This window comes from Amblyomma maculatum, chromosome 7 (genome assembly GCF_055883805.1).
Source record: "Amblyomma maculatum isolate TAMU_Amacu chromosome 7, ASM5588380v1, whole genome shotgun sequence".
Taxonomy (NCBI): Eukaryota; Metazoa; Arthropoda; class Arachnida; order Ixodida; family Ixodidae; genus Amblyomma; species Amblyomma maculatum.
This window is the reverse complement of record NC_139350.1, coordinates 30,773,016-30,914,173: the sequence shown is the minus strand read 5'-3', so window position 1 is coordinate 30,914,173 and position 141,158 is coordinate 30,773,016. Positions and strand designations below refer to the sequence as shown.

General features: G+C 46.2%; 2 protein-coding genes and 1 long non-coding RNA gene across 3 annotated transcripts in view; 2 read left to right on the top strand and 1 right to left on the bottom strand.

Moving 5' to 3' along the window:
• LOC146182890 (uncharacterized) overlaps positions 1-5,459 on the top strand; it is a 37,601-nt gene extending 32,142 nt beyond the window's left edge. The window contains exons 2-3 of the mRNA XM_084608292.1: positions 1,577-1,940; positions 4,930-5,459. Coding sequence (XP_084464418.1) covers positions 1,577-1,940; positions 4,930-5,459 — 894 coding nt within the window. The remainder of the gene's footprint in view (positions 1-1,576; positions 1,941-4,929) is intronic.
• A 16,620-nt stretch (positions 5,460-22,079) lies between these two features.
• LOC146182889 (uncharacterized) lies at positions 22,080-44,633 on the bottom strand. The gene is made up of 5 exons (XR_014708440.1): positions 44,350-44,633; positions 30,940-31,046; positions 29,220-29,264; positions 28,745-28,791; positions 22,080-22,270 (listed from the first exon to the last, which is right to left on the bottom strand). It is a non-coding gene; the product is annotated as an uncharacterized LOC146182889 (long non-coding RNA).
• Positions 44,634-60,668: 16,035 nt separating this feature from the next.
• Positions 60,669-63,057, top strand: LOC146182888 (uncharacterized). The gene is made up of 2 exons (XM_084608663.1): positions 60,669-60,894; positions 62,972-63,057. The coding sequence occupies exons 1-2, from the start codon at positions 60,669-60,671 to the stop codon at positions 63,055-63,057; spliced, it is 312 nt and encodes a 103-aa protein (XP_084464789.1).
• Positions 63,058-141,158: the final 78,101 nt, after the last annotated feature.

The window sequence follows — 141,158 nt, the reverse complement described above, 5'->3', positions numbered from 1 at the left end:
TCATTCCATGATCTTCCTTTTTCATTTGTACATACCATCATCATCGTCCCGTGGCGCCGGCTCCGGCACGCGCCTGGGTTTTTGTCATCGGATTAAAACGCTAGACAATGCATCGCTGGCCTTGCCGTCACGACCTTGCCGTCTCAACCTAGCCTTCACAATATATATATATATATATATATATAAGCATTTGCGTCGCTGTGAGTTAGCTTGCACTTGTGGTATTTAGCCAGCGATTACCTTCCTTCAAGCATGCCGCATACACACACTCGACCTCGTCACCATGTCAGGGCTGCGGCAGCGCTTGCTGCGTATCTTCGGCCTCCGCTTCGTACCATGTCGCCGTCTGCCTTTGTTGCCTCCCCGCAATTCAGGTTGCAGCTTCTTCAGTTTTTGCCCTACCATAACTATTCCCGTCTTTTCAACCCGCCTTCTATCCTGCCTGGTGGCGACTATTATTCCAGCAAAGACAAACTAATACAATATCATTTGGCTTTACCGCACCAATGAGCTGTACGGTGCGTTTGTGCTTAGTAGCAATTTTGTGTGCAGCTGATACCAGCATTAACCACACGGCAGTACATCCATTATCGTGGTGTCATGCATGGCTTTCAGGCGCCGCTTGTCAGTCCGCAGATGTAATGAATTAAATTGGATACCGGCTTCTTGAACGGTTCATTGTCTGAGATTAGGCAGAAGCGAAATGAAAGCGAACAAACGCGCCTGTGACGACAAGGGCCCATCGAGGGTCTGTGGGTGTCTGACAACCGGGACGTACGGTGGACGACGATGCGTGCATGCAATTTTTAGAACCGCAAAACGTCTAAGAATAATGGCATCGATTCTGAGAGCGCAATGCGCACGAACGAGCACCTTGACGTGCAGAGCTACCGCACAGGTTCGCAACAGGCTCGTGTGTCTGCTTCAATATTGCTTCTACCAGTGGTAACCGAACTTGACCGGGCTGAGGGAATGGATGCCGAAGACTCGAATTGCAATATATGTCGAGGGCCCCTATGAGCTCGAGAGTAATCATCCCTGGCCTACGAAACGTCATGCAATAATTTCTGATCGCAAACCAGAAATCTAAATTGGGGTTATTTTAGAAATACATGTCTCGTTGCATCTTAACCACTTGAGGCTCGCAAACGACATGTGCGATCCGGGCCCACCGGTAGTATACATTGCCATGATAAGTCACCGCCGAATCATTGTGGAGAACGTTGAGCAACCACCTAGACCAACACGCGTAGCACAATTTTATGAAAGGTCATGACCTAAAAACTACCAAAGATATAAATCTCGGTCACCGTAAACCTAATCAGCGAGTTTGGCTTGGACATCTGGAGGAGCTACCGCACACCTAATTTGTCATGTGCGTTCTATTCGATTGTTGCTTAGTGTATCGGTAGCTAAGTCATCGTCCCGGAAGCCACGGGACATGCGCACACAGTCGGCTTCTGGGGGAGAGGAGGTCGCCCTTCTTTCCAGTGGTGGCTATAAAACCAGCGCGCAATAAAGCACGAAGGCTCCTTTTCCCTGCAACCGTGTTGTCATGTTCTATCGACTGTGACAGCCGATACATGGTGTCAGAAGTGGGACGCCACCGACCAACAAGATGGAATTCCTAAAGCCACCGGAGCCGCTGCGTGTGACAGAGGACATCAGCAAGCACTGGGAGCTCTTTAAACAGAAATTTGAGCTCTTCTTGACTGCATCGGAGCCAACCGAAAAACCTCGACCAGAGTCTGCGAAGGCCGCGCTGCTCTTGAGCATCGCAGGTGAGGAAGGCATCGCAATCTACAACACGTTTACCTTTGCGGATGGCGAGAACAAGCTCGACTATGCGACGGTGGTGAAAAAGTTTGAAGAATACTGTGCTGCCCAACGGAACGAAGTCCACGAGCGGTATATCTTCAGGAAACGGATGCAAGATTCTGGTGAGCCCTTTGAACATTTTTTGCGTGATTTGAAGACGCAAGCCCATTCATGCAATTTCGGCTCATTGACGGAGTCAATGATTAGAGACCAAATAGTTCTTGGCACCAGTGATAGCAAAGTACAAGAGAAGTTGCTCGCAGACAGCCAGCTCACCCTCAAAAAAGCAGAAGGAATCTGCAAGGCCGCTGAGAGCGCAGCTGAACACCAAAAGATATGGAATGAGCGCCAGCAGCAAACGGTGGACTTGGTGCGAAAGGAAAGCTCGTTTTTGGGTAAAGCGCAATCAAAGCAATTCAAGTGCAGAAAATGCGGCCGAACTCATGCGCCGCGAAGCTGCCCAGCGTTCGGACGTACATGCAGAAAGTGTCAAGCAAGGAACCATTTCGTGGTCTGCTGCAAGGTGGACGCACTGCAAGAATCCGAAGAAGACTTTAACGTACTCGACGTGTCGGTTAACAGAGTCAGCAGTCGACGTGAATGGACCGTTGAAGTATGCATGAACAGTTTGCTGGTGAAGTTGAAAGTGGACACGGGATCCCAAGCTAACCTGTTGCCCTTCGGTCTTTACAGGAAGATGAATCCCAAGCCATCATTATTGCCGAGTAGTGTGATCCTGAGATCGTATGGCGGCGGCATTATCAAACATATGGATGTCCTCAGAACTCAAGTGGAGCTGAATAACCGAAAGAGCGTTTGCAACTTTTTCGTAGTGCGCAAAGGAAATCAAGCAATCCTTGGTCTTGAAGCAAGCGAAGAACTGAGTCTTCTGCCGCGGGAAGTTCACAACGTAACAGTGAACAGTTCTGATAAAGTCATTCACGATTACCAACACCTGTTCAGCGGCACAGGCTGTGTTCGAAGCCAATACCGCATGGCCCTGAGCGAAGGCGCCACACCTGTTGTCCAAACAGCGAGACGGGTACCTCTGGCTCTGCGAGAACCGCTTCGGCTAGAACTTGAATGCATGGAAAAGGCTGGGATCATCACAAAAGTCACAGAAGCCACAGACTGGGTGAGTCCTCTCGTTATCGTTCGCAAAAAAGACTGCAATATCCGAGTGTGCATGGACCCTAGAAAGATAAACGAATGCAAATAGCGAGAACACTACGAAATGCCAAGGCGAGAAGATATAGAATCCGAGCTAGCGGGCGCAACAGTGTTCTCCAGACTTGACGCAAACTCGGGGTTCCATCAGATCCCATTGCACGAAGAGACCTCCAGGATTTGTACTTTTGCAACACCGTTCGGTCGATATCGTTTTTTACGGATGCCTTTCGGTATTTCGTCGGCATCTGAAGTGTTTCAGAAAACACTAAATGAAATTTTTGAATCTCTTCCCGGCGTGAAAGTGTACGTCGACGACATACTAGTCTGGGGCACTTCCCGGCAGGAGCACGACGTACGCCTTCGGTCAGCTCTGCAAGCAGCTGAGCAGGCCGGTCTCACATTTAATCGTGAGAAGTGCACAGTTGGCGTTCAAGAAATTGAGTTCTTGGGCGACGTTATCAGTGCAGAACGTATAAAACCGAGCCCTTCACTAGTGAAAAGTATGTTGGAAATGCCCGCCCCCTCTGACAAATCGGGAGTTCTGCGAATGATGGGGGTCGCAAACTACTTTGCAAAATTTTTCCCCACGCTGGCGGAAAGAACGACTCTTCTCAGGAGCCTAATCAGACAAGATGCAGTTTTTGAATGGACAGATAACCATGCGAGTGAATGGAAACTACTATGCCATAGCATGAGCCAACAGCCGCTCCTGTCAATGTTTGACCCCAAAAAACCAACAAAAGTGTCCTGTGATGCATCACAGAATGGGATTGCTGCAGCTTTAATGCAGTGTCATAGCGATTCCTGGAAACCCGTGGCTTATGCTTCCAAAGTGCTCACTGACGCGCAGCAGCGGTACTCTCAAATAGAGAAGGAAGCACTGGCTATCGTATACGGCTGCGAAAAGTTTCACCACTTTGTCTACGGCCGGCAGGTTATTGTGGAAACAGACCACCGCCCATTAGTTGCCATCCACAAAAAAAGCAGTTGGCGATATGCCGCCAAGGCTGCAGCGGTTTTTTCTTGGGCTGATGCGTTATGACATCACAATATTCTTCGTTCTACGAAAAAAACTTCTGCTCGCCGACATGCTATCAAGGGCCCCCGCCGAGGACGATAAGAGCATCCAGAGCGATGACGTGGAAGTTCATGCCGTAAGTGTGGTTTGCTCACTTGTCAGCGACGACACGTGGAAGCGACTGGCCGTAGAGACGAGGAACAATCCTTATCTGAGCTCCGTTCTATAATGCCTAAGTAATTGTATTCCTATCGAAGGGCCGCTGAAGTCAAGCGAGGGCGAACTGTCCGAAGTTAGAGGCGTCCTGCTAAAAGGCTGCAAGGTTATAATACAAACTACCTTACAACGGGAAATGTTAGAAAAAATACATCATGGTCATATGGGCATTAATAAGAACAAACTCAGGGCACGGCGTCTAGTTTTCTGGCTTGGAATGAACTCGGACATTGAGGCGTTTGTCAAGAAGTGTAGCGTATGTATGCAGTACGCCTACAGCCAACCAAGAGAGCCATTGAAAATGCGTCCTGTGCCTGAAAAGCCCTGGTACCGAGTGGGCATCGACATCTTCCAGTATGGTAGCAAATCCTACTTGTGTTTATACGATGCGTTGTCAAACTTCCCCGAAGTAGAACTGCTTAACGACTTGTCAGCGAGGAGCATCATAGAGTCAACTAGCTCCATTTTTGCACGATACGGCATACCAATGGAGGTATGCACAGACAGTCCGCAGTTCGCATGTAACGACTTCGCTGCCTTTGCAAAGCGATATGATTTCAAACACACCACCTCGAGTCCACGATTCCCTCAATCAAATGGTCTCGCGGAGAAGGGTGTGCAAATTGTAAAGCGCATCCTAAAGAAAACCACCGAACTTAAACAAGATTTATGGCTGGGACTTCTTTCTTAGAGGACCACACCTCTAGAGTGCGGTCGAACCCCTGCAGAGATCCTCCAAGGACGCGAGCTTCGCACCACATTGCCGGACCTGCGCTGTAGTGCCAACTACCAAGTGTACAAGCATCGCCAGACCGAAAGCCTCAAACGGCCGTTGGCTCCACTGCAGAAAGGTGACGTCGTTCGGGTGAGGCAGAACACCTGGTCACCGAAAGCTCGGATCTTGCGTCAGTCCAGGTTTCCCAGGTCGTACGACGTACTCACCGAAGGTGGAAGAGTTCTGCGACGCAACCGGCGGCACCTGCTACCGACCAGTGAATTCTTTGAGAGGGAGCTGCCGGACTTCGTCGACGACGAAAACAGCTCGGACAATTCGGCAACCTCGGCCCGCACTGGTCCACCGCAGTCGCGTACTATCATGCCACAGCTCGGCACAGCGCCTCCAACGCAGGATCCCCCGCGCACTGCCTCGCCAGCACCAGCACTAAGGAGATCAACAAGACAAATAGCACCACCTCGGCGGCTCATGTACAACAAGGACTTTGTACAGGTGCCTTAAATTTCCAATGCAAGTGAAGTCAACAAGGCGTCTGTGCGAGGGCCATACACCATTCAGATTTGTTTGTAACAGAGTTTTCTTCTCTTTTCTCTTTTCCTCTTTCTTTTTTTTTTCCAAACGAAGGAGGATGTATCGGTAGCTAAGTCATCGTCCCGGAAGCCACGAGACATGCGCACACAGTCGGCTTCTGGGGGAGAGGAGGTCGCCCTTCTTTCCAGTGGTGGCTATAAAACCAGCGCGCAATAAAGCACGAAGGCTCCTTTTCCCTGCAACCGTGTTGTCATGTTCTATCGACTGTGACACCCGATACACTTAGAGAGCATGGCTACATCAATCCATTGCTTCCTGCTTACTTATCGATTGATCGATCCACTCATACATAAAACCCTGTTCATCCCCATTACGGCCCAAAGCTTTGTTGAGACGGCTAAGCGAAACCATAGATGTCTATCGATAGGAGCGCGCGTTCCTCAGAAAGGTTGCAAAGGGGCCAAACTTACGAAAGCCTAGTTGAAACAAAGCTGCTGGCCACTGGCTGCTCGAAGGGTCGCTGCTGGCTACCGCAGATCTGCGCAAGTCTGCTCTAGCTCTAGCTGCATAAGCTCGAAATGCAGTGCGCGCACTTCTTCTTCGCTTAGGAGAACTCAGAAGTGTAAAGCCGCTGTTATTGCAGATTCTTAGATTCCATACTGGAGAATTGAGATTAAAAATTTGAGCGAATCAGGTTCACTGAGGTTGAGGGTGGTAGTGGGGCTTGCTGATCTTTAAGATTACAAAGAAAAATAGGAAACGAAAACGTGATTAGCAATAATAATATCGAACATTATGACCAAAGAATTATAGCGCTCAGTAAATTTGTATTGCAGGCAGAGCAAACATTCTCTTCGGCACGTCCCAGAATAGAAGTGGTAATAGACAGAATAACTGCTGAATACAAGCGCAAGATAAGTTTCTTTAATAGCATTTCTAAGAACCGCCTCCTGAGCGATGTATACTCGCGACAAAAGATCAACTATTGTGAAACAAGGCCAGGTCGAGACGGCAAATTCGTGACGGTAGGGCAAGGTATGCCGTCTCAGCGTTTAGTCTGATGGAGAACCCAGGCGCGTGCTGGAGCCGCGCCGCGGGATGATGACGATGGTATGTACAAAAGAAAGAAGATCCGTGGAGGGCTCACACAATCTGCCCGGGGGGTCGGAAGCGGGCAGCCTGGTCGCTCCTAACCAACCGATGCACCGCGGCGCACAGACGGCGTCAAGCGTGAGACGTGAACAATTTCAGTTCTACGGTGCAGTCAATCGGCTGGGGGGATCAACTGGTGTGACTTGGTAGTTCACTGGGAAGTTTGGTTGATGACCTTGTAGGGACCAAGATAGCGGCGCTGAAAGTTATCACTAAGGCCAGGGGTGCGCAGTGGTATATAAAGCAGTACTTCGTCACCAGGACGAAAAGAGACCACACGATGCGTAGAATTGTAGCGACTCTTGCGGTCTTCCTGCCCGGCTTCTGTGTATAGGCAGGCAAGATTACGGTATCTGGCCACACGGGATAAGAACTGGTACTGTGCTCTAGAATCTTGGGCAGTGTGTCGTCCGCGCAGAGGAACAATGGAGGAGCGACGTCACCACCGCGATGAAAGGCGCGCCTGATACCAAGGGGGCGCTGCCAGTAACAGGTGCGCTGAAGAACGCGGAAGCTAACCAGTAAGTATTGTAGTCAAAAGGACGGAGAAATAAAGAGCATTAAGACACAGGGGAAAAACACAGAAGGTAAAAATTGGATAAATTCGATGTAAAAGAAACAGAGTGTGGAATTATACCGAAAATGGAAAATGCAGATTAAGAAGGAAGCTTGCTTTGATAACTCAAGAGGCAGTGCCCTACTTTTTGAAGCTAGATCAGGCTGCTTTAGAACACGCAGCTACAAAAAAAAAAATTCAACAATGAAGATGATGCATGTGCTGTATGTGGTACCTCCAGTGAAAGAATCGACCATATTATACTCGAATGTAATGGTATCCATCCGGAAGTTGATGCAGGCGCAGTCACTGTTCCTGAAGCTCTGAGGTTTAGAGATTCCAGTGGCCGAGTGAATAAACCGGCGGTGGAAACTAGCAAAAAACGACTGGAAGATTGGTGGCTTAAAAGCAGAGGTGACATAATGTTAGTAATGTAAAAACAAAAATTGAATAAATAGAATGATGGTTTTGTTAACCAATCTCAATCAATAATTAATATATAGGGAAAACAATGAGCATGATAGCTACTACTACCACCCCATTCCAAAGGGGACGATCCTATATTCAATCCATTCATCCATCCATGCCAAGAAGTTCGGGGAGCACCGAGCCGAGCTCCATCCGCTTGCATGCAAAGACGAGCGCAGAGCGCGCCAATTCGCGTGTTGATTTGAGGAATTCGTATTTCGTTGATCGGCACGCTCTTCGCCGTTTTTGTTTCTTGGTGTGTTGTTGAAATTTCATCTGTTCTTTCCACTTGGAACATCTGAACAATGCGTGCACGACGACGAAAAGACGACGCCACACACGGGACACATGTTTTGTGCCGGGCTGCAACAGCGGTTACCGTTTGCGCAAGGAAGTTCGGTCCCTCTTCTGTGCATCCATCGACGCCGATCGCTGTGAGATTTGATTACGGAACATCAAGAGAGCAGCTGCTCTTGATACAGAGTGCTGAAAGAAGCAAGCATTGTGTGCGAGCGCTACTTTGAACACGTTTTCATTCAGCGCACGTATAAAACAACTATCAACAGTGAACTAGTGGAGATCCCTGGAGGCCGGCCACTGCTTACTGATGACGCTGTTCCGACCATCTTTCCGGACACATCCAACTATATTTCAAACTCGCTGCCGAAGAATAGGAAAGTCAGGAACATCTTTGCACAGACAATTTATGCAGCGAAGCGGAGATGATGTTTACAAGGTAGCTCATGAAGATCAGCCGATATCTGACGGGGACAGTCCTCAGGAGCCCAACAGTGGGGATTTTGTCAAGAAAAACAAATCTACATCATAGGAAAACCTAAAAACACCAGACATTTGGTCAAGGATTGTCTCACCCCGCTGTGAAAAAACTTTCCACTACGCCGACTGCATGTGAACTGGATGCTGCCGGAGACAGCAGCAAATTGACCCTGAGAAAGCTCTCAAAATTGAATATGTCGGCTACAAACTCGGGTACGTAGTCACGTGTGGTGGACGTTCCTATAAGAGGAAAAACGTTGCACCAGCGAGACATTTTAAATGCAGTAGAGGCGAGGCACTAACGCAACATGTTAATGGGCTAAAGTTGTGCTCTGGTGCAGACATTAACCAGTTGCTGGTGAGTGCTCGTCGTTCAGTGGAAATTTCTTTTCCCCAAAGTCTACGCTAGTGGTCAAGGACGTACTGCCTACCAAGGCTCAGATTTGCATTTTGTGCCATGTTTGGAACCTGAATACATGACTGTCTGCAGCATGATGTTTTTTTTTGCACAACGCAAGAGCTCTCAATTAAAGTGAAATTGTCCAAGCGCTTTGCTATTCAGACAAGATTCTAAGATTCGCGAGTTTCGAAACACCGCAGGTTTCAAATGAATGTCTCTCTGTGTAACATATTTATCCAAGTGTGTGCAATAGACTCGCATAGGTTCGAAAACACGAGATGCACTCATACCACAGGCGAAGTGCGACCTATGATGTGGCTAATGGCACGCATCGCACCAATATCGTCGCAGGCATTACAGCGCCATACAGCAGCGCATACCATGAAACAACGCATTATGGTTGAGATGTCTAAATTCTTAAGCAAGTGGGCGATCACCAAGCATTAAATACCGAAATAAGCGCACCACGCAGTGCACATACGATGAGCTGACACTCACTGCAGCGCAGCCAGCGGACGGCTCGCTGCGCACACCTGTTACACGAAGCGGCCCCTAGCCGATGGCGCAGCAGTCATCGCAAAAAGAACCCATGCTCCACCATCGCACGAGACACCGCCCAAGATTCCAGAGCACTGTAGAACTGGGCTGGTACTGATGAAGAGTAGTAGGGCGTAGAGAAGAAGGAAGTATCGAGAATTGTACTGGGAGGCCGGCCGACAACGAGGAAAAATGGAGAGTAACCGGTAGCCCGCTGTATTGCAGTATTATAGGCGAATGTGATGAATGGTAGAATATTGTCCCAATTTCTATGATCCGGTGTGATGTACAACGATATCGTATCCGATAGGGTGCGATGAAATCGCTCAGTCAGACCGTTAGTCTGGAGATGGCAACTTGAGGTTGTCTTATGGAGGGTAGATGACGCATGAAGAACTTCGGCAAAGATTGTCCATAAGGCCATCTCGCGGCCACTTACGCAATGCAATTGATCGCAAAGGGAAATTAGCTAGCCCTTCATTGGAGCCAGTCGGTAAAGGGGCTGTCTCAGCATAGCATGTAAGGTGGTCGACAGCTGTTATAATCCAATGGTTACCCCCATCGGAGTGAGGTAGGGGACCATATACGTCGATACCGACTACATCGAATGGCCTGGCGGGGAAGGGAAGGGGCTGTAGGAGGCCAGCGAGAAAAGAAGTCAGCCGCTTTCGACGTTGGCACAGATGGCAGGAAGCAACGTATTTAGCTACGGTGGTAGATAGGACTGGCAAAAAGAATCGTCTTTTCACGCGGTCATATGTTTTGCCAAAATCTAGGTGACGTGCCGTAACATCATAGCCGCTAATATACGCTAATATACGTTGTAAAGCCGCTAGTATACGTGGGCGAGCCAGCGAGTTCCGTCAAGGTAATACACGTAGCGGCGTAGTATGCCATCTTTGAACTTGAAATTGCGAAACCGTTGGCGAAGCCTAGCATTGGGCGGGTTCTAAGCGTCGATAAGGCGGTCGTTGATGGGCCTGCAGTAGGCATCAGGTAATTGCAGCGACCGGAGAGCATGTTTATTTTCAAAGACGTCAAAAGAAACTGTTCTGATTACCGTCGGGAGAAACGATGGTGGGCTGTGGTCAGAGGCGGAAATGCATTGCGAAGAGCAGGCTGATTCCGAAAGTCGGCAGTGAGAAAGAGCGCCAGCGTCTTGGTGTTGGCGCCCCGATTTATACACGACGTCGAAATGGTATTCTTGCAGGCGTACAATCTAACGGCCAAGTCGGCCTGTCAAAGTTTTCAGTGAAGACAACCAGCAAAAAGCATGGTGATCGGTCACAACTGGGAAGTGCGACCATATAGGTAAGGCCGAAACGTTTGAACAGCCCAGACGACGGCACGACATTACTGCTCGGTAATGGTGTAGTTTTACTCAGCTGGAGCCATGGTCCAACTGGCGAAGGCAATCACTGTCATGCGAAGTTGCATCGCGATGCAGAAGGACCGCGTCAGGACCGTGACCACTTGAATCAGTGTGCAGGATGGTAGGAGCGCTGTCGCTGAAGTGGCCAAGAACGGTATCTGATATGAGGGCATGCTTTAAGTCGTTAGGCACCGCGGGACGAAGAGTCGCGGCTCAAAAGAAGACGCCGATCGTCAGCACCAATAGCTTGACAAGGCAAGAACATTCCAGCAGCCTACTTCATAAATGCGCATAGTCCTCATCGCCCATCCGCTAGTTGCGACGTTTGCTGCTGGGAAATAAGGTGATGCACGAGCATCGTTGTATTCTCGGTGGTGACGCGCTCACACGCCAGTTGACAGTCGAGAGGGAAAAATCCCGATGTTTTATTTCCAGCTTCCTTATATAACGTCTGGCGCAGGTAAGCTTTCTACGTGCTCCGCATATTAACGGTTGCGTGGATCCGTGTGCGAACCAATCCAAATGACACCCCGTCATCCCCTTTTAAGCGATAGTGTATACAGCTTCTCGGGCGAAAAATCGTCGGGAGGTTGTTGGTAGCAGCGGTGGTGGGGGTAGTAGTAGTAGTAGTAGTAGTAGTAGTAGTAGCAGCAGCAGCAGCAGCAGTAGTAGTAGTAGTAGTAGTGGTAGAAGTAGTAGTAGTGGTCGCAGCAGTAGTAGCAGTAGTAGTAGTTGCAGTGGTAGTGGTAGTAGAAGTAGTAGTAGTAGTAGTAGTGGTAGTGGTAGTAGAAGGAGTAGTAGTGGTAATGGTAGTGGTAGTAGTAGTAGTGGTCGTAGTGGTAGTGGTAGTAGTAGTAGTAGTAGTGGTAGTGGTAGTGGTAGTAGTAGTAGTAGTAGTAGTAGTAGTAGTAGTAGAAGTGGTAGTGGTACTGGGGTTGGTAGTGGTAGTATTGGTAGTGGTAGTGGTATTGGTAGTAGTAGTAGCAGCAGTAGCAGTAGTAGCAGTAGTAGTAGCGGTACAGCAGCAGCCGCAGCAGCAGCAGTAGTAGCAGCATTAGTAGCAGTAGTAGTAGTAGTAGTGGTAGTGGTAGTAGTAGCAGGAGTAGTAGTAGTAGTAGTAATGGTAGTGGTAGTAGTAGTAGTAGTAGTTGTACTCGTAGTGGTAGTGGTAGTAGTAGTAGTAGGAGGAGGAGTAGTAGTAGTGGTAGTAACAGCAGCAGCAGTAGCAGTAGTAGTAGTAGTAGTAGTAGTAGTAGCAACAGTAGTAGTAGTAGTAGTAGTAGTAGTAGAAGCAGCAGCAGTAGTAGTATTATTATTAGTAGTAGTAGTAGTAGTAGCAGCAGCAGCAGCAACAGTAGTAGTGGTAGTAGTAGTAGTAGTAGTAGCAGTAGCAGTAGCAGTAGTAGTAGTAGTTGTAGTAGTAGTAGTAGTAGTAGTAGCAGCAGCAAAAGTAGCAGCGGTAGTAGTAGTAGTAGTTCTATTAAATATGGCAGTATTAGTCAGCACAGCGTGTCGCAAATGATAAGGGCTGTGTAAAAACCTGTGTGATGGTAATGTGATGGTTCCATCGATTTGGATTGATCCAAGTGTGATAGGCGATTAAATGTTAATGAATTTGTTTAACCTGAATAATTGATGAAATGGAATGAAAAAATCTAGGGAAGGTGTCTAAAAGCTCAGATTGAAAGTCAAAGATTGATCATGCTAATTAAAAAATTTTCGCGTGCAATTGATGAGTTACTGAATTGAAATATATAAAAACGATGCAAAATGCGTCCAAAGTTGTCAAATTGCTCAGAAGGGAAAGCGAATGTTTTCTGCTGCTAAGTATTGGCGCATAAAGATTAAATTAAAAAAAGAAAAGCATCGTTCGCGTGGTTGAAACGTTATGGCGTCATGCACTTAACAGCGCAGCTTTAGTGTCCCATTATGTTAAAGAAGAACAAAAAATCACAACTAGCACAATAAGAACACAAGCTTTTTAAAGCGATTGGGCTCATACACATGAAATATATGCATAACCGGGCAGCTAGTCTGAAAAGTTGGACACATACACCAGAATTTTTAAAACAGGTTTGGTCGTGTGTTAAGCCATAACATTAGGGTTTCCTTACTTCGCAGCCATAACAGCCGGTAAACGGCGTTCTGCTGTTTTTTGGTGCAGCCGGAACAACTGTAGAAGTGGCGGGTGAAGGAGTGGGGATGGAATGTTCCATCCGAAAAGTTTCCCCGGACACTCTGCTTACTCCCGATTCTGCAGATTCTACTCCCGATTCTATGTCCCAGTGCAGGGACATAGGCAGTGGTGAAGAAAAACCTCATAAGCCTCATATGCAACTTTTGAATCCTCGGCGGTAACACTTCGATTGGCGATTTTATATAAGAGTAGCGAGGGTCCGCTGATCAGTTTCAAACTGCAAGTCAAACCCTGTCACCCAATGTTAATTAAAATTTATTACCGATGCGCCACTACTGGTGCGCAACTCCCAGACATCCTTAGAGTGAGTTGGGGTAGCTGTTCCTGTCTCAAAGGAGATGCCCTGGACTTGCGTGGCAAGCTCAGCTGGAAATCGAATACTCTTAGTTTCAGAAGGGGGTGGCTGTTTGATGCCCAGCTTTCGTCGGTTTAAGCAAGAGAAAGGGTCGGAGTCAGAGTTACCAAACAACACACACCTTATACACAGCAACAGACGATAAAGAGGAATTTGCACTGACAGGTAAAACACACAACACGAGGATCACAGAAAGGCGATGCAAAGCATGCAACTAGAGAGGCTCTAATAACAAGCACAGAGGCTTCAAAATAAACGAGGGAGGCAGAACAAATAAACACCAAATGATTTACCGGGCACTGTCGCAGAACCACGCATGGATGTTCACGGTGTGCACGCCGTGTAGACGTGTGCCGCTTTCTCGCAGATCAGTTGGCCTGCCGAACAGCGGTTTTACCCCGGGAGCCAAGTACAGCACTTGCTAACTCGCAGCAACGCTGGCTCTAATATTGGTTAGCTGGCTGGTTACCTACCTTGAAAAAGCGACGCGACCTCAATAACTGGGGCCCGCTGCGTCTGTCTGTTACAACGCGTCAAGGCAGGCGCGCGTACAAGTAAGTTTGACTTTGCAAGCATCGCCCCTTCATCCCGCGAAGACATGCGTTCACATTGGCTGTAGCCCGGCGGAACTTTCTGGGGATATCCAGTTACCGTTGTCAGATGGGAAGGGGACGTGACATCCTAACGTGTCGTGCCCCAGTGTCACACATAACTTATCGACGCATCATTATCCGTTCAACGCCTCCGCCCCCCCCCCCCCGTGCCCACTGGAGAGCTGGGGGAGCTATTTTGTTCGAGGTGAGAGCCCTACAAGGGGGCCGTCGCAAGATGCTTCTATAAATGCAGGTTTGCATCGAAAACGAACAAGGCCTACCGCGCCATCGTGGCATTGAGCCGACGAGGCGTTGAACCTTCATGCCCACATAACAGGTGTCACCTAGGGCGACTATTTCATGTGATGGAGTAATATCCAAACCAAGTAATTTACCAGTAACCGAAAAAATCACAGACGGCCGACACCATATCTCCGAGAACATCAACTCTCCAAAGATGCGATGTTCCTTGTGCAAGCGGAACCATACTCTTTCCATACCTTTGCAGTTACTTCATAGAGGCCCGGAACCCTATTTCAGTAGGCAGTCGAACAGCGTGCCAGCCACTTGGTACGTACTTAAAGAGCCGGAGGACGAATTGGTTTATGGCTTCGTATGGCAACTGATTCAGACATCGCGGTCTGATACGGTATACCCGGGAGCTGGAGGAGGTTAGCTGCATGACGGAGAAGCGCTTCGGGAAGAAGCGAATGGGAAAACATGTTCACAGTGTACTCTCTACCACCACAGCATAAACAATTTCGTCACAAGCTGGCCCGTGTGAACGCCGGAGCCTTAATGTTGAGGACTCTCTTGATGAAGCGATACATAAATGACCCTCTATTTGCTTCAAAAATGTCATTTGTCATGTACCACCAACTGGGCCTAACATTAACCAGATCGTACTGGCGGAGGTGGGGAGGATGATTTAGTGAGGCGCCTAACCAATTTCTTAAGGGCAACCGAAACGACATCGATGTCCTCCTCTGCCTTACGTAGATGCTGAAGGCCAGTGGCTGCTTGGGCATAAAATGGCGATGGAGAGTCCGACCATCCCACCCAGAGAATACGTGCTCTCGGTGAAGGGTGGCGATGAGTACTCAGAAAATGCGAAGTCAGGCTTCGAGTAAGAGGCATGGCCGCAACTGCCTGCCGATGTTGCCCATTACGTGAAAACGTGCCGTGAGTGCCAGCGACGCAAGAAGCCGCCGATCAGACCAGCTGGGCTACGGAAACCGACACCGCCTCCAACCCTGCCCTTTCAACAAATTGGGATGGATCTCCTCGGCCCATTTCTATCTTCATCAACTGGTAACAATTGAATAAGAGCGGCCAGCAACAGCACTGCCCAATGGTACTGCGGCAGAAGTCGCTAAGTTTTGCCGAAAAAATTCCCTTGCGACACGGCGCTTCAGAAGTGCTCATCACGGACACGGCAACGGCATTTACGGTAAAGTAGACACAAGCGATTCTGGAATAGAGTTATACAAGCCATCGAAGAAATACTGCTTCTCATCCTCAAAAAAAAGGACATACAGAGCGTCTCAACAAAACGATTGCGGACATGATTGCAATGGGACATGGGACGCCATTCTACCCTACGTCATCATCGCTCATAAACCACCGTCAAAGAGACAACCAAGTCGATCCCGTTCAGTCTTGTGCACGGCAGGGAGCTCACGACGACGCTCTACGCAATGCTGCGGCACATAACCGACGAGGAGAATCTGGACGTCGCCGCCCACCTTCAAAGTGCAAAGGAAGCCTGAAGACTCGCCCGGATGCGCATCAAAGATCAGCAACGAACCGACGTATGAAGTTACAACTTACGACGACTCGATGCTGAGTACAAGCCGAGAGATCAAGCCTGGGTTTGGACGCCTATTCACCGCCGCGGACAGAGCGAAAATCTTTGGCGCCGATACTTCGGCCCATACAAGGTGCTTCGCTGACTTAGCAACTGAACTACAAGGTCGTTCCCGACGGCGCTACAGCATCTAGCGGCGCCGAGCGCATCCAGAATTTGTGCGTGTTGTACGCCTTAATCCATATTACGTGCGCTAAAGGTTATTCATGTTTGCTTCGCAATGTTTATGCTAATTCATGCCTGTTTATTTTGAAATATCGAGGCGATGTTTTTTTTTAATCGCGGAGTAATACCGCGCACCATTCAAAACTTTATTTCCTCTTTTTTCTATATCCGCCGGCATGCGGCCTTATCACTGCGATTCCAGCGCACACATATATTATGTATCTTTGTTTTGTTCATTTATTTTGTCGCGAGAAGTAGCCTTATCATTGTATTTGTCGCGAAAGACTCGTCGAGATATAACTCGATGATTCCAACCATTCGCGTGTGTTTCTACAATGCTCCAGGGAAAGCTATTTCCCCATTTGTAGTTTCATCTCGAAGTTCCTTCGCAGTTTTTAAAACGAGCGCTGACGCGAGAAAAGGGGATTCGTAGATCGATGATCGCCAAGCACATTTGTTACAATTGCCGCCGCCGATACTTAGTTCTTTTCCGGGCGCAAGTCAGCCCAAATAAAGAATTTGTTCCAGGGAATTTCAAACCTCCTCCCATGTCGCCAACGGCATTGTCACCACTACGTAAAAATATGGCCACGTCATCTAAAAGGCTGGCATTTTTCCTTGTCCCGCAAACCTTCGTGCCGCTGCTGAGTTTCCTAAAACTTACACGCTGAAAGACCTACGTAGCGTCGAGGGCTTATTCTCATATTTCCGGCGCCATGCGTCAGTCATCGCCCCTCTAAAAACACTAATCGATACTAGCGCCGCTGTCTTGTCGCAGACACTGGCATGCAGAAAAGCCTCCACCACACTACGCTTTCTTCTCCGGTCATCGCTTCATTCTAAGAGATTTTTACCCTGCCGCCACACCGAAATTCACACTAACACCAGTGGAGTCAGTCTGGGTGTGTACGCACCCAGCGGAAACCGGACTGCGACGAATACGTGGTTGCTTAAGCGAGTCGCGCACTGAGGCTGAGTCCAACTATTCAGCTACCAAAAAATAACGCTTGACCGTCATCTGGGCGTTTGGAAAACTTCGGCCCTACGTATGTGGCCACCCGTTTTACATCGTGACCGACCACTAAGCCCTATGCTGGCTATTATCTTTGAAGAACCCGTCTGGTCGCCTTGCTCATTGGGCGCTCAGCCTGCAGGAGTACAACGTTAATATCGATTACTGCTCTGGCCGGAAGAATTCTGATGCTGACGCCCTTTGCCGTTCGCTTATTGAGAGTGAGCCGATTGTACTACTTGTCGCCGCCTTCGATTCTTTTTCCCTTCACATCTCTAAGCTTTCTGAACAACCATAAGATCATTGGATTGCCTATCACATCGCTTCTCTATCTAGTTCCCGCCATTCCGCTTCCCGAGTTCTGCAACGGCAAGCTCATCGTTCTGCCATTCGGAATGTCCTGGTCTGCCTTCGCAACTACCTGATTGAAGGGCGGAAATAGCTCCTCGTTATTCCTCGGCACATGCGCTCAGAAATATGTGCCAATTTTTACGACAACCCGAAGTGGGCACGTACTGGTGTATTGAAAACATACGCCTGGTTGCATCTTTGGTATTACTGGCGAGGCATGCAGCACTTTGTGCGCCCCTACGTACGCTCTTGCTCAGCCTGCCAGAGCTGGAAGGCACAACCTCGCCTTACGACACCGACTCTGCAACCTCTCTCGAGCCTTTCTCGCCCATTTGACTGCGTTGGGATTTATCTTACGGTCCCCTTCCGACGACTCCGGCGAGGCATCGTTATGTCACCACAGCCATGGATTATTTCAGTCGGTATTTAGCATCCGCCTCAGCTGATTATGTTGCGACCCTCCGTCACCTCATCTTTCGCATAGGGAGCCTTTAGAGCTGCTGAGTGACCGCGGCTGTGTCTTCCTTTCTGACGTCGTCGAAGTAGTTTTAATGAGTGCCGCGTATTCATTGTACAGATTTGCCTTACCACCCACAGACGAACGGATTAGTTAAAGCCTTAATCGTACCCTGTCTGATAGGCTTGCAAGGTATCTAAACCACCACCATTCTAATTGGGACAAAATTCTTCCATTTGTGACCTACCCGTACAATACCGCTGCTGAAGCTACCACAGGGTTCTCCCCCTTCTTTTTTCTCTACGGATGAAATGTCCCTACCTGCCCCATTCACACGATCCTCCCCTACCACCTGGACCTGTCAGAATCGACGCCATTTTCCCAGGCTGTTAGGTATGCCGAAGAATGGCGCCACTTGTGACGTGCATCGACCACAGAGGCACAACCAGGACAGCAAGTCAGCCGAGAAAGCTTCATTACAGCCTCTTCCTACCCACCATATTACCTAGTAGGGCTCCCAGTCACATCTTCCACGCTCAGCCTGTCCACGAAATTTATTTCCCGGTATTATGGTCCCTACCACACCCTTCAGCAGACTTCCCCCGCCAATTACCTCACCGAACCAGTCGCCTCCTTATCGGATCTGTGTCGCCGTGACCGCGAAACCTTGCGCGTTGACCGTTTGAATGCTATTATGGCCACAACGTTAACTGTTCGCCTTGAGCTGCCCGGATGCTTCATCCTTCCCCGTAGGGTGATTGAAGTAATGCCCACTAGCACGAACCTCGTGCAAGGCTTTGGAGACGACGAAGCGGAGCTGTGTTCCTAATCGCGAGACCTGGCTGTTGAACCGCTGCTCTATCTCTCTCGACGCCCTCATGTCGTTGCATGTAACACCTCCTCTCCGGTGCATTGGGGTGTGAAACAGGAACTGCACAGATTCCTAACAACAGAACAAAAAAATAAACACCACATGTCAGGTGTTCTCTCAAACACGCATCCCTCACAAGGACAACTCTTCCATGTTTGAAGATTTTCTGATAGAAAAACCTTCGTGCGGTTACTTAAGCTTTGAGAGTCACTCTACTGAATGACGTCTCGAGAACCGATGCCATGCATACGATGAGCGGGGTCCGTGGCGCCGCGCTGTTTCTCGTGAAAGTGTAAGTTCACGCGGCGATTCTTTGAGGCAGAGTCAACATGTCATCTTTAACTTTTATTGGAACCAGAGTAACGGTGTTGGCGGGATGTTGTGGCAGCACTGAAGTTTATCGGAAGGGAGACCACCGTGAATGAACTACGCCTTCTCGACACCATTTCTAGCTATCTTATACTTCTTTCCCGGTTCAATAAAGGATTATCTGCTTTCGCGAGAAACATATGTATTGGATTTACTGAAGACTACTGTCGCAATTTTGAGGGACGTTTTCGCTCACATGAAAGCAAAGAACGTATCGACTTCTTGCGCCATGAATTTATGCTGTGTTGGTGAACGCAAGACAAAACGGAAGTTCGAATCACATTTGTGAGAACAGTTTCCACCCTTTTTCAAAATAAGTATAACTGTCATGCAAATTATTTACTGCGTTATGTCGCTGCGTTTCCTTTTGTGTTGCATTCTGCGGTGACAGTCACTCAGTATTGAGAAAACTGAGACCGGCGCACCCGACAGCATGCGAGGTATTTATTCTTCGCTGGATACGCACTGCATTGCTCCTGTTCTTCTGCACATGCTAAAGGACTACAAAAATCTAAGTTTTGTTTTTGTTTTCAGGCAAGCATGAACGAAAGAAGATGCTGCAAGGTTTTAACGCGACGCCTGAACAGCACGCAAACAATCGGATATCTCCGTTTTAGCTCCAACCGTTTATTGAAAGCCGCGTTCTAATCACCAATACGTATCCGGTCCGTACCTGAACAGGTGATTTTGCGTCCCCTCCTGATCAACACATTCATCCTTATCAGAGCTGTTGATATCAGTTACTTGAAATTAGTTACATATTTCAGGACGTTTTCTTAATTTTGTCACCGGTAATCAGTCAAAAAGGCAAGAGGGCCGCAGCGTCCGTGACGAAATCATTGCGCGAAAATGTTCGGCCCCACGACGGTGCACATGGCTATCTACGTGCTGCGCTCCCCGTCATTTTTGTTGTAGTCGGTGCCATATTTATTAATGCGTCTTACGTTAACTCGTGCCAGAGCTGATGCACTGCAAAATAAAATGTTTTCTTGATTTTCAACCTTTCTTGGTGGCAGTTGTGTTTTAAATATACTCGAAAAAAAAAAAACGTTTCGAATATAGTATATTTTAGACAAAAACAATACGTTCATACTGGATATTCTGCACTGAACTGGAGGGACGGTTTTGCTCTCCTGGTTTCGTAATAATAGTTATGCGGTTTCAACTGCGCTCGGAAGCTCTTCTGCGCAGTATTTTGAAAGCATCTGCTATCACGAAGAAAAATGTCCCAGAGTCGCTCCGGCCAAATACTGGCCTGATAATTTGTCCTGCCGTGCTATGAATCCTCACCAGAAGCTGCGTTTGATCTTCCCAAGAAATATACTAGAGACTATTTTTCCAGATTTGCAGAGGCCTTACCTGCAGCCAATTTTCACACAGCCAGCAACGAAGCGTACCGCATCTTAGAGCACGTAGAAACTGACATCAATCATAGCATAACTACATACGGGTGAGCAAGGTGTTCATTCGGCATGTACCAACGCCCTATTTTATCGCGCTTACACTGAGCCAGCATGCAGATTAGCGGCTGATGTCTGCACGAGAAAACGTTATACAGTCTGCAGCGACTACTTTTAAAGCCCACAACTGTATTTCAACCTGTATAAAAATTTCGAGCAAGTCGTTTCTCTCCCAAAAACGACCCCGCCGCGGTGGTGCAGTGGTTAGGAGCTCGAGTTCTCCACCCAAGGATGGGAGATCAAATTCCTGCCTTGGCTTCCGCTTTTCAATGCAAGCGAAAAGCAATGCGTCCGTCGAAATTTCCATAGCCGTCCACTACGGCGTCTCCTTATAGATTGGGCCCCATTAGAACGTTGAACTCCTAAAACCAGACCTTCCAGAAAAGCAACTCATGTTTCGGAATAACGTGTCGTTGTCCTGACGCATTATCGGCTGACGCACCTGCCTAGCTAATGAGTAAGAAGCAGCAATACTTTACGGAAGCGTGACCATACAGAGCAACATTTTGCTGGAAAATGCAAAGCTATTCTCGCCGTTAAAAGGTGAAGTCGTCGATTTCAAAGTCCTCGTCATTAAATATAAATATTTTTTTCGTACCTTTCGTCGTTGCGAACTTTCGTCAGCTTTGAGACTGTAAACCCAATAATCCAAACCTTAAATACACTTCCACTAAACAGCCACTGGCGTTCGCTAGACTGCATTGTGTACTTTGTGTACTTTGTGTACCATCGCGTTGGAAGTAGTAGCGAGGCCGGTTCTGCAGCAGCCAAGAGAAGCGGTGTTTCTACATCTCTTGACCAATGGAATGCGAGCTACGTACTAATGAGGGCAAAAGTCCACAGGAAGCGTAATCAGGAATCGAAGCTTGTAGCTCTGCCATCTGGTCTCCGCAGACCAGACTTAACGGTCTCAGAGTCGGACTCTATTGCTTCGACATCAGCCATCAAAATCAAGATGTGGCTAAAGAATGTGGCGCTTGTACGCCAGATTTGCTTTTCTTGTGTCCTGGAAGTAGTATCAAACATCGTGGAAATATAAAAGCCGTTCGTAATTAACTGTTCATTCAGGTCGTGGTTATGGCGCTATCCTCGTCATATATCGAACCTGTGGACATTTTGGTGCGCTTGAACCCTGTGGGTTGTGCTACCTACTACTTTTATTTCACAGTGTCTCTTATTTCTATTACCGTGTGTATTTGATGCAATTCCTTGGTGATAACGTAAATATTGATTACATCGATACTTTGTACTTTTACCAGAACAAATAAGCAAACAAGCCGTCGAACAATCCCATCGATTTTAAGAGCTTGCTCACTTCATAATCACAGTAAAATGTAGGTGAAAATACCTTCGCTATACCCGCTCCCCGAAAGTCGTTAAAGCGATGCGTAGCAATGTATATCAAAATATTAAGCATGAGTTACGCTATTCCCAGCATTGGTAAATGGTATTTACCTGAACAATTTAGCATTTCTAGTTAGCGATTATATAAAAACTAACATTGACTACATATGACATATAAACCAAATGAGACAGGTCAATAATAGTTTTAGGGAGGAAGTAAAATTGCATTGCATAATTATTCAAAAAGTCCCGGCAGGAGAGAGTGTTTGCAAAAAGTTATACCTGAATGCATTTTATTGTTTATACACTTTTCAGTGAGGTGTGCCCAGCAAACTATATATGTAATAGACGCAACTCTAAATGCGTAAATATGCTAATATTCATCTGTTTTTAAAGCCTCTCAAACGTAAATGTTTCTCCAGGTGCCGCAGGATTCCTTGTAGTTTCCTGTGCAGCATTGGTAAACCAACTGCATATCCTGAAAGCAGAGAAGAGGCTTTCTGTGATGATTTTAAGCCATTAATTTCTTAGACGTCACCGAACACACGACACAAGCAAAAACACCGCCAGAGCTGGCCCGAAAGAAAAAAATGTATTCTAGAAAGCCCGGAAAACAGAGGCGACAAAAGAAATCAGGCGGTTGAAGAACCCCGCTTTTGTCACTGCAGCCGCATCTAGAGCTGGCTGCTCCGCTGCATAAGATAAAAAAAATTACCGTCATCATTCTACTATTGGCCATATTATTGGTATTGGTAATAATATATATAAAGGACAATTCGCTACAAATGGGGAAGCCAAATACAGAAAGCCAAATACACTGTAAATAAAGGCGCTGTTATGAGCTGTACTGCAGTTGTTACTCCGTAATCTTTAGTAAGGCGATAGTAAACGTAGGGCGTTGCAGGTCACAGTGCGAGCCGGACGCCATGCAGGCGGGGAGGCACTTCTAAAAAGCATGCTTCCAGTAGGATACAGCTATAATTGAACATTGTACACAATCTTCGTCCGGTGCAGGTTAGCATTCAGAGAATATTGCTGTACACTTAACATTTGAATTCAGCATCTTTTGTGGTATCTACTTTCGCGATTATGGGCACCGATAACTAGTTTAGTTCTTATTTGCACGTTACCGCGTATTCAGGTTAAGAAGTACACTACCAAGCAGTCTTAAAACGCAAGAATGCAAAAACGCATTGGCCTTTTGTGAATGAATATATGCTGTGTTTGTGAGCACAAGACAAAACGCCAATTCGAATCACATTTGTGAGAACAGTTGCCACCCTTTTTTAGAACAAGTATAACTTACATACAAATTATTTGCTGCGTTATTTCGCTGTGTCTCCTTTTCAATTGCACTCTTTGATGAGTGCCAAACTCGGTATTAAGGAAACTGAGACTATATCCTGTTGAGGTATTTATCAATTCTTTGCTGGATACGCACTGCATTGCTCCTGTTCTTCTGCGAATGCTGCAAAACGAAAATCTAAGTTCTATTTTTTTTTTTGCAGGCAAGCATGACCGAACGAAGATGCTGCAAGGTGTTAACGCGACGCCTGAACAGCATGCAAACCAGCAGATATCCTTGTTTTCGCTCAAACCTTTTGTCAACGCCGTTTTGCGATCACCGATAGTTATCTTGATTTTGCGCCCTCTCCTGATCATTACCGTCAGCTTGACCCGGCACAGGTGCAGGGCATATATCTCTTCCACATCCATCCAACTGACCGGTTCCTGCGTCAACTGCGTCTATAAAATTGCGGTAAACTTCTATAACCTCATTCACCCACCTACTTTTTGCCGCAAATGATAAGCTTACCGCCATTTAAATACAGTCTCTCACCGTTAGCGGCCATCAGTTTTCTTGCCTTCCCATTACGTATTGCACAGCCCATGTCGATTTCTTTGTTTTGAACGTCATTAAATGGAGATTTTCTCCTGACCGCTTCCAGTCCCAACGTTACACCTATGATTTCCCCTTCCAGAGCTCTCTGCGTTTTATCAATTTAGGTTGGATCCTTTTTGTTAGCCCAAATGTCACTGACCCATATGGAAGTACCGGTAAGATACAGCTCTTGTGTACTTTTCTCTTGAGCGGTAATTATAGCCTGCCATTCATGACCTGTGGCTACTTGCCAAACGCACTCTGCCCTGATCTCATTCTTCTAACTCGTTCCCTTTCGTGCTGTGGTCTTCGGGCATTGCAGACGTATTCCTTTGCTGCTTCCAGTCACTCTATATCTACTTAAACTGCCGGTAATTCCAGAGGCTACTGAGCATTGCTCTAAGGCATAACAATGTAACCACGACCTTATAACAACACGAATTTAACACCTCATTCTCCAGTCCCATTTTCACAGATACGTGCAAGACGTGGGCAGTCTGGTCATAGTTGATGGATGTTTTAAAGGCGTCGTTTTAAACTTGTTAGGAAAACGTACGTTATAGTCACAATCACTGCCGCCCGTCGGCTGGAATGTAACGATGGCCGGATTGGACCGGCTTGCAATGCGCTACAACTGAAGAACTCCCTTTTGGGTGTGCAGCCAGATTCCCGCAAGCAGCCTGAAGCCCCGGGACACCTTCTTCCAGATGCCACAGCCCACTCCCAGTTCCCTATTAACCTTTCCGGTGTGGTTAGTAATCCCCGAGGAATCACATACTGGCTGTTCCTATGCTAAGTGTAAAGGAGCTCGGAGTTTTCGGTTTATATTTCTTTGATACTTTTAGGGCCTGGTTTCAATCTTTAATTCAGAATGCAGTTGTCGACTCTTTCTAACGAAATTGTTTTTCCAAGATATAATTGCTTATGTTTTTGCTCCCCTATAAAAAGTATTCTGGTGCGTTCAAATGACACTTCGACTTGAGTGTGGCCCTTTTTTCCACTACGAAACTTCGATTCATCAAAGCATTAAGCTTTATATTTATTTGTCACTGCAGATGGAAATGTAACCACCAGAATGTAACGAAATTAAGTGATGACCCTGTTAGGCAAAAAAAATTAACAGGGGTGTAATTCAACCCTAGGCAATTAAGAAGCGCAAAAGCAGTGCTTAACCCCGTTTGCCATGATTTAGATTGATGTTTAAAAGTGGAAAGACGGCCACATAGCTTGGCAAAATGATAGAATGTTTGGTTTGTTTGACGTTTTGGGAAAGGAAAGCCACACTATCTGTCTCTCCTATTGCAGGACAGTTACACCTGCAAGCAAAGGCAAGCAATGCAGGTGCATATTTTGTTGGTTCGAGTCACTATCGCAAACAAGCTTCCAAGTCGACTAGTAGATGCATACTAACTGAGAAGTGAAATGGTATGACACCACCCTAAGAAGCTGTACAACGAATGCTAACTTCACAATTTTGACACGACATCGCGCCGTATTATTGTTCACTTGCTGACCACGTATTCTCCACATGGAACGCTAGAGCAAAAAGAGGTTTTCACCCTCAAATGCTCTCAACTTGCACTGACAGATGCTCAGGTCTCTCGCCTGGTGGCTGCGTGGTCAGGGCACTCGACAACTGTGACTGACGACCCGAGTTTCATCTTGGCGTTACGGCAAAATTTCGATGGACTCGAAACGCTATGCGCCCCCGTACAGTGCTACGCCAGTGACCGCTAAAGAATCGCTGATGGACGAAATCCTCCGCTGCTGTACACTAAAGCGTACGTCAAAGCTAGAGTCGCATCAAGACGGTAAACCACATAAAATGATCTAAAAAATCCCAGGTTCCCGGGTTGTCTAATGGTCTCAATTAACCAGGAGGCCCCTATTATAAGCGCGGGACGTTTCGGGACGTTAAATCATTGTACCTTATGATAACATAGCATACGTTTTTCCTGACTGAAGTGTCATGACATTGGCTGCTTGATCGAAAGGATATTGTGATACGTGGTCCGAATTTTGCGGCAGCAGGAAAAATGCCGCGGAAAGCTTGAGTTGGATCGTTTCTTAGTAATCCTTGTGTTTAGTTTCAAGTCAGTTTTCTCACTGCTCCGAATTAACCTACCTAACCGAGTAACTGCTACCTAAGCGGGCGTATATAAAAGGAGCAGACAGAGCTCACTAGCATAAGACGAGGAGGTGGAGACACCTGGTCCACAAAGGCGTGCACGATAATGCGGACAAGGCGTCAAAATACGCAGCTCCGTTAATAAAGATGCACATGTCTCAGCATAGCCCTGCTTTCCTCATGCAACTGAATTTATATCTTGGTCAATAACCGGCTATCTCAAGAGTGCGTTTCAGGATTAAATACCTCTTACGGGTTTATCTGAACGAATAAATTTGCATCCAGTGCACTTTATTGTCTTTTTGTATTTGAACTCAAAGTTACTACTCTTAGCCTAACCAGAAGTTCAAGATAGACAACATGTCGTAGTCCAATAGAACGAATGAGAGCCGTTGCAAGGCTATGACCTCGTCGGCAGTATTTCAAGCAATGTCTTCAGCCGAGGAGCGGACCCTGTGCAGTCGACGTCCGGCATCGTTTCGCAAACATTGGTCGACAGGGTCATGACATCACGGCTACATTACAAACGCGGGAATTTCAAACACTTCCCGGCGCTCACGTTAAACGTGTTGTGACAGGCGGAACGGAATTAAGACAGTAATGTCCTGTACCGTACATTCCTGGATATTCACTCAGGCACGGTCCTTCAATATTGTTATCTACCAATCTATGCTGCACTCTCCTTAAGGCGCGTATAAAACCTTGTGCTCGCCGCAATGAGCCACTCACGTCGTAAGACATTACATTGCTCCTTTTTTGTGCCATTCTTTCATGATTCTTTTTGTGAATCCCTGCGTCTCTCATTGCGCACAACGTGGCATTCCCGAGTCATCTAACTCGTGGTCAGGTCTTTCCTTCAAACCGTTTAGGTATCCACAAGGCGCATTGATAGGGCGTCCAAAACTATATTTGCCTGTTCCGGTCTGGTGACGTCACTCCAATTAGGCCGCTACTACGCCTGGGGAAGGCACTTCACTCCGGGCAACGATCGAGCTTTCTGAGCAGCAACACATTTTTCTCCGGATGAGACTTCTACGCTACCGATATAAACAGCTAGCCGTGACGTATTATATATTCCCAGCAGGATATCTAGTGGCGGAATCTGTCCAGAAATTTATTGTTGTTCCCATGAATACCGGCAGGCTGGACAGGGTCAGCGCAGTTAATCTTCCTGCCTTATTGAATACATGAGCGTTGGGTAAAAATTATACATTGAACAAAAGGCGGATCACCATTATTGAACCTAAGTCTAGAGCTGTAGATTATTTAGCGCTAGCGACAAATTCAAAGACCCCCTTGGCAGTAATTCTTTGATCTGCATGAGGGTAGTCCAGATTAAAATTACTATGCTGTTGCCATCATTATAAAAGGCCTGATTAAATCATTTCTACAGTAGAAGCCTGTCTCCCATCAATTAACTGGGTCCGTTGCAGCTGCGTTTCGCTCGTCCTCGCAAACTTGCAAATCTCACCCGTCTACTCAAGATTTTGCGCCTTCAGCAAGGTCTGCCTTCTAGTCGGCCAGAACCGGTGCAATACCTTGGCATATACGCTCTTCATATGCACATTGTTTTCTTTCATTTGACTAGAATGCAATTGACTCGTGTTCCTTCCCAATACTGTCGCTTCCTGCCTCTAACGTTAAGCTGTCATCTTCCTTTCTGCATTTGCCTATATGTGATATCCCCAATTTAATTTGATTTTTTTCGTTTGCTCCCATATTTCTGTCCCATACCTGATCGTTCCTGCCCTAAGTGATCTCGTATTCCCTGACCACGTCAACTGCCCCTGTGCCTATATGCTATTCTGCCTAAACCTTCAAGGCTGATGGTCGTTAATTTAGTTTCCTGCATACGGAATTTAAGCTACTTTGTAGATTTTCCCGTTCAGGTCACTAATCGTCCTTACAATTAATAACCTCAATTATTTAACACGGCAGTGCAATTAAGGAATCACAGATTTAAAAAAGGCATTCTTTAATGAATTTAACCATCACTACTCGCAATTCAGGTCTCCAAACCCATTTAGGAACAAAGCTCAAAGCGATACTGGGGAGATCGTGAGTGCCTAACACCTTTATTTTTTGGATTTTATTACTTTCATTATGGATGACTAATGTTGCTGTGCGGCCATGAAAGAAAATTTTGCAGTTCTTACAGATACCGAATTGATGTGTACCGATTCCGCAATGCCTGCATGTCTGGCGTGTTTTCAACCAAGTCAAGGAGTTTCTCGTAATCTGTGAAGGTTACGTCAGGTGGTTATATTCTTCGCATGACCTAATGTGGAGTAGGCGTTACAAAAGCCTTCCTTGTCCTCTGCTGGTTTTTAGCTGGTAGTTTTTCTTATGATATTAGTGATTATCTTAGTAAATACCTTCTAGGCAAGCCGACCGCTCTGTCATCATTCAAAAGGTCAAGATTTGTTGGGCGTGCATTCTAAATGGGTGCCACCAGTAAAAATTTTGAAAGAAATAATCATGAAAATAATGAACACAATCGTCCAACCTTCTGAACTTTCTTTTATATGTCATCTCGGTTAAATAAAATGTCAGTGTTCAGAGTGAAACGTTTTTGATTAAAGCAAACACGTTGTTTGCACAAACGTAAACGCCTCCCGAGCGAGTAACGGGCATATATTGACCGGTACAGTGGTTTCAATGTGTAGAAAAATACGCATTTCTCCTTTTCAAGGATTAATATAGGATTACCGTTCTTCGAAGATTCCGGCGCGCTATCGCTGTCACGGGGCGGTCACTCCACTAGTTGGCCAGTTTGTTGAACAGGATACCCATCCCCCCCCCCCCCCCCCTCCGTTCAACGTCTGAAGTGATCTGCTGTTACCGGACCCTCCATTAACTTTATCCTCTTGGGTAGCTTTCTTCATTCTGCATTGCCAGTGAAATTCTGCTGTAGCACGATGAAAGTATGCAAAACCGCTCACCTTTACCTTGCAATACAGATCGCTGTTATGCTCGACATAATTTCAGCCTGGAATTGGAGTCACAGAAGAGAATACGTGTTATTTGGTTGCATTCGAGTAGTAGAATGTTCTTTGCTTCAGACTTAGCTCCGATTTGATTACGGTTGAACCACTAAATGAGCGAGCGAAGCTATACTCCCTGCACAGAACAAGCCCGAGTATTGTGAGACGCGATAAACATTGCATTTTTACTTGAAGTCATTATTCACACGCACTCATATTAGTAAATGCAGCAGCATATTTCATTCTAAATTATGTCAAGTCTTCCGTATTGGATATAAGCAAAGGCTATTTGTTCAGGAGAGAATGTGCTAGGACTCCTGCCAGCATGCATGTGCCATAACCGCCAGTTTAAAATAGTCAACGGGTGAAGAATGTTTGAAGGCGTGGCCAGCCTGCGTCAGCTCCGGAAAGTGCTATAGAAATCGCTACACACCTTGCTCGTCGTTGATTTCCTTGTAATTGACATCCCTGATCGACCCTGCGAAGAAACCAAAAAAAAAAATTCGCAGACGCGCACACCACAAGAGTGCCCAAAGTTACACAGCAGAAACGCGCTTCGTGCCGCAATATTCAAACTACATCAAATGTGACTAGCGGCTATGATGGCGGTCCGCACTGTGCACTAATACATTACAATGCTCTCTCGGCGCTCGTCTTCATAAGGCAATCTTTCCATTAGGCATTCCAAGTAGCGAAGGGAAATACGACGTTCTGCACAGATGAAGAGTTTGGATGCGATGGATGCATAAATCAATATTTGCGGATTGTAAACGCGTTACAATGCATCAACGGTTATGCGCATTCTTTTTAAGGCGTAATAATCCAGATTAACAGCATCATTGCTGTAGTAGCGGACATCCAAAAAAACATGAAAAGGTTTATTTCTGTCTCCATGGAAGGAGGACTTTACGTACGCAGACATCGCACAGCACACGGGTGGTTTTGCGTTACGCCTCATCAAAGAGCGGCCGCCGCGGACGGGATTCCATACCACATCCTTCGGAAGAGTAGTTGAACGCCATAGCCACTGCATTATACTACTGCATTTTGCAGGTTGCATTTCATTCAGAAAGATACCGAAATATGTCCTAACGATTCGGCGCATCACTTTCAGCCTATGAAAGGCTGCACTACAGTACTGAAAAATATATCTGGAAGAAAACTTAAACTTCACTTTTAAATATATCTCGTGGTAGCGTTAATGGCTCCTTTTGAAAATTTTCGTTCGCAGATGTGCATTTCAGTGCTAACCCAAACACTAACCACTTTAGCTGCGCCTGGTTTGTCTCGTACACATATTTTCGATTATTGTTTAGGTCACAGCACCGACGGCAGATTTTAACCCCACAGCGTAAGAGGCCCCGTCGTCGAGAAAATCGGGCAATTTTGGCGTTTGAGCGAAAAATCACAATCAAGGCGTTGACAGCTAACTGATGGTCGGGCACCGATTGGTCGCCAGGTCGTGTGACGACACGACATGTCATGACGTTGCCGAGATGGCAGGAGCTGCCAACTCCACCTGCTCCTTATAATGGAGGGGATGAGTAGGGAATTCAACCATGCACCAGGACCCTTGGATCCCGAGTCAGACACGCTGCTGCCATGCAGGCATTTTGGTGCGGCTTGGTGCGTCGTTAGCTACGTCCGGAGGGGTCTTTCAGCAAATGTGCCAACCACGAGTATGAGCGAGATAACAACAAGCAAAAATTAAGATATTAATGATGAAGAGGTTATTTGTCCATATTAGAGATGTCATCACTGATATGAACAATGTTGTATATGAAGCCGATGAGTTTTATACTGACATATACAGCAACCGCAGGAAGCACGATAATAATGAAATGCGCAGGGGTGAAAGCCAATGAGATATTCCGCAGTAATGAAGAGCGACATGAAGAAACCATCCGGAGCTATGAAGAGGGAAAAAGCAGCAGGTCACGTAATACTCCAGCGAAAATTAACTCGCACTGTCGACATACTGCACATCTGCTGACAAATGGCACGACTAATTTCTTCGATCCTACTCGCGGCTCTCGGAACTCCTTAAAGCTTGCCAAATATACCACAGTTGATGGCACTGAGGCTCCTTGCAGCGACGACTTACGCGCGTTATTGGCAGAGTGCTCATGCACAATCACGGGAGGCTCTCTTACGTGCTCCGGTGCGCCTACTGCGCGCGCAGGCGAGAAGTCAGGATCGATCGGACTCGACGTCGTTCCCGCTTCTTTCTCTCCATTTTCGCAAAAGCGGGGCATCGCTCCTGAAAATGCGGAAGTGGCGCTAATGTAGAATCATGACACCTAAACGTATTTCATGCGTGCTTGTCACATGCTTCACAAGTGAGTTTCCTGCCCATAATAGTTACCAAAATCTGTCCCCCTTCATCTCGAATTTTTATATTGGGCTGGGGATTCTTCAACATGGAGACAGCGGAATCTCTAATGCACAGATGACAATTAGAGCAGGCGCTGAATTTGCTCAAATGCTTGCACGGTTGCGAGAGTTCGAATCGAATGAGCCCTCTTTTCTCCAACACTCTGAAACCTTCTTAGACCTTACCCCTGCATTTGTGAGCCATAAGCGAAACTGGTTCTAAATGCATGTGAAAAAATTATTGTTACAGTCCTAAACTTCCCTCCATCTGCAACCGTATTGAGGATGATGGCTGAGCATTTCGTACATATCTTCCATCTACACACCGTGCTTCGCGCTGTTTTTTTTTTTTCACTACGTCGTTGTGCGTCCTGCTGTAAAACTGCAGTTACGACGATAGATTGGCCATCTCCGCGACAATCTCTATTTTTATTGTTATTCTGCTGCTACCAAGAGAGGTTATCATTTCTCTAACTACGGAACCAGTGCCATCGTAGATACAAGAGCCGTGCAAGACGCTGCAGCGAGGTTATTATAGGCAAAAACTAAATTATTATCGCAGCCTTTTCGCCATATTCTAAGCGAGACATGTTAACAGGCTCTCCTTCCACTAGCGGACCCACATCCTCGCACATGGATTAACCCTTTAAGCCGCGGTGGCATCGACTGACATGTCAACTGAATGTTTCTCCTAACACCTAAGTAAAAACAAAAAAGAAAACTTATTTATCTTTTGTAGCATAGTTTCTTCCTGACCCTTGCTGCTATCGACATCACTGTTCTCTCGTTAACACTGCGCTACATGACAGAGAACAGACAGCAGGTAAGTCATGGTAGAAGTCGCCAGGATAAACCAAGTGCGCAGAAAGCTTAAGCCAATTCTTTTAAATGTTTTACGAAATGCCTTTCTAAGCGGATATCCGCCACGTACGTAGGAATAAATGCGGACAAGTTTCACCGTTCTACGTTTTAGACATGTGCGATTGTGATACACCCCGGGCTCAACGGTTGTCAATAGGACCAATGACTGACGCAAGGAAAGCTGTCTAGAAGAGCAGCCGCTCGAGTTTGCAGAACAGCCTGAGTCGCGATTTTGGTTTGCTGCTTACATCAGAACGGCAGTTAGAGGAACGTATATATTAGCGTCTTGACGGAAAGGAAAATCTAAGGTTTCGCCATCGTCCAACGCGAACGTTGAGCCGGGTAATACTATTAAGAATCCTGGCGGACTGGAACCACCGTGAATAAACAGGGAAAATACATTTAGTCCCGAGTATGAGCTCTGTCCGTGCAGTGCATGGGCGTCTCCAGTCAAGCAGTTGGGGCATGCTCACTGAGGCTTGCGAAGCGCACCATCCGAAGAATACAACGTGTTTGGCCAATTTGTCTCCAGAATCAGAATGTAATGCGCTCGCCAACACGCTGTGATTTCCTACGCGTGGATATGGATGCGAAGCATTTTTTGTCGCCTGTGTACAAAGGAGCCATTGGTCAAAACAGCCAACAACAGATTGTTTACGCGTATGTAAACTTCTCAATTTTGAACACGTTTTTGTGAAAGCAAATCAGCTTAATTGCGTCGTCAATGGAGAGCATTTCGATGCGCTCAGACCTACGCTGAGCGTCACTAATGCGCTTCATGAATCTCGCTAGAATAGGGCGCGATTCCGATGCTGCGGAAGGCTTTGTCGCTGTAATCTTCGAGGAAGGCCGCGCAAATTTTGGATTAGCTTGACCCAACATATTATGGGCTGAAAGATTCACTTGTATACGAATTGCGCTAAGAAAGATTTTTTTTCATTCACTTCCTCGGTGTGAACTGCGGTAAGCAAAGCCAATTCAGATTGTCGTTTACAGCCACTCGAGCCCCACTTCTCAATCGAAAATTGCTGGCACAGTGTACAATAAATGTTGGGGCACGAGAATGACACTTTGTTCGTAAAAAAACAAAGTACCAAACAAAAAAAATATTTAGCGAAAATAAAAAATATAGTACAAAAAGGGCTTAAAAACAAGCAGCTCTGCAAGCATTACAATTCTAGGTGTCAAGGGTAAGCTGTCCCCTCTCGCCTCCTTGCTGTATCTTCGATAACGCAGGATGAAATATTGTTCGAGTCATAAAGTAAATCCCCCCCGCCCCCCCCCGTGTAGTGTACCACGTTAAAGGGGGCCATAGAAAGCAGCAGCAGAAGCAAATCGCTATAATGTCCTTCCGTAGATAGGCGCATGCCAGAGCCATTTTCATAAACGTGCCGTTAAGCAGTTGAAGCAGCAAGTGTCGCCGTCTTGTACTCATTCGCATTATTCACGGGCACTGGCGCTCTGGCTTTCATGACTTCACCAAAAAATACCAGCCAACTATTAGTTGTTCCAACTTGGTTGTTGCTCTATACGTATATGAGCCTACTAAAAGAGATGATTGCGCGGTTTTTCTGCTTCATGAAATCGCCGAGCTGATCATGCTTAGAGCAGCGGTTAGAGGCTATTTGCCTATTTAAGTACCAAAAGAGTTGTGTCACTGCCATACAGCCTCACAAAGTCGACGTGTCTGCGTAGCCTCTGAGAGTGAAAAACCAATCTGCTTGTCCCAGTTCTTCCGTTATGAGATGCGCGATCGAAGCAATGGGGTCGCGAAAATTACTTTACAATGGAGGCGTGCGCTAATTTTCGCTAGGCTTCCGTCCTCATCGCTGTCGGTGGGACGATAAATTCCATTGGCTTTCAGCATCAGTGATGTCATACGCCTCGCCTTAAGCGGAAATGTTACCTATGGTTTTAAGGAAAGCAAAATAGTTGACTGCCCTTTGAAGAAAGGCGCCAAAGGGCTGCAAAGTAGGGATGGAACTTGGCTACCTCTTTCGCGGAGGAGGCACGCTGCCTCTACACACTGTAGGCCCACGCGTGCAGATTACAATGTATTTCCTAAAACGTTCGATGGCCACAGAGACGGTGTTTGAGGCGTTCCTCGTTTCTGCTACCCCACCAGCTACGCGACGGCAAACAGAAGTGACGAGATGTCACCAGTTAATGTTGTAGAGAGGTGGCAAAGAAGACATTGAATGATTTGCTAAGGCGGACACTGCGGAGTTTCACACAGAGGGATCCGCGCTCGCTATCGCATTCACCTCTTGTTGGAGTTAGCAGTACATTCTCGAAGTTTTTATGGCAGTATTTAAGAGCAATGGCTACGACTTGTGGCCACGGTAACAGTGAGCAACAAATTTTCAAAATTCTCTGTTCCTTTCCCGATTCTTGCACTGAATAGCGGTGACTGTCGAGGCACTGCTCACTACGGTGCTCCAGGGCTATAGAGGATCTCACTACCCGGACACATCTACCAGCCTCATTCAAGGTTTGGAACCATCAAGAACATACAGCCCGAATGCGAAGTTATGCACTCCTGATAGTTTCGTGCTTCACTGCGAGTCATTGTTACGTAGCGTTTTGTTCGTCTGTTTGAGACAATATCTCCCACAGGCACCTGTCCTCCTGTTTGCCGAACTGGCCCTTTCCGGTGTCCAGTTCGCTGTAGGCATCGCTTTGATCGTTTATTTTTACCACTTTTCCTGCCCGCCATCAAGGATTAAAATAGGCAGGAGTGGTCTCAACATACGTATTAAACTAGACATCGGCGATGATATAGTGCCGTGGACTTACGTCTAAATAGGACCTACAATCATAGCATCCAGGGGACGTTATATGAGAGAAACTGGTCAATGTATCCCCCCCTTCCACACACACACACACATAGATATATATATATATATATATATATATATATATATATATATATATATATATAAGCATTCCCGTCGCTGTCAGTTAGCTTGCACTTGTGGTATTTAGCCAGCGATTACCCTGCTTCAAGCATGCCGCATACGCTCACTCGGCCTCGTCACCACGTCAGGGCTGCGGCAGTGCTTGCTGCGTATCTTCGGCCTCCGCTTCGTACCATGTCGCCGTCTGCCTTTGTGTCCTCCCCGCAATTCAGGTTGCAGCTTCTTCAGTTTTTTCCCTACCATAACTATTCCCGTCTTTTCAACCCGCCTTCTATCCTGCCTGGTGGCGACTATTATGCCATCAAAGACAATCTAATGTCATATGATTTGGTTTCGCCGCACCAATGACCTGTACGGTGCGTTTGTGCTTATTAGCAATTTTGTGTGCAGCTGATACCAGCATTAACCACACGGCAGCACAGCCATTTTCGTGGTGTCATGCATGGCTTTCAGGTGCCGCTGGTCAGTCCGCGGATGTAATGAATTAGATTGGATACCGGCATTTTGAACGGTTGATTATCTGAGGTTAGCCAGCAGCGAAATGAAAGCAAACAAACGGGCCTGTGACGACAAGGGCCCATCGAGGGTCTGTGGCTGTCTGACAACCGGGACGTACGGTGGACGACGATGCGTGTGTGCAATTTTTAGAACCGCAAAAAGTCTAGGAATAATGATTTCGATTCTGAGAGCGCAATGCGCACGAACGAGCACCTTAACGTGCAGAGCTACTGCACAGGTTCGCCACGGGCTCGTGTGTCCGCTTCCATATTGCTTCTACCAGTGGAAACCGCACTTGACCGGGCTGAGGGAATGGATGCCGAAGACTCGAATTGCAATATATGTTGATGGCCCCTACGAGCTCGAGAGTAATCATCCGTGGCCTACGAAAAGTAATTGCAATAATTTCTGATCGCAAACCAGAAATCTAAATTGGGGTTATTCTAGAAATACATGTCTCGTTGCATCTGAACCACTTGAGGCGCGCAAACGACATGTGCGATAAGGCACCACCGGTAGTATACTTTGCCATGATAAGTCGCCGCCGAATCGTTGTGGAGAACGTTGAGCGACCGCCTAGACCACCACGCGCAGCACAATTTTATGAAAGGTCATGACCTGAAAACTATTAAAGATATAAATCGCGGTCACCGTAAACCTAATCAGCGAGTTTGGCTTGGACATCTGGAGGAGCTACCGCACACCTAATTTATCATGTGCGTTCTATTCGATTGTTGCTTAGAGAGCATGGCTACATCAATCCATTGTTTCCTGCTTACTTATCGATTGATCGATCCACTCATACATAAAACCTTAATCGTCCCCATTACGGCCCAAAGCTTTGTTGAGACGGCTAAGCGAAACCATAGATGTCTATCGATAGCAGCACCCGTTCCTCAGAAAGGTTGAAAGGGGCAAACTTACGGTAGCCTAGTTGAGTCAAAGCTGCTAGCCACTGGCTGCTCGAAGGGTCGTTGCTCGCTACCGCAGATCTGCGCAAATCTGCTCTAGCTCGAGCTGCATCAGCTCAAAATGCAGTGCGCGCACTTCTTCTTCGCTTAGGAGAACTCAGAAGTGTAAAGCCGCTGTTATTGCAGATTCTTAGATTCCATACTGGAGAATTGAGACTAATAATTTGAGCAAATCAGGTTCACTGAGGTTGAGGGTGGTAGTGGGGTATGCTGATCTTTAAGATTAAAAAAAAAGAATAGGAAACGAAAACGTGATTAGCAATAACAATAATATTATCGAACATAATGGCCAAAGAATTATAGCAACCAGTAGATTTGTATGGCAGGCAGAGCAAATATTCTCTTCGGCATGTCCCAGAAGAGAAGTGGTAATAGACAGAATAACCGCTGAATACAAGCGCAAGATAAGTTTCTTCAATAGCATTTCTAAGAACCGCCTTCTGAGCGGTGTATACCCACGACAAAAGATCAAATATTGTGAAACAAGGCCAGGTCGAGACGGCAAATTCGTGACGGTAGGGCAAGGTATGCCGTCTCAGCGTTTAGTCTGATGGAGAACCCAGGCGCGTGCTGGAGCCGCGCCGCGGGATGATGACGATGGTATGTACAAAAGAAAGAAGATCCGTGGAGGGCTCACACAATCGGCCTGGGGGGTCGGAAGCGGCCAGCCTGGCCGCTCCTAACCAACTGATGCACCGCGGCGCACAGACGGCTTCAAGCGAGAGACGTGAACAATTTCAGTTCCACGGTGCAGTCGATCGGCCAGGGGATCAACTGGTGTGACTTGGTAGTTCACTGGGAAGTTTGGTTGATGACCTTGTAGGGACCAAAATAGCGGCGCTGAAATTTTTCACTAAGGCGCAGTGGTGCGCAGGGTGCGCAGTGGTGTATAAAGCATTACTTCGTCACCAGGACGAAAACAGACCACACGATGCGTAGAATCGTAGCGACTATTGCGGTCTTCTTGGAAGGCTTCTTTGTATAGGCAGACAAGATGAGGGAATCTGGCCACGCGGGATAAGAACTGGTACTGTGCTCTAGAATCTTGGGCAGCGTGTCGTAAGCGCCGGGGAACAATGGAGGAGCGAGGTCGCCGCCGCGATGAAAGGCGCGCCTGACACCCAGGGGGCGCTGCCAGTAAGAGGTGTGCGGAAAAAAACTAGGAAGCTAACTAGTAAGTATGCTAGTCACAAGGACGGAGAAATGAAGAGCACTAAGCAACAAGTGAAAAACACAAAAAGTAAAAATTTGATAAATTCGATGTAAAAGAAACTGTGGAATTATACCGAAAATGGAAAATGCAGATCAGGAAGGAAGCTTTCTTTGATAACTCAAGAGGCAGTGCCCTACTTTTTGAAGCTAGATCAGGGTGCTTTAGAACACGCAGCTACAAAAAGAAATTAACAATGAAGATGATGCATGTGCTGTATGGGGTAACTCCAGTGAAACAATCGACCATATTATACTCACATGGAATGGTATCCATAGGAAGTTGATGCAAGCGCAGTCACTGTTCCTGAAGCTCTAGGGTTTAGAGATGCCAGTGGCCGGGTGAATAAACCGCCGGTGGAAACTAGCAAAAAAAGACTGGAAGATTGGTGGCTTAAAAGCAGAGAAGTGACATAATGTTAGTAATGTAGAAACAAAAATTTTATAAATAGAATGATGGTTTAGTTAACCAGTCTAAGTCAATAATTAAGATATAGGGAGAAACGTGAGCATGATAGCTACTGCTACCACTCCGTTCCAAAGGGGACGCTCCTATATTCCATCCATTCATCCATCCATGCCAAGAGGTGCGGGGAGCACTTAGCCGAGCTCCTTTCGCTTGCATGCAAAGACGAGCGCAGACCGCCTTCACGAGTTGATTTGAGGAATTTGTATTTCGTTGTTCTGCACGCTCTTTGCCGTTTGTTGTTTCTTGGCGGGTTGTTGAAATTTCATCTCTGCTCTCCACTTGGAACATCTGGACAATGCGTGCACGACGACCGAAAGACGACGCGACACAAGCGTCCCATGTTTTGTGCCGGGCTGCAACAGCGGTTACCGTTGGTGCAAGGAAGTTCGGTCCCTCGTCTGTGCATCCATCGACGCCAATCGCTGTCAGATTTGGTTAAGGAACATCAAGAGAGCAGCTGCTCTTGATACAGAGTGCTGAAAGAAGCAAGCATTGTGTGCGAGCGCTATTTTGAACACGTTTTCATTCAGCGCATGTATAAAACAACTATCAACAGTGAACTAGTGGAGATCCCTGGAGGCCGGCCACTGCTTAATGATGACGCTGTTCCGACCATCTTTCCGGACACATCCAACTATATTTCAAACTCGCTGACAAAGAATAGGAAAGTCAGGAACATCTTTGCACAGACAATTTATGCAGCGAAGCGGAGATGATGTTTACAAGGTAGCTCATGAAGATCAGCCGATATCTGACGGCGACAGTCCTGAGAAGCCCAACAGTGGGGATTTTGTCAAGAAAAACAAATGTACATCATAGGAAAACCTAAAAACACCAGACATTTGGTCAAGGATTGTCTCACCCCGCTGTGAAAAAGCTTTCCACTACGCTGAGTGCATGTGAACTGGATGCTGCCGGAGACAGCAGCAAATTGACCCTGCGAAGGCTGTCAAAATTGATATATGTCGGCTACAAAATCGGGTAAGGAGACGCGTGTGGCGGAAATTCGGATAAGAGGAAAAACGTTGCACCAGCAAGACATTTCAAATCCAGTAGAGGCGAGGCACTAATGCAACATGTTAGTGGACTAACGTTGTGCTCTGGTGCAGACATTAACCAGTTGCTGGTGAGTGCTCGTCGTTCAGCGGAAATTTCTTTTCTTCGAAGTGTACGCTTGTGGTCAAGGACGGTACTGCCTACCAAGGCTCAGAGTTGCATTTTGTGCCATGTTTGGAACCTGAATACATGACTGTCTGCAGCATGACGTTTTTCTTTGCACAACGCAACAGCACTCCAAAACCGTGAAATTGCCCAAGTGCTTTGCTATTCAGACAGGATTCTAAGATTCGCGAGTTTCGAAACACCGCAGGCTTCCAATGAATTTCTCGCTGCGTACATATTTATCTACGTGTGTGCAATAGACTTGCATAGGTTCGAAAACACGAGATGCACTCAACACATGCGAAGTACGACTTATGATGTGGCTGAGGCACGCATCGCATCAACATCGTCGCTGGCATTACAGCGCCATACTGCAGCGCAGACCATGAAACAATGCATTATGGTTGAGATGTTAAAACTCTTAAGCACGTGGGCGATCACCAAGCATTAAATACCGAAATAAGCGCACCACGCAGTGCAGATACGACGAGCTGACACTCACTGCAGCGCAGCCAGCGGACGGCTCGCTGCGCATACCTGTTACACGAAGCGCCCCCTGGCCGATGGCGCAGCAGTCATCGCAAAAAGAACGCATGCTCCGCCATCGCACGAGCCACTGCCCAAGATTCTAGAGCACTGTAGAACTGGCTGGTACTGATGAGGAGTAGTCGGGCGTAGAGAAGAAGGAAGTGCCGAGAATTGTAGTGGGAGGCCGGCTGACAACGAGGATAAATGGAGAGTACCTGGTTGCCCGCTGTACTGCAGTATTATAGGCGAATGTGATGAATGGTAGAATATTGTCCCAATTTCGATGATCCGGTGTGATGTACAACGATATCATATCCGATAGGGTGCGATGAAATCGCTCAGTCAGACCATTAGTCTGGAGATGGCAGCTTGAGGTTGTCATATGGAAGGTAGATGACGCATGAAGAACTTTGGCAACGATTGTCCATAAGAAGGCTATCCCGCGGTCACTTAAGAGCACCCGGGGAGCGCCATGACGCAATGCAATTGATCGCAAAGAAAAATTAGCTAGCTCTTCATTGGAACCAGTCGGTACCGGGGCTGTCTCAGCATAGCGTGTAAGGTGGTCGACAGCTGTTAAATCCAGTGGTTACCCTCATCGGAGAGAGGTAGGGGACCATATACGTCGATGCCGACTACATCGAATGGCGTGGCGGGACAGGGAAGGGGCTTTAGAAGGCCCGCGAGGAAAGAAGTCAGCCGCTTTCGACGTTGGCACAGATGGCAGGAAGCAATGTATATAGCTACGGTAGTAGATAGGACTGGCAAAAAGAATCCTCTTTTCACGCGGTGATATGTTTTACCAAAACCAAGATGACCTGCAGTAATATCATCGTGGAAAGTCGCTAGTATACGTGGGCGAGCCAGCGAGTTCCGTCAAGGTAATACACGTAGCGACGTAGTATGCCATCTTCGAAATTGAAATTGCGAAACCGTCGGCGAAGCCTAGCATTAGATGGGTTCCTAGCGCCGATAAGGCGGTCGATGATGGGCTGACAGTAGGCATCAGGTAATTGCAGTGATCGGAGAGCGTGTTTGTTCTCAAAGTCGTCCAAAGAAACTGTTGTGATATGCGTCGGGAGAAGCGATGGTCGGCTGTGGTCAGAGGTGGAAATGCATTGCGAGTAGCAGGCTGATTCCGAAAATCGGCAGCGAGAAAGAGCGCTGGCGTCTTGTTGTTGGCGACACTATTTATGAACGACGTCGAAATAGTATTCTTGCAGGCGTACAATCCAACGGCTAAGTCCGCCTGTCAAAGTTTTCAGTGAAGACAACCAGCAAAAAGCATGGTGATCGGTCACAACTGTGAAGTGCCGACCATATAGGTAAGGGCGAAAATTTTGAACAGCCCAGACGACGGCACGACATTCTTGCTCGGTAATGGTGTAGTTTTACTCAGCTGGAGTCATGGTCCAACTGGCGAAGGCAATCACTTTGTCATGCGAAGTTGCATCGCGCTGCAGAAGGACCGCGCCAGGACCGTGACCACTGGAATCAGTGTGCAGGATGGTATGAGCGCTATCTCTAAAGTGGCCAAGAACGGTATCTGATATGAGGGCGTGCTTTAGGTCGTTAGGCGCCGCGGGACGATGAGTCGTGGCTCAAAAGAAGACGCCGACCGTCAGCACCAATAGCTTGGCAAGACAAGCGCATTCCAGCAGCCTATTTCATAAATGCGCATAGTCCTCATCGCCCATCCGAAAGATGCGACGTTTGCTGCTGGGAAATAAGGTGATGCTTTGAGCATCGTTGTATTCTCGGTGGTGACGCGCTCACACGCCACTTGACAGCCGAGAGGCAAAAAGCCCGATGTTTTATTTCCAGCTTCCTTATATAACGTCTGGCGCAGGTAAGCTTTCTACGTGCTCCGCATAATAACGGTTGCGTGGATCCGTGTGCGAGCCAATCCAGATGACACCACGTCATCCCCTTTTAAGCGATAGCATATACAGCTTCTCGGGCGCGAAATCGTCGGCAGGTTAGTGGTAGCAGCGGTGGTGGCGGTAGTAGTAGTAATAGTAGTAGTAGTAGTAGTAGTAGTAGTAGTAGCAGCAGCAGCACAGCAGCAGTAGTAGCAGCAGTGGTAGAAGTAGTAGTAGTAGTAGTGGTAGCGGTAGTATTAGTAGTAGTAGTTGTAGTAGTAGTAGTAGTGGTAGTGGTAGTAGTAGTAGTAGTAGTAGTGGTAGTAGTGGTAATGGTAGTGGTAGTGGTAGTAGTAGTAGTAGTAGTAGTAGTAGTGGCAGTGGTAGTGGTAGTAGTAGTAGTGGTAGTGGTAGTAGTAATAGTGGTAGTGGTAGTAGTAGTAGTAGTAGCAGTAGTAGTGGTAGTGGTAGTCGTAGTGGTAGTGGTAATGGTAGTAGTAGTAGTAGTAGTAGTAGTAGTAGTAGTGGTAGTGGTATTGGTAGTAGTAGTAGCAGCACTAGCAGCAGCAGCAATAGCAGCAGTAGCAGTAGTAGTTGTAGTAGTAGTAGTAGTAGCAGCAGCAGCTGCAGCCGCAGCAACAGTAGTAGTAGTAGTAGTAGTAGTAGTAGTAGTAGCAGCAGTAGTAGCAGTAGTAGTAGTAGTAGCAGCAGTAGCAGCAGCAGCAGCACCAGTAGCAGTAACAGAAGTAGTAGTAGCAGTAGTAGTAGTAGTAGCAGCAGTAGCAGCAGCAGCAGCACCAGTAGCAGAAGCAGTAGTAGTAGTAGTAGTAGTAGTAGTAGTAGTAGTAGTAACAGCAGCAGCAGCAGCAGCTGTAGTAGTAGTAGTAGTAGCAGCAGCAGCAGCAGCAGTAGTAGTAGTAGTAGTAGTGGCAGTGGTAGTAGCAGCAGCAGCAGTAGCAGCAGTAGCAGTAGTAGTAGTAGTAATAGTAGTAACAGCAGCAGCAGTAGCCGTAGTAGTAGTAGTAGTTGTAGTAGTAGTAGTAGTAGCAGCAGCAGCAGCAGCAGCAGTAGTAGTAGTAGTAGTAGTAGCAGCAGCAGCAGCAACAGCAGCAGTAGTAGTATTAGTAGTAGTAGTAGCAGTAGTAGCAGCAGCAGCAGCAGCTGTAGTAGTAGTAGAAGTAGTAGTGGTAGTAGTAGTAGCAGCAGCAGCAGTAGCAGTAGTAGTAGTAGTAGTTGTTGTAGTAGTAGTAGTAGTAGTAGTAGTAGTAGTAGTAGCAGCAGCAGCAGCAGCAGTAGCAGTGGTAGTAGTAGTAGTAGTAGTATAGTAGTGGTAGTAATAAATGTGGTAATATTACTCAGCACCGCGTGTCGCAAATGATAAGGGCTGCGTAAAAACCCGTGTGATACTAATGTGATGGTTCCATCGATTGGGATTGCTCCAAGTGTGATAGGCGATTAAATGTTAATGAATTTATTTAACCTGAATAATTGATGAAAAGGAATGAAAAAATCGAGGAAAGGTGTCTAAAAGCTCAGATTGAAAGTCAAAGATTGATCATGGTAATTAAAAAATTTGCGCGTTCAATTGATGAAATACTGAATTGAAATATATAAAAACGATGCAAAATGCGTCCAAAGTTGTCAAATTGCTCAGAAGGGAAAGCGATTGTTTTCTGCTGCTAAGTATTGGCGCACAAAAATTAAATTAAAAAAAGAAAAGCGTCGTTCGCGTGGTTGAAACGCTATGGCGCAGCTTACACAGCGCAGCTTTAGTGTCCCACTATTTTAAACAACAAAAAATCACAAGTAGCACAACAAAAACACAGCAGATGAAAAAGAAACGCGAGCTTTTCAAAGCAATTGGGCTCGAACACCTGAAATATATGCATAACCGGGCAGCTAGTCTGAAATATTGAACATACACCAGCATTTTTAGAACAGGTTTGGTCGCGTGTTAAGCCATAACATTCGGGTTTCCTTACTTCGCAAGCATAACGGCCGGTAAAGGGCGTTCCGCTGTTTTTTGGTGCAGCCGGAACAGCAGTAGAAGTGGCGGGTGAAGGAGTGGGGATGGAATGTTCCATCCGGAAAGTTTCCCCGGACACTCTGCTTACTCCCGATTCTGCAGATTCTACTCCCGATTATATGTCCCAGTGCAGGGACATAGGCAGTGGTGAAGAAAAACCTCATAGACCTCATATGCAACCTTTGAATCTTCTGCGGTAACACTTTGATTGGCGATATTATATAAGAGTAGCGAGGGACCGCTGATCAGTTTCAAACTGTAAGTCAAACCTTGTCACCCAATGTTAATTAAAATTTATTACCGATGCGCCACTACTGGTGCGCAACTCCCAGACATCCTTAGAGTGAGTTGGGGTAGTTGTTCCTGTCTCAAAGGAGATGCCCTGGACTTGCATGGCAAGCTCAGCTGGAAGTCGAATACGCGTAGTTTCAGTAGGGGGTGGCTTTTTGATGCCCAGCTTTCGTCGGTTTGAGCAAGAGAAAGGGTCGGAGTCAGAGTTACCAAACAACACACACCTTATACACAGCAACAGACGATAACGAGGAATTTGCACTGACAGGTAAAACACACAACACGAGGATCACAGAAAGGCGATGCAAAGCATGCAACTAGAGAGGCTCTAATAACAAGCACAGAGGCTTCAAAATAAACGAGGGAGTCAGAACAAATAAACACCAAATTATTTACCGGGCACAGTCGCAGAACCACGCATGGAGGTTCACGGTGTGCACGCCGTGTAGACGTGTGCCACTTTCTCGCAGATCAGTTGGCCTGCCGAACAGCGGTTTTACCCCGGGAGCCAAGTACAGCACTTGCTAACTCGCAGCAACGCTGGCTCTAATATTGGTTAGCTGGCTGGATGCCTACCTTGAAAAAGCGACGCGACCTCAATAAATAGGGCCCGCTGCGTCTGTCTGTTACAACGCGTCAAAGCAGGCGCGCGTACACGTAAGTTTGACTTTGCAAGCATCGCCCCTTCATCCCGCGAAGACATGCGTTGACATATCCCTTATAAAAATGCACTTTGCATGTCTAGTGTCAGGTTAATGCACTCCTCATGACACATTAAAAAGTCACCCTCGAGCAGGTTATTCATGAGTTTTTGCATTAGGGCCACATCAGAGAGTCAGTTGAGATAGTACATCGATCTCTCTTATGTCCGTAGCCATCAGATACTGCGGTGACATATTTCAATAATTATGCATTAGCACAGAATAGTTCATCATATAACCTTTACCCATGCTTATTAGCCACTCTCACACACGCATGCACATTGTTAGGGACTGCACTTCCATTAAGTGCAGTGAAGAATGCACCCATTGCAGACAAAGCTATAATGAGCGCACCCTTGTTTCCTATATCTGCCCTCAGATGCACGACTGCAAGGCCTGGATGGATTGGTACATTTTAGTTTTTAAAGTTCTAAGTAATGTAAAAGGCTGCAATATTTATTCTAGAAGAAATGCATGCATGCATGAAACCCCATGGTTTGTAGTCATGTTACAGCTGACTTGTGCATGCAGTTCAAATATATCATGGTGCAACATTCAGCAAAACAAGTGAATTTTTATCTTTCATCCACGATTTTCAGAAATGAGTAAGCAGCTTTATTTTTTTAAGCTTCTTGCAAAAGAAATGCATAGATCAATTGCAATTAAAATATGATTAAGCATCCAAGGCAGGGATAAACAACATTGAATACACCTACACATATGTCCCCAAAAAGTAGATGGGAAGAGATACCAGTGATTAATGAAACTATATATTTTCCTAGTAAATTAAATGCTCACTCAACTATTTTTGCCTTCTTAAGTAAGTGCTCATTTGTATTTACTGAGAGTATTACTGAAAAGCTAAATAGCAGAATTAGTGTAGACATATAGGAAACCTTCCGTGCATGTAGCCATAATTTTGAAGCAAGTGAAGAGTAAGCACAAAGATGAAACAAGTGATATTAAAAACGGTATGAAATTACACATTCTTTGCAGTTATGTGCAGAATGGGCTCAAAGGAAACTAATTTTTATTATCACAGGCCTAAAGGTCGCCTGGACCTGTACAACCGAAGTGATGCAGGTGAAACAACAATGAAAGTGCAACTTAATCGGGTAGGAACCGAAGCGGAATGCAGCATGGAATAAAAGAAAAGAATGAAAAAACAAGAAATAGAGAAAATATAAACGTCAGCCGGACCACAGTGGTCATCAAGGCGACTAAGAAGAGATTTTTTAGGTGTCAAGTATCTACTCTCAGGAAGCACTAAAACACTTTAACTTGCAATTAGGCATTATAGTGCACGTTGAAATAAAAATATACATATTGACACTTCATAATTTATGCCTTCAAATGAAGCACTGTGAGAGGCTCGAAAGATAAAACACAAGGTAGAGTTGCTGCACATTTCAAGGTAGAGCCGCTGTACCTCTCACATGAAGAATAATAGCACACTCTCAAATCTAATTGCGGTAGAGAATCCAGAACACGAAAACTATTTTATTCATGTTCCCTGATCATTTCAGTCAGCATTCTCTGACCAGTGAAAAGGCAGAAAATCATAGATATGTGAGCATTCTAAAACACAGTATATATAATCTATCTGCAGAAAAAAAAAGGACTATTCAGGAAGCTGCAAATGTCGCAACAAAAACGGATTCAGTTTTTCTGTTTAAGAAAGCCGATGTTTTTCTTCGAGCAATTCTAATTGAGATTAAAAAAAGTCACGTCAATATAATCTAGCATTACTGTGCACTCACAGTTCTGTTACAATGAATGGCAGGCCAACTTCTTAATTCAATTTGACTATTTTCTCACATTCGGTAAATATTTTGGCATCATATACAATACAATAGGATTATTTGTCATTTTACATGAAGAAGGAAGCCTGCGGAAAGGCTGCCAAAAGCCAGCTCGCAAGCTATGGCTGCAGGCTGTCTTCATTGGCAGTTCTCATTGAAAAATGATATGAACAGCCTCTTTCTCATGGCAAAAGAAAACAGAAATACAGTGCATGAAATAATACGAGGTGCATACATGACAAGAAAGACATTATATCCCTTAGCAACCACATATACACATCTGAATTGCACAAAGGAACCAGCTGAATCTTGGTACACACAAGCAAAATACGTAAGAAGCAATAATGTGTACAATATATTTTGTAGAGATAGCACAATGTCCTGAACGTGATATTTTCAAACTAGATATTTAGAGTGCCTAAACTGCTCAGTATGCATGGTAATTTGTTCTGCAGCATTTATAGATCGCATTTTTTTCTATTTGTTTCCCCTTCCATGGCACACAATGGGTCGTGTTGTAATACTTCACATTTCTTTCTAGTTTAGCAGTTTTCTGACTGAAGGTGTTTTATTTGGCTTCTTGTTTCAATTGTTTGCAGAGCCAGTATGCAATACCCGTAGCATATTGTGGCTGGAACAATGTATTCGGTGATCAATTCACGAGTGTGTGCGTGCATTGGAACATTTTCAACAGCTCTCAAAAGCTTTCATTCTAGAATGAGCTGCCTCCCAATACTGAATTTAGTAGTTCACGCCAATGCCAGGTAACAATAGTTAAGCCCAGATAAGAAAAAGCTATTGGACATCAACATAAAAATGCAGCAAGGATATACATAGCAATTTCGAGAAACTATGTCTACTATTTATGACAACTTTTTTGGAATGGAATCATTCCAAGATTCCCAGAATCTTAAAGCTAGGCACACTTTCTTATATAATTGAGAGCAGTAAAATTTAATTTTTTGCACTTATATTTTTGTTTTTAGTAAGAAACTGAGGTGCATTCATTTTCTAAGCATTTATCTTCAGGCGACTTTTCTGCATACATTCATCAAGCTTAATATTAGCCGTAGCTATTATCTGATCATTTGATTCTCCTGTAAAAAAAATAATTTGTGTCATCTGCATAATTTCTGAATATAAAGAATAGAGCAATGCAGTAGACATCATACACGTGCAAATCAAAAAGCAAGGGACCCAGGATGCCACTCTCCGGCATGCTGTGGGAAACATGAAGTGGGTCAGATAAGTAATCACTTATAGCTATAATTTTGATATGATGTTTTCGACAGGATTCAATATGGGCGATGGCGTTTCCACAAAAACAATAATGTTCCTGCTTCTTTATCAAAACTGCATGATACTCACAGTGGCGAAAGCTTTCGAGAAGTTGATGTAAAGAACCAAAAACCAAGCTTTCATTTTTCTGTCTGCTTAAGAAATGTTCTTTTTGTGTTAGAAGTTCTGTGCTAAACCCCTTATGGAAACTTAACTGGGAGTTGGCTAAAAAGGATGTTTTTTCTCCAAAAGTTGTCATTCATTTTAAAACAGCATTTCTTTTTGTCAAAAGCTTTGGATATGGGGCTATACTTTCCCATATTATTTTCGTCGCCTTTTTTATGCAGTACATTTACTCGAGCAACCTGCCTTCTAAACAAATATGGCCTGTTCAAACATACATTAAATATATGCACTAGACATGAGCAAGAAAGTGGACATGTTTGAACGGATTCATTTAAATAGTTGAAGTGTCTTTGGTACTATTACTCCTTGAATGTAAATTTATATTTTGATCTCCCTTTACCTGAATGGAGTGCAAAACACCAAACTAGTATTCCGAGATGTTTCGGAGTTCATCAAAAGCAGCAGTGACAATTTCCAGATTTTGCAAAGTGCAGACAATTTTCCTAGCATTTGCAGGTTTTACAGGTCATTAGGAACCATGCAACAAGTCACAATATGCTTAAGCAACAGTACATAAATTATTTTGTCAAAACTTGACTGATTACAGTCACACAGCAGATAATGTTAAATGGGGAGAGTATGGCAGGTTGTGGCAAGTAATTAGATGGCCACATGAGATTAGGACCCTTGCCGAGATAAGCTGGCCGGCTATAGCTGGCACAGAGCAGGGTAAAATGGCGGCCAGTAAAGGCACTTTTGTTTTTTAATGGACACAGGTCTGTTAATGATAATGATTTGTTATGATATCTGGTTATGGTGCCCGAGTACTGAACCCAAGGATGGGGAATTAATCTCAGCTACGATGGCAATTTTTCAATTGAGGTGAAAAGCAAGGCAACCATGTACTATGCAATGTCTCTGCATGGTTAAAAAACACCAGATTAAATTATCCAGAGGCCTCTGCTACAGGGTCTCTTGTAGTCCAAGTCACTTTGGGATGGTAGGCCCTCTAAAACAAACCATTCTATCTTGTGCCTCCAGCAACCGTTACTATTTTTTGTTGAATATTTTGTTTTGAGACTGATATTTAGCTAGCTTCAAGACACAGGTTGTTGTTCAGGGTGCATAAGTACGCACTGCCTTCATGTATCATGGCAACACATTTGCTCAATGAGGACCAAGGCAATGTGTTGTAGTGCCCAGTGCCTTCGGCTTGCACGAACTGAGCAGCACTGCCCCTACATAAAGCACTTATCATCTTGCTTGCTGACTCTGAATATTTCAATTTGGAGGAATATGGCCCTCTCACATTTGTAATTTCGATGTGCCTCCAGACAAACTGCAATAATCTCAATGAGGCGGCCAAAGGAACCTTGGATGTGGATAAATGAGTTCACTCGCCGAGATTTGTCAAGCTCAGCTGTGCACAACATCAAGGAGCCTATTGCCATTTTCCTGTAGTGTGTTCCGTCAGCTCTGTGCACAGCCTTGCCATAAAAAATTACACCGCCAGTTGCCACAAAGTGCTTTTTCATTCTATAGCCTTTCATTAACATTCGGAATAATTTTTCACCATCAGCATTTTGTGTTGTCACATGTTGCCACACAATTGGCAGAGCCTGTATCAAAGAAAACTTCTGAATAATTTGTCTTTCAGGGTACCTGGTGCCACTGACCATTCTGAGAAGCCTCCCGTTCATTGATTCGAATGGGAACATGGAATAGCCCCACAGTGGACCCCATTCTTTCACACTATCAACAATATGCAACAATAGATGGGAATTATATGTCATATTACTAATGTCATAGAGTTCCTGATATTCCTGACGGAAACTCAGCATACGAAGCTTCAAGTCCCTTAGAGCTTCGAGCGAGATACATTTCCTTAACATGTAATGCATCATGTCAACCAAGTTCATCCAATGCTTGAAGTTTCTTGCTGGTACGTTACCAGGGAGGACAAAAAGAGAATAAAAGAGTAGCCAGTTGCGCCAGTCAGCTGCTTTCCAATATTTGACTTCCTTGAGGGATCTTGGAAGCCTTGACAACTCCCACACAGGAGTTAAACCAAGCAAAATGTTATCAGCCTCTTCGAGGCAACTACGGAGACGAAAGCCTTGGCTCACTCCTGACTTCAGCCAAATAAGTGTTGTTGCTTTAGCCACACCAGAGCACACTGCATGCGCGTAGTCGACTACAAAGCCAGAACAAAAACTAAAATATGTTAGGAGAGTCAGTACACTTGTCGACTTTAAGCCACAGCTTACTGCTTTTTGCTTCGTTCTGGCTTTGTAGGCATTCACAGCAAATGAATCATGCGTGCGCAGCTTTGGCATGAATGATGGTGCAGGATAGACGCGCCAATGACCATTGCCTCGAGCGACCACCTCTCCAGGGAGCTCACACCAACTGCACCCATGTTTGCCATTGAATTGGATCATTCCCATCAATTCTGACCGAGCAACACTGTCAGCTGTGCATGGTCCAGGAAACGCATTTGTGACCTTTTCTACCTTTTCTACACCTTCACTGTTCTGTGTTCTGCCAACGTATTCCAGTTGAGGACAGTTCATTTATTTTCTTCACAAAGGGTGACAGGAATGTATTTATGGCAGGCTTGCCTGGGCCAAACCACAACCCTGCAAGAACGAGTTTCTGAACCCTGTCTTTAAAAGGCAGCTCATTAATTTCGGCAAGCAGGGGCCAAATTCCAATGCTACTACTTTCAAAAAGGGGGACACCATCTGTACTAAATGTTAGACTAATGTCGTCTGGTCCAAGAGGGAGTTTTCTGTATGCTATGCTGTTTGTTATGTCAGTGACATCATAGGAAGTGCGCTTTTTTCACTGGTTATCTGATTTTTTTCTCAGAATATCAGATATCTGAGACTCCAAATCTAGAATGAAAAAATATGATGACTTAACAGGTCAGCTAATTTATGCAGTGTATCACATTTTGTACATGCAGCCTCTGCCGTTTCCAAGACCCCGATATAATTGGAGCACCTGCTGCAGTAGAAATGCTTGGTTCGACTTGCATCAGTGTCATTGAAACACTTGAAGAATGTGTACTTCGTTGTAGGCGAAGAAGTGCCTTCTGGCAGATGTGATTCGATCAAAGTCAGCAGGCTCTCAGTAGCTGCTTTTGAGATATCATGCCGAAGGCTGTGCCCCATGATGAGAAGACGGCTTTCAGCAACTGTCACTCTTGACCCAGGATATAGAGGCTGATCCTGTGACAGAGACAGGAAACAAATATAAAACAAACTTGCACTTAGCAGCCAAATGCTATAGCCACTTATTTATAGCGGCAGGTTGACAGTAAATGTAAAGGTTACTATGGATGAGTCACACCTCAGTGTAACCGAAGTGGCAGTGCTGGGACAATGAGACACCGAGAAGGCGATACGGAAAAGCTGTCCATTGCAACCATGAATGCACATCAACATACCAAAAGTAGCATAATAAAACACTATTACTTGTGTACACTATTAAGATATGAGACATCTGGCCATAAGCACAGATCAAGCCGTCTCAGGCATGAACCATGCATTTGCTTAAAAGAACTAGGAAGTGGATTGCTGCTGAACTTCATTAGTGAGCAGAATGAATGGTTCTGAGCATTCGCACCAAGTGTGAGTCCTTGGAATGGCACTCTCTTCTTTTTAAAACCCATATTTTTTTAAATTCATGGGTCCAAATATTGGTCACCGTATAACAATGGTTTTGGGAACGGTTTTTAAATAAGGGGTGGGATCCCTCCCCTTGTACAGGAGAGGAAGGCAAATCTAGGGTCCAAATTATGCAATGATCACATCACAAAAAACATTTATAAATCTGTAAACTAGCCCCACTCCGATTGGTCTATGCTTTCGCCGGTGAGAATTGACAAATAGGAGTACGACAGATCAACTGTTTTGCCAGATCTGTGACTCGTTTGCGATGAGATAGTTGCATATTTTGGCCCAAGGAGGCGGCTTCCATGGATCTAATAAAAAAATCTAAATAAGCAGGAATAATTCACAGAAAAGAAAATGTCGAATAATGACTATGGAAAAAAGGAAATTACTAATAATGACTTGGCAAAACAAAAACAACTGATAAAAAATGACTTGGCAAAATAATAAAAAGCAAGGCAAACACTTATTTTTAAACGAAAGATATCCCATAATAATAAATGCCACCTATTTTTTTTTGTGTCTCGGCGTGTGAGAGTCGAGGGCGGAGAAGGTTATGTTTAATCCCCGATATCTCCCCCCCCCCCCCAGCTCAAAACTTCTTGCGGCTGGATAAGGAGTGATGGAGTGCCTATCTCTCGCCTTCATAATTTGAGTGTTTTTTAAAGTCGAAATTTTTTTCTAGGCTCATGGACCGACATACCGTGCGCGAGACTTGTGCGCGAGATCTGTGCATCAGATCTATGCGTTATGTGTCACTTAATTGTCAATTGTCCTGATGACGTCACCAGAAAAACAAAAATTCTGTCTCCACCGCGAATCGAAACACAATCCCTCGGATCCACAGCCGAGTGGTTTAACCATCTGCTGCGCCACGCCCGGGATCATGAAACGCACATCATAATTCTCCTTGTCTACCATAGGAAGATAGTAGCGACGACAATGATGCGGCAATTAGTGATAATGACGGTGCAATTAGTTGATAATGAGAACAAGCGTGTGACACCGTGTGCAGCAACGCTGCGGCTTTCGCATTTCTGCTGTGTAGATCCCACAGTGCTCTCGGATTATTTTTTTTTAATTTCCTTCCATAAATAATGCTTACCAGCTGGCTGTCTTCATCCGAGAGTGTACTTCTGTCCGGCCCATCTGAGTGATAATCTCTACCTCACTGTCGCTGGAGCTCTCCGAACTGTCCATGCTCGAGCCTTCCGAGCCGTGCCACCCATACAACTCGGAGTCCGCTTGTGAATCGTAGACTCCTGCAATGGGGTCGTCTACAACGGGATCGTCCACAAGGGAGCCTCCGGATTGAGACGTCGCCTTTTCTTCGGGGAATGGGAACCTGAAGGGACAGCCTTCTCCGCACCAGGGCTTGTCTCCAGCAGTTGCTCAGCGGCGCGCGGTTGGTTCGGATGTACTGAATGGCTGTCAGAAGTGGCCGCAGCTGCTGCTGTCTTCAAACGGTGTTTTGTGCGAATCGGCACTTCTACTTTGGAATCCCAGAGATACTGGTTGTATTTTCTTTTTGGCCCCATGGGGGGGGGGGGGGGGGGACAGTTTGGCGCTCGACAGCTCAAAGAGAAAATAACGCAATGCTTTTGCGGTGGCGCGCACAGCACACTGCATGCACAGAAAAAGGGCAGCAATAGAAAATATGCGAAATCATCCGATCACATAGAGCGAATGCTATGGTTCTGTCTTGTTGTACGAGTCATATACCAGTGATCTAAAATCTCATTACCAATCTTAAACGTTTTTTGATTTGACTAACTGTTCATGGTTCTGAATAGCGAGCATTGTAGGTAGGTTTAATTATACGTTATTTCAAAAATGAACTAAGAATGCATTTATTATGATGGTTACATACATGGCGAAAAGTTAAAAATGCTGGCACTATCATCATCGTCATCGTCATCACGTGCCATTTTTTTGCTTCTTCCTGCATTATTGTGCGACATTTTGTTTTTTATTGTTCTTGCTAGGTGCTTGCTATACCTGTCGAAATGTCCCACGTGTTAGTTAAGTGGTGAACCGAAGATAAATGGGACGTATATAGTGTCCGCGCACTTGTGGACACCGAACTAGGTGTACGGCTCCTCACGGAGGAGAACGTCGTAAGGCAGGTACGTGGCTCTGTAGTCGCCGTGCGGTGGAGGGATGGTGAGCCGCCAGCAGAAGCGGAGCTTCTGGATTTTGGTAAGTGATGAGAAACGTTAAGGAAGTCATTGCGCGAAGTAGTATTTGCTTTATGGTGTTGAAACTTTGCAGGCACTGAGAAAGCCTTGGAGAAGAGGAGGGCGCAGCTTGTCCGGGCTGCTGTTCCAAAGGCCACGGACAAAGCCCAAGCGCCTGCCGAGGTGAACTGTTGTACTCCTGTTCTTTGTAGTGCGCGCGCTGCTGTTTTTTTTTCAGCTATATTTGTCGGCATGCGTTATGGCAAGAGCTTCAATAAATTTGTTGTGGTAAACTTTCGGTAAAAGCATTGTAAGGGTAAGGGCCATTGTAAGGGCCATTTTTCCGGAGACGTTTCTTCCGGGAACATTTACTCCGGGGACATTTTTACCAGATACCTGCACGGTCGCATCGCATCGCTGATATCTCGCGGCGCGGGCTTGGTGCGAGTGTGACCAAAGTGACGCAAAGCTTCGCCCTCACTCTCGCGCGTGTGCTTACCATTCCTGACAATTTCTAGAGCAGCGTTCATCTACAGTGCTGCTGACGGACGGGACGAATAGAAACGTGTATTGCTGAGTGTCGAAAACATACCGCGGTTGCAATTAGCAGACCGCGCTGTGTGACACCTACTTAGGTATTTGGTGATGTACAGCCGTTCTCAAAAGTGTATAGTAGTAGTAGCAGCAGTAGAAAATGTTTAATAGCCAGGAAAATAAGACTCGAGAAAAAAACAGTAGTTGGTGTTTTCATTTCAAAACTCCACTGACTTTGGCTGCCGCTCTAGCGTGTGCAACGAGTGCGCACTGCACTTCAAGCTCCGAGCTAAGCAGAGAGGTCTCCCATTGCTCCTTCGTTTTATGTGTTTTGACCAAAAGTGTAGAGCACAGGGGTCTGCTTCTGAGCCGTGTAATGACGCTATTTTTGCATTAGCGGAAGTTCTTCCCATAAGCATGCGCAGGGTTCTGCATTAGGGGCAGCTACATTTCCCCATAGCCCCCCCCCTTCTTCCTCCAAAGTCCCTGCAGCTAAAACGCAGCACGAAGATGAGGATTTGTTAATTTGTTATCAAACGTTTATTTCGACGTGATGTATTTGAAACATAAAAAGAAGTGTGCGCTTAAAATTGAAAAAAAAGCTTCGCAATGGGCACAATTGAAAAGTATGCAGTGGTCCTCACAATAGTTCCTTGAGTCCTGGATTGGCTTTCCTCAGGTAAAGATAGCAAGTGAGCAGTTCTTGTAATGCAACATCATGGGCCGCCAGCCATTATTATAGGAAAAAAAATTGCATGGAAATAAACTTGCACGCTTACATCTGATGGTCCAGCGGAGTAAAAGTATGGGACAGACTTGGTGTCCCCCTGTGCGCACGCCTATGGTGCTTCCCATTAGAGAGGGTAGGACAAAAAAAATCTTGCCGTTAAGACATTTGGAACACAGAAAATGCCTTACAAGCCTCACGAAATGGCTCAGAGGCAGACCGGTTGGGCTCTCACTTTTGACAAAGACTATACATAAAGACATTTATTTTGGTACACAAGGTGCTCTGTGACATGAGTACCCTAATTCCAGGAAGATTAGACTTGCTGCTTGTTTGCTTTCAGTGAATCCAGCATGTCAACTTTGTAAACTTGGCAGATTTTAGAGCACTTGCAGGTTGTTTGGAGTCATTATGATGTCATTTGTACGTTTTTGTGTTTGGGTGTACACTACGCAGATCAAATGTGTCATGAGCAAAATAGAAGTTGCTGAAAAGGCATTCCATAAGCTGAATCTTTTTCACACTTTTAATTTATAGCTTTTGCCTTGAGCCTTTTTGTTTGTACTCATTCGCAGACCTAACGCGAAGCACTAGTTTTCAAAATGGCATTTTTAATGCACTATATTTTTCAATGCACACAGAAGATTTCACCTCCGGGTGCGACGTGCATGAAATTTTAAAGCATCATGTGCACAATGAAAGCATGAGAATTTCTTTGTTAAGAAATTTTGCCAAATTACCAGCTGCAGACCTTGACCCCAGCAACAATACTTTTTTTCTATGCTTTGTCAGGTAAGAAATTCATGTGATATAACAAACCAGATTATGCATTTCCAATCATCTCTACAATTGTCAGCATGCCTGTCTAGAGCATTGTGCTCTGGAATGAGAAATGTGAAATCTCTCGTTGACACACTGCAGTTGTTGGGCGAAATGGTATGTCTGCGTGGAATCGGGTGCATGCACTGTGGACAGTCATACCAACAGCTGCACAAAAGATACTTTGAGTTCTTATATGAAGCATATTTTTGCCTGAACCCTTTCTGTAATCATGGGTCTAGGGCCACAGCATCTGCCACTGCGGGGCCACAGCTAAGGTGGCAGCACTTGAAGAGAGAGTTAAATTCGAAGAGCGACAGCAAGCAGCAGAAAACAACTATGATGAGTTTGATGTCTCATATGTTGTGTAGGGTGCTTGCCCGTTGCTAATCATAAAGTATGCCATAGTAGTTAGGTACATCAACTGCAGTCAGCTATACGTAATACATGAGTGCAACAATTGCCGCTTTGATATTTAGAGCTGATATTCACCGCTGACAAATGCGTGGATTCCCAGGAATGTATGGTGCATTATGTGGCATGGTGTCATGTGCGCCTTGATACTGTGGTGGCGCAGGCAGAAAAAGAGTAGATTCTAGAAGCTATACGTGCAAACGTTGGCATGCATATTAAGGATACCAAGGATCATCATGTTACTGCAACTTGTTTTAAGTGAATTAACATCCTCCTGTGGCACTGGAGAACATGTGTACTCTCTAAGATCAGTTACATGTAATACAAATGCCCCAGTTAGTGTAGTTGCATACAATCTAAGAATGCAGCAGTGACTCTCGGAGGAGACCCTCCAGCCCTCGGCATAATTGCCGTGACATTGTTGGGTTTGGTTTTGTGGGGTTTAACGTCCCAAAGCGACTTGGGTCATGAAGGATAATGTTGGCCACCTGAGGGTCTTTAACAAACATTGACATTGCACAGCACACAGGCACCTTGTGATTTGCCTCATCAACACGCGTATGCCATGGCAGGGACTGAATCTGAGACTTCTGGCACAGCAACGAAGCGCCCTAACCACTGAGCACTGTGGTGGTGTCATGACATGATTAATCCTTTCCCGAAAGGCTTGCAATAATAAAATTGGTTGCCTCTGAATTAGATAAGGGTATTAGGGTGCATAGGGTGCATAGGGCAAATAAAGGCATCATAACTTTGTCTCTGCAGTCTCAATTGTCGCACCCTGTATACACATCATAAGTGCATTCCTAACACATACCCTGATGGTAGAGACCTTAAAATGATCACCACGAGAACTGGAAGAAAAAAAAAGAATTCAGTGTTCTTGTTTTGAGTGAGACCTTAAAATGATCACCACGAGAACTAGAAGAAAAAAAGAATTCAGTGTTCTTGTTTTGAGTGATTTTTGGCTTCCTTTATGTGTTACAATGAGCCCCTCATTCTCCTACCGATGTTTTCTCCTGTGTGCCTCTTGTATTCTCCTTCTGAGGTCTCCATGTCGATTATTGCTGGAATTCTTATGTACATAATTATTGAGCTATACTTATGCCCGAATTCACAAACTTACTTCGACTTGACCCTTCACTTTCTTGAGTGGAGAATGCAGTCACTTGTCCCCATAATGTTTGCTCAAGAAATCCCCCTCCACTCAAGGAAGTGTAAATGGCATCTTAGGACAAGATTAAGGCCGAAATTTGGCTCTGTAACTGCTTGCCGCTGCATGTAACAAGTGCGTTTTTTTATGTTGAATCTTTGAACAACATTTACAAAGAGAACTTTTTGGTGGGCTAGTTGCTAACTGATCACTTTAAATTTAAAGGCACCAAAACCACACGCACATGCACAAGAGAAGAAAAAACTGGACAGTGCGCCACTCACAACTGATTTATTGTGCAGAAAATACGTGCATTTCTACCTCTGCCGGCGCATGCGCAAGAAACACATTCAGCGTCATGCAGTATAAGCTAAGCAATGCTCAAGAAACGTTTTTTCTGTCTAATGAAGATGTATTCACATGTCGCTGATGCACAAAATGCCTTTTCTTCTGATGTAAAACTCTTCAATTAGTTCTCTGGCTATCTTATCACCACTCCTTGCAAGAATCCGCGCATCAGAAAAACACGGTTCACAAGTGCTGAAAGGCAGGATCTGATATGCTTCGGTAAATTGGGGCCCTCTTTATTTTGCTCTACATTTCGTTCATGTTCCCTGATTCGCTCATTAACATATCGCCCTGTGTGTCCCATGTAGGAACAACACGAGAGGGGAACTTCATAAACAACCACATTAGCACATTTTATGAATGGTTGCCCATGCCTGGTGCCACAACCTCTTCTTTTTTCTTTTTGGCCGTGCCGTATGTGCCCAAATTGGCTCACAACCTGAAGAAAGTTGCAAGTAGGCATGGGATGGTACTTGTCTTTTCGACCCCCAGAAAGTCGGAAGCCTTTGCCCTCGAATAGCAAAAAGAAAGGAAAAAGAAAAGGAAAGAGGCCGTGGTATCGGGCGTGGGCGACCATTCATGGAATGTGCTGAAGGGGTTGTTATTAAGTTCCCTCTTTTGCGGTTGTTTCTACATGGGACAAACAGGGCGATGTGTTAATGAGTGAATCCGGGAACATGAACGAAATGTGGAGCAAAATAAACAGGGCCCCAATTTACCGAAGCGTGTCAGATCCTGGCCTCCAGGCACTTATGAACAGTGTTTTTGTGATGTACGGATTCTTGCAAGGAGTGGTAATACGATAGCCAGAGAACTAATTGAAGCGTTTTATATAGGAACAAAAGGCAATTTGTGCATCAGCGACACGTCGATAAATCTGTATAAGGCAGAGAAAACGTTTCTTCAGCATTGCTATCTTACACTACATGATGCTGAATGTGTTTTCTGTACAGTAAATCAGTTCTGAGTGGCGTACTGTCCTGTTTTTCTTCTCGTGTGTGTGAGTGGGTTTGGATTTTTTTAATTATGTCCGTCTTTCTGACAACCGGATGGTGTGGATGAGGGAGTGTAGTAGGAGCGGTACCTGGGATACATGCAGGTAGCATAATGTGGTGCTGTGCGCTCATCCTCATATGTATTTCTACATTTGTGTATATGTGTATGGAGTTGCCGGTGGAAAGAGTTCAGAGGAGTGTGCATAAGCTTGAAATCTCACTTCCCATTGTTGATAGCACATCTTTACTTAACTGATTTATATGCACAGAATAGGCAAGCTACACTCGCTTGTTCCTGATGATCTTTGCACTTGAGACTCAGTAGATACACATTGAACTCAAACTGGTTCATACCACTTGTTAAAACTGTGCAGATAGGTAGACAAGCTGGAGACAGATGAGTGCCTTTACTAGGGAAAAGTTTATTCCGCATGCTCAAGATGGGAAGCTATTTGAAGAGATTATATGGGAGATTTTTTTGCACAAACTGATCCATCATTCCTTTTTATGCTGAGGGACGATGTACAAAGTACTGTATACGGAGAGCAGTGCGTGCGAAGCAATTGATCAGCGAGCGCAGCTCGAGTAGGTGCCATACCTACATGTTTCTTGCTTTTTGCAAGATTTTCCACTTTTCATTTACAATGCCATTGTTCAGGTTACCAAGTCGAGGTTCTGAAATGAAGCAGTGCTGAGCAAATTACTATTGAGGGTGAAGGGGGGTAATACTTCTGACCAGAAGAAGACAAGTCCACTAGTCGAAACGTTGGCTCGACCTGCGAACTGAGGCGTATCTTATTTACCCTTGTTCAGTGCTTCTTCATTCTGTGTCACCAGCCACTTAAGATCTTTGCAGCCTGTCAAAGCTGCCCATACCGCAGTGGCCCATCTGTTGCAGCTAAGAAAGGAGGGCTAAAAGTGAAGAAAAGCCTGAAGTGCAGTGAAGAACCATAGCACAGGATTGCTGGTCATCAGAAATAGGGGGAAAATTACAAAAAAAAACTAGTCATGACGTAGGTTCTATGTCGCGCTTGTTGCCACTTTGACCCTCTGCGTCTGATGTGCAAAGATTGAGTCTCTGACACAGGCATTGACAATTGGTCTGAAATTTGTGATCCTTTTCTATGCATTCAGAAGGCTTGCATGCTTTTTCATAGCACATTGCAGCAGATGCATCATAACCACGTATTTCACTCTCCCGGCGCTTGCAGTTTTCAAAAAATGTGGGAGCAGTAGTTGTAATCATGCTCCATGCCGACCGCGAGTATCCCTTCCAAAGGTCAGTTCAGTTCAGTCGTTGAGTCGTGTCCGACTCTTCGTGACTCTATGGACCATGTCACGCCATGCCACGCTTTCAGGTCTTCCAAAGGTAGCAGTGCTATTATTACGAGATTTCCAAGGGAATTTTAGTTTTTCCAGGAGCAATTTGAATGAAGTTGTGCTTTTGAAATGAAAAACAGTCCTCAGATGCTACTTGAAGTAGCATGGAGTAGAAAATGGCAAGAGCTATGTTTGACAGATTCCAGACGCAAGCCAGTAATTGTGAATAAAAATGTGTCTGGCACTCGAGTTTTTTTATTGAGCATGAGTCCAGACACATATTTGACAGCCAAAGGTAAATTGCCTCCTGTGTGTTTGCTGTTTATATACGCCAAATTTTTACTTTTCTTGTCAGTGCTTTGCTTTCACATCTATAAAAATCGTGGCTGGTCAATGTCACCTTGATGCGTTTCCTTGCTTCAAGCATCGCCTCTAAAAGTGGTTCTACTCATACCTTTGCAGTGTTATCATTTCTAGCCTATGACCGCATTTCACAAGTCCCTCTGCTGTTACTGTGTACCACAGTGGAGTCCTTCAGATGAAAACTTATTTATGTTCAACGAACTACGAGCCAGATTAAACCCTAAGGGTACTGAGTGATTTAGATGTGTAACTATGGCATTTGTTGTGCTTGTTTCTTTTTTATGCAGGTTGACATTGGGAATGGCGTAAAAGTTGAAACGTCTACGATCGACCGCCTTGTTGTTCATAGCCAAGGGCTTCCGACAAAGTTTGCCAGAAGACTGCTGAGGCAGGTGTTTACAGAGGAAGAGATGAAAGGAAAATCCTTGTTTGTGAAGGGCAGCAACGCCCATAAAGATGGCACACATAAGGACCCTTTGAACCCTGTGCGGCTCAACGCTGTGCTAGGTATGCATTTGGGGGGCCTTTGTCATTTCTGACTTTTGCTTTTTCTTCCGGAGCTCTACGGAGGACATGTTGTGCATTGGTTAATGTATTAGTTCCCTATTGCAAGAACCAGCGTCTTCCAGTACGAAACCAGTAAGATTTTCGCGTTGGTTTTGCACTGGATCTGCTGGGCACACTGGAGGTCTGCAATAATCACTGGAGCAGTGACGGGAAGACACTGGTTGCACTGGTACGATGGGAGCGAAAACGCTGAGATTAGCTTTTTGACACTGGGTATGTCGCTGGCATCCGTGATGCACTGGGAGAATCTCTTTATGTGTGCTGGGGCCGCACTGGTCCTACCCACTGTAATTGGTGCGGCCCGCGGCGTCGACCAGTTAGCATCCCTCAGGGGCCAACATGGGAACAGCGTACTCGCAATCGACCATCGGGGCGCATATGAAAAATATGGTTCAAGTAAGCACTTTTTGCTGCGAAGTCGTTGCGCACCTGTAAGAAAACAAAGGCAGTATTTTTTTCTAGAGTTTCCATGTTTCAATAGGTCGTTTCGAGAGAGACTACGATCGTCGCTCCTCTGATATCTCATGACACACTGACGGTTAACATACAGCTAAAACTGGAATTGAATAATGTAAGCTACCATGCATAACAAACTTCACAGCTGACCTTAAGGGCACTCCAACACAATGATTACTGCCAAAATGTTCAATAGGGGCTCAATCGCAGGCAAGCATAGCCTGCACCGCGGGCCAGTATAAACAGCAGAAAAAAAAAATAAAACAAGGAAGAAAGTAGTTTACCAAACGATGGGCCCATGGGAGAAAAAGCAACATACAGCGCTTGTAATGCATAATATTTTGCGTGTTTCTCAAGCTTTTCCGCTCCTTCTTGCTCTGTGTATAGAGCACCGTGCCCTCGGTCATCGCAATGCTTCCCGAAATGTTTACATACAAGTAATTTTAGTTACATGCTAAATACTGTCGTCGCTGCTGCACTTGCCGGTATTGAAGCTTGGTCGCACTTTTTTCCTTGAAGGTTTCTGCTACAGCTCCGTGTTCACTGAAAATTACGCCCACGGTAGCAGAGCAGCTCTGAAGAGTCGGCGCTGGTAAATTTGCCAGTGATATCAAACTCCACATTTTAAAATGATTCCAGTGCACAAAATAATGCGCATAGGCGTCCAGAACATTAGTTGCTAGTCGTGAGAGTAGGCAGCAAGCTCCAATTATCAAGAAGTTGTAATTGTTAGAGCGGCAGCAATGGGCCTGTAGACTGCAAAACAGGAAGTCCCAACCTTATAAATGCTGTCATGACATCAAATGCAAAAATATTTCAAAGATTTCCAGTTCTTGGCATGGCCGAGTTGTTAGCGTAGTGAGCTAGATTAAGAGGTGTCGAGTTATAAACGCGCTAGGCGCTGCTCTTTTTTTTGCTTTTTAAGCTTTTTTTAATGCACTTGAGGTGCTTCGTTACTTTTTAGCTTTTAATTCTGGCCTTTTTTTCTCCGGGCGACCAGTGCCGCCAGTGCGGAGCGTGCCATTATGCCGCGTCCCAGTGCGCCCAGTCTTCAGCGTCATACTGGGCCCATAATTATGTATGGCGCTGGGGCACTGGGACCCAGTGGCACTGGTTTTTGCAATAGGGTTGCGACTCCTGCAGGCATATATAACTCCACAAATTGAGTCGTCCTTGTTCTCAAAGCTAGGTCTGCAGTGCAAACAATAAATGCATGCATTGAATGTGTTCTTGCATTAAATTAATTTTTAGTGTCCATTGTTTAGTGCATTTACTTCTTTTTTAGGTATTGTGTAGCGACTGTGTATTCGTGTATATTACCTCTCTTTAGCAGTGTGTTGCTGGTATTTAGTGCTTGTGAAGTTTGGTAGTGTTGAAGTCATCTTTGCATGGCTGCAGTTTTGATTATTGAATCACTTTTACAAACCTCTCACCCCTTTCATAGTGTTCACTGCTTTGTGCAGAGATCTATGATAATATGATGATGTTTGTGAATTGAATCGATGCGGCATAATTTTTTTTTTGCTACAACCCAAGCGGCAAACTTTTTTTTTTCTTGCAGGCTACACCTGCAGCCGATTCCCGACGGCAACAATGATACAGCTGAAGAACAGCCTGTCGTCGATGTTAAGTCGTGAAATTAAATAGAGGGCGCATACTATGTGTGGGTTCATCTCTGCCAGCCAGCTTTTGTTTTAAAGCATTTATTATACATTTAAAAAACAACATATGGGTATTTATATTTTCCATGTTTGTTTGCAGCGACCAAAACATCGGTAGCCACTTTACACAACCCAAACAGTTAAACGTCCTGCTGCACTGGCAGTGTTTACAGGGACCAAAATAGCCGTACAATACATCATGATGGCAACTGGTGAGCATCAAGGATCCAAATGCATAAGCTCCGTCATGACACAAAGCACACAACCTGCCATCAGAAAAGCATGCATTAGGAACACACTAGACTCACGGTGGCCAATACGGTTTTGAATGCCATTAGGAATGCATGAGGAAAGCTCACACGACAGTCAAGAGACATACAAATGAGTTTAATGTATAAAGTCACCGGAGTTTCTAAAGACACACAGTGCATATTTTCTTAATAGATTGGCTATAGCGCGGCAGAACTTTCTGGGGATATCCAGTTACCGTTGTCAGATGGGAAGGGGACGTGACATCCTACCGTGCCGTGCCCCGGTGTCACACATAACTTATCGACGCATCATCATCCGTTCAACGCCTCCGGCCACCCCCCCTCCCCCACGCGCCAATGGAGAGCTGGGGCAGCTATTTTGTTCGAGGTGAGAGCCCTGGGGGCCGTCGAAAGATGCTTCTACAAATGCAGGTTTGCATCGAAAACGAATAAGGCCTACCACGCCATCGTGGCATTGAGCCAACGAGGCGTTGAACCTTCATGCCCACATAACAGGTGTCACCTAGGGCGACTATTTCATGTGATGGAGTAATATCCAAACCAAGTAATTTACCAGTAACCGAAAAAATCACAGACGGCCGACACCATATCTCCGAGAACATCAACTCTCCAAAGATGCGATGTTCCTTGTGCAAGCGGAACCATACTCTTTCCATACCTTTGCAGTTACTTCATAGAGGCCCGGAACCCTATTTCAGTAGGCAATCGAACAGCGTGCCAGCCGCTTGGTACGTACTTAAAGAGCCGGAGGACGAATTGGTTTATGGCTTCGTATGGCAACTGATTCAGACATCGCGGTCTGATACGGTATACCCGGGAGCTGGAGGAGGTTAGCTGCATGACGGAGAAGCGCTTCGGGAAGAAGCGAATGGGAAAACATGTTCACAGTGTACTCTCTACCACCACAGCATAAACAATTTCGTCACAAGCTGGCCCGTGTGAACGCCGGAGACTTAACGTGGAGGACTCTCTTGATGAAGCGATACATAAATGACCCTCTATTTGCTTCAAAAGTGTCATTTGTCATGTACCACCAACTGGGCCTAACATTAACCAGATCATACTGGCGGAGGTGGGGAGGATGATTTAGTGAGGAGCCTAACCAATTTCTTAAGGGCAATCGAAACGACATCAATGTCCTCCTCTGCCTTACGTAAATGCTGAAGGCCAGTGGCTGCCTGGGCATAAAAGGGCGATGGAGAGTCCGACCATCCAACCCAGAGAATACGTGCTCTCGGCAAAGGGTGGAGATGAGTACTCAGAAAATGCGAAGTGAGGCTTCGAGTAAGAGGCATGGCAGCAACTGCCTGCCGACGTTGCTTATTACGCGAAATTGTGCCGTGAGTGCCACCGACGCAAGACGCCGCCGATCAGACCGGCTGGGCTACGGAAACCGACACCGCCTCCAACCCTGCCCTTTCAACAAATTGGGATGGATCTCCTCGGCCCATTTCTATCTTCATCAACTGGTAACAAGTGAATAATAGTGGCCAACGACAGCACTGTCCAATGGTACTGTGGCAGAAGTCGCTAAGTGTTTGCCGAAACAATTATCTTGCGACACGGCGCTTCAGAAGTGCTCATCACGGACAGGGCAACGGCATTTACGGTAAAGTAGACGCAAGAGATCCTGGAATACGGTCATACAAGCCATCGACGAAGTACTCTACTCATCCTAAAAAAATGGACAAACGGAGCGTCTCAACAAAACGATTGCGGACATGATTGCAATGTACGTTGACGACGAACACACTGCATGGGACGCCATTCTACCCTACGTCATCATCGCTTTTAACACCGCCGTCCAAGAGACAACCAAGTCGACCCCGTTCAGTCTTGTGCACGGCAGGGAGCCCACGACGACGCTCGACGCAATGCTGCCCCGCGCATAACCGACGAGGAGAACCTGGACGTCCCCGCCCGCCTTGAACGTGCAAAGAAAGCCCGAAGACTCGCCCGAATGCGCACGAAAGATTAGCAACGAACCGACGGATGAAGTTACAACGTACGACAACGCGATGCTGAGTACAAGCCGAGAGATCAAGCCTGGGTTTGGACGCCTATTCGCCGCCTCGGACTGAGCGAAAAGCTTTTGCGCCGATACTTCGGCCCATACAAGGTGCTTCGCCGACTAAGGCAACTGAACTACGAGGTCGTTACCGACGGTGCTACAGCATCTAGCGGCACCGAGCGCACCCAGAATTTGTGCATGTTGTGCGCCTTAATCCATATTACGTGCGCTAAAGGCTATTCATGTTTGCTTCGCAATGTTTATGCTAATTCATGCCTGTTTATTTTGAAACATTTAGGATATGTTTTTTTTTAATCGGGGAGTAATACTGCGAACCATTCAAAACATTATTTCTTCTTTTGTCTATATCCGCCGGCATGCGCCCTTATAACTGCGATTCTAGCGCACGCATATATTATGTAACTTTGTTTTGTTCATTTGTTTTGTCGCGAGAAGTAACCTTATCATTGTATTTGTCGCAAAAGATACGCCGAGATATAACTCGATGATTCCAACCATTCGCGTGCGTTTCTAAATGCTCCAGTGCAAGCTATTTCCCCTTTGTAATTTTATCTCGAACTTTGTTCGCAGCCTTTAAAACGAGCGCTGACGTGCGAAACGGGGATTCGTGGATCGACGACCGCCGAGCAAATTTGTTACTATTGCCGCAGCCGATTACTTAGTTATTTTCCGGGTGCAAGTCAGCCCAAATAAAGAATTTGGTCCAGTGAATTTGAAACCTCCTCCTTTGTCGCCAACGGCATTGTCACAACTACCCTAAAATATGGCCACGTCATCTCCAAGGCTGGCCTTCTCCCTGGCCCCGCAAAACTTCGTGCCGCTGCTGAGTTTTCTAAAACATACACGCTGAAAGAACTACGTGGCGTCGAGGGCTTATTCTCATATTTCCGGCGCCCTGCGTCAATCATCGCCCCTATATCTACACTAATCGATACTATCGCCACTGTCTTGTCGCAGAAACTGGCAAGCGGAAAAGCCTCCACCACACTACGCTTCCTTCTCATGTCATCGCTTCATTCTAAGCGATTTCGACCCCTCCCCCCCCCCGACCGAAATCCACACTGACATCGGTGGAGTCGGTCTGGGTGCTGTACGCACCCAGCGGAAACCGAAATGCGACGAATACGTGGTTGCTTAAGTGAGTCGCGCACTGAGACCGAGTCTAACTATTCAGCGACCGAAAAATAACGCTTGGCCATCATCTGGGCGTTTGGAAAACTTCTGCCCTACGTATGTGGTCACCCGTTTTACATCGTGACCGACCACTAAGCCCTATGCTGGCTATTATCTTTGAAGGACCCGTCTAGCCGCCTTGCTCATTTTGCGCTCAGCCTGCAGGAGTACAGCGTTAATGTCGGTTACTGCTCTGGCCGGAAGTATTCTGATGCTGACGCCATTTCCCGTTCGCTTATTGAGAGTGAGCCGATTGGACTACTTGTCGCAGCCTTCGATTCTTCTTCCCTTCACATCTCTAAGCTTTCTGAACAAACATAAGATCATTTGATTTGCCTATCTCATCGCTCCTCTATCTGGTTCCTGCCATTCCGCTTCTCGAGTTCTGCAACGGCAAGCTCATCGTTCTGCCATTCGGAATGTCCTGGTCTGCCGTCGCAACTACCTGATTGAAGGGCGGAAATAGCTCCTCGTTATTCCTCGGCACATGCGCTCAGAAATATGTGCCACTTTTTACGACAACCCGAAGTGGGCACGTACTGGTGTATTGAAAACATACGCCTGGTTGCATCTTTGGTATTACTGGCGAGGCATGCAGCACTTTGTGCGCCCCTACGTACGCTCTTGCTCAGCCTGCCAGGGCTGGAAGGCACAACCTCGCCTTACGACACCGACTCTGCAACCTCTCTCGAGCCTTTCTCGCCCATTTGACCGCGTTGGGATTTATCTTACGGCCCCCTGCCGACAACTCCGGCGAGGCATCGTTATGTCACCGCAGCCATGGATTATTTCAGTCGGTATTTAGCATCCGCCTCTGCTGGTTATGTTACGACCCTCCGTCACCTAACCCTTCGCATACGGCGCCTTAAGAGCTGCTGAGCGACCGGCACTGTGTATTTCCCTTTCCGAGGTCATCGAAGTAGTTTTAAGGAGTGCCGCGTATTCATTGTACAGATTCGCCATACCACCGTCAGACGAACGGATTAGTTGAACGCTTTAATCGTACCCTGTCTGATACGCTTGCTAGGTATCCAGACCACCACCATTCTAATTGGGACAAAGTTCTTCCTGTCTTGACCTACCCTTACAATACCGCTGCTGAAGCTACCACAGGCTTCTCCCCCTTCTTTTTTCACTACGGATGAAATGTCCCTACCTGCCCCATTGACACGATCCTCCGCTACCACCTTGACCTGTCAGAATCGACGCCATTTTCCCAGGCTTTTAAGTATGCCGAAGAATGGCGCCACGTGTGACGTGCATCGACCACGGAGGCACAACCAGGACAGCAAGTCAGCCGCGAAAGCTTCATTACAGCTTCTTCCTACCCACCATACTGCCTAGTAGGGCTCGCAGTCACATCTTCCACGCTCCGCCTGTCCACGAAATTTCTTCCCCGGTATAGTGGTTCCTACCACATCATTCAGTAGACTTCCCCCGCCAATTACCTCATCGAACCAGTCGCCTCCTTATCGGATATGTGTCGCCGTGACCGCGAAACCTTGCGCGTTGACCGTTTGAATGCTATTATGGCCACAACGTTAACTGTTCGCCTTCAGCTGCCCGGATGCTTCATCCTTCCCCGTAGGGTGATTGAAGTAATGCCCACTAGCACGAACCTCGTGCAAGGCTTTGGAGACGACGAAGCGGAGCTGTGTTCCTAGTCGCGAGACCTGGCTGTTGAACCGCTGCTCTATCTCTCTCGACGCCCTCATGTCGTTGCATGTAACACCTCCTCTCCGGTGCATTGGGGTGTGAAACAGGAACTGCACAGATTCCTAACAACAGAACAAAAAAATAAACACCACATGTCAGGTGTTCTCTCAAACACGCATCCCTCACAAGGACAACTCTTCCATGTTTGAAGATTTTCTGATAGAAAAACCTTCGTGCGATTACTTAAGCTTTGAGAGTCACTCTACTGAATGACGTCTCGAGAACCGATGCCGTGCATACGATGAGCGGGGTCCGTGGCGCCGCGCTGTTTCTCGTGAAAGTGTTAGTTCACGCGGCGATTCTTTGAGGCAGAGTCAACATGTCATCTTTAACTTTTATCGGAACCAGAGTAACGGTGTTGGCGGGATGTTGTGGCAGCACTGAAGTTTATCGGAAGGGAGACCACCGTGAATGAACTACGCCTTCTCGACACCATTTCTAGCTATCTTATACTTCTTTCCCGGTTCAATAAAGGATTATCTGCTTTCGCGAGAAACATATGTATTGGATTTACTGAACACTACTGTCGAAATTTTGAGGGACGTTTTCGCTCACATGAAAGCAAAGAACGTATCGACTTCTTGCGCCATGAATTTATGCTGTGTTGGTGAACGCAAGACAAAACGGAAGTTCGAATCACATTTGTGAGAATAGTTTCCACCCTTTTTAAAAACAAGTGTAACTTTCATGCAAATTATTTACTGCGTTATGTCGCTGCGTTTCCTTTTGGGCGCCTCGGCGGCTGCGGTTTGATGGAGGCGATGGAGCGTGTGCTGTGCGATGTCAGCGCACGTTAAAGATCCCCAGGTGGTCGAAATTACTCCGTAGCCCTCCACTACGGCCCCCCTTTCTCTCTATCCACTTTCACTCCTACCTTCATCCTTTCCCTTACGGCGCGGTTCAGGTGTCCACAGAGCAAGTGTGACAGATACTGCGCCTTTCCCTTCCTATGAACCAACCATGGTTGCAATCTGCGGTGACAGTCAAACGAGGTATTGAGAAAACTGAGACCGGCGCACCCGACAGCATGCGAGGTATTCTTCGCTGGATACGCACTAAATTGCTCCTGTTCTTCTGCACATGCTAAAGGACTACGAAAATCTAAGTTCTTTTTTTTTCAGGCAAGCATGAACGAAAGAAGATGCAGCATGGTTTTAACGCGACGCCTGAACAGCATGCAAACAATCAGATATCTCTGTTTTAGCTCAAACCGTTTATTGAACTCCGTGTTCTAATGACCAATTCGTATCCGGCCCGTACCTAGACAGGTGATTTTGCGCCCCCTCCTGATCATCACATTCATCCTTATCAGAGCTACTGATATCAGTTACCTGCAATTAGTTACATATTTCAGGACGTTTTCTTAATTTTATCACCGGTAATCAGTCAAAAAGGCAAGAGGGCCGCAGCGTCCGTGACAAAAGCATTGCGTGAAATTTCGGCCCCACGACGGTGCACATGGCTACCTGCGTGCTGCGCTGCACGTCGTTCTTGTTGTAGTCGGTGCCATATTTATGAATACGTCTTACGTTAACTCGTGCCAGAGCTGATGCATTGCAAAATAAAATGTTTTCTTGATTTTCAACCTTTCTTGGTGGCAGTTGTGTTTTAAATATAATCGAAAAAAAATATTTCAAATATAGTACATATTAGACAAAAACAATACGTCCATACTGGATACTCTGCACTGAACTCGAGGGAATGTTTTGGTCTCCTGGTTTCGTCATAATAGTTATGCGGTTTAACCTGCGCTCGGAAGCGCTTCTGCGCAGTATTTTGAATGCATCTGTTATCATGAAGAAAAATGTCCCAGAGTCGCTCCGGCCAACTACTGGCCTGATAATTGGTCCTGCCGTGCTATGAATCCTCACCAGAAGCTAAGTTTGATCTTCCCAAGAAATATACTAGAGACTATTTTTGCAGATTTGCAGAGGCCTTACCTGCAGCCATTTTTCACAGAGCCAGTAAAGAAAGGGCACCACATCTTAGAGCACGCAGAAACTGACATCAAGCATAGCATAACTACATACGGGTGCGCACGATGTTCCTGCGGCATGTACCACCGCCCTATTTTATCGCGCTTACACTGAGACAGCATGCAGATTAGCGGCTGATGTATTCACCAGATAACATTATACAATCAGCATTAACTACGTTTAAAACCAACGCCTGTATTACAACCTGTATTAATATTTCGAGCAAGCCGCTCCTCTCCAATAAACGACCCCGCCGCGATGGCGCAGTTGCTAGGGAGCTCGAGTTCTCCACCCAAGGATGGGAGATCGAATCCTGGCCTTGGCTTCCGCTTTTCAGTGCAAGCGAAAAGCAATGCGTGCGTCGAATTTTCCGCATCCGTCCACTACGGCGTCTCCTTGTAGAGTGGGCCCCATTAGATCGTTGAACTCCTAAAACCGAACCTCCCTAGAAAGCAACTCATGTTTCGGAATAAGGTGTCCTTGTCCTGACGCATTATCTGCTGAAGCACCTGCCTACGTATTGAGTAAGAAGCAGCAATAATTTACGGAAGCGTGACCATACAGAGCAACATTTTGCTGGAAAATGCAAAGATATTCTCGCCGTTAAAAGGTGAAGTTGTCGATTTCAAAGTCCTCCTCATAAAAAAATAAATATTTTTTTCATACACTTCGTTGTTGCAAACTTTCGTCAGCTTTGGGACTTTAAACCCAATAATCCAAACCTTGAATACATTTCCACTAAACAGCCACTGGCGTTCGCTAGACTACATTGTGTAGTTTGTGTACTCTGTGTACCAGCGCGTTGGAAGCAGTAGCGGGGCCGGTTCTGCAGCAGCCAAGAGAAATGGTGTCCCTACATATCTCTTGACCAATGGAAAGTGAGCTAAATACTACAGAGGGCAAACGGTCACAGGACGCATAATCAGGAATCGAAGCCAGTAGCTCTGCCATCTTGTCTCCGCAGACCAGACTTACCGGTCTCAGAGTCGGACTCTAATGCTTCGACATCGGGCATCAAAATCAAAATGTGGCTAAAGAATGTGGCGCTTGTACGCCATATTTGCTTTTCTGTGTCCTGGAAGTTGTATTAAACATCGTGGAAATATAAAAGCCGTTCATAAATAACTGTTCATTAAGGTTATGGTTATGGCACTATCGTCGTCATATTTCGAAACTGTGGCCGTTTTAGTGCGCTTGAACCCTGTGGGTTGTGCTAACGCCTACTTTTATTTCACCTTGCCTCTTATTTCTATTACCGTGTGTATTTGATGCAATTCCTTGGCGATAACGTAAATAATGATTACATCGATACTTCGTACTTTTACTTGAGCAAATAAACAAACAAACCGTCGGACCTTCTCATCGATTTTTAAGAGCTTGCTCACTTCATAATCACAGGAAAATGTAGGTGAAAACACCTGCACTATACCCGTTCCCCAAAAAGTCGTTAAAGCGATGCTCAGCCATGTATAGCAAAATATTAAGCATTTGTTGCGCTATCCCCAGCATTGGTAAATGGTTTTTACCTTAACAATTTAGCGTTTTCTAGTTAGCGATTGTAGAAAACCTAACATTGATTACATATGACTTATAAACCAAATGAGGCAGGTCAATAACAGTTTTTGGAAGGAAGAAAAATTGCATCGTATAATTATTCAAAAAGTCCCCGCAGGAGAGCGTGTTTCCTAAAAGTTATACCTGAATACATTTTATTCTTTATAAACTTTTCAGTGAGGTGTGCCCCGCAAACTATATATGTAATAGACGCAACTCTAAATGCGTAAGTATGCTAATATCCAGCTCTTTTTAAACCCTCTCAGATGATATTTTTTCTCCAGGTGCCGCAGGATTCCTTGTAGTTTCCTTTGCAGCACTGGTAAACCAAATGCATGTACTGAAAGAAGAGAAAATAGGCTTTCTGTGATGAATTTAAGCCATTATTTCTTAGACATGACCGAAAACGCGACACACACAAAAAACACCTCCAGATCTGGGCCGAAAGAAAAAAATTTATCCACGGAAAGCCCGGTAAACAGGGGCGACAACCGAAAACAGCCGATTGAAGAACCCCGCTGTTGTCAGTGCAGCCCCATCTTGAGCTGGCTGCTTCGCTGCATAAGATAACAAAAATAACCGTCATCATTCTATTATTGGCAATATTATTGGTATTGTTATTAATATATATAAAGGACAATTCGCTACAAATGGGAAGCCAAATACAGAAACCCAAATACACTGTAAATAAAGGCGCTGTTATGAGCTGTACTGCAGTTGTTACTCCGTAATCTTTAGTGAGGCGATAGTAAACGTAGGGCGTTGCAGGTCACAGTGCGAGCCGGACGCCATGCAGGCGGGGAGGCACTTCTAATAAGCATGCTTCCAGTAGGATACAGGTATAATTGAACATTGTACACAATCTTCGTCCGGTGCAGGTTAGCATTCAGAGAATATTGCTGTATACTTAACATTTGAATTCAGCATCTTTTGTGGTATCTACTTTCGCGATTATGGGCACCGATAAGCAGTTTAGTTCTTTTTTGCACGTTACCGGGTATTCAGGTTAAGAATTACACTACCAAGAACAGTTTCCATTCTTTTTCAGAACAAAATTAACTTACATGCAAATTATTTGCTGCGTTATGTTGCTGTGTTTCCTTTTGGGCTGCAATCTTTGATGAGTGTCAAACTTCGTATTGAGAAAATGACGCGGACGCACCCGACAACATGCGAAGTATTTATCAATTCTTCGCTGGATACGCACTGTATTGCTCCTGTTCTCCACATGCTGCAAGACTTCTAAGTTCTTTTTTTTTTTTTTTACAGGCAAGCAGGAGCGAAAGAAGATGCTGCAAGGCCTTAACGCGACGCGACGCCTGAACGGCATGCAAACCATCAGATATCGCTGTTTTAGATCAAAACCTTTCTCAACGCCGTCCTCCAATCACCGATACTTATCCTGATTTTGCGCCCGCTCCTGATCATCCCCGTCAGTTTGACCAGCCATCGGTCCCAGCCGAAGAAAACTACAGAGCCGTGCCAAAAATACGACAGAATATCCTGAAGTTCTGTCGTAAACGTCAGATTTTCCTGTAGTTCTGTAGTACTTTTCTGTAGTCCTGTAGCTTTGCTGTAGTATATTTCTGTTGTCTGTAGTTCTGTAGCTCTTTTCTGTTGTAAATACACAAATTTCTGATGTTACTACAGAACATTCTGTTGTCACTACAAGTTTCCCGTTAAAAACTGCACAGATATTCTGTCGTAACAACAAAACATTTTCTGTACTTTTTCAAGACTAGAGTGCAGAGCAAATATCTCTTCCACATTCATCCAATTAACCTGTCCTGCGTCAACTGCGTCCATAAAATTGCGGTAAACTTCCATAACCTCATTAAGCGACCTTACTTGTTGCCGCAAACGATGCGCTTACCTCCATTTAAATACAGTCCCTCACCGTTAGCGGCAATCAGTTTTCTTGCTTTCCCATTATGTATTGCACAGCCCACGTCGATTTTGTTTTATTTGTTTTCAGTGTCATTAAATCCAGATTTTCTCCTGACCGCTCCCAGTCCCAACGTTACACCGATAATATCCCCTTCCATAGCTCTCTACGTTTCATCAATTTAAGTTGGATCCTTTTTGTTAGCCCCCATGTCACTGACCCATATGGAAGTACCGGTAAGATACAGCTCTTGCGTACTTTTCTCTTGAGCAGTAATTATAACCTGCCATTCATGACCAGTGGCTACTTGACAACTGCACTCCGGCCTAACCTGATTCTTCTAACTCGTTCCCTTTCGTGCTCAGGATCTTCGGCCATTGCAGATGTATTCCTTTGCTGCTTCCAGTGACTCTATAGCTATTTAAACAGCCGTTAATTCCAGAGGCTACTGAGCATTGTTCTTAGGCATAACAATGTCACCACCAACTTATAACTACACGAATCTAACACCTTATCCTCTACTCCCAATGTATCAGCTACATGCCAGACGTGGCGCAGTCTGGTCATGGTTGTGCGATGTTTCAAAGGCGTCGTTTTCAACTTGTTATGAAAACGAACGTTACAGTCACAATCACTGCCGTCGATCGGCTGGAATCTAATGATGGCCGGATTCGACCAGCTTGCAATGCACTACAACTGAAGAACTCCCTTTTGGGTGTGCGCCCGGATTTCCGCAAGCAGCCTCAAGCCCCGGGACACCTTCTGTCCAAATGCCGCAGCCCACTCTCAGTTTCCAATTAACCTTTCCGGTGTGGTTAGTAATTCCCGAGGAATCACATACTGACTGCTCCTATACTAAGTATAAAAGGGCAGGGAGTTTTCGGTTTATATTTCGTTGATAATTTTAGGGGCTGGTTTCAATCTTCGTTTCAGAATGCAGTTGTCGGCTCCTTCTAACGAAATTGTTTTTCCAAAATATAATTGCTTGTGCTTTTGCTCCGTTTTAAAATGTATTCTGGTGCGTTCAAATGTCACTTCGACATTAGCCTGGCGCAATTTTTTTTTTCATACACAACGTCGATTCACCAAAGCATTGAGCTTTGCATTAATTTTTCACTGCAGATGGAAACGTAACCAGCAGAATGTAACGAAATCAAGTGATGACACCGTCAGGCAAAAACAAATTAACAGGGGTGTAATTCAACTTAAGGCAATTAAGCAGCGCAAAAGCAGTGCTTTACCCCGTTTGCCATGATTTCGATTGACGGTTAAATGTTGAAAGGTGGCCACATAGTTTCGCAAAGTGATAAAATGTATGGTTTGTTTGACTTTTGGGAAAGGAAAGCCACACTATCTGTCTCTCCTATTGCAGGACTTTAACAGCTGCAATTAAAGTCATGGAATGGAGGTGCATATTTCGTTGGTTCGAGTCACTATCGCAAACAAGCTTCCAAGTCGACTAGCACATGCATACTAACTGAGAAGTTAAATGGTATGACACCACCCTAAGATGCTGCCCAACGAATGCTAACGTCACAATTTTGACAAGAAATCGCGCCGTACTTTTGTTCCTTTGCTGACCACGTATTCTCTATATGCAACGCATGAGCAAAAAAAGGTTTTAACCCTCAAATGCTCTCAACTTGCACTGAAAGAGGCTCTGGTCGCTCGCCTGGTGGCTCCGTGGTCAGGGCACTCGACAACTGTGACTGGCGACCCGAGTTTCATCTCGGCGTTACGGCAAAATTTTGATGGACGCGAAACACTATGCGCCCGCGTACAGGGCTAGGCCAATGACCGCTAAAGAATCGCTGATGGTCGATATTATCCGCCGCCGTCCACTAAAGCGTTCGTCACAGCTGGAGTCGCTATGAGACGGTAAACCACATAAAGTGAACTAAAACATCTCAGGTTCCCGGGTTGTCTAATGGTCTGAAATAACCAGGAGGCCCCTATTATTAGCGCGAGACGTTTCGGGACGTTAAATCTCTGTACCTTATGCTAACATACCCTACTTTACTAACTGAAGTGTCATGACATTGGCTGCTAGATCGAAAGGATATTGTGATACGTGGTCCGGATTTTGCGGCAGCAAGAAAACAGCCGCGGAAAGCTTGAGTTTGGATTGTTTCTTTAGCAATCCTCGTGCTTAGTTTCAAGTCAGTTTTCTCACTGCTCCGAATTAACTTACCTAACCGAGTAACTGCTGCCTAAGCGGGCGTATATAAAAGGAACAGACAGAGCTCACTAGCATAAGACGAGGAATTAGAGACACCTGGGCCAGCTTGCACGATAAAGTCCGAGCTAAGTCTAGACTTAAATGGTGTCTTTAGAAAGACCAAGCTTAATTAAGACGGCTCGTGTTCCGAACGTCGAACGCTTTGGGTTCATGTTCACCAGAGTGGCTTCCCAGAACGGCCTCAGCAGCCACTTGGGGCATTTTTCCTCGTAACACAATCTTAAGCCGCAAAGAGCAATGGCACGGATTTTACACAACGCAAAATTGACAGAATGTGTACATCTTACAGCAGGGACAGTGCCAGCGCATCCCTGTATTTCCCTAATTTCTCTACTTAGACACCTGGCGTCCTTGTGTCTTAACCAAGACAGCACTAGAGTCGTAATCATACAAGCGACTTATTCAAGTCAGGACTGAAGCCCAGTCTTAACTCCAGTCTTAAGCGGCCATGCTAGTGGCCTATTCTTTAGACTCCAGTTAAGTCTGGACTTAGCTAAGACAGTCTTAAGATTGTTTTATGCAAGCGGGCCCTGGTCCACAAAGGCGTGCACGGTAATACGGACGATGCGTCAAAATACGCAGCTCCGTTAATAAAGATGCACATGTCTCAGCATAGCCCTGCTTTCCTCATGCAACTGAATTTATATCTTGGTCAATAAGCGTTGGTCAATATCTCAAGAGTGAGTTTCAGGATTAAATATCTCTTACGGGTTTATCTGAACGAATAAATTTGCATCCAGTGCACTTTATTGTTTTTTTTTTATTTGAACCCAAAAGTTACTCCTCAGCCTAACCAGATGTTAAAAATACACAAAATGTCGAAGTCTAATAGAACGAATGAGAGCCGTTGAAAGGCTATGACTTCGTCCACGGTATTTCAAGCAATGTCTTCAGCCGAGCAGCGGACGCTGTGCAGTCGACGTCCGGCATCGTTTCGCAAAAATTGGTCGACAGGGTCATGACATCACGGCTACATTACGTGGCGCGGGAATTTCAACTACCCCTCAACGCACACGTAAAACGTGTTGTCACAGGCGGAACACAATTGATTAAAACAGTAATGTCCTGTACCGTACATGCCTGGCTATTCACTCAGGCACGGTCCTTCAAGATTGTTATCTACCAATCTAGGCTGCTAGCGCCGCTCCGCAAGGCGCGCATAAAACCTTGCGCTCGCCGCAGTGAGCCTCTCCCGTCGCAAGGCATTACAATGCTCTTTTTTGTGCCATTCTTTCATGGTTCTGTTTGTGAACCCCTGCGTGTCTCAGTGCGCACAACGTGATATTGCCGCGAAACCCTCAAAACTGTATTTGTTGTTTTTCAACAGCCGCCGGCATACAGGCTTATCACTCTGATTCTGGATCGCGTATCAGTTCCGTAATCTTTGTTTGTTAATGTTCGATGTCGCGAGTCAGACCTTTATCAGTTTCGTTGTAGCGCAAGATGCACCGAGATCTATCTCGAAGATTCCGGCCACTCGTGTGTCTTTCCACAATGTTCCAGCCCATGCTGGTAGCTGTTTGCGACGTTATCTAGATTGTTCTGTGCAGCCTTTAAATTGAGCATTGACGAGTGTGATCCTTCTTTGTTCGACGATCGACCAACACGTTTGCTGCTATCGCCGCCGCCGAGTTGCTTAGTTCTTTTGCGGGCGAAAGTCAGCCCAATAAAGAATTAATTTCCGTACCATCAAGCCTGTGTCACCATTTGTGTCATCGACCCTGGTCACCACCACGTGACATCTGGTGGAGGTGCTGCCCTTAATCCTTCAAGCGAAGACCTCAGCCTTATTCCGATCGCCCTGGAAGACCAACCTACAGGTCACCGAGCCAGCCGCCGACTCCAAGGCCTACAACCCGAACACAGTCTGCTGCCTGACCCCATTCGATCTCGGAAGGCATCGACGCTGACAATGGCCCCGCCTACAGCACCGGTTGTTTTCGTCCAGCCCTGTGAGCCCCCTTGCTTCCATGGACGACCGGATGAAGATGCGGGAGACTGGATGGACCTTTTCGATCGTGTGGCAGAATTCAACAGCTGGAACGACGCCGCAAAACATAGGCAAGTCTACTTTGTTCTTCAAGGACATGTCCGAATTTGGTTCGAAAATCATGAGGCAACTATGAAGGATTGGGACACTTTCAAGGAAGCGTTTCTGACTGCCTTTTCAAGCGTCGTCCGAAAGGAAAGAGCCTAGGCCTTCCTTCAGTCAAGCTTCAACTCTCTAACGAGCCTGTCCTGGCGTATGTTGAGGAGATGAAGCGCCTCTTTCGCCGCGCCGACCCTAATATGACCGAAGGTGAGCGAGTCAAACCTTTATTGCGAGGCGTTATAGAGTCACTCCTTGCGGGTCTTGTGCGAAATACGCCAAGAACTGTGGCGGAATTTGAAGCAGAAGCGTCTACCATCGAGAAGACGTTGGACAAGCGGATGCGCCATTACGAGCGACCACTTCAACCGGACTACTGAAGCCACTAGCCCAGCGCATCTACAAGCGGAGAGAACCTTCGGGACCTCATCCGGGAGATCGTGCGAGAGGAGCTCCGCCGACTGATGCCATCATCGCAACAACCGCAGGTGGCGACGCTCGCGGACGTCGTCCGTGAAGAAGTCCAGCAGGCGCTGTGCGTTCCTCAAGCGACGGCTGCGACTGTTCCAGCACAAGAGGCAACAGCGATGAACTACGCTGCTGCATTACGTCGCCCTCCGCCCCGACGTGATGACTTTCCGAGCCCTCGCCGCTACCGTCCTGTTCCTGAAAACCGCTCCTTGGCCCCCGCCCGCCAAGCCTACCAACGACCAACAAGCCCCAGGAACGACCAACAGGCCCCATGTAGAGACGCATGGAGGACAGCGAACAACAGGCCATTATGCTTCCACTGTGGTGAGGCCGGCCACATTTTGCGGCACTGCCCGTTCCGACGAATCGGTCTCCGCGGATTTGCAGTCGACGCTCCACGACCACGCCCAAGTGAACGACCGCAAGAATTCGACAACTATCTGCGTAGTGGTGAGATTGCGCCACCAAGCCGTCGATTCAGGTCTCCATCGTCGTACAGGTCCCGCTTTGCGTCGCCAGGACGTAACTATGAAGATAGTGCGCGCGGAAGGTCCACAAGCCCGCGCAGGGGAAACTAAACAGAGCAACCTTTGGAGGTGAGGTTGCTCAACGGCGAAAAGACGAGCATCCTCCGCCGCCGACGACCACTAACGACGACGCAGCCATTTCACCGCCGCTCCACACGACGTCATCGACGACAACACGACCAGAGTGCAAGCAGACACCGCTGCCCAGCGAAGTAACAACGGTATTCCCCTGTCATGACCTGAAGAAACGACGGAGCCGAGATCGCACAGTAAGGTCCACGTGCAATGCGAGGACGCGAACAAGTGACCTTGAAGTTGATATCGACGGTCGCAGAGTCACTGCCCTAGTAGACACCGGAGCTGACTATTCAGTCAGTAGTGGACCGTTAGCCTCTCAGCTCAGAAAAGTTACCACCGCTTGGGATGGCCCGCTGATTCGCACCGCAGGTGGCAACCTGATTACTCCATCCGGACGATGCAGTGCAAGAATAACCGTAAATGGGCGTACTTACCCCACCAGCTTTGTGGTCTTGCAGCAGTGCTCCCGCGACGTGATTTTAGGCATGGACTTCCTAAATGAACATAGGGCTATCATCGACCTGCGGTCCAAGCTCATCAAGCTCTCTGCAGACAAAGCCATTCCTGCTACGACGACGTCGACGCAACACATCGCTCTAAACGTCCTCGATGAAGAATTGACCGTCCCGCCCCGATCAAGCATCGCAGTCTGCGTAGGTAGCGCAAACATCGAAACCGCTGAAGGCATCGTCGAAGGAAATTTCCAATTGCTCTTAGAACGAGGTGTCGGCATCGCAAGAGGCATCGCGAAATTTCGGAGAGGTCAAGCTCAGGTGCTCGTAACAAACTTCTCCGAAGAATACCGGCATCTCAGTAAGGGCACGACGATCGCTTTTCTCGACGAATTAGTGGACCTCAAAGATGTATTCGGTCGCCACGACCAAACGCTGGAAGACGCACCGGACCTATTCCGTCAGCCCACATTTGACATCAACCCGGCATTGACCCACAGCAGGAAAGACCAGATTCTCAGTCTTCTTCGAAGCTACGCGGAGTGCTTCTCGTCATCATCGAAGGTACGACAAACACCACTGGCCAAGCACCGCATTATAACGGACGAACACGCCCGACCTCTGCGCCAAAGCCCCTATCGTGTATCGCCGCGAGACCGCCAGGCCATACGCGATCAAGTTGAGGAAATGCTGCGTGATGACGTAATCCAGCCATCGAACAGCCCCTGGGCGGCACCAGCAATTTTGGTGAAAAAGAAAGACGGCACACTTCGCTTCTGCGTTGATTACCGCCGCTTGAATAGCATTACTAAGAAGGATGTCTACCCGCTTCCCCGCATCGACGACACTCTCGACCAGCTCTGCAATGCAAGGTACTTCTCATCGATGGACCTGAAGAGCGGATATTGGCAAATTTAGGTCTACGAAAGAGATCGCCAGAAGACAGCATTCATCTCACCGGACGGTATTTTTGAGTTCAAGGTGATGCCATTTGGCCTCTGGTCCGCACCAGCCACATTTCAACGAGTAATGGACACAGTTCTGGCAAGCTTGAAGTGGCAAATTTGTGTGGTATATTTGGACGATGTTGTTGTCTTCTCGTCAAACTTTGAAGACCACCTAAGACGACTGCACACAATGCTGGAAGCCATGAAGTTACCGGAGCTAACGCTAAAAGCAGAGAAGTGTCACTTCGCCTACGAAGAACTGCGGTTCCTAGGTCACATCGTTAGCAAGGATGGTATTCGCCCAGACCCGGAGAAAACAGCTGCAATCGCACAATTCCCACCGCCGGCCGACAAGAAAGCTGTGCGCCGATTCCTTGGGCTGTGCGCTTATTATCGACGATTTGTCAGAAACTTTTCGCGCATCGCCGAACCGTTGACGCAGTTTACAAAGGCTGACGTTCCTTTCAAATGGGAAGTGCCGCAAGGAGAAGCCTTTGACGAACTCAAGCGCCGCCTGCAGTGCCCTCCTGCACTTGGCCAGTTTGATGAAAACGTCGAGACCGAAATTCACACTGACGCGAGCAGTGTGGGCCTAGGAGCCGTTCTCGTGCAGAAGAGTGCCGGACAGGAGAAAGTAATCGCCTACGCGAGCAGGTCCCTCACAAGCCGAAGTCAATTACTCGACGACCGCGAAGGAGTGCCTCGCGATCATCTGGGCCACTTCTTAGTTTCGTCCATACCTATACGGCCGACCATTTAAGGTGGTAAGCGACCATCATGCGCTCTGCTGGCTGGCTAATTTGAAAGGTCCCTCCGGCCGCCTTGCCAGATGGAGCCTACGACTTCAAGAATTTGACTTGACTGTAGTCTATAAATCGGGCCGGAAGCATTCCGACGCAGACTGCTTATCACGCGCTCCCGTCGATGCTCCCCCGAAGGACGATGACGACAACGCCTTTTTAGGACCGGTACGTGCCAGCAGTTTCGCAGAACAACAGCGATCAGACCCTGAGCTGAAAGCGCTAGCCGATTACGTAGAAGGAAAGACCACTTCCCCTCCAAGTGTGTTCAGGCGACATTTATTATCGTTCGCGTTAAGCAATGGCCTCCTTGTGAAGAACTTCGCAACCAACTAGACCGCGCAGCTTCTTGTAGTGCCTAAAAACCTCCGGCAGGACATTCTGCAGGCGTTGCACGATGAGCCCACAGCAGGCCATCTCGGATTTGCGCGCACGTTGCGTCGAATCCAGGAGAAGTATTACTGGCCGCGACTGCCTGCCGAAGTTGGCCACTGCGTGAAGACATGTCGTGAGTGCCAACGACGCAAGACGCCGCCTATCAGACCAGCAGGACTACTAAACCCGATTCCGCCGCCAGACCTGCCCTTTCAACAAATTGGAATGAATCTCCTCAGCCCCTTTCCAGTTTGGTTGGTTGGTTTGTGGGGTTTAACGTCCCAAAGCAACTCAGGCTATGAGAGACGCCGTAGTGGAGGACTCCGGTAATTTCGACCACCTGGGGTTCTTTAACGTGCACTGACATCGCACAGCAGACGGGCGCCTTGCTTTCCGCCTCCATCGAAAAGCTGCCGCCGAGGCCGGGATTCGATCCCGCGTCCTTGGGAACAGTAGTCGAGCGCCGTAACCACTGCGCCACCCCGGCGGGGTCCTTTCCAGCTTCGTCTATGGGTAACAAGTGGATCATCGTGGCCAATGACTACCTTACCCGTTACGCCGAAGCAAAAGCACTACCACATGGTACCGCGGCAGAAGTCGCCAAATTTTTTGTCGAACAAATTCTCCTGCGACATGGCGCCTCAGAAGTGCTCATCACGGACAGGGGAACGGCGTTTACAGCAGAGTTGACGCAAGCCATCCTGGAATAGTCATACAAGCCATCGGCGATTAACTGCGTACCATTCCCAGAGCAATGGCCTTACGGAGCGCCTCAATAAAACGATCGCGGACATGATCGCCATGCACGTCAACGGTGAACACAAGACCTGGGACGCCATCTTGCCGTACGTGATCTTCGCGTATAACACGGCCGTCCAGGAGACGACCAGAGCGACCCCGTTTAAGCTTGTGTACGGCAGGGAGCCCACGACGACTCTCGACGCAATGCTTCCGCACGTAACCAACGAGGACAACCTTGACGTAGCCGCCTACCTGCAGCGTGCAGAGGAAGCCCGGCGACTCGCACGGCTACGTATTAAAGACCAACAGCGCACCGACAGCCGACGATACAACTTACGACGATGCCACGCAGAGTACAATCCAGGAGACCAAGTGTGGGTTTGGACACCAATTCGCCGTCGCGGATTAAGTGAAAAGTTGTTGCGTCGATACTTTGGGCCGTACAAAATCATTCGCCGCGTCGGACCACTGGACTATGAAGTCATTGCCGACGGAACGTCAGCATCACAACGGCGACGCGCACACCCAGAAATTGTACACGTTGTACAACTGAAGCCATATTACGCGCGTTAAGGAATCTGTGGCGTTTAAACTTTGCAGTGTTTATGTTTAAATTTTGGAACATCGAGGCGAGTCATTTACCTGGTGGTCAGGTATTTCCTCCAAACCGTTTAGGTATACACACAGACGCGTTTATGGCGCGTCCAAAATTATATTTGCCTCTTCCTGTCTGGAGGCGTTACTCCCCTTAGGCCACTAGTGCGCCTGGGGAAGTCAATTCACTCCGGGCAACGACCTAACTTTGTGAGCAGCAACCCATTTTTCCCTGACGAGGCTTCTACGCCACCGATATAAACAGCCAGCAGTGGCGTATACGATATCCGCGGCAGGATATCGAGTGGCGTGATCTGTCCAAAAGGTCATTGTTTGCGCCCACGCATAGAGGCAGGCTTCAGTGGGTCAACACAGTTCATCTTCCTGCCTCACTCAATGCATGAGGGTTGGGTACAAATTATACATTGAAGAAAAGGCGAATCGCCATTATTGACACCAAGGCTACAGCTGTAGATTATTTAGCGCTACCGACAACTTCAAAGCCCCCCTGAGCTGTAATTCTTTGATCTACATGAGAGCAGCCCAGTATAAAGCTACTATGCTGTTGCCATCATTATAAGAAGCCTGATTAAATCATTTCTACAGTAGAGGCCTGTCTCCCATCAATTGACTCGGTCCTATTGCAGCTGCGTTTAGCTCAGCCTCGCAAACTTGCAAATCTCACCCGTCTACTCAAGATTTTGCGCCTTCAGCAAGGTCTGCCTTCTAGTCGGCCACAACCGGTGCAATGCCTTGGCATATACGCACTTCATATGCGCATTTTTTTCCTTCATTCGACTAGATTGCCATTGACTCGTGCTCCTTCCCAGTACTGTCGCTTCCTGCCTCTAACGTTAAGCTTGTCATCTTCCTTTCTGCAGTTGCCTATATGTAATATCCCCAATTTAATTTGATCTATTCTCGTTTGCTCCCACGTTTCTGCCCCATACGCGACCCTTCCTGCCCGAAGTGAGCACGTATTCCCTGACCGCGTCAACTGCCCCTCTGCATATATCCTACTCTCCTGAAACCTTCAAGGCTGGTTTAGTTTCCTGCATACAGATTTTAAGCTACTTTGTAAATTTTCCCGTTTAGGTCATTAATCATCCTTGCAATTCATCACCTCAATTATTTAACATGGCAGTGCAATTAGCGAATCACAGATTTAAAGAAGGCATTCTTTAATAAATTCTAACCCTAACTGTACATAATCTACGTGTCCGAACACATTTCGTAGCAAAGCTGTGACACTGGGGAGGTCGCGTCATTCTTTCTACCACCTTTCCTTTCGGTAGTTTTATTACTTTCAATATGAAGGACTAAGGTTGCTGTGCGGCCATGACAGAAAATTTTGCAGTACTTCCGGATACCGCATCGCTGGGCACAGATTCCGCAATTCCTACATTTCTGGCGTGCTTTCAACAAGGTCAAGCGGTTTCTCGTAATCTGTGAATGTTGCGTAAGATGGTTATATTCTCCGCATGATCTAATGTCGAGTAGGCTTTACAAAAGCTTTCCTTTTCCTCTGCCGCTTTTTAGGTGATAGTTTTTCCCATGCTATTAGTGATTATCTCAGTAAATACCCTCTAATCAAGCCGATCGCTCTGTAATCATTCAAAAGGACAAGATTTGTTGGGCATGCATTCTAAAGGGGAGCCGCCAGTATAATTTTGAAAGGAAGAATTATGAAAATATTGAACACAATTTTCAAACCTTCTGAACTTTCTTTTATATGTCATCTCGGTTAAATAAAATGTCAGTGTTTAGAGTGAAAGGTTTTTGATTAAAGCAAACAAGTTGTTTGCACAAACGTAAACGCCTCCCGAGCGAGGTATGTGCTTATATTGACCTGTACAGTGGTTTCAACATGTAGAAAAATACTCGTTTCTCCTTCTCAAGGAATAATATAGGAATTACCGTTCTTCAAACATTCCGGCGCGCTATAAATGTCACGGGGTGGTGACTCCATTTGTTGGCCAGCTTGTTCAACAGGATGCCCATCCCCCCCCCCCCCCCCCCCCTCTCCGTTCAACGTCTGAAGTGATCTGCTGCTACCGGACCCTTCGTTAACTTTACCCTCTTGGGCAGCTTTCTTCATTCTGCCTTGCTAGTAAAATTCTGATGTAGCACGACGAAACTATGCAAAACTGCTCACCTTTACCTTGCAATACAGATCGCTGTTATGCTCGACATAATTTCAGCGTGGAATTGGAGTCACAGAAGAGAATACGTGTTATTTGGTTGCATTCGAGTAGCAGAATGTACGTAGCTTCCGACTTAGCTCCCATTTGGTTGTGGTCGAACCACTAACCGAGCGAGCGAAGCTATAAGCCACTGCACAGAACAAGCCCGAGCATTGTGAGACGCGATAAAGATTGCATTTTTACTTGAAGTCATTATTCACGCACACTCACAATAGTAAATGAAGCAGCCTATTCCGGTCTAAATTATGCCACGTGATCCTTTTTGGATATAAGCAAAGGCTATTTGTTCAGGCGAGAATGTGCTAGGACTCCTACCAGCATGCACGTGCCACAACTGCCAGTTTCAAACAGCCAACGGGTGAAAAATGTTAGAAGGCGTGCACCGCTTGCGTAAGCTCCAGAAATTGCAATAGAAATCACTACACACCTTTATCTGCCTTAGATTCCTTGTCCTGGGAAGCCTTGGTCGGTACAGGGGCTCTATTTGAGAATAAACAAAAAAACGTTCTCAGACGAGCACGCAACACGAGTGCCCAAAGTTACACAGCAGAAACGCGCTTCGTGCCGCAATATTCAAACTACATCAAATGTGACTAGCGGCTATGATGGCGGTCCGCACTGTGCACTAATACATTACACTGCTCTCTCGGCGCTCGTCTTCATAAGGCAATCTTTCCATTAGGCATTCCAAGTAGCGAAGGGAAATACGACGTTCTGCACAGATGAAGAGTTTGGATGCGATGGATGCATAAATCAATATTTGCGGATTGTAAACGCGTTACAATGCATCAACGGTTATGCGCATTCTTTTTAAGGCGTAATAATCCAGATTAACAGCATCATTGCTGTAGTAGCGGACATCTAAAAAAACATGAAAAGCTTTATTTCTGTCTCCATGGAAGGAGGACTTTACGTACGCAGACATCGCACAGCACACGGGCGGTTTTGCGTTTCGCCTCATCAAAGAGCGGCCGCCGCGGACGGGATTCCATACCACATCCTTCGGAAGAGTAGTTGAACGCCATAGCCACTGCATTATACTACTGCATTTTGCAAGTTGCATTTCATTCAGAAAGATACCGAAATATGTCCTAACGATTCGGCGCATCACTTTCAGCCTATGAAAGGCTACACTACAGTACTGAAAAATATATCTGGAAGAAAACTTAAACTTCACTTTTAAATATATCTCGTGGTAGCGTTAACGGCTCCTTTTTAAAACATTCGTTCGCGGACATGCATTTCGGTGCTAACACAAACACTAACCACTTTAACTGCTCCTCTCTTATCCCGTACACATATTTTCGGTTATTGTTTAGCTCACAGCACTGACGGCAGATTTTAACCCCACAGCTTTAGAGACCCCGTCATCTAGAAAATCAGGCAATTTTGGTGTTTTAGAAAAAAATCACAATCAAGGCGTTGGCAGCCCACTGATGGTCGGGCACCAATTGGTCGCCTAGTCGTGTGATAGCACGACATGTCATGACGTTGCCGAGATGGCAGGAACTGCCAACTCCGTCTGCTCTTTACATTGGAGTGGGTGAGTAGGAAATCGCACCATGCACCAGGACCCTTGGATCCCGAGTCAGACACGCTGCTGCCATGCAGGCATTTTGGTGCGGCTTGGAAACGCGGGTGCGTTGTTATCTATGTCCGAAAATGTGCAAATGTGACATCCACGAGTATGCGCTAGATAACACAAGCGAAAATTTAAATATTAGTGATGAAGAGGTTATTTGTCCATATTAGAGATGTCGTCACTGATATGAACAATATTTTATATGAAGCCGGTGAGTTTCATGCTGACATTTATAGCAACCGCAGGAAGCACAATAACAATGAAATGCGCAGTGGTGAAAGCCAATAGGACATTCCACAGTAACGACGAGTGAGATGAAGAAACCATCTGGAGCTATGAAAAGGGAAAAACGGCTGGGAAGGACCAGGTAACTACAGATTTGTTGAAGCACTGAGTGGATATCGTGCTAGAAAAACAAACCACCCTGCACAGGCAACGTTTTGACATCGACCATGCCTGAATCTCTTAACAACGCTAACCGAACCTTAATCCATGAGGAAGGGGACGCTAAGGATTTGAAAATTGACAGACCATGCAGCTTACTGTCCGTTACTTGCATGGAATTTACTGAGGTTATCGCTAATAGAATCAGTACAAGCTACGACTTCAATCAACCAAAGGATCAAGCAAGTTTTCAGAAAGGTACTCTGTTATTGATCATATCCATGCCATCAACCAGATGACAGAACAGTGCTCGTATTATAATCAACCCCTGTACATAACATTCTTTATGAAAGCGCATTTCACTAAGCCGACATCTCCACAGTCATGCAGGTATTCTGAAATCGGAGTGTATCCAGATTAGCCTTGTGTGAAAGTACTATAAGATATCTATAGTTTCTGCAAAGCAACCACAGTTCTGCATACCCCACCGTGGTGGTGCCGTGGTTAGGGCGGACAACTACTGTGCCCAGGGATGTGAGATCGAAATGCGGCAGCGCCGGATGCTTTTCGATGGACGCGGAAAGCTAGGCGCCCACGTGCACTGTGATGTCTAGCAGGTTAAAGAACACCATGTGGTCGAAATTTCCGGAGCCCTCCACTGCGGCGTCTCTCGTAGCCTGAGCCGCTTTGGGACGTTAAACCGCATAAGCCGAACCAAACCATGGTTCTGCATAAGGAAAGTAAAAAAAAAAAATCCATAAAGAAAGCTGTTAGGCAAGGAGACAGGATCTTCTTAGTACCATTCATCAGCTTGCTGAGAGGAACTATTCAGAGACCTTAGTATGTAATGTGTGATTCACTGATGACATTGTAACTCAGGGGACGAATTAAAAAGAATGAGTGATGACCTAGATAGTAAAATAATGAATGTAGGGTTAAAGTTAGTATGCAGTGGACTAAGCAAATATTCAACAGCCTCGGAAATGAACAGCAGTTTACACTAGGTAGTTACGATTTTGAAGCGACAGTCGAATATGTCTACTTAGGACAAGTATAGTAGCCGCAAAACCGCATCAAGAAAGGTAAATAACTAGGAGAGTAAGGTTAGGATGGAGCGCATTTGGCCAGTACTCGCAGATTGTGACAAGCAGCTTACCGGTATCGCTCAAGAGGAAAGTACATAACAGTGGCAGCGTACTTGTATACACCTACGGAGCTGAAACGTGAAGGCTAAAGAATAGGGCTCTATTTAAGATAAAGAGAAAGCAGAGAGCTGTGGAACGGGAAATGGTCGGTGTAATGTTGAGATAGGAAGGCTGCAGAGTTGGTCAGAAAAGTAACTCGAGTAAAGACATTCAAGATGACATCAAGGACAAAAACTAGGCATGGGCAGGGCATGTAGTGCGAAGAGATAACCGGTTGTCGCTAAGAGTAACAAATTGTTTTCCAAGGGAAGGAGAGCATAGCAGGTGGCGGCAGGAAGCCAGGTGATTAGGATGATTTTAAGTTGGAAAGGGTCAAGTGGATGCAGCTAGCACAGGACCGGGTTAATTTGAGGAATATGGGAGAGGCATTCCACCTGCAGTGGGTATGATCCGGCTGATGATGATGATAATCAGGGGAGTAGCAAATTGCATGTGCCGTTTCATTCGCACTTAGCGGGAACATTAGCCCGCGTGGCCACGCATCTGCAAGCGCCATTGCATCTAACTCCGCAATAAGTCAGTACAGAGCGGCGCACAAAACGATTGAGCTCGATGCGGTGCTTCGTGTCGTCGGCCACTCTGTATCGACGCAGTAGGTTTCCGAATGTGTTCAACCATGCGGATCCATATTCCCTCTAAGGGTGGCTGGCCAGTCCGTATGGAGGATCCTGATGGAGACCAGCAGACGGGAGTCATTTAGGCTTTTTGATGATGCCCTGATTAGCGGAGCTTAAGTGCAATAATGGGGTCATTTTCATCCACAAAAACGCCCCATATATTTTTTCTTCGCAGCAACTTCTGTTACTTTCGCCTTACGCATTACACCCGAGCCATGTTTCTGCAAGCATGTCGATGATGACACAATATTTGCATATACACTCTTTGTTAAAAGCATAATTTCCTCAACCTCCTTTATGATTTTCGCTGTGCTCTCCGCTTTCGTGCTGCCGAATTTTTTTGCGCGTTGCTTGACATAACGCAATGCTAAGTGCTGCCTAATTCTGTAAAATATATGGCGGGCTACGCGAAGGTCATGTAATACTCCAGCAAAATTAACTCGCACTCTCGACATACTGCAACTCTGCTGACAAACGACACGACTAATTTCTTCGATTCTCCTCGCGGCTCACGGAACTCCTTAGAGAGTGCCAATTATACCACCGTTGACGGCACTGAGGCTGCTTGCAGAGACGACTTGTGCGCGTTTTAGACAGAGCAATCGCGCACAATGACGGAAGGCTCTCTTACGTGCTGCTATGAGACCTCTGCGTCTGATGGCGCGAGGTCACTATCGACTTGACACGAATGTGTCTCCTCTTGTTCATTCCGGTGGTGCCTGCATGAAAATGCGGAAGCGGCGCTAATATAGAATCATGACACCTAAATTTCTTCCTTGTGCGCATATCACATGCTTCACTAGTGAGCTTCCTGCCCATAATCGTTACAAAAATCTGCCCCTCCTCATCTCGAATTTTTTATATAGGGCTGGGGATTCTGCAACACGGAGACAGCCGAATCTCTGATGCACAGATGACAAGTAGAGCAGGCGCTGCATTCGCTCAAATTTCTCTATTTCTGTATAAAAATCTCTATTTTTATTGTTATTCTGCTGCTGCAAAGAGAGGTTTTCATTTCTCTAACTAAAGCACCACTGCCATCGTAGAAACAAGAGCCGTGCAAGACGCTTCAGCGAGGTTAATATAGGCAAAACCTAAATTATTACGGCAGCCTTTTTCCCATATTCTAAGCGAGACATGTTAACAGCTTCTCCTTCCATCAGCGGACCCTCAACCTCTCATATGGATTACCCCTTTCAGCCGCGGTGGCATCAATTCCCATGTCAACTCAATATTTCTCCTACCCTCTAAGCAAACACAAAAAAGAAAACTTATTTATCTCTTGTAGCATAGTTTCTTCCTGATTCTTGTTGCTATCGACATCACTGTTTTCTCCTTAGCAGTGCGCTACATGACTGAGAAGAGACAGCAGGTTACAGCCAAGTGCGCGGAAAGTTTAAGCCAATTTTTTTAAATGTTTTGCAAAATGCCTTTTTCAGCTGATGTCCGCCACGTACGTAGCAATAAATGCGGAGAAGTTTCACTGTTGTACGTTTTGGACATGTACGATTGTGACACACCCCGAGATCAACGGTTGTCAATAGGGCAAATGACTGACGCCAGGGAAGCTGTATAGAGGTGCAGCCGTTTGTGTTTGCAGAACAGCCTGAATCGCGATTTTGGTTTGCTGCTTACATCAGAACGGCAGTTAGAGAAACGTATATATTAGCGTCTTGACGGAAAGGAAAATCTTAGGTTTCGCCATCGTCAAACGCGAACGTCCAGCCGGGCAGTACTATTAAGAATCCTAGCGGACTGGAACCGGCGTGAATAAACAGTGAAAATAAAGTGAGTCCCGAGTATGAGCTCTGTCCGTGCAGTGCATGGGCGTCTCCAGTCAAGCAGTTGGGGCATGCTCACTGAGGCTTGCGAAGCGCATGTGTCTCAACTTCGACCCACCGAAAAATACAACGTGTTTGGCCAGTTTGTCTCCAGAATCAGAATGTAATGCGCTCGCCAACGCGCTGTGATTTCCTGCGTGTGGACATGGATGCGAAGCATTTTTTTGTCGCCGCTGTACAAAATAGCCATTGGTCAAAACAGCCAGCAACAGCTTATTTATGCTTATGCCAGTTTTGAACACGTTTTTGTGAAAGCAAATCAGCTTAATTGTGTCGTCAATGGGGAGCATTTCGATGCGCTCAGCCCTGCACTGAGCGTCACTAATGAGTTTATGAACCTCGCTACAATAGGGCGATTCTGATGCTGCGGAAGCTTTTGTCGCTGTCTTCTTCCAGGAAGGTCGCGCAAGTTTTGCATTAGCTTGTGCCAACATGTTATGGGCTGAAACATTCACCTGTCTAAGATGTGCGCAAAGAAAGTTTTTTATTCCATTCACTTCCTCAGTATGAACTCCGGTAAACAAAGCCTTCCGATTGTGTTTTACACCCACTCGAACCCCACTTCTCAATCGAAAATTGCCGGCACAGAGTACGAGAATGACACTTTGTTCGTAAAAAAAACCACCCCACAGCAAAAATATCTGGCTAAAATTAAAACCCAGCGCAAAACTGGTTTACGAACATACATCTCTGCAAGCATTACAATTCTGGGTGTCGGGGGCAAGCATTTCTCTCTCGCCTCCTCGCTGTACATCGAAAACGCAGGAGGAAAAATTGTTCGAGTCGTAAAGGAAATCTCCCACTCGTGCAGTGTACCACGTTAAAAGGGGCCACAGAAAGCAGCAGCAGAAGCAAACCGCTATGAAGTCCTTCTGTAGATAGGCGCATGTCGGAGCCAGTTTCATAAACGTGCCGCTTAGCAATTGAAACAGCAAGTGTCGCCGTCTTGTACTCATTCGCTTTATTTATGTGCACTGACGCTCTGGCTTTCATGACTTCACAAAAAATAACAGCCAACTATTAGTTGTCTCAACTTGGCTGTTGCTCTTTATAATATATGAGCCTACTAAGTGCGATGATTCCGAGGTTTTTCTGCTTCATGAAATCGCCGAGCTGACCATGCTTAGGGCAGCGGTTAGAGGCTAATTCCCTACTTTAGGTGCCAAAAGAGTTGTGACACTGCCATGCAGTCTCACGAAGTCGACATCTCTGCGTAGCCTCAAAGAGTGAAAACCAAATCTGCTTTTCGCAGTCCTTCCGTTCTGAGATCAGTGATCGAAGCAATGGGGTCGCGAAAATTACTTTAAAATGCAGGCGTGCGCTAATTTTCGCTAGGCTTCCGTCGTCATCGCTGTCGGTGGGACAATAATTTCCATTGGCTTTCAGCATCAGTGCTGTCACACGCCTCGTCTTAAGCGAAAATGTTACCTATGGTTTTAAGGAAAGCAAAATAAGTTAACTGCCCTATGAAGAAAGACGGCAAAGAACTGCAAAGTAGGGATGGAACTTGGGTACATCGGTCGCGGAGGCGGCACGCTGCCTCTACACACTGTAGGCACACGCGTGTAGATTACAATGTATATGCCAAAACATTCGGTGGAAAGAAAGACGAAGTTTCAGGCGTTCCTCGCGTCTTCTACCAGGCCAGCTGGGCAACGGCAAGGAGAAGTGTCGAGATGTCACCAGTTAATGTTGCAGAGAAGTGGCAAAGAAGACACTGAATAATTTGCTAAGCCGGACACTGCGAAGTTTCACACAGAGGGATCCGCACTCGCTATCGCATTCTCCTCTTGTTGGAGTTAGCAGTACATTCTCGAAGTTTTTATGGCAGTATTTAAGAGCAATGGCTACGACTTATGGCCAGGGTAACAGTGAGCGAGAAATTTTTCAAATTTCTCGGTTCCTTTCCCGACTCTTGCACTGAATAGCGGTGACTGTCGAGGCACTGCACACTGCGGTGCTCGAGGGCTATAGAGGATCTCACTACCCCGTCACATATACCAGCCTCATTCAAGGTTTGGTACTATCAAGAACATACAGCCCGAATGCGAAATTATGCACTGCTGATAGTTATGAGCTTCGCTGCGAGTCACCGTTACGTAGCGTTCTCTTTGTCCGTTTGCCACAGTACTTCCTGCAGCCACCTCTCCTACTGTTGCCGAACTGGTCCTCTCCGGTGACCAGTTTGCTGTAGGCATCGCTTTGTTCCTTCCTGTTTACCAGTTTTCCTACCCGCTATCAAGGAATAAAATAGACAGGAGCGGATACAACATGCGTATTAGACTAGACATCAGCGATGAAATAGTGCAGTGCACATACGTCTAAATAGGTCCTACAATCATATTATCCAGGGGACGTTATATGAGAGGAAACGGTCAATGTGTCTCCCCCTCCCACGTATACACATGCACACACACACAAACACACACACACACACACACACACACACACACACACACACACACACACACACACACACACACACACACACACACACACACACACACACACACACACACACACACACACATATATATATATATATATATATATATATATATTTCGCTCTCAGTTAGCTTGCACTTGTGATATTTAGCCCCATGCCGCATACACACACTCGACCTCGTCACCATGTCACGGCTGCGGCAGTGGTTGCTGCGTGTCTTCCGCCTCCGCTTCGTACTATGTCGCCGTCTGCCTTTGTTGCCTCCCCTCCATCCAGGTTGTAGCTTCTCCAGGTTTAGCCCTACCATAACTGTTCCCGTCTGCTCGACCCACCTTCTATCCTGCCTGGTTGCGACTAATATTCCAGCAAAGGCAATCTAATGTCATATCATTAGTCTTTACAGCACCAATGAGCTGAACGGTGCGTTTGTGCTTAGTAGCAATTTTGTGGGCAGCTGATACCAGCATTACCCACACGGCAGCACAGCCATTTTCGTGGTGTCATGCATGGCTTTCAGGTGCAGCTGGTCAGTCCTCGGAAGTAATGAATTAGATTGGATACCGGCGCTTTGAACGGTTGATTGTCTGAGATTAGGCAGAAGCGAAATGTAAGAGAACAAGCGGGCCTGTGACGACACGGGCCCATCGAGGGCCTGTGGTTGTCTGACAACCGAGACGTACGGTGCACGAGGATGCGCGCGTGCAATGTTTAGAACAACAAAAAGTCTAAGAATAATGACATCGATTGTGAGAGCGCAATGCGCACGAACGAGCACCTTGACATGCAGAGCTACCGCACAGGTTCGCCACGGCCTCGTGTGTCCGCTTCCATATTGCTTCTACAAGTTGACACCACACATGACCGGGCTGAGGGAACGGACGCCGAAGACTCGAATTGCAATGCATGTCGAAGGCCCCTATGAGCTCGATAGCAATCATCTGTGGCCTACGAAAATAGTCATGCAATAACTTCGGATCGCAAGCCAAAAATCTAAATGGGGGTTATTCTAGAAATATATGTCTCGTTGCATCTGAACCATTTGAGGCGCGCAAACGACATGTGCGATACGGCACCACCGGTAGTATACTTTGCCATGATAAGTCACCGCCGAATCATTGTGGAGAACGTTGAGCAACCATCTAGACCAACACGCGCAGCACAGTTTGATGAAAATTCATAACCTGAAAACTACCAAAGACCTAAATCTCGGTCACCGCAAACCTCATCAACGAGTTTGGCTTGGACATCTGGAGGAGCTACCGCACACCTAGTTTGTCATGTGCGTTCTATTCGAATGTTGCTTAGAGGGCATGGCAACATCAATCTATTGCTATCTATTGACATCAAACGATTGAGCTCGATGCGGTGCTTCGTGTCGTCGGCCACTCTGTATCGGCGCAGTAGGTTTCCAAATGTGTTCAACCATGCGGATCCATATTCCCTCTAAGGGTGGCTGGCCAGTCCGTATGGAGGATCCTGATGGAGACCAGCAGACGGGAGTCATTTAGGCTTTTTCATGATGCCCTGATTAGCGGAGCTTAAGTGCAATAATGGGGTCATTTTCATCCACAAAAACGCCCCATATATTTTTTCTTCACGGCAACTTCTGTTACTTTCGCCTTACGCATTACACCCGAGCCATGTTTCTGCAAGCATGTCGATGATGACACAATATTTGCATATACACTCTTTGTTAAAAGCATAATTTCCTCAACCTCCTTTATGATTTTCGCTGTGCTCTCCGCTTTCGTGCTGCCGAATATTTTTGCGCGTTACTTGACATAACGCAATGCTAAGTGCTGCCAAATTCTGTAAAATATATGGCAAGCTACGCGAAGGTTATGTAATACTCCAGCAAAATTAACTCGCACTCTCGACATACTGCAACTCTGCTGACAAACGACACGACTAATTTCTTCGATTCTCCTCGCGGCTCACGGAACTCCTTAGAGAGTGCCAATTATACCACCGTTGACGGCACTGAGGCTGCTTGCAGAGACGACTTGTGCGTGTTTTAGACAGAGCAATCGCGCACAATGACGGAAGGCTCTCTTACGTGCCGCTATGAGACCTCTGCGTCTGATGGCACGAGGTCACTGTCGACTTGACACGAATGTGTCTCCTCTTGTTCATTCCGGTGGTGCCTGCATGAAAATGCGGAAGCGGCGCTAATGTAGAATCATGACACCTAAATTTCTTCCTTGTGCGCATATCACATGCTTCACAAGTGAGCTTCCTGCCCATAATCGTTACAAAAATCTGCCCCTCCTCCTCTCGAATTTTTTATATAGGGCTGGGGATTCTGCAACACGGAGACAGCCGAATCTCTGATGCACAGATGACAAGTAGAGCAGGCGCTGCATTCGCTCAAATTCTTGCACGGGTACGAGAGTTCGAATCGAATGAGCCCACTTTTCTCTCCAACACCCTGAAACCTACTTGGACCTTACACCTGTATTTGCGAGCCATAGGCGCCACTGATTCTAAATGCATGTTAAAAAATCATTGTTATAGTCCTAAACTTCCCTCCATCTGCAACCGTGTTGAGGATGATGGCTGAGCATTTCTTGCAGGGCTTCCATTTACACCTCGCGTGCTTCGCGTCGTTTTTCTTTCACTCCGGCGTTGCGTGCCGCGCTGTAGAATTGCAGTTACGACGATAGTCTGGCCATATCCTAGAAAATCTCTATTTTTATTGTTATTCTGCTGCTGCAAAGAGAGGTTTTCATTTCTCTAACTAAAGCACCACTGCCATCGTAGAAACAAGAGCCGTGCAAGACGCTGCAGCGAGGTTAATATAGGCAAAACCTTAATTATTACGGCAGCCTTTTTCCCATATTCTAAGCGAGACATGTTAACAGCTTCTCCTTCCATCAGCGGACCCTCAACCTCCCATATGGATTAACCCTTTCAGCCGCGGTGGCATCAATTCCCATGTCAAATCAATATTTCTCCTACCCTCTAAGCAAACACAAAAAAGAAAACTTATTTATCTTTTGTAGCATAGTTTCTTCCTGATTCTTGTTGCTATCGACATCACTGTTTTCTCCTTAGCACTGCGCTACATGACGGAGAGAGACAGCAGGTTACAGCCAAGTGCGCGGAAAGTTTAAGAAAATTTTTTAAAATGTTTTGCAAAATGCATTTTTAAGCTTATGTCCGCCACGTAGGCAGCAATATTTGCGGAGAAGTTTCACTGTTGTACGTTTTAGACATGTACGATTGTGACACACCCCGAGATCAACGGTTGTCAATAGGGCCAATGACTGACGCCAGGGAAGCTGTATAGAGGTGCTGCCGTTTGTGTTTGCAGAACAGCCTGAATCGCGATTTTGGTTTGTTGCTTACATCAGAACGGCAGTTAGAGAAACGTATATATTAGCGTCTTGACGGAAAGGAAAATCTTAGGTTTCGCCATCGTCAAACGCGAAGGTCCAGCCGGGCAGTACTATTAAGAATCCTAGCGGACTGGAACCGGCGTGAATAAACAGTGAAAATAAAATGAGTCCCGAGTATGAGCTCTGTCCGTGCAGTGCATGGGCGTCTCCAGTCAAGCAGTTGGGGCATGCTCACTGAGGCTTGCGAAGCGCATGTGTCTCAACTTCGACCCACCGACAAATACAACGTGTTTGGCCAGTTTGTCTCCAGAATCAGAATGTAATGCGCTCGCCAACGCGCTGTGATTTCCTGCGTGTGGACATGGATGCGAAGCATTTTTTTGTCGCCGCTGTACAAAATAGCCATTGGTCAAAACAGCCAGCAACAGCTTATTTATGCTTATGCCAGTTTTGAACACGTTTTTGTGAAAGCAAATCAGCTTAATTGCGTCGTCAATGGGGAGCATTTCGATGCGCTCAGCCCTGCACTGAGCGTCACTAATGACTTTATGAACCTCGCTACAATAGGGCGATTCTGATGCTGCGGAAGCTTTTGTCACTGTCTTCTTCCAGGAAGGTCGCGCAAGTTTTGGATTAGCTTGTGCCAACATGTTATGGGCTGAAACATTCACCTGTCTAAGATGTGCGCAAAGAAAGTTTTTTATTCCATTCACTTCCTCAGTATGAACTCCGGTAAACAAAGCCTTCCGATTGTGTTTTACACCCACTCGAACCCCACTTCTCAATCGAAAATTGCCGGCACATAGTACGAGAGTGACACTTTGTTCGTAAAAAAAACCACACCACAGCAAAAATATCTGGCTAAAATTAAAACCCAGCGCGAAACTGGTTTACGAACATACAGCTCTGCAAGCATTACAATTCTGGGTGTCGAGGGCAGGCAGTTCTCTCTCGCCTCCTCGCTGTACTTCGAAAACGCAGGAGGAAAAATTGTTCGAGTCGTAAAGGAAATCTCCCACTCGTGCAGTGTACCACGTTAAAAGGGGCCACAGAAAGCAGCAGCAGAAGCAAACCGCTATGATGTCCTTCTGTAGATAGGCGCATGTCGGAGCCAGTTTCATAAACGTGCCGCTTAGCAATTGAAACAGCAAGTGTCGCCGTCTTGTACTCATTCGCTTCATTTATGTGCACTGACGCTCTGGCTTTCATGACTTCACAACAAATAACAGCCAACTATTATTTGTCTCAACTTGGCTGTTGCTCTTTATAATATATGAGCCAACTACCTGCGATGATTCCGAGGTTTTTCTGCTTCATGAAATCGCCGAGCTGACCATGCTTAGGGCAGCGGTTAGAGGCTAATTCCCTACTTAGGTGCCAAAAGAGTTGTGACACTGCCATGCAGTCTCACGAAGTCGACATCTCTGCGTAGCCTCAAAGAGTGAAAACCAAATCTGCTTTTCGCAGTCATTCCGTTCTGAGATCTGTGATCGAAGCAATGGGGTCGCGAAAATTACTTTACAATGCAGGCGTGCGCTAATTTTCGCTAGGCTTCCGTCGTCATCGCTGTCGGTGGGACAATAATTTCCGTTGGCTTTCAGCATCAGTGCTGTCATACGCCTCGTCTTAAGCGAAAATGTTACCTATGGTTTTAAAGAAAGCAAAATAAGTTAACTGCGCTATGAAGAAAGACGGCAAAGAACTGCAAAGTAGGGATGGAACTTGGGTACATCTGTCGCGGAGGCGGCACGCTGCCTCTACACACTGTAGGCACACGCGTGCAGATTACAATGTATATGCCAAAACATTCGGTGGAAAGAAAGACGAAGTTTCAGGCGTTCCTCGCGTCTTCTACCAGGCCAGCTGAGCAACGGAGAGGAGAAGGGACGAGATGTCACCAGTTAATGTTGCAGAGAAGTGGCAAAGAAGACACTGAATAATTTGCTAAGCCGGACACTGCGGAGTTTCACACAGAGGGATCCGCACTCGCTATCGCATTCTCCTCTTGTTGGAGTTAGCAGTACATTCTCGAAGTTTTTATGGCAGTATTTAAGAGCAATGGCTACGACTTATGGCCAGGGTAACAGTGAGCGAGAAATTTTTCAAAATTTTCGGTTCCTTTCCCGACTCTTGCACTGAATAGCGGTGACTCTCGAGGCACTGCACACTGCGGTGCTCGAGGGCTATAGAGGGTCTCACTACCCCGTCACATATACTAGCCTCATTCAAGGTTTGGTGCTATCAAGAACATACAGCCCGAATGCGAAATTATGCACTGCCGATAGTTTTGAGCTTCGCTGCGAGTCACCGTTACGTAGCGTTCTCTTTGTCCGTTTGCCACAGTATTTCCTACAGCCACCTCTCCTCCTGTTGCCGAACTGGTCCTCTCCGGTGACCAGTTTGCTGTAGGCATCGCTTTGTTCCTTCCTGTTTACCAGTTTTCCTGCCCGCTATCAAGGAATAAAATAGACAGGAGCGGATTAAACATGCGTATTAGACTAGACATCAGCGATGAAATAGTGCAGTGGACATACGTCTAAGTAGGTCCTACAATCATATTATCCAGGGGACGTTATATGAGAGGAACTGGTCAATGTGTCTCCCCCTCCCACGTATACACATGCACACACACACACACACACACACACACACACACATATATATATATATATATATATATATATATATATATATATATATATATATATATATATATATATATATATATATATTTCGCTCTCAGTTAGCTTGCACTTGTGATATATATATATGTATATATATCGCTGTCAGTTAGCTTGCACTTGTAGTATTTAGCCCCATGCCGCATACACACACTCGACCTCGTCACCATGGCATGGCTACAGCAGTGGTTGCTGCGTGTCTTCCGCCTCCGCTTCGTACCATGTCGCCGTCTGCCTTTGTTGCCGCCCCTCCATCCATGTTGTAGCTTCTCCAGGTTTAGCCCTACCATAACTGTTTCCGTCTGCTCGACCCACCTTCTATCCTGCCTGGTTGCGACTAATATTCCAGCAAAGGCAATCTAATGTCATATCATTTGTCTTTACAGCACCAATGAGCTGAACGGTGCGTTTGTGCTTAGTAGCAATTTTGTGGGCAGCTGATACCAGCATTACCCACACGGCAGCACAGCCATTTTCGTGGTGCCATGCATGGCTTTCAGGTGCAGCTGGTCAGACCGCGGATGTAATGAATTAGATTGTATACCAGCGCTTTGAACGGTTGATTGTCTGAGATTAGGCAGAAGCGAAATGAAAGAGAACAAGCGGGCCTGTGACGACACGTGCCCATCGAGGGCCTGTGGTTGTCTGACAACCGAGACGTACGCTGCACGAGGATGCGCGCGTGCAATGTTTAGAACAACAAAAAGTCTAAGAATAATGACATCGATTGTGAGAGCGCAATGCGCACGAACGAGCACCTTGACGTGCAGAGCTACCGCACAGGTTCGCCACGGCCTCGTGTGTCCGCTTCCATATTGCTTCTACAAGTTGACACCGCACATGACCGGTCTGAGGGAACGGACGCCGAAGACTCGAATTGCAATGCATGTCGAAGGCCCCTATGAGCTCGATAGCAATCATCCGTGGCCTACGAAAATAGTCATGCAATAACTTCGGATCGCAAGCCATTAATCTAAATGGGGGTTATTCAAGAAATACATGTCTCGTTGCATCTGAACCATTTGAGGCGCGCAAACGACATGTGCGATACGGCACCACCGGTAGTATACTTTGCCATGATAAGTCACCGCCGAATCATTGTGGAGAACGTTGAGCAACCATCTAGACCAACACGCGCAGCACAATTTGATGAAAATTCATAACCTGAAAACTACCAAAGACCTAAATCTCGGTCACCGCAAACCTCATCAACGAGTTTGGCTTGGACATCTGGAGGAGCTACCGCACATCTAGTTTGTCATGTGCGTTCTATTCGAATGTTGCTTAGAGGGCATGGCGACATCAATCTATTGCTTCCTGCTTACTTATCGATTGATCGATCCATTCATACTAAAACCTTCTTCGTCACCATTACGGCCCGAAGCTGTGTTAAGTCGGCTATGCCAAACCATCGATGTCAATCGATAGGAGCGCGCGTACCTCGGAAAGACTGCAAGGGGCCAGACTTACGTTAGCCTAGTCGAAGCTTCTGGTCACTGGCGGCTCGAAGGGTCGGTGCTGGCTGGCGCACAGCTGGCAAGTCTGCTCTAGCTCGAGCTGCATGCGCTTGAAACGCAGTGCGCGCACTTCTTCGCTTGGGCGAAATCAGAAGTGTAAAGCCGCTGTTATTACAGATTCTTAGATTCAATACTGGAGAATTGAGATTAGAAATTTGAGCAAATTAGGTAGTGAGGTTGAGGGTGGTAGTGGGGTTTGTTGAGCTTTATGATTAAAAAGAGTTCTATACAGATCTCTACAGTAGCCAAAGTAGTCAGGACCGTAATGAGATTGGCGGTAGGGAAAAACAGTCAGACGTTCCACCAGTGACGAAGGACGAGGTCAAGAAAGCACTAGAAACTATGAAAAGGGGGAAATCAGCTGGAGAGGATCAGATAAGTACAGATTTGCTAAGGACGGGGGGGATATCGTGCTAGAAAAACTGGCCACCCTGTATACGCAGTGCCTGGTGTCATCGACGGTACCGGAACCATGGAAGAATGCAAACATTATCCTCATTCACAAGAAAGGGGACTCTAAGGACCTTAAAAATTACAGACCAATCAGCTTACTGTCTGTTACGTATAAGGCATTTACTAAGGTAATCGCTAATAGAATCAGGACAACCTTAGACTGCAATCAAGCAAAGGATCAAGCAGGGTTTCGGTAACGGTACTCTACTATCGATCATATCCATACCATCAATCAGGTGATAGAAAAATGCTCGGAATATAACCAGCCCTTATACATAGCATTTAATGATTACGAAAAAGCATTTGACTCAGTTGAAACCTCGGCGGTGATGCAGGCATTGCGAAATCAGGGGGTAGACGAGCCGTACGAGAAAGTGCTGGAAGATATATATAGTGGCAGCACAGCAACCATAGTTCTGCATAAAGAAAGTAACAAAATTCCCATAAAGAAAGGTGTTAGGCAAGGAGACACAATCTCCCCAATACTATTCACAGCTTGTCTAGAGGAAGTATTTAGAGATTTGGAATGGGAGCAGTTAGGGATAAGAGTAGATGGAGAATACCTCAGTAATCTGCAATTTGCTGATGACATTGCCTTGATAAGTAACTCGGGGGATGAACTGCAAATAATGATTGATGACCTAGACAGAAAAAGTAGAAAGGTGGGCTTGAAAATCAATATGCAGAAGACTAAGGTAATGTTCAACAGCCTCGGGAAGGAACAGCAGTTTACATTAGGTAGCAAAATACTGGAAGTAGTAGGCGAGCATGTCTACATAGGACAGGTGGTAACCGCTGATCCGGACCATGAAAAGGAAATAACAAGAAGAATAAGATTGGGATGGAGCGCATTTGGCAAGCACTCGCAGATTATGACTAGCAGCTTACCGGTATCGCTCAAGAGGAAAGTATACAACAGTTGCATCTTGCCTATACTCACCTATGGGGCTGAAACGTGGAGGCTGACCAAGAGAGTTCTACTTAAGTTGAGGACAACCCAGAGGGCTATGGAACGAAAAATGGTAGGGGTAACTTTAAGAGATAGAAAGCGTGCAGAGTGGGTCAGAGAAATAACTCAAGTTACCGACATTCTAGTGGAAATTAAGAAGAAGAAATGGACATGGGCAGGACATGTAGTGCGAAGAGAGGATAACCGATGGTCGCTGAGGGTAACAAACTGGATTCCAAGGGAAGGGAAGCGTAGCAGGGGGCGGCAGAAAGTTAGGTGGGCGGATGAGATTAAGAAGTTCGCAGGGGTCAAGTGGATGCAGCTAGCTCAGAACCGGCTTAAGTGGGGAATTATGGGAGAGGCCTTCGCCCTGCAGTGGGTATAATCAGGCTGATGATGATGATGATGATTAAAAAATAAGAAACGAAAACGTGATTAGCAATAGCAATAATAATATCGAAAGTAATGGCCAAAGAATTATAGCAACCAGTAAATTTTGTATGGCTGCCAGAGCAAACATTCTCTTCGGCACGTCCCAGAATAGAAGTGGTGATAGAATAACCGCTGAATACAAGCGCAAGCTAAGTTTCTTTAATAGCATTTCTAAGAACCGCCTCCTGAGCGATGTATATCCGCGACAAAAGAGCAAAACATTGTGAAATAAGGCCCGGTCGAGACGGCAAAGTCATGACGGCAGGACAAGGTACGCCGTGTGAGCGGTTAATCCAATGGAAAACCCAGGCGCGTGCCGGAGCCGGCGCCGCGGGACGATGACGATGGTATGTACAAAAGAAAGAAGAAGATCATGGTATGTACAAATGAAAGAAGATCCGTGGAGGGCTCACACAATCTGCCCGGGGGGGTCGGAAGCGGCCAGCCTGGCCGCTCCTAACCAACCGATGCACCGCGGCGCACAAACTTCTTTAAGCGAGAGACGTGAACGATTTCAGTTCCACGGTGCTGTCGATCGGTTGGAGGATTAGCAGGTGTGACTTGGTAGTTCACTGGGGAAGTTTGTTTGATGACCTTGTAGGGACCAAGATAGCGGCGCTGAAATTTATCACTAAGGCCAGGGGGGCGCAATAGTGTATAAAGCAGTACATCGTCACCAGGACGAAAACAGCTACCACACCATGTGTAAAATCGTAGCGACTCTTGCGGTCTTCCTGGCACGCTTCTGTGTTGAGGCAGGCAAGATGACGGCATCTGGCCACACGGGTAAGAACTGGGCTGGTACTGATGAGAAGTAGTCGGGCGAAGAGAAGAAGGAAGTGTCAAGAATTGTAGTGGGAGGCCGGCCGACAACTTACTTCATAATTATAATATTGCTACTGGAAGATTTGTGTGTTAGCGCTGATCTGTCTGAATTGTATTTTTTCTTATTATTATTATCTTTAGTAATTTACAATTTTATTACTTTTTTCATGGCTTTCTATTGCATCGCCTCAAAATTTCAAATTATTTCAGCTACACTAGCTCCTAATTATTAGGTTATCTATATCATGCAGTCAAATCGACATTATCAAAACTATTTTGTCACCTACAGCGAATTCTGGCCAATCCCCCACTGTGGGTATATGCCATTACAACGAGGGAGAAGAAGAAGAAGAACGATGAAAAATGGAGATTAAGCGGTAGTCCGCTTTGCTGCAGTATTATAGGCGAATGGGACGAAAGGTAGAATATTGTCCCAATTTCGATGATCCGGTGTGATGTACATGGATATCACATCCGACAGGGTGCGATGAAATCGCTCAGTCAGACCGTTAGTCTGGGGATGGTAGCTTAAGGTTGTTTTAATGAGGGTAGATGACGTATGAATAACTTCGGCAACGACTGCCGATAGGAAGGCCATTCCGCGGTCACTTAGGGGCACCCGAGGAGCGCCATGACGCAATGCAATTGATCGCAAAACCAAACTAGCTACCTCTTTAGCGGAACCAGTCGGTACAGGGACTGTCTCAGCATAGCGTGTAATGTAAGGTGGTCAACAGTTGTAATAATCCAATGGCTACCGCCATCGGAGAGAGTTAGGGGACCATATAAGTCGATGCTGACTATATCGAATGGCGTGGCGGTACAGGGAAGGGGCTGTAGGAGGCCAGCGAGGAAAGAAGTCAGCCGCTTGCGACGTTGGCACAAATGGCAGGAAGCAACGTATTTAGCTACGGTGGTAGATAGGACTGGCAAAAAGAACCCTCTTTTCACGCGGTCATATGTTTTGCCAAATCCAAGGTGACCTGCCGTAACATCATCGTGGAAAGCCGCTAGTATACGTGGGCGAGCCAGCGCGTTCCATCAGGGTAATACACGTAGCGGTGTAGTATATGCCATCTTCGAGCTTGAAACTGCGAAACTGTCGCCGAAGCCTAGCATTGGGCGGGTTCGAAGCGCCGATAAGGCGGTCGATGATGGGCCGACAGTAGGCATCAGGTAATTGCTGTGAGCGGAGAGCATGTTTGTTCTCAAAGTCGTCAAAAGAAACTTTTGTGATAGGCGTCGGGCGAAGCAATGGTCGGCTGTGGTCTGAGGTGGAAACGCACTGCGAAGAAAAACAGCAGGCTGATTTCGAAAGTGGGCAGCGAGAAAGAGCGTCGGCTATGCAAAGAAGGGGATGCACCAGCATCTTTGTATTCTCGGTGGTGACGCGCTGTCACGTCTGTTGACAGTCGAGAGGAAAGAGCCGGATGTTTTATTCCCAGCTTTCTTATATAACGGCTAGCGGAGATAAGCTTTCTACGTGCTCCGCATAATAATGGTTGCGTGGATCAATCAAGATGACACCGCGTCATCCCCTTTTAAGCGATAGCTTATACAGGTTCTCGGGCGAAAAATCGTCGGCAGGTTGGTGGTAGCAGCGGTGGTGGCGGCAGTAGTGGGAGCCCTATAGTAGTACTTGTACTAGTAGTAGCTGCAGGAGTAGTGGTTGTAGTAGTAGTAAATGAGGTAGTAAATGAGGTAGCAGTTGCCGGCACCGCGTGTCGCAAATGATGAGGGCTGCGTAAAAACCCGTTGGATGGTAATGTGATGGTTTCATCGATCGATGATTGATCCACGTGTGATAGGCGATTAAATGTTAATGCATCCATTATAACTGATTAATTGATGAACAGAAATGAAAACATTGAGGAGGGTGTCTTAAATTAGATTGAAAAGTTAAGGACTGATCATGTTAATTAAAAAATTAGCGCGTGCAATTGATCAATTACTCAACTGAAATATATGAAAACGATGGAAAATGGGTACAAAGTTGTCAAATTGTTCAGAATGTGAAGCGAATGTTTTCTGCTGCTAAATATTAACGCATAAAATTTTAATTAAAAAAGAAAAACATCATCTGCTTGGGTGAAACGCTATGGCGTTGTGCACTTAAGCGCGCAGCTTTAGTGTCCCAATATTTTAAAAAAGAACAAAAAACCACAAGTAGCACAACAAGAACACAGCAGATGAAAAAGAAACGCAAGCTTTTCGGAGCAATTGGGCTCAAACACCTGAAATATATGCATAACCGGGCAGCTACTCTAAAGAGTTGGACACATACACCAGCATTTTTCGAGCAGGTTTTGTCACGTGTTAAGCCATAACTTTGGGGTTTCCTTACTTCGCAGCCATAACGGCCGGTAAACGGCGTTCTACTATATTTTGGTGCAGCCGGAACAGCTGTAGAAGTGGCGGGTGAAGAAGAGGGGACGGAATGTTCCATCCAGAAAGTTTTCCCGGACACTCTGGTTACTCCCGATTCTGCAGGTTACAGCTTTTCTGAGAGATCACGGACTTGATACGAGGAATAGTGCTCTCCTCTAATGTTTGGTCTATACAGGACCCCTTCTCGCCGGTTCCTCTCCATTTCAACTGTCGCGTTTTTCCTGATGACGTAAGCCCGTGCGCGGGAAGCTCCTCCTAAACCAGTAGCACTGACCCGACTGTCATCGATGCACACTCGATTTCCTGCTTGCAATAAAATATACGTACGAAATGTGCTGCTGTGACGAAAGCCTGGTTATGGTCAAGCCCCTTGTGGGTATGCCACATTTTTATGAGGGCGACAACAGTCGTTTTCAAGCGTTTCGAGCCCAGATGGTCTGCTTCTAAGCCGTGTTGTTGCACTCCTTTGGCATTCTTAGAAGTCCTTCCCGTTGTAGAGGTTAGAAAAAAGCTTATCTTCAGGAACTTTGAAACACTGTCATTTCAGGGTAGAGTCGTGGCTCAAAGCTGCCCAGCCATCCGACGGCTTGTGCCGCAACAAGGATGCCTCTGGATATAATAAAACAGGTCCGCTCGGAGTTACCGCCAGGAAAAGAAGGTTCAACCCGAAGGCATTATTAGTTATGTCCTTTGTACTTCGGCACGCTCTAATCAATTATTTACCACAGTAACGAACTCCGAACTATAAGCCCCGACCTCGATCCGAACAGATTCGCAAGCTCGCACTCAACCGGCGATCCCTTGTTCGCGTTCATGTAACGCTGCCAATGCTTCAGAGTTCATCTCCAGTCGTGTCCGGTGCGGCAAAATGGCTTCAAGCAACAGTTGACATTTGCGAAACGCGGCCGACCAGTCCGGCAGCAGAACAAAGGCAGGTAGCAACGCCGCCTTGTTGCGCCGGAAGCACCTTCTTTAAATGTGCTGATGACAACTTCTCTAACGGACCCTTTAAAAATTCTTCAAACCTCCTTGGCGACAACTGGCAACACACTGGAAGGACTCCTTTACAAGGTGCTCGCGAAAGGGCATCAGCAGTGACAGTTTGATTTCCGGGGACATAGGCAGTGGTGAAGAAAAACCTCATAAGCCTCATATGCAACCTTTGAATCCTCGGCGGTAACACTTCGATTGCCGATTTTATATAAGTAGCGAGGGACCGCTGATAAGTTTCAAGCTGGAAGTCAAACCTTAGTCACCCATTATTTATTAAAATTATTATCGATTCGCCCCTACTGGTGCACAAACTCCCAGACATCCTTAGAGTGAGTTGGGATAGCTGTTTCGGTCTCTAAGGAGATGCCCTCGACTTGCGTGGCAAGCTCAGCCGAATACCTGTAGTTTCAGAAGGGGGTGGCTGTTTGGTGCCCAGCTTTCGTCGGTTCAAGCAAGATAAAGGGTCGGAGTCAGAGCTAACAAACAACACAAACCTTATGCACAGTAAGAGACAATAAAGAGGAATTTGCAGTGACAGGTAAAACACACAACACGAGGATCACAGGAATGTGATGCAAAGCATGTAACTAGAGAGGCTCTAATAAGAAACACAGAGGCTTCAAAGTAATAAAGAATGCGTGAAATAGTCAGAACAAATAAACACCAAATTATTCACCGGGCACTGTCGCTGACCGACGCCTCGGGATTCCCGATATGCACGCCGTGTAGACGTGCGGCGCTCCCTCGCAGATCAGTTGGCCTGCCAAACAGCGGTTTTATTACCCTCTCCGGTTAGTGTCCATTTCCTAAATTTTCTTTCTTCACCCCTAGGGTGACAGTGCTCCCCCCTTTATTCCAGCGTTAAGAATGCCCGAAAACCTTACTCTGACAATGGCCTGTGCGTGGGGAACTGCATCCTAAGCAGCGTGGACTGTAGTAGATGCATGTACTGCGCCTAACTATTACCCCTGAATCTGGTTCTGTCGTCACTGTGCATGAATTCCCGACTCACAGGGAAGCCGACTTGTAGGTTTTGCAACTGGTCTGTTATAGCATGTCCAGCAGGGCCGGAGCCTTAAGTGTGAGCGCTGGGTGGGCTCAGACAATTTCAGTCCCAGGCCGGGCTCGGCTTTGTAGCATGAGGCCCGGGTCGGGCACAAATTTTATGCCCATACACACCTCTAGTCGCGTCGGTTGTGTGGCGCACGTTTGCCGTCTATGCCTGCTTTTAATTTTGTTCTTTGCACCGTGGCACTTTGCTCCATACCATCAATCAGGTGATAGAAAAATGCGCGGAATATAACCAGCCCTTATACATAGCATTCATTGATTACGAAAAAGCATTTGACTCAGTTGAAACCTCGGCGTTGATGCACGCATTGCGAAATCAGGGGGTAGACGAGCCGTACGTGAAAGTGCTGGAAGATATATATAGTGGCTGCACAGCAACCATAGTTCTGCATAAAGAAAGTAACAAAATTCCCATAAAGAAAGGTGTTAGGCAAGGAGACACAATCTCCCCAGTACTATTCACAGCTTGTTTAGAGGAAGTATTCAGAGACTTGGAATGGGAGCAGTTAGGGATAAGGCTAGATGGAGAATACCTCAGTAATCTGCGATTTGCTGATGACATTGCCTTGCTAAGCAACTCGGGAGATGAACTGCAAATAATGATTGATGACCTAGACAGGAAAAGTAGAAAGGTAGGCTTGAAAATCAATATGCAGAAGACTAAGGTAATGTTCAACAGCCTCGGGAAGGAACAGGAGTTTACATTAGGTAGCGAAATACTGGAAGTAGTAGGCGAATATATCTACTTAGGACAGGTAGTAACCGCAGATCCGGACCATGAAAAGGAAATAACAAGAAGAATAAGATTGGGATGGAGCGCATTTGGCAAGCACTCGCAGATTATGACTAGCAGCTTACCGGTATCGCTCAAGAGGAAAGTATACAACAGTTGCATCTTGCCTGCACTCACCTATGGGGCTGAAACGTGGAGGCTAACCAAGAGAGTTCAACTTAAGTTGAGGACAACCCAGAGGGCTATGGAACGAAAAATGGTAGGGGTAACATTAAGAGATAGAAAGCGTGCAGAGTGTGTCAGAGAAATAACTCATGTTAACGACATTCTAGTGGAAATTAAGAAGAAGAAATGGACATGGGCAGGACATGTAGTGCGAAGAGAGGATAACCGATGGTCGCTGAGGGTAACAAACTGGATTCCAAGGGAAGGAAAGCGTAGCAGGGGGCGACAGAAAGTTAGGTGGGCGGATGAGATTAAGAAGTTTGCAGGGGTCAAGTGGATGCAGCTAGCACAGAACCGGGTTAAGTGGAGAGATATGGGAGAGGCCTTCGCCCTGCAGTGGGTATAATCAGGCTGATGATGATGATGATGATGATGATGACTTTGCTCCAGCCTCAAGACTGCATGAAACATCAGTATGCATTTTCCAGTCCTTATATGCTAACTGATCGCCCCACCGCCCCGGCACAGCTATGTTATACCATGTGTAACATAGAGTTGCAATTAGTCCATTTTTTCAGACAGCTTTCAATGTAAATTATAGGTTAACTAAACAAAGAAGAGCCGTGGTATGCTATTATCATGTTTTAGAGGCATCGATTTAAAGGAGACTTTCTTTCCTTGCATTTAGGGCTCTTTGCTCTATAACACCCGCAGTCCAGCTGCTCCACTTGTATCATCGCACTGCTTTTGCACCAGCAATCATCTGCCATCAAAGGGGTGCTGCCTGAATGTGAGGCAGACATCATCAACATTTTGGTGCTGCATAACCTGTCAACAACTGTGGGAGCCTTGCCATGAAGCATGCGGTGTGTAAGGAAACATTGCCTCGGTAGGTATGATACATTGCCTTTGTTTTGCATCATATAAAGGCTTTAAGTGCTCTGCTGGCTTTTTGCTATATGATTGCGTGCTATATGACTTTTTCTGACTTTTTAGCTCAAGACTTACTTGTTCAGAAATATGCCCACAGTATGCAGAAAATAATATCCATCATGTCCGTGGCAGTGCATTAATAGCTAGTGCTATATTTCGCTGCTTTATTTCAACAGTATGTGAATATTTCAAGCTGAGGCATGATTGAGTGAACCTGTGGTGTAATAGCACAATAACAGACATAGCTTGTTGAAATGACGAAGTAATGGTCATTTGCGTAACACAGAAGTGCAGGTGCTTTAAGTGATGGAATATTTAGCGTACTTGATTATGTTTGCATTACAAGAATTTGCAGAAAGCATGTATTGAGGTTGCAGAGAAGAAAGCCATTCAATATTGCTCAGGTTATTTGCCTTCCACTCTCCCTTCATTACTGCTGCCTGCACTGTATGTATTTGTTCATACAGATATGCAGTTACTGACTGCTTGTACATTTCTGGTTGCCTACACTGGCTTTAGCCATGTAGATGTAATATTGCTTTGACCTAAACCAGGCTATTTATTTTGCTCAAAGTGACAATTATAAATAGTTATCTCCCCAAGCCATTGAGATTCGCCATTACCTCCCAACTCGCTTTATTCGCAGCTGCAATGAATTTATTCTGTAACCCTGGAGCCAGACATTTACAGAATGGAGATCATCATGAAGTACTCGTTCAAATTTTGTAAATTTTAGAGCACATTCTGTTTGTTTTTGCATATGCTTCTGAGTTAGGAAAACAGAGCAGACTTGCTTACAGTGCAGGAGGGGTGGGCTGCAAAACAAAGTGAAATTGTTAGTGCAGCTGCTCATTCAGGGGTGCATTGCTTGTGCTTTTATTGCTCTTATATATGTGCAGCTTTGTCTGCATGCTTTCCAGGGCTTTCCCCATAATGGGAGGCAGTGATTTTGCTGCCTACCTCTCAGGGGGACTGGCCTTTTCCAACTACCTGCCCACAACCAACTCGCCTCCTGGGCTTCAAATTTGTCATACTCAAGGACGATTTTCTGTGTTTGATGTTACCAGTGACGCCATTTAAGATACGCAGTGTTCATCACTGGTCCATTATTTTCATTTCGGGATGTTGTCACCCCTTATATTCCCTACCCATATTTCTTTTTCTACATCCCCTTGCAACTGCTAAACGAAATAAGACGTATAAAACTGCCAAACTCCCGCAGTCTCTGAATGCTATGCCAACAACAAAAAAGCCTTTGCATGTCTTAATAAAAGTAGAAATGATCCCCCGATTTTTTTTTTATTGTCATGTCTAGACAGACGGTTTAGTGAACTGCCACATGACCAAGCAAATTGCAACTGTAAGTGCATTGAAGAGTCATGCGTTGGAGCAAGCATATGGATCTTGCGTTGCTTAGCTGCTTACCTCCAAATATTCTCCTTTGTCAGACAAGATATTTTTTTAGAAAACTGGATGGGAGCCAGAAGAAAATAGATTGGATTCTTAGCAGCATTGTTACTTGTTACATGTGCCTTCCACCCCTGTATACATGAACTCGACAGGATTGGGTCGAGTACGCCTGTCGAGTAAAAAATCAGCTGTGGGGTTCATGTATACACAGTCGGGTCGAGTAAAATAGGCGGCGGAGCGGGTCGCGTTAACTCGCTTGCAGGGAGTAGGTTAATTCGCTTGACCCGCTTATCTAAAGGAGTGTAGACGCTGTCCAGTCAGGGAGTGTAGTTATGTGGAACTCTGGGATATGAAAAAGCTTCTGGAGCGGCGACGAGCGTCACTCAAATTGAATGATTTTTAACGCTCATCAACGATAAAAAGCAATCGAAGCTCTCGATAGTAAAAGGCAATGGGATCAAATACGAGTAAGAAACTTGCACAATAACTTCGAATCACGATGCTACGCTCTGCTACGATACTTACTCACTAGAAAGCGAGTTCATGTAGACACCAACCGGGTCGAGTAATGATGACCTTGCTTACTCAACGCTGATTCAACCCGGTGCTGTCGAGTCCATGTATACAGGGCTATTGTAGTTGTAATTTTAGGTGAACTCTCAGTTCGTGCATTGCACGTTAAATTTAAACGATATTGGTGCTTTTTTGAATTTGTGCTATTTCGTTCTGCAAACAATACTATTTCTCCAGACACAATCTTACAAAATATTGTCCATTTTTGAAAAAAGATTGTGAGGCTGTTAAGAAATTCTGACTTTGAAATAAATTCAATAAATAGCAATATTTTATAGATATTGAAATGTAAAATGTGTGCGAAACAACTTTTCAGCTCAACATTAAACTGGTGTTTCAAGGAACTTGTGATAGGGTGAAAATCATCTTGCACATGGAAGGTTGCCGATGGTATGGCTATATGATTAGCTGTGATGAGGGATAATGCATACCTGGTAGGCTGCTAGCTGATAAGGAAGTATGATATCATTGTGCTCAGATCTAGCATAATATTTTTCTGTCTATGCAAAGTAAATTTCTAGTACTTGTTCAATTGCTCATTGCAGGCTGACTGTAATTAATTTTAGCGGAAAAAGCATGCACTGTATGGTTAAGAGAACTTCTTGTTGGGCTTGTCGGTATTTATTCATTATAAATTAAAGGCGCCAAAACAACGCACGCACACAAGAAAAGAACGGGACAGAGTGCCACTCGCAACCGATTTATTGTGCAGAACAAAGTACATATTATCTCACTGCCGGCACATGCGCAAGGAACATATTCAGCATCATGTAGTTTAAGATGAGCTATGTTCAAGAAATGCTTTCTCAGAGAAAGAGGCTGTGGTATGAGGCATGGGCGACAAATCATAAAATGTGCCGAAGGGGTTGTGTATAAAGTGCCCCTCTCTTTTGGTTTCTCCTACATCGGACAAATCGGCCGATGTGTTAATGACCAAATCCGGGAACATGAACGTAACATCGAGCAAAATAAAAATGGCCTCTATATTACGAAGCATATCAGATCCTGCCCTTCAGGCACTTATCAACGATGTTTTTCTGATGTGCGCATTCTTGCACGGAGTGGCAATACGATGGCAAGAGAGCTAATTGAAGCGTTTTATATCAGAAAGAAAGGTAACTTGTGCGTCAGTGACACGTCGATCAATCTGTATAATGCTGAGAAAGCGTTTCTTGAACATATCTCATCTTAAACTAGATGATGCTGAATGTGTTCCTTGCGCATACCCCGGCAGTGAGATATATATGTGCTTTTCTGCACAATAAATCAGTTGTGAGTGGCGCTTTGTCACGTTCTTTTCTTGTGTGTGGGCATGTTGTTCTGTTGCCTTTAATTTATAATGAGCACTGTATGAAAACTATTCCTTGGTACATTACAAGTAAGGCAAATGTTTATAATAGAATGCAGCAAGCAATAAAAGCTGTGAAAACTAAAAAGCTGGAACTTGAAATGATACCGTTAAAGTAAACCACACAGGTGGGTCTCATTCTTCACTGATTTTGAGTATATTATATGCGTACACAGCCTTGAGATTATCTGCGATGTACACATCTCTTCAGCTGACTGAAGATAGCTCGATTGATTCTGTCAGGGCAATAATTTCTTTATTCTGGCCGCAGTAATGTATGTGTGCCTGTAACTGGTGTACTGCAGAAAAATATTCTTTATTGTGGTCGTTATTATCATCCAGTTCTTCATGCTTAGTAATCCATATTGTTTATTGCAAGAATTTTTAAGGATGTTTTAAAAATTGAAACGTTCTGGAGCCTGAACCGTCATAATTTCAGTAACTGTAGTTCTATATGAACACTAAGCAACCACCTGAAGTTATCGGTTTGCCGGAAGCAGATTTTTCCTTCCAAATATCTTTCTTTTGTATCTGGGATGGATATTATTTTGCAGGTATGTTTATCATCCCTACGTCATAAGATGCTGCGTGTCCTTGCAGGCCCAGAAACCTGTCGCAAAATGCTCTAAAAGAAGAATGTGTGGCAATAGGCCTTCAATATATACAGTAGAGACCCTTTATAGTAAAGCCACTGGGGCCGGTGAAAATATTTACTACATCATGGTGTTTACTGTATCAGTGATCTGTGATGACATGGTCCTGAAAGTGCTGTCAAGTAGTTAAATAGGCACTTACTTAACACGTCTTGTTGCTTAATGAGAAAAAAAACTGAAATACCTTCCATCTCGCTTTTATCATCTCTTTGTGTGATGTTTTTATTATAAAATTTCTCTACACCTTGTGGAAGTACCTCTGAAGCATGAGGACGTGATTACGTATGCAACCAAGTTCGATTTCATGTAAAAACTAAAGCCTTGCATGAACATGGTGTCCCTTTTTGCTGTCTTTTAAAAGGCAATAAATGATAAATTCGCATGGCACTAAAGTGCTGTAAGACAGTACTCGCTGCACCTCCACTTTCTACCACCACTGCCTCATGATTTGTACTGCACATTGCAGTGTATGTTGACCCATTTCTTTCCCTTCCCTATTTCTTGCTGCACTTTTACTCCTTTACTTTCTGAATGGAACACGCCGCCTCCTTGCTATGTTTGTAGACAGCTTTACGTTTTTCTTCGCGCTGCGCGCTTTCTCTCACGGCTCCAAGGCTTTTGTAAAGTAGGCTTCTCCTGACTGCTGCTAAGCCTAGTAGTAAAGCCACCTAAATGAACACTCGGGGTTATTGTTCTGTTTTCAAATACAGTCTTGGCCTCGCCATTCTAGGTAGTGCGCGGGAGTCGTCGCCATGGCCAGAAGCACTTTAACCGATTTTTACCAAAAACATCTTTACTATAAAGGGGGACAATGTACAGCTGCCTATGGAAGATGAAAATATCACAGTTTTTACTATATCCGAGTCAACTATAGCGGGGTTCTGTATTTTGTACTCAATCGTATAGAGCACCCAGACTTCAAATATGTGTTTGGATAAGTGTTGAGAAGGTGAGTTTAGATCTTATGGGGATATATGCTTGTTTTATGTGCAGCTGTCATTTGTAAGACCCACGGGTCAATCTCCTCAACAAAGTGTTCCTGAATGGTTGTTTCCTGCGGGGTGTCCAGCTTATTATCTGGGCCATGAGCTTCCCCCGCCCCCCCTCATCACTTGATCCACTGGCCCTTCACTGCCAACTATTATGCTCAACACAGTCCACTGCCATTTTCCATCTATGGTGGACACTGCCCTGGAATGCACCCATGCTCAGCCTCCTATTCCTGCAACACCTCTCGCACTACACGGCTATAGTGCATCAACCCTGCTCCCCATGTCGAGCCCCTTCCATCATGACCAATGCACACTGCACCCCATCACCTCTCCCTGCACTACCTGGTCATGTGCTGCTTAATGCCGTTTCCAATTACACCTACTAGCCCCTCCCATATTAACCCTGTACCCAATGCCTCCTGCACTGAATTTTGGCCCTCTGATGTCCTTGTGGCATGTACATGTATATGAGCTATCAATAAAATATTTTCAGAAAATATTTTGCTTGCCTCATTTAATTGCACGGTTTTTATGGCTCCTTAGGGAGATGACATGCAAGGTGGTATTGGGAAATGACTCCATAAGAAAACCACAATTGTCAGACTGACAGTTAAGCAAATGGCTGCAGTAAGGGCAAGGGTTAAATAACTGCATGGCTAAAGGTGGCTTAACAGTGGCAGTGCCACGTGTGCCGATGAATACTTGTTGCATGCCAATAAATACCAATATATGATACTAGCGGCACAGCCGGTTTATTGACAATGTCACACGTGCCAACGAATACTAGTGGCATGACAATATGTGAAAGTAGGGGAATGGCCAGCAGATAGCCTATGTTGGCAGTGCCATGGCAGGTGCAATGCTGGCATATAAGCCGGACCAATATATAAAATGTAGTAATTTCTCAAAAAACCAATGTTATGCCAATGTTGGTACCAATTTTTGTCGACGTTGCGCCGGGGTTTGTGCGATGTTAGTGTGCTGCCTGGGTACTGGATGCCGATTACTGCCATAACGACAACAATGTAAAAGCAGCTGAATCTACTTAACCTCCAATACAAATCCAGTTGTGAACAAGAACGCGCATACAAAACGAAACCGCGTGGTCATAGCACGATCATGTTACATTAAATTATTCATTAGAAGGTGCCTTTTTCATTGCCGAGAAGGAAGACGTTGCCTGAAGAGAAATTGATCGAACAAATGACCATGTTCCCAGTCACTTTTTTGTTCAAGCGCTTTCGCATTATCCATAAAGCACTTCGCGCTTCATCGTCTGTTTACCTGGAGAAAGGACCAAATACACTGTGTGTTCTTTCTAGGCATAAGCCCTGAAAAACGAAACTCAGGAACACTCTCGTGGTTACCATTTTAGTTTTTGGCATTAACACGGTGGTAAAAAAAGAAAGAAAAACAGCAGTTTCTCGCCCATACTGCAAGCATGCAAGCCTCGGTACATTTATATGCCGCACAACACATACATCGGCAATAATGAACAAATTATTTTTGTTCCGTGAATTAGTTTAGAGTTCGATCATTCCTACCACGCTGCGCGGTAGAAAAGAAATAAAGAAATAGCGTGTTTCAATGTAAGATCGAAAAAAGATGGTCGGTCGACCCTAATTTCAAAATTTTATATAATATTGTCTGATGACTGGAAAGACGAGATCTGCAATTGGCTTTGCTGCCAAAATGTTTTTGGGAGCACACAAAATAATAATGAAGAGGCGGAGTTCCACGCGTATCTTCTCTGCTCTTTTGGACAACTTTGGTTAGGAATTACACAAAATATGTTAGTTAGCTGAAAATTATCGGACTAAATATATGCATGTTTTTATTTGTCTTCAGTTATTTTTCGCTTTTCTATGTAGTGTAGATATATTTGCAAAATGTCTCAAAATCGACTCAAGAAACGAAATTTTCTACTTTGCAGACCTTTACTTTAAAGAAGGTTTATGGCAGAGCAGCCATAATTCCACACTATGTTCTCAGCATAGTTATGTATCAAACAGCCAAAGCTTATATATTATATAATGTTTCAACACAAAGATATGATCGCGCTAATTTACAGAAAACAGAGAACATTGAAAACTTCTTCGGAAAAAAAGTGTTAACATTGTTTAAACTTTTTTCATCTATTCTGCACTACCTCAGCTTTCAAAATCATTCTACAGAATTTTGCTGCGCTAGTAATTATGGCCACTTCAGTAAGGCCCTTGTGCAAGGCGTAGCGTACCACGCAGATCTGTATATTCTACGGCAGTTGTGAATCGCCCGCGTTTTGAAATTGTGGCATATTATTGTAATAGGGTGATATATATTTACAAAGGAAGATTAAAGATATATATATAATGATAGATAGCCAAGGAGATAGGCAATGAGGGCCTCCCGTTCGACGCACTTCTTTTTCTTGATCTTCCACAAACGAGCACGTCACTTCGTCCTCATCATCATCCATCATTTTTTGTGTCGACGTTCCAAACTAGCTGTGACAGACACAGCAATGAATGATTCGGAGTCAGTTTTGTACGCGTGGAGGTCCTGATGCGCTGGGGCATAGGGCAGCACACAGACATTTTTCGCAATCACCTTCACCATGATAAAAATTTCTCAGGACAATAAAAAACGTTTTTGATATCTTTTCAAACTTGGTCCACGTATTTTTCTCTACATCAGCTCTCAATATCAATAAAAACATGTTGCACAGTATTGATGCACTAGTAGTTCCAATGCAATAAGACCCTTACACAAGAATTTCCAATTGCTGTAGGTCCGACTTATTGGCCCCTAAGCGAAGAAAATGCAAGCAGGATCGGATTTCAGGTTCTAAAAATATGTCCAACAGTGGGGAAAAGATGGCAACGGAAATGAGGACGTAATGTTAAGATGTTGAGATGACCCGAGCGGCCATGAGCGCGGGGGTATGATCAGGCCAGACGTTCGTTTAAGAGGTGAAGCAGTGAGAGTTCGTTTCTGCGTCTTCGGACCGACAGACTTCGATACATATGTTATGGTGAGGGTACCCAAAATAATAGAAAATAATATGCCTCTGCCCGTGCCGCTAGGTATAAATGGCTTATAGTAACTCTCTTGTAGAAGATCAACACATCTGCAATGGAGCTTCACTATTCTATCCTTCGCATCGCAACCAGACGCCAATAACCCAGGGTGAAGTGAGATGAGACCACTGTCGGGGAGCCCACTTCACCAGCGCGGGCGACAACCTCTGCCGCATGAAGAACTGCTGCGCCAGATTCGATCGGTGGGAAGCATGAATCTGGTGCTGTAGTGGCAAAGCAAGGTATCGAATGCTGAAAAAAAATATTGGTAACCGGATGCTCGTGCCTCTCTCAGATGACGACATCCAGACGGCCTGAAGTGGGCCTGTTGCCGCGCGTTCGATGTGCTGTTGACACTTCATTCAGGCACGCTAGCCGGGACTGCACGAAACTGTACAGGAATGAAAATAATGTGTGCTGTCAAGTCATTCGAATAAACGAATGCAGCCCAGAAACACTGTGTTTTAATGAGGCAGTTTTCCATGCCCTTCAAAAATTTTCCCTTCTACTAAAATTACTCGGAATACGTTGCTTGCTTATTGAACGTTATCATTTTTTTGTGTAATCCGCGTTAAGGTGAAGGTGATTGCGAAAAACGTCTGTGTGTTGCCTGATGTCACAGCGCATCAGGAACTCGACGCGTACAAAACTGATTCTTAATCATTGCTGTGTCTGTCGAGGACGAAGTGGCGCGCTCGTTTGTGGAAGATTAAGAAAAAGTAGTGCGTCGAACGGGGGCCCTCATTGCCTGACTCCTTGGCTGTCATTCAATGTATATATCTTTAATCCTATTTTGTAAATATGTTTCTCCCTGTTACAATAATATGCCAAAATTTAAAAACCTTGAACGATTAACAAATTCCGTAGAACCTTCAGATCTGCGCTGTGCGCTTTAATTGGACAAGGGCCTTATCGAAGTGGCCATAATTACTAGTACAACGAAATTATGTAAGGTGGTTTAATGATTTTAAAAGCTGAGGAAATGTAGAATAGGTAGAAAACGTTTAAACAATTTTAAAACTTTTTTTTATTTTCCTAGGAAATTTTAAATGCTCGCTGTTTTCTCTAAATTAGCGCGATCGCATCTCTGTATTCAAATGTCATATAAATATAAGCTTTAGCTGTTTGCGGATAACTATGCTGAGACCACAGTGGGGAATTATTGCTGCTCTAACATGAACGTTTTTTGAACTCAAGGCCTGAGAATTGGGAAAATTTCATTTCCTGGGCCGACTCTGAGAATTTTTATGTAAGCATCTACATATACGCGAAAAGCGAAAATTAACTTAATACAAATAAAAACATGTATATATTGATACGTGGCAGAAGGCTAGTACGACAACAGGGGGAAACCACAAGAGGGAATGAGAGACGTAGGTGCTCAGGCAAACCCCAACCGTGTCTTCAGCTTCGTCGTCTATCACTGTGCTGTCCATCGTCGTCCTCTTTAGTGGCATATCCGTAACATTACCCCGGCACGAAAAGCACAGTCCTGGTGCGTACTACGTCGAGGAACTACAGCTGGAGTGGTACGGCTTCATGCGAGCGACATGAACGATTTCTGTGCGGGGCATATCGAACTTCTCGGTGTGGGTGCACAGGGGTGACTTCGTATGTCACGGAAGTGACTGGCCGTAAAACATAGTAGGGGCCTGTGTAGCGCGGCAAGAGCTTCTCACAGAGCCCCATAGCGGGAGTCCAGAGCAAGACAAGAGAGTCCGGAGAGCAGTGGACATCCCTATGACGAGAATCATGGCGGCGTTTTTGAGAGGTTTGGGAGGAAGCCAGTCGACGGCGAGCAAGAACACGGCTGGCGTCAGCTCGGGATATGGTGTCACGAACATAGGAACTTGCATTAGCAGTGGGAGGCAGTACGCTGTCAAATGGAAGAGAATGGTCACGGCCGAACAGAAGATAGAAGGGCGAGTAGCCCATTAAATCGTAACGGGATGAATTATACGCAAAAGTCACAAACGGTAAGGTAATATCTCAGTCACGGTGATCAGCCGATACATACATTGACAGCATATGCGTGAATGTGCGACTGAGGCGTTTGGTGAGGCCGTTCGTTTGTGGATGGTAAGCGGTGGTGAAGTAGTGCTTAATGGAGCAGTATCGGAGAATTTCTTCGACTACTCCAACAAGAAAGCAGCGACCAAGGTCGGTGAGCAGTTGGCGTGGTTCACCATGGAGCAGGATAATGTCGTGGAGGAGAAACGCTGCCACATCAGTTGCACAGCTGGTGGGTATCGCTCGTGTAACGGCGTAGCACGTAGTATACTCCGTAGCCACCGCAATCCATTTATTCCCCGAAGCAGACAGAGAAAAAGGCCCGAGGAGATCAAGGCCAACTCGGGAAAATGGGTCTATTGGGATGTCGATAGGCTGTAGGGACCCAGCAAGCACACCCGATGGCTTCTTACGTCGTTGACACCTGTCACAAGAAGCCACGTAACGGCGAACGGAGCGGTAGAGGCCTGACCAAAACAAGCGCCGGTGAACGCTGTCGTACATACGAGATACGCCAAGGTGACCCGCAGTGGGCGCGTCATGCAGCTGCTGAAGAACGGTGGCACGCAGGTGGTCGGGGACTACGAGCAGAAGCTCAGCGCATATTGCGCCTATATAAAGTGCTGTTGTGGAGCACATACAGAGCAAGGGTAGCGTCAGGGTGATCAGTGCTGAGGCGGTTGATAATGCCGCAAAGCTTGGGATCTAAGAGCTGCTCATGACGAATGTTTGAAAGGTCAGAGATCGACAACACACATGGATCATCGTCACACTCGCTTTCAGACGGCGGATCTACCGGGTTGCGGGACCGGCAATCGGCACCAGTGTGTAGCCGGCCGGACCTGTGGATGAAAGAAAAAGTGTATTCCTGAATACGCAGCGCCCAACGCCCGGGACGACCAGTAAACCCTACTGGTCTACCAGTAGGGTCTACTGTTAGACCCTACTGGTCGTCAGTTCAGTAAAGAAAGCTGTCGTAAGGCGTGGTGGTCGATGATGACGGAGAACGGGCGGCCAAACAAGTAAGGGCAAAACTTTGTAATGGCCTAAACAAGGGCTAAACACTCACGTTCTGTGATTGAGTAGTTATGCTCAGCCGCTGAAAGGAGGCGACTGGCATAAGCAATGACGCGAGTGCAACCGTCTGCTGCTGGGCGAGAATGGCACCATTACCGTGACCACTGGCGTCGGTGCGTACCTCCGTTGGTGCTGATAGATTGAAGTGTACCAGGACAGGTGGGTTGGTGAGGGCTGCAATTAGCGCAGAAAAGGCTTGAGATTGTTCTGGGCCCCAGCAAAATAGAACGTCTTTCTTCAGAAGAATAATGAGTGAACGAGCCGTCTTCGCAACGTTTGGGACAAACCACCTAAAATACTAGCAAAGGCCAAGAAAACTGCGAACGTGACTGGTACAGCGGGGTGTAGGAAATTCATTTACAGCACGAATTTTGGCGGGGTTGGGTTGAACGCCGCGGGTATCGACCAAGTGTCCGAGTACATTCAGTTGACGTCGACCGAAGTTGCACTTCTTTGAATTCAGCTGAAGGCCAGCTCTTCGGAAGACTTCAAGAATGGCATCAAGGTGGTGAAGATGACTCTCGAAGGTCGAAGAAAAAATAGTGACGTCATCGAGAGAACATAAGCATGTCGTCCACTTAAAACCCGTAGAAGAGAGTCCATCATACGCTCGAATGTAGCGGGCGCATTACACAGGCCAAAAGCATCACCTTTAATTGGTACAGGCCATCGGGGGCGACGAAGGCGGTCTTCTCTAGGTCCCGTTCGTCAACCGCGATCTGCCAATAACCGGAACGAAGATCGATCGAAGAGAAATAACTGGCACCATGCACGCAGTCGAGGGCATCATCTATCCTGGGAAGTTGGTAAACGTCCTTCTTTGTAACTTTGTTGAGGTGTCGGTAATTAACGTAGAACCTCCAGGTATTGTCCTTCTTTTTAACAAGCACGACTGGTGACGCCCAGGGGCTGCTCGAGGGCTCTATAATGTTTCTTGCCAACATCTTGTCCACTTCATCTTGTATGACGCGACGTTCAGAAATGGTGACTCGGTAAGGTCTTCTGTGAATTGGGCTGGCGTCTCCGGTATCGATACGGTGAGTAACGAGGGACGTTTGTCCCAAGGGTCGGTTACCAAAATCGAAAATGTCACTGTGCGAGGTCAGAAGGCTGGTACGTGCTTGAGTATGATCAGGACACCTTGGTGGGGGATCATCTTGGTGGAAGTGAATCAACGTCCCCGTACGAGCCGATTAGCCCATTTACGCTGCCAAAAGCTGGATTTGCGAAGCGGCCGCCACCTACCTGGAATCACAACCACGTCTCAAACAGCCACCATGACCTCCGAAGCAGCCCCTACCACCGCGGGAACATCGCCTCAGCCAGTTGTTCTAACGAAAATTCGCCACCTTCCCATCTTTAATGGCGACGACAACCCAGACGTTGACGATTGGCTAGATGAGTATGAGCACTGCAGTCGGAAAAACCACTGGGACGCCACCATCATGCTCGCAAAATCTTTTAGTTGGCGGAAACAGCTCGAACATGGTTTCAAAACCACGAACAAGAGCTCGTTACCTGGGATACCTGCAAGCGAAAGCTTAAGGACTTGTTCGGGAAACGAATTAGACGTGCTCTGGCTGAAAAAATGGAACTCTCTTCTTGTGTTCAATCCCCCACGGAGTCCTACCTCGCCTACATTCAGGCCGTGCTTGCGTTGTGTCGCAAGATCAACACCTCCATGCCGGAAAGTGGCAAGGTAGGGCATATCCTCAAGGGTATCGCGGATGATGCGTTCCACATCCTATTCTGCATGGATTGCTCTACCGTTGACTCGGTGCTTCAAGTCTGCCGAAAATTTGAGCAGGCTAAACAAAGACGTCTCGTACATCGCTTTGAGCATCTTATGAACACGGCGGCTACCTCATCCTGCGATGACCCGGTCCCTTTTCACCAACCCTCCCATCCCACGACCGTGACTCGGATCATCCGCAGAGAATTCGAGGCCCCAACCCCTGCACCACTCTCGTCTCCGCTGCCCGACACCGTGGCCATGATACAGGCCGTTGTCCGCCAGGAACTTGCAAACGTCGGCTTCTCCTTTAGCTCGGCGCCGCCCCCGCCACCATCGCACCCAGTTCCTTTAGTGGCTGCTACAACCACCAGCACAGCCTCCCCACGTCGCTACCTTGGCCACAATCCTGCAGAGCGGCGCACCTCAGACGACAGGCCAATCTGCTTCATTTGCTGTCGAGCCGGCCACAGTTCGCGGTATTGCCGAAGCCGTATCTTCCCCACCTCTCGCTCCTATTACAACGCTGACCGTCGGTATTACTATGGACCTCGACGCTTTGCTGCTCCACCAGAGGAACCCCGCCCCGCCTATGATCAACCTGCACACTTTCCTCCTCAACCAGATGAACCTCGCACCGAAACCGTCCCAACTGCTCGTCGCTACAGCCGATCTCCATCTCCCCGGGCTCGTCGATCCCGTTCACCGGTATCTCGTAGCGGCTCCTCCCCATCATACGCCGGCACCTACTCGGGAAACTAGCGAATGCAGCGCCCGGAAGTGACGCTGCATTACCGACCCGGACTGCCAACTCGGTTTTGTACCCCGCACCTCCTCCAAGATGATACGTGGCAGAAGGCTAGTACCACAACAAGGAATGAGAGACGTAGGTGTTCAGCCAAGCACCAACCGTTTTTTAGCTTCCTCGTCTATCACTGTGTTGTCCATCGCCGTCCTCTTCAGTGGCATATCCGTAACAATATTTAGTCAGATAATTTTCAACTAGCTTACTTGAACATACTTTGTGTACTGTGCGCGCTCTACAAAACTATAAAAAAACCACGGGCATAATTAGGTGCGCGACGTCATCTGTTTTTTCGCCTTCGCGACGCATCATCATCACCATCAAAACGTTTTAATTCCACCGAAATGAGACTCCTTTTTGGACCCCCCAGCACGCAGGCCTAAGGGAGCCCTACTCAGGAGCGTCGCAAACTAAGGTCTGGTGAAAACATTTTGTTGCTTCACGGCGTCTGCCGCCAGGCGGATGGCTTGTTGCTGTTGAGCGCGGTTCTCGCTCCGCAGCAAGGTATCCCAGGCTTCTCTATCTATATTTTGCTCGGCGCCCGGCCTGCCAGCACATTCCTAAATTATGTGGTCTAGAGTGCCCCTCTCCCCGCATGTTATGCAATACTGGTCTTTCTCCTCTTTAGAAATTGTCACGTATACCCAGAAGGGGCTTATTTGATTTCCCCCTCGCAATCTTCTTTACGCAATTGCGTCCTCGTTTCCGAGAGAACGGTCGGGCGGTGGATAGACCCTCCTGCTTAGCGTATAATGTTCCGTGATCTCGTTGTATGTAATCAAGCTATCGTTAATTTCTATGCGAGAGGGCTGCTCTACGGCCGCCCGGTGATAGAGAGCTCGGGTAAGCTCGTGTGCAGCCTCATTTCCTGCAATAGACTCGTGCGCTGAATTCCATATTATTTCTATATTACGTTCTATCGGCCTCGCCTCGAGGACGCATTAGGCTTCTTCCGAGATTCTTCCTTTCCCAAAGTTCCTCACTGCATTTTTGCTGTCACATAAAATTGTCCTGGCCTTGGTACCGACGCAATCGAGCGCTATCGCCAGCTCTTCCGCCGCGCTGGCATCTCTCGTGCGGCTCGAAGCCGCTACCTACCCCGTCGACAACCGCGGATACAGCCGCCCCGTGCTGTCCGCAAGCCGCGTCTACATAAGCCACCTGGTCTGCCGCCGCTTCCTCATCTTTCTCTCGCAGGCCTTAGCCCTATGTTCTCGCCTTTCTTTGTTGTACTCGGGGTGCATGTTTCGCGGCATAGGTGGGACGCGTATCTTGGCCCTGATTCCTGGCGGGATGTATACCATCTTGTGCGTGCTACTTTCTGGCCGGATTCCTACCCATTCGAGTATTGTTCTGCCTGTTTCAGACTGGCCGAGGCGTTCCAATTGGGATATTCTCACCCCGTCTGCCAGCTCAGCCCATCTGTTGTGAGCTCCCATTTTCTCAAGCCGCTCCGTCGACGTGGATATGGGGAGTCCCAGAGCTCGCTTGAGGCATTTCCTCAATATTCAGTCTATCTTCTCTATCTCTGTCTCGTTCATGTTTAGGTACGGCGTTGCGTAGCAGATCCGACTTATTACGTACGCCTATGACATTTTCAGGAGATTCCTTTCTTTTAGTCCTGTCCCCTTTACTGCTACCCTCCTGAATATGCCTACTACTTGCTCTGCATATGTGGCTAATTTCTTTATGGTGTTGGTGTTGTTAACCTTCTTGTCGATAAACATGCCTAGGATCCTCATTTTCTCGCCCCTGGGCACTTCCAGGCATTCCCCCACCACTTTAATTTCTGCTTCTCTCTTGTTCCTGCCGTCGCTATTATATACAAAAACCTCTGACATTTGCGGTGAACACGCCCGGCCTCTTTCGGCCGCATACTTCACCACTACGTCTGCTGCCCTTCGCAAACTCCACTCAATTTCAGCGTCCCTTCCGCTATTCATCCAAATGTTTATGTCGTCGGCGTACATGCTGAATTTTATATCAGGGATCTTGTTTAGCATAGCCGGGCGACCTCTCATCGCTATGTTAAATAGGAAAGGGAACAGTATGGCTTCTTGCGGGGTACCTTTGCTGCCCAGCCCTATGCTGGGGGACTCTGCGTCCTGGATGGAACTTGATCACCGCCTTCCTATCTCACAGGAAGTCCTTGGTACACTCGTATGTTCTGTTGCCCACGTTTACTTCCTCCAGACCTCTGAGCACCGCCTCATATCGAACGTTGTCGAATGCGTTCGTGAGGTCAAGACCTAGGATCACCTTGGCATCTAATCCTTTCTTGTCTATAATGTCATGTTTTAGTCTGGGCATTATATCCTGCGTGCTGAGCTTAGGTCAAAATCCCACCGTCTCGTGCGGCCACATGTTTCCATCTTCCATGTATCTCGTTAACCTCGTCTGCACAATCGCAGCATCCCGTGACGCATCTTTTCAAGATGGCTACGCGACCAATAGGAGCGGGCGTTTTAGAGCGCTCTAAATTGCAGAACGGCCCGTAATACGGCCTCAGCTGTGAAATGTCGCCGGAGTACGGATTACGGCAACGGCGAGAAACCATCAGCCTTGTCGGACTCAGTGAAGGCCGTCCTCTTAAAACGTGAGTATATGTATTTGCCGGAGAGACCGGAACGAGTGGCGTAATATGGTCCACAGGGTCACGAAGAGTCGGACACGACTGAACGACTGAACTGAACTAATATATTTGCAGCATGCCATTGCTCCATAATTGGTTATATATAATATCCTACTATATAATCTCCTACCAGTCCCAAATGTTCTCTTTTCGTATTCTTCTCGAAACAACTGCGTGAAGCATTATTTCAAAAACTAAGCCAATTTTTGTCCGGGTTACATGCAAGCAAGAGCGTGGACTTATTTGCTGGCTGCGCTATGAACAGCATTTGCGCCAAAAATAGAGAAGCCGTTGCATAACAGGTGTGCTGTTACCAACGCGCCACAGAACACTGCAGGAAGGCATTTTTCTATTTTACCATTTTATTCTTCTCTACTGAGAAACAAAAAAGGAGAGGGAGCCCGGACCAGTAAAATCTTTGCCGGCTTAAAACCAATTAAAAATAAATAAAAAGGAGCAGAAGCTCGAGATAAAAGAAAACCACTCTTTTTATAAAGCGAAAAAACGGTATTAAAAAAATCAAAAAAACGAGGTTCATGTCGCAAGGTGGTCCACGCTGGCTTAAGAAGAATAAGAGAAAAAACCCAGAAGGTAGCATCCGGACCTGAAAATGAAACAAAAACAACAACCAGAACCAGAAAAGAAGGGAACAGCAGCAAAACAACAGTCATACAAAATGACAAATAACGTACGGAGAGAGAGGCAGACGTACAAAACCCAAAACATAAGAAAGGGAGACTGCGGTAGAATAGTAAACAGGACAGTCCCCAACAAAGAAATAAAAATCAGGTGAACAATAAAGAATCGCAGTCTCATACGGCATTGTAATCGTTGGTCCACAAATTCACAAAGAGAGAAAAAATACTAAATTTAGGAGCAGAAGAATCAACAAAAAAAATTGAGAAAGTGCCGACACCACACACAAGACGGAGGGGATGAGAAAGAATTGTAAAACCTGGACAAAACATTAGGAGAAAAAAACTATTGAATCTAGTCTGATGCAGCGGTGGCGTAGCGGTAGAACATCCGCCTCGCATGCAAGAGGACCGGGGCTCAAATCCCGGTGCCGCGCAATTCTCCACCGGATGAAAAAAAAATCCGCGTGTCGATGGAATTGCATACACAGGTTTGGGGTGCGACCTGATGCCGGTGAACACCTCCGGCAACGCACTCCCTCGCCAGAACAGGAGTTGGACACCCTGGTGCAGTAATTGGCCGCAACCTCCTATGATAAGCTCCATAAAACCCCGGCCCTCAGACCCCGGTGGCGGTCAGACCTGTGACGTAGCAGGGGGTGCTAAGAAAGCCTGGCTCCGCTGGACATGCCGCCATTGGAAACTGACCCTGGCAACGTTTAATGCTAGAACCCTAGCTAGTGAAGCTAGTTTAGCAGTGCTGTTAGAGGAACTAGAGGGCATGAAATGGGATGTCATAGGGCTTAGGTAGGTTAGGAGGCCGAATGAGGCATATACTGTACTGAAGGATAGGCATGTACTGTGTTATCGAGGTTTACCAGACAGGCGACAACTAGGAGTAGGTTTCCTTGTCAATAAGTATATAGCGGGTAATATAGATGAATTCTATAGTATTAATGACAGGGTTGCAGGCATCGTAATTAGGCTTAAGAAGCGGTATAAACTGAAGGTTGTACAGGCTTATGCACCTACATGTAGTTATGATGACCAGGCAGTTGAAAGCTTCTATGAAGATGTAGAATCGGCAATGCGAAAAGTAAAGACGCAGTATACTGTACTAATGGGCGACCTCAATATCAAGGTAGAGAAAAAACAGGCAGGAGACAAAGCAGTAGGTGACTATGGCATTGGTTCCAGGAATAGCAGGGGGGAGTTACTAGTTGAGCTTGCAGAGCGCAATAACTTACGAATCATGAATACCTTCTTCAGCAAACGGAAGAACCGGAAATGGACATGGAAGAGTCCTAACGGAGAGACTAAAAATGAAATCGACTTTATAATGTGTTCAACCCCCGCCATTATGCAAGATGTAGAGGTAATCGAAAAAGTGCGATGCAGTGACCACAGGATGGTGAGGTCCCGAATTAGCCTAAATCTGAATAAGGAACGCAACAGATTAGTAAGAAAGAAACCCATCAACGAATTAGCGGTGAGGGGGAGGGCAGAAGAGTTCAGGATCTCGCTACAGAATAGGTATTGAGCTCGAACTGAGGATGGCGACATTACCCTAGAGGCAAGGAACAATAATTTCAGAGATATCATTACTGAGTGCGCGGTAGAAGTAGGCGGTAGGATAGCTAGAGTGGATACCGGCAAGTTGTCTAAGGAGACGAAAGATTTGAATAAGAAACGCCAGAGTATGAAAGCTTCTAATCCAACAAACAGGATGGAACTGGCCGAGACATCAAAGCTAATCAATAAGCGCAAGGTGGCCGATGTAAGGAAGTATAACATGGAGAAAATTGAGCATGCTGTAAAGAACGGGGAAGCCTTAAAACGGTAAAGAAGTAATTGGGCATAGGCAAAAACCAGATGTATGCGATAAGGGACAAGGCGGGCAACGTCATCACTAATGTGGAAAATATAGTCAAAGTAGCCGAGGAGTTCTATACAGATCTCTACAGTAGCCAAAGTAGTCAGGACCGTAATGAGATTGGCGGCAGGGAAAATCCGTCAGACATTCTACCAGTGACGAAGTACGAGGTCAAGAAAGCACTAGAAACTATGAAAAGGGGGAAATCAGTTGGAGAGGATCAGATAACTACAGATTTGCTGAAGGATGGGGGGGGGGGGGATATCGTGCTAGAAAAACGGACCACCCTGTATACGCAGTGCCTGGTGTAATCGATGGTACCGGAACCATGCAACAATGCAAACATTATCCTCATTCACAAGAAAGGGGACTCTAAGGACCTTAAAAATTACAGACCAATCAGCTTACTGTCTGTTACGTATAAGGTATTTACTAAGGTAATCGCTTTAGAATCAGGACAATCTTAGACTGCAATCAAGCAAACGATCAAGCAGGGTTTCGGAAACGGTACTCTACTAACGGTCATATCCATACCATTAATCAGGTGATAGAAAAATGCTCGGAATATAACCAGCCCTTATACATAGCATTCATTGATTACGAAAAAGCATTTGACTCAGTTGAAACCTCGGCGGTGATGCAGGCATTGCGAAATCAAGGGTAGACGAGCCGTACGTGAAAGTGCTGGAAGATATATCTAGTGGCTGCACAGCAACCATAGTTCTGCATAAAGAAAGTAACAAAATTCCCATAAAGAAAGGTGTTAGGCAAGGAGACACAATATCCCCAGTACTATTCACAGCTTGTTTAGAGGAAGTATTCAGAGACTTGGAGTGGGAGCAGTTAGGGATAAGGGTAGATGGAGAATACCTCAGTAATCTGCGATTTGCTGATGACATGGCCTTGCTAAGCAACTCGGGGGATGAACTGCAAATAATGATTGATGACCTAGACAGGAAAAGTAGAAAGGTTTGGTTTGGTTTGTGGGGTTTAACGTCCCAAAGCAGCTCAGGCTATGAGAGACGCCGTAGTGGAAGACTCCGGAAATTTCGACCACCTGGGGTTCTTTAACGTGCACTGACATCGCACAGCACACGGACGCCTTACTTTTCGCCTCCATCGAAAAGCTGCCGCTGAGGCCGGGACCTAGACAGAAAAAGTAGAAAGGTAGGCTTGAAAATCAATATGCAGAAGACTAAGGTAATGTTCAACAGCCTCGGGAAGGAACAGCAGTTTACATTAGGTAGCGAAATACTGGAAGTAGTAGGCGAATATGTCTACTTAGGACAGGTAGTAACCGCAGATCCGGACCATGAAAAGGAAATAACAAGAAGAATAAGATTGGGATGGAGCGCATTTGGCAAGCACTCGCAGATTATGACTAGCAGCTTACCGGTATCGTTCAAGAGGAAAGTATACAACAGTTGCATCTTGCCTGTACTCACCTATGGGGCTGAAACGTGGAGGCTAACCAAGAGAGTTCTACTTAAGTTGAGGACAACCCAGAGGGCTATGGAACGAAAAATGGTAGGGGTAACATTAAGAGATAGAAAGCGTGCAGAGTGGGTCAGAGAAATAACTCAAGTTACCGACATTCTAGTAGAAATTAAGAAGAAGAAATGGACAGGGGCAGGACATGTAGTGCGAAGAGAGGATAACCGATGGTCGCTGAGGGTAACAAACTGGATTCCAAGGGAAGGAAAGCGTAGCAGGGTGCGGCACAAAGTTAGGTGGGCGGATGATATTAAGAAGTTCGCAGGGGTCAAGTGGATGCAGCTAGCACAGAGCCGGGTTAAGTGGAGAAATATGGGAGAGGCCTTCGCCCTGCAGAGGGTATAATGAGGCTGATGATGATGATGATGATGATGATTATGATGATGATGATGATGATGATGCCGTCTTCTGTCCTTCCGCCAATAAACAACAGGGTCATTAGCTCTACTTCCTCGCAGAATACTTCGACAATACAGATGACACCTGCATCAAAGCAGCGCTGTTTAAAAGTCAGCTGGTATTCTTACACAAGATACACAGCAGCAGTTAGCACTGCGCGCCGATGCGTTCCGAAGGCCAGCAATGACGGCCGTCCTAGTGGCGCCACCTGTTAGGGAAGAGTGCAACTACTCACTGTAAACGGTCTATAGGGCGCGCATGCGCCTAGTGATAGCCCCGCGCAACCTCGACGCGCCCACCGCGCCGCCTTGTGGCCCAGAGGCAGCTTTGAAACGACGCTCCGGCGTCTCGCAAAATATTGCCCATGACTGTACGACCTTGCTCACTACATAATCACTAGAAAAAGTAGCTGAAAACACCTTCACTATGCCCATTCCTCGAAAGTCGTTAAAGCGATGCTTAGCCGTGTATAGCAAAATATTAGGCTTTTGTTGCGAAAACCGAGCATTGGTAAATGGTATTTACCTGAACAATTTAGCGTTTTTTTTTGTTAGCGATTGTAAAAAAACTAACATTGACCACGTACGACATTCAAACTAAATGAGGCAGATCAATCATATTTTCAGGGAGGAAGAAAATTGCGTCATATAATTATCCAAAAAGTCGCAGCAGAAAAGCATGTTTCTTAAAAGAGTTTGCAGAATGCATTTTCTTGTTTAATCACTTTTCAATGAGGTGTGCCCTGTAAGCTATATATATAATAGATGCAACTCTTATTGCCTAAATATGCTAATATCTATCTCTTTGTAAAGCCTCTCAGATATTTTTTCTCTATGTGCCGCAAGATTTCAAAACCTTTGCATCCTGAAATAAAGTGAGCTCAAAAGCCAATTTTACCTTTACAATTTCCATTGCAGCATTAATAAACCACATGCATGTTTTGAAAGCAGAGAAAATAGGCTTTCTGTAGACATTTTATGACCATTAAAACACAGAATTAAAGCATACATACACTACTAAAGAACACTGCCGCAGTGAGCTCTTTAATTAAACATTTTTGCCCGGAGTGCGTTGAAGGCCCTGGCGACGAAGGCCGTGAAGTCGGCGAAAATGACGAGCCACGTCCAGGTTCTCCTTAACACCTCTTCCTCAGGCTCGTTTTCTGCATAAAACAGCAAAAATCGCCCTCATCACTCAATTATTTAACTTATTATTAGTATTGTTGTTATTATTATTATTTATTAATGTCAATTCTTTAAAAAGAAGAAGCCAAATACATTGCAAATTAAGGCGTTCTAAGTATAAATGAACTGTGCTGCGGTTAGCCAGCAAGTTTCAGTAAAGCGATTGTAAATGATGGCAGGGAGGTGCTGTCACAATGTACGGCGGCAATAGTACAGTTGAGGCGCCACTTGTAAAACCAAACTTCCGGTAGGATACAGCTAAAACTAAACACTGTACACAAACTTAGTCCAATGCAGAGAGCTAGTTAACTTTCTCTTATACATATAATATATATATATATATATATATATATATGATGTGGTGTTCCAGATGGTCCGTTGATCCGGGGACACGTTGCAAGAAACGGACGGGACAACTTTTGCGGACGCTACGGGCACTTTATTAAACGGGTCAAAAACACATTTTCCTTTTGCGAACACAGTTCGCGACCTCCTGCCACCGGTCGTAAGTCGGCAGTCAGTCTGTCTACCCGTCTGTCTCCGTCTTCCCATCTTCTCCCCAAACACCTGTCTTAAATATACATTTTCAACATCCTGGTTACCGACTTCGTGGCCAATCGGAGGAAAAGAGCTTCTTCGAGCCAATCAGAATGACAAAGCCACATTTCAAATAGCCAATGCAACATCGGCACCTCCGAGATTGGTCCTTCGCGAGCCCCGCGTGCCTACCACCAATCGTTCGCCCTTTCCCTCTGTGGAGACGACGCACAGATACTCTCTCAAAATCAGGGGCGAGACAAAACACATTAGCAAAGACACGTGAACGCCACTTTCACTTTCACCAGCAATGCATACACGTGGGAGGGCACACAGGGCAGCAAGAAATACGAGGGTAGTGTCCGGACCCCGCTGGCCGTAAGAGCGGTGAAAAAGAAGAGAATTTATTGCTACCACCTCATCAACACGGGCGCCGTTTGCTGCGGCGATGTTCCGTCAACCGACAGCACCGGATGTGCCCTCCTGTTCTCCCGCGTCTTGGCCGGCTGGGCGAGAGCGCCGCGGGGATATTTATGTTCACGCGAGAGTTGACAGTTCGACGGCGCGGCGCGCGCCTTTCCGCTCGAATTCTACGAAGGCATCGCATTAGAAACGGCACCCCCGGCTCGCGCCGCGCAGCCAGAAACACGAGACCGCTTGTGTGTAAACGGCGCGCTTCCCGAGCGACCGTCCGTTTTCGTGTTGTGTTTTGACCGCTTACGGTTGCGTCGGTGCCGTCCCATCGGTAATGCGCTGAGCAGGGAAGTCAAAACCTTCGCCCGTTATTGGTCTGAGCTGACAGGTTAAACGACGACGCGGTTCGCTCTCCGCAGTCTCCGCGTCGCCGGCACGCCTGACTTGTACGGATCTGTTTTTGAAACTGAAACAACGTGTGCTACCCGTAAGACGACCCTGGGTTTCCCGCGCGGCTGCAACAGCAACCAGCACACTCCTCCGGTCGCACAGGCCAAAGGTCACTGCAGCGTGCACATTTGCAGGCCCCTTAAGTGGTACGAGCGGCAGATGCGGCGCAGGTTGTTTTTCTCGAGGGTCATAATTCTCGCGTCTGGCGCCGAGATGCCTATTCTGTCTCACGGTCCGACCAAAACCTTCCAAGGTCTCAGCCCCGAACTCCCGGTCAAATAACCTTTCCTCGCGTATTTCAAGTTCAACGGGCGCCTGGACGCGGACTCATAAAAAAAAAACCCTGACAACGAAGTTAACAACCAGAAAGAAAAGACAAACAGAACACGCGAGCCGGCTGTTTTGGAGTGCTCCCCTCCTCCACAACGGCCCAACAACTTAACAGAGCTGTTAAAGATTATTGCTGTATACTTTAAGTAGGAGTCTCGTGATCTTTATTATCTAAATTCAGCATCTTTTATGGTATCTACTTTCGCGGTTATGGGGCACCGATAAGTATTTTAATCTTTTTTTGCGCGCTACCGCATGTTTAGCTTAAGAAGTATACTACCAAGCAGTCATAAAACGCAAAAATGCAAAAAAAAAACGCACGGGCTTCCCGCGCAATAAATGTATGTTGTGTTTGTGAACGCAATACAAACCGCCAGTTCGAATAACATTTGTGAGAACAGTTTCCACTCTTTTTCAGGACAAAATTAACTTACATGCAAATTATTTGCTGCGTTATGTCGCTGTGTTTCCTTTGGGTTGTAGTCTTTGATGAGTGTCAATCTCGCTATTGAGAAAATGACGCGGACGCACCCGACAGCATGCGAGGTATTTATCAATTCTTCGCTGGATACACACTGTATTGCTCCTGTTTTTCTGCCCATGCTGCAAGACTACGAAAATCTAAGTTCTCTTTTTTTTTTTCAGGCAAGCAGGAACGAAAGAAGCTGCTGCAAGGTTTCAACGCGACGCCTGAACAGCATGCAAACCATCAGATATCGCTGTTTTAGCTCAAAACCTTTGTCAATGCCGCTTTTCAATCACCGATAGTTATCCTGATTTTGCGCCCCCTGCTGATCATTACCGTCAGCTTGACCAGCCATCGGTGCAGGCCAAATATCTCTTCCATATCCATCCAATTAACTTGTTCCTGCGTCAGCTGCGTCCATAAAATTGCGGTAAACTTCTATAACCTCATTCAGCGGCCTTACTTGGTGCCGCAAATGATACGCTTACCTCCATTTGAATACAGTCTCTTACCGTTAGCGGCCATCAGTTTCCTTGCCTTCCCATTACGTATTGCACAGCCCATGTCGATTTCTTTTTCTTTGAAATAGAATGTCACTAAATGCAGATTTTCTCCTGACCTACTGTACACGCTTCCAGTCCCAACGCGACACCTATCATTTCCCCTTGCATAGCTCGCTGCGTTTCGTGAATTTAAGTTGGATACTTTTTGTTAGCCCAAATGTCAATGACCCATAGGGAGGTACCGGTAAGATACAGCTCTTGTGTACTTTTCTATTGAGCAGTAACTATAACCTGCCATTCATGACCTGTGGCTTTTTGACAACTGCACTCCGGCCTAATCTGATTCTTCTAACCCGTTGCTTTCGTGATCTTGTCTTCGGTCATTGCACACGTATTCCTTTGCTGCTTCCAGTGACTCTATAGCTATTTAAACTGCTGTTGATTCCAGAGGTCACTGATCATTGCCCATACGTATAACAATGCAACCACGACCTTTTAACTACACAACTCATCCTCCACTTCCATTGCCTCAGCTACACGCCAAACGTGACGCAGTCTGGCCATGGTTGTGCAATGTTTTAAAGGTGTCGTTTTCAAGTTGTTAAGAAAACGTACCTTATAATCACACTCACAGCCACCAGTCGGCTGGAATCTAACGATGGCCGGATTCGACCAGCTTGAAATGTGCTACAACTAAAGCACTCCCTATTGGGTGTGCGCCCAGATTTCAGTAACCAGCCTGAAAGCCCGGGTCACCTTCTGTCCAGATGCCACACCCCACTCCCAGTTTCCTAATAACCTTTCCGGTGTGGTTAGTAATCCCAAAGAGATCACATACTGGATGGTATAGAAAGGATGGGTTTTCAGTTTATATTTCCTTCATAATTTTAGAGCCCGGTTTCAATCTTTATTTCAGAATGCAGTTGTCGACTCTTTCTAACGAAATTGTTTTTTCAAGATATAATTGCTTATGTTTTTCCTCCCTTATAAAATGTATTCTGGTGCGTTCAAATGACACTTCGAATTTAGTTTGGCCCTTTTTTCCACTACCAAACGTCGACTCACCAAAGCCCTGAGCTGTAAATTAATTTGTCATTGTAGATGAAAATGTTACCACCAGAATGTAACGAAATTAAGTGGTGACACCGTCAGGCAAAAAGAAATTAACAGGGGTGTAATTCAACTTAAGGCAATTAAGAAGCGCAGAAGCAGTGCGTTACCCTGTTTGCCATAATTTATATTGACGGTTAAAAGTTGAAACACGGCCACTTAGTTTTGCAAAGTGGTAAAATGTTTGGTTTGTTTGACTTTCGGGTAGGGAAAGACAGTATCTCTCTCTCTCCTATTGCAGGACATCAACAGCTGCAAGTAAAGACATGCAATGGAGGTGCATATTTCGTTGCTTCGAGTCACTATCGCAAACAAGCTTCCAAGCCGACTAGCACGTGCATACTAACTGAAAAGTGAAATGGTATGACACCACCCCAAGAAGTTGCACAACGAATGCTAACGTCACAATTTTGACAAGAAATCGCGCCGCGTTTTTGTTAACTTGCTGACCACGCATTCTCCACATGCAACGCATGAGCAAAGAAAGGTTTTCACCCTGAAATGCTCTCAACTTGCACTGACAGATGCTCAGGTCTCTCGCCTGGTGGCTCCGTGGTCAGGGCACTCGACCACTGTGACTGACGACAAGAGTTTCATCTCGGCGTGACGCCAAAATTTTGATGGACGCGAAGCACAATGCGCCCGCGTATAGCGCTACGCCAATGACCGCCAAAGGATCGCTGATGGTCGCAATTATCGGGCGCCGTCCACTAAAGCGTACGTCACAGCCAGAATCGCTTCGAGACGCTACACTACATAAAGAACTAAAATATCCCAGGTTCCCGGGTTGTCTAATGGTCTAAATTAACCAGGAGGCCCCTATTACGGCATCCCTCATATTAGCGTGAGACGCGTTGGGACGTTAAATCTGCGTACCATACGACAACATACCCCAGTTTTTTTACAAACTGTAGTGTCATGACATTGGTGACTTGACCGAACGGATGCTGTGACACGTGATCCGAATTTTGCGGCAGCAACGAAAATGCCGCGGAAACCTCGAGTGTGATCGTGTCTTTGTAATCATTGCATGTAGCTTCAAGTCAGTTTCCTCACTGTTCCGAAGAAACGTATACCTAACCGAGTAACCGCCCAAAGTGGGCATAGAAAAAGAACAGGCAGAGCTCACTAGCATAAAACGAGGAAGTGGAGCAGCGCGGTCCGCAGAGGCGTGCACGGTATTGCGGACAATGCATCCAACTGCACGGCTGCGCTAATAAAAGTGGCACATGTCTCAGCATATCCCTGCTTTCCTTCTGCCACTGAACTTAATCCTTAGTCAATATGCGGCTAGCTCCAGCGTAATCCGGTGTCCATAAATTGTCAGCGTGTGTGTAATCTTGACATACTGCTAGGATTACAGACCTCTTACAATTTTATCTGAATGAAGAAATTTGCATCCAGTGCACTTTAGCATCGTGCTTTTTTTTGCAAAACGTTCCACCTCTTAGCTTAACCAGATTTTCAAGAGACAATGTCATAGTCCAATGGAACCAATGACAGTCGTTGAGAGGCGCATGACCTCATCGGAGTTGAGGTTCTTTGTTTGGGGTGGGGGGGGGGGTAGTAGGGAATGTGAATATTATGGGTGGCACACCCCTATACCTGTCTCCTAGAATCAGTTAGGGACCACCGCAATGGAGCTATGCAGAGGGGGGAGGGGGGGGATGGCGTTAGGCCGCCGAGTCGCGCCCGCCCAGTTTACAGGAGGCGGCGGCAAAGTTTTGTCGCTTCCAGGAAGACTAGCAGCAGCCTGAGGGCAGCCGTTTGTTTAGCTGGCGCACAGATCGCACAGCGAGCATCACTGTGGGACAGACGTGTGGCCGCTAAAACGCGCATCTGTCTCCTCTACGCACATGTTTTGAGTGCACTGACTTTGCCTTCTCCGACTCCGCATTGGTTGTGAGTGGACGGCAGACACGATGCATCGCTTCCGTGCTGCAATCAGTGCAGTGTGTGTTCTGTGTGGTGCCCTACGGGAAACTCTCGAACACCCATTGTGCGAGTGCCCTACCGTCAACCAGCACCCTCAGACCTCGTCGGAAGTATTTTAAAGCAATGTCTTTAGGGGAAGAACGGATGTTATCCAGTCGACGTAAGGTGTCGTTTCGAAAAATTCTGATTGGTCGGCAGGATCATCACCACGGCTAAACGACTTAAGGCGGGAATTTCAAACACCCCCAGCATTTACGTGAAACGTCTTGTAACACGAGTAACGCAACTGATTGAAACCATAGCATCCTATACAATACATGTCTGGCAGTTCACTCAGGCACGGTCCTTAAAGATTGTTATCAACCAGTCTGGAGTGCAAGCACCCTTCCGCGGCTCTTGGAACCCAGACATCAAAATTTTGTATAACCAATTTTAAATAAACCTTCTATTAAACTTCGCGCATAAAACTTCGCGCTCGCCGCAATGAGCCACTCACGTTGCAAGACTTCCTATTCATTCCTTTACAATGCTCCTTTCGTGTGCCATTCTTTCTTGGTTCTGTTTGTGAAACCCTGCGCCTCTCAGTGCGCACATGACATTTACGAGGCATTAACCTGATGGTTGCATATTCCCTGCAAAACATCTTGAGATTGCTACAAAGATGAGTTGATGATACGTCCAAAAGTATATTTGCCTCTTCAAGACTGGGGACATTACTCCCCTCCGGCCGACTAGAGAAATATTGCGCCTGGGGAAGTCAGTTCACACCGGGCAACGACCGAGCTTCCTGAGCAGCAACACATTTTTTCCGGGTTAGACTTCTACGCTACCGCAATAAATAGCCATCACTTATACGATATCGCCGGCAGGATGTCTAGTGGCGGGATGTGCCCAAAACTTTATTGTTGTGCCCACGAATAGAGGCAGACTGCACAGGTTCAGCGCAGTTCATTTTTCTGCATCACTGAATGCATGAGGGTTGGGTACAAATTATGCATTCAACAAAAGGCGGATATCCATTATTAACCCTAAGGCTGGAGCTGTAGAGTATTTAGCGCTAGCGACAAATTCAAAGCCCCCTTGGCAGTAATTCTTTGATGAACATGAGAGCAGCCCAGATTAAAACTGCTATTCTGTTGCCATCAACATAAGAGGCCAGATAAAACCATTTCTACAGTAGACACCTGTCTCCCATTAATTAACTCGGTCCTGTTGCAGCTGCGTTTAGCTCATCCTCGCAAACTTGCAAATCTCACCCGTCCACTCAAGATTTTGCGCCTCGTGCTAGGTTTGCTTTTAGTAGAATAATTACCCTTTAGCGAACAACAAGTGTAATTCATTGGAATTATATGCCCTGCATAAGTGCATTTTGTGTGCAAGACAATTGTCCAATATTCCCATCCTTCTTTCATAATAAATCCTCTAGGAGAAATAAAAAATCAGACAGAAACGTTTTTCATAACAGCAAAAGCGTGATTTGCATAAACTTCGGCGCCTTCCGAGAAGAGGTGCGAGGATACATTGACCAGTTCAGTGGAATTTCAGCAACTCGAAATAAAAAAAAAATGCACTTTTCCGGAAGTTATGGACATTACGTCTCTTTTTCAAGGATTAAGGTATTATTACAGTTCTTCGAAGATTCTGGCACGCTATTGCTGTCATGGAGCAGGCGCATAGGTACACTGGTTGGCCAGTTTTTCCAACCCGACCTCCCCTACCGTTTTTAAACAGATCTGCTGTCACCGGACATTCCACATCAGCTTTCATCTTCCTACATTGCCAGTAGAATGTTGGTGTAGCACGATGCAAGTGCGCGAAACTTCTTGCTCTTACCTTGCAATAAAAATAGCTCTTATGCTCGACATAGTTTCAGCATGGTGTGGGATCACAAAAGTGAATACGTGTTTTTCGGCTACATTCGAGAAGTAGAATCTATTTTACTGCAGACTGAGTTGACAGCTGATTATAGTTGAACCACTTACTGAGCGAGTGAAGCTATAACCCACTGCACAGAACACACCCGAGCATTGTGAGACGGGATGAACATTGCATTTTTACTTGAAGTCACTATCCACACGCACCAACGTTAAATGAAGCAGCCTATTCCGTTCTAAATAACGTCACGTCTTTCCTATATATATATATATATATATATATATATATTTGTTCAGGAGATAATGTGCTAGGAGTGCTGCCAGCATGCACATGCTACAACAGCCAGTTTCAAACAGCCAACGGGTGAAAATGTTAGAAGGCGTGCCCCGCTTGCGTCAGCTCCAGAAATTCCTATAGAAATCACTACACACCTTTATCCGCGTTAGATTCCTTCTCCTGGGAAACCTTGGTCGGCACCGGGTCTCTATTTGAGAATAAACAAAAAAAATGTTCTCAGACGCGCACACAATAAGAGAGCACAAAGCTACACAGCAGAAATGTGATTCGTCAAATGTCACTAGCTGCGATAATGGCGATCCCCACTGTGTACTAATAAATTAGACTACTCTCTTGGCGCTCGTCTTCAGATGCCTATTTTGAAATTAGGCATACCGAGTAGCGAAGGGAAATACGACGTTGTACACAGATGAAGAGTTTGGATGCGATGGACGTTTAAATCAACATTTGCGGATTGCATCAACGGTTATGCGCATATATCTTTAAGGCCTAATACTCCAGCTTAAAAGCATGAATGATGTCTTAGCGGACATCCAAGAAATTATGAAAAGCTTTATTTCTGTCTCCATGGAAAGGGTTATTTAATGTACGCAGACATCGCACAGAACACGGCTTTGCTTTTCGCCTCATCGAAGAGCGGCCGTCGCGGACGGGATTCCATCTCACATCCTTCGGCAAAGTAACTGAACGCCAAAACCACTGCATTCTATGTTCGCAACTTTACTGCATTTCGCAAGTTGCATTTCATTCACAAAGATACCGAAATATATCCTAACGATTCGGCGCATCTTTCAGCCAATGAAAGGCTACATTACAGTACTGAAACATATAGTTAGAGGAAACGTTAAACTCCACATTTAAATATATTGTTACGTGGTGGCATGACAAGCGATGGAACACGACGACACAACAGAAACAGAACGACATGATGACATGACGATAAAATATGATTTAATGGCCAGCGGGCCTAGCGCGAGCGTTCCGCCCCGCGCCACTGCCCGCTTCGTCATCTTGGTAGCCCTACCCGGGGCAACAGAGTGATCGTCCCGATCGACTGCTAGAAATCCATTGCATGAAGTGACGGTGAACACAGACACAGAAATAGGATATGAAACGTTGGACATCACAATGAATGCGAAGATGGGATGAATGCTTGCCGCGGAGCATCAGGTCCAATCTTCACCATTTGCCGAAGGCCAATGCTCATGGACACGCCGAACGGCTTGGGCGGGGGTGCTGTCTTCGTTCGAGTGGTCGTGAGGTCGCTTTGTCGTAGGGTCGGTCGGGTTGGCTTTAGGCTCTTCCTGGTCGGCATGTGCTGTGGTCAAGGCTGGGGACGGGGCTGCGGAGAGCGGCTGGTCGGGTCTGAGCACAAAGGTCTGGGGTAAAGCTGTGCGGCCATCTCCCCGGGCTCTCGGCCGATGGACCCGGCGTACGGTTGGCTTCGACGGGGCAAGGTGAGGATCGGGATGAACCGCACCTCCCACCAAATGTTGCGTGGTGGTATGACAAGCGATGGAACACGGCGACACAACAGAAACAGAACGACATGATGACATGACGATGAAATATGCTTTAATGGCCACCGGGCCTAGCGCGAGCGCTCCGCCCCGCGC

Excerpts from the sequence above, each read along its gene's own strand:
- LOC146182888 (XM_084608663.1), top strand. The coding sequence starts at position 60,669 with ATGCAGGTTGACATTGGGAATGGCGTAAAAGTTGAAACGTCTACGATC. Across the intron at positions 60,895-62,971 it reads GCGGCTCAACGCTGTGCTAG|GCTACACCTGCAGCCGATTC; the intron begins GTATGCATTTGG and ends TTTTTCTTGCAG.